The 135675-nt window shown below is 39.5% G+C and overlaps 7 protein-coding genes across 8 annotated transcripts; 2 read left to right on the top strand and 5 right to left on the bottom strand.

The window, feature by feature from the left end:
* Positions 1 to 37301: 37301 nt before the first annotated feature.
* Positions 37302 to 50389, bottom strand: wdr73 (WD repeat domain 73). Its single transcript, XM_084556135.1, has 8 exons — positions 50180 to 50389; positions 49365 to 49432; positions 48995 to 49080; positions 48823 to 48911; positions 47958 to 48025; positions 47406 to 47570; positions 45271 to 45636; positions 37302 to 39547 (listed from the first exon to the last, which is right to left on the bottom strand). The coding sequence occupies exons 1-8, from the start codon at positions 50248 to 50250 to the stop codon at positions 39282 to 39284; spliced, it is 1179 nt and encodes a 392-aa protein (XP_084412261.1). The 5' UTR covers positions 50251 to 50389; the 3' UTR covers positions 37302 to 39281.
* A 9357-nt stretch (positions 50390 to 59746) lies between these two features.
* cfap418 (cilia and flagella associated protein 418) lies at positions 59747 to 74059 on the bottom strand. Its single transcript, XM_084556138.1, has 6 exons — positions 73640 to 74059; positions 71183 to 71285; positions 70433 to 70497; positions 69948 to 70013; positions 69653 to 69748; positions 59747 to 60525 (listed from the first exon to the last, which is right to left on the bottom strand). Exons 1-6 carry the CDS (start codon positions 73771 to 73773, stop codon positions 60366 to 60368), a joined length of 624 nt encoding a protein of 207 aa, XP_084412264.1. The 5' UTR covers positions 73774 to 74059; the 3' UTR covers positions 59747 to 60365.
* Positions 74060 to 79159: 5100 nt separating this feature from the next.
* On the bottom strand, positions 79160 to 83891 carry cd83 (CD83 molecule). Its single transcript, XM_084556137.1, has 5 exons — positions 82547 to 83891; positions 82250 to 82386; positions 81132 to 81360; positions 80497 to 80600; positions 79160 to 80247 (listed from the first exon to the last, which is right to left on the bottom strand). The coding sequence occupies exons 1-5, from the start codon at positions 82590 to 82592 to the stop codon at positions 80095 to 80097; spliced, it is 669 nt and encodes a 222-aa protein (XP_084412263.1). The 5' UTR covers positions 82593 to 83891; the 3' UTR covers positions 79160 to 80094.
* LOC311496327 (uncharacterized protein) lies at positions 82763 to 87407 on the top strand. Its single transcript, XM_084556142.1, has 5 exons — positions 82763 to 82846; positions 84081 to 84202; positions 86203 to 86322; positions 86434 to 86518; positions 87229 to 87407. Exons 1-5 carry the CDS (start codon positions 82813 to 82815, stop codon positions 87282 to 87284), a joined length of 417 nt encoding a protein of 138 aa, XP_084412268.1. The 5' UTR covers positions 82763 to 82812; the 3' UTR covers positions 87285 to 87407.
* Positions 87408 to 91948: 4541 nt separating this feature from the next.
* On the bottom strand, positions 91949 to 116531 carry LOC311497486 (uncharacterized protein; the record flags this gene model as incomplete). The annotated part of the gene is made up of 25 exons (XM_084557807.1): positions 91949 to 92485; positions 92629 to 92706; positions 93100 to 93190; positions 93424 to 93600; positions 93977 to 94201; positions 95389 to 95433; positions 96416 to 96451; positions 96957 to 97028; positions 102098 to 102151; positions 102606 to 102659; positions 102751 to 102996; positions 106843 to 106887; positions 107360 to 107413; positions 107599 to 107652; positions 108451 to 108504; positions 109451 to 109504; positions 110244 to 110297; positions 110391 to 110444; positions 110916 to 110969; positions 111090 to 111143; positions 111651 to 111767; positions 113102 to 113400; positions 113554 to 113619; positions 114087 to 114171; positions 116511 to 116531. The coding sequence occupies 25 exons, from the start codon at positions 116529 to 116531 to the stop codon at positions 92280 to 92282; spliced, it is 2349 nt and encodes a 782-aa protein (XP_084413933.1). The 3' UTR covers positions 91949 to 92279.
* Positions 116532 to 117538: 1007 nt separating this feature from the next.
* snrnp48 (small nuclear ribonucleoprotein 48 (U11/U12)) lies at positions 117539 to 121906 on the bottom strand. Its single transcript, XM_084556136.1, has 9 exons — positions 121686 to 121906; positions 120803 to 120916; positions 120579 to 120639; positions 119936 to 120016; positions 118644 to 118817; positions 118379 to 118500; positions 118193 to 118296; positions 117984 to 118103; positions 117539 to 117768 (listed from the first exon to the last, which is right to left on the bottom strand). The coding sequence occupies exons 1-9, from the start codon at positions 121827 to 121829 to the stop codon at positions 117672 to 117674; spliced, it is 1017 nt and encodes a 338-aa protein (XP_084412262.1). The 5' UTR covers positions 121830 to 121906; the 3' UTR covers positions 117539 to 117671.
* Positions 121907 to 125870: 3964 nt separating this feature from the next.
* LOC311496325 (sorcin-like) lies at positions 125871 to 131721 on the top strand. 2 transcript variants are annotated; one of them, XM_084556139.1, is made up of 9 exons: positions 125871 to 125928; positions 126139 to 126184; positions 127647 to 127694; positions 127846 to 127915; positions 128509 to 128552; positions 129294 to 129441; positions 129651 to 129764; positions 130120 to 130178; positions 131417 to 131721. In XM_084556139.1, exons 2-9 carry the CDS (start codon positions 126149 to 126151, stop codon positions 131441 to 131443), a joined length of 546 nt encoding a protein of 181 aa, XP_084412265.1. In that variant the 5' UTR covers positions 125871 to 125928; positions 126139 to 126148; the 3' UTR covers positions 131444 to 131721. The 2 variants fall into 2 exon arrangements, with proteins under 2 accessions (XP_084412265.1, XP_084412266.1); XM_084556140.1 differs by lacking the exon at positions 125871 to 125928 and having other exon boundaries at positions 125935 to 126184; positions 127650 to 127694.
* Positions 131722 to 135675: the final 3954 nt, after the last annotated feature.

Raw genomic sequence — 135675 nt, 5'->3', positions numbered from 1 at the left:
TTACAGTAATTGGAATCATAAAAGACTGATTTAAAATCAATAAAATAATAAAATGTGTCTAAGAAAAAGCTGCAGCAAATAACAATGTTTTCAAGCCTGATTTAAATGAATGAACAGTTGGTGCGGACCTCAGGTGTGCAGGGAGTGTGTTCCACAGGTGAGGAGCAGAATAACTGAAAGCTGCTTCACCTTGTTTGGTTCTAATTTTGGGAACACACAATAGACCTGTCCCTGACGACCTAAGGGGTCTGGATGCTTCATATGGAATTAGTAAGTCAACAATATATCTTGGTGCCAGACCATTTAGTGCTTTGTAGACCAGCAGTAAGATTTTAAACTCTATCCTTTGGCTCACAGGAAGCCAGTGCAGTGATCTGAGCACTGGTGTGATATGATCCATTTTCCTAGTGTTTGTTAGCACTCTTGCAGCAGCGTTCTGGATCAGCTGTAGTTGTCTAATGGATTTTTTGTTCAGACCAGTAAAGACACCATTGCAATAGTCCAATCTACTGAAAATAAATGCATGAACAAGTTTTTCCATATCTTCTTTGGACAAAAATCCCTTAATTCTGGCTATGTTTTTCAGGTGGTAATACGCTGATCTGGTAATGAGCTTTAGATGGTCATTAAAATTCAAGTCAGAGTCAATAATTACACCAAGATTTCTGGCTTTATCAGTTGATGTCAATGACATGGAGTTAAGGTGAGCCCTGATCTTTGATCTTTCACTTTTGGGGCCAAAGACAATCACTTCAGTCTTATCTGCATTAAGCTGGAGAAAATTTTGGCACATCCACTCATTGATTTGATGAATGCACTTGCTCAGTGAAAGTAAGGGACCGTAATCATCTGACGACATCGAGATATAAAGTTGTGTGTCATCTGCATACGTATGATAAGAAATATTATGGTCCTCCATAATCTGGGCAAGGGGCAGCATGTAGATATTGAAGAGAAGTGGTCCAAGAATGGAACCTTGCGGCACCCCACACATAATCTTTTTTCGTTCAGACACATGTTCACCAATTGACACAAAGTATTCCCTATCTTGTAGATATGATTTGAACCAGTGTAGTACAGTGCCAGTTAGTCCCACCCACTTCTCTAGTCTGTCAAGCAGTATATCATGATCAACTGTATCAAAGGCAGCACTAAGATCTAATAATACCAAGACTGAAGTCATAGAAGCATCATTATTGAGATGTATGTCATTTAGAACTTTGATAAGTACAGTCTCAGTGCTGTGGTGTGGACGAAAACCAGACTGAAATGCATTAAAGAGATTGTTCTGCGTCATGAAAGCATGAGTTTGCTGAAAAACAATCTTTTCAATGATTTTTCCTAGAAAGGGAAGATTTTATATTGGCCTGTAGTTACTTATTACTGAAGCATCCAGATTTTTAGGCTGGAGCCTATCTCCAGTCTATCACAGGGCTAACACAGAGAGACAGACAACCATTCACACTCACATGTACACCTACGGCTAATTTAGAATCACCAGTGAACCTAACCAGCATGTCTTTGGACGGTGGGAGGAAGCTGGAGTACCTGGATAGAACCCACGCAGACACAGGGAGAACATGCAAACTCCACACAGAAAGGCCCAGGCGGCCCATGGATTAGAACCCAGAACCTTCTTGCTGTGAGGCATCAGTGCCCTCAGCTATTGCCTAATAAAATAATTAATTCACCTGACACTTTACAAACACGGTAGTGGCCGATGCTAAGTACTTTTAAAAGCCTACATGGAACATATCTGAGATCAATAAATCAAATTCTCTGAAAGAGCTGCCCATTATTGGCCGTGATGGGGAGATTATGGACCATAAACTTCACTCTAACAGGTGTTAAAAGCAGGTGTACACAGGTGTATTAATGATGGATGGCTGCATTTTGTTACTGTTATTTTTTACTGTTATTTTTTTTTATTTCATATTCCCTCTTCAAAGACGGTCTCAATAGATAAAAGTTCTGTCACATACGTTTTATTAATTAAAAATAACGCTATTACACTATTATACTAAACTGTTTACAATTCTGATTCTAAATCGGCCGTAGGTGTGCGTGTGAGTGTGAATGGTTGTCCGTCTCTGTGTGTTAGCCCTGTGATAGACTGGCGACCTGTCCAGGGTGTACCCTGCCTCTCGCCCGATGACAGCTGGGATAGGCTCCAGCAGACCCTGCAACCCTTAACAGGAATAACCAGGTATAGAAAATGAATGAATGAATGTTTACAATTCTTATTATTGGAAATATTATTTGTTATAATTGAGCAAAATGTAATGTAATATATATTTTAATTTAAAAATATTACTATATGGTTATGCCTGTATGATTTCTTGTCATCCTCTCCCCTCTATGTAATTAATTCCACTTGTGGAATGTGCATGGTCTTTTCTATTAATATGGTCTTACTTGTTATGTAATACCTCAAATGCTGACTGCCCAGTGGAATGCCCATTTTTTTTCTCATAACTGTATGAAATTATAATGGAAAAACAGACTCCAAGCAGTGTGCCTACACCAATGGTCCGCTGAATCTGTCGCTTTCCAGACTGTCGCTGTGAGTTCCAGCTCATTGTTTGGCCGTCCTGCTGCTCGCCTTCGTCGTTGTCAGGCACAGCCAGCAGCAGGTTTTCAGTGGAAAGGCTCAGAAAAAAAGCCATTGGTCATTGCCATGGACCAAAACTGAGACCTTTTCTTCTCACGTCACATTCGGGGACAGCACAGGGACACCTCATTCAACTGCTGCCATACCGAACTCCCTGTGGTGCTGCTCTGCCACACACCTCCTAAAAATAAAATACAGAAGAGACCCCGTGGTCACTGAAGGGCACTGTCCGTTCCACCTGACAGACTTAAAACATCCTTTGCTATTTTGGCAGCCAATTTAACCTAAAGCCACGTTGGATCAGGTTACATTTAAGTAAAGACTGATTAATGTTTTGTACTTTGGTTCCAGCATCAAACACATACTGTGGTCTTTCTGTCTCCATCGCTTTGTGTATGTTTGTGAGGGTTGTGATCAGTTTAAGTGATTTCTGGTTTATTATATCATATTGTGCACAGCTTCAAATGGCTTCTAGTTCCTGTCTCTGCAGAGATGGGATTGTGTCATATACAGACACAGTTCATGTCAAAGCAAGGAAAAAAAATAACAGTCCCACTATTTTTGCACGGCAGGGCCAGCTGCCATCTCAAGTTGTATGTACACTGCATAATTGAAAGTGCCTTCTGTTACTGAGACATCATCACAAACTCTGCCCGTCACTGGCCCAGTTTTCTGACATGAAAACAAGAGGGATGATGTTGAAACAATGTCAGATTTCAGCCTAAGTCTCAACTAATCCCAACAACATGGCCCAAAACATGTGGACAGCTTAATAACAATCTATCCGTAAGGGAAAGTCGAAACATGTGATTTTAAAACCGTGCACCTCTGGTTTCAGCCTTTCCTCCAGACACTTCAGTCACTGGTGTTGTGTGATAAGGTTTAGCTCGGTGTTCCGGTTCATCCCAAAGGTGTTGGCAGGACTGAGTTCAGACAGGTCTTCCACACCAAAGGCTGTGAAACCGTTAGGCCTTTTTCACAGCCGACACTTTGAATTGTCTCAGGAGAGAAGGAGCAGCCGTATTATTAATGACGGCTGCATTTCATTTGGGTGAGATCCTGCTTTTGTGCATCCTGATTCACTGCCAGACAGCAACCTTTGGGGGTAAAAAATGAAGCCAAAGTGCAGCGCCAAAGGCTACAGTTGAGTCGATCTCCACAGGCCTCCATGTTATAATACCTAATATGACAGCAGACATGTTTACAGACTGGTAACAAAAACACACTTTAGATGTTTTTAGCCAATTTCCCCATGCACGACAACAGTGCGGCCTCTGAATCTGAATATATCTCACCACTTAAATTAAATCAAGGCTTAAAGTTATGCGTGATTAAGCGTGCAGTCACTTTGAGCGACAGGTGGACGCTAACAAGGGTTGTTCAGGCTCCCCTTTGATTATTTCGGAATTAGCCGAGAGTCAGGCGGAGTCGGGCGCTGCCAAGATGAGCTTCAAAATCGCTCTTTAATTAAAGTCTGTGGTCATGACCTACTGGGCTACTCACTGGAATTCAGCCATCTTTAATACACCTGTACTTTTGTTACCATGAATGGTCGATATGTGCTGCAAAAGAGCTCTATTTCTGTATTCAAGGGGGGAATTGTCATGCTGAAAGAGCAAGGGGACAAACCCAAACTGTGCTTGCAGTTCCTTGTTCAAAGGAGATTGATTTGGTCATGACGTGCATGAACTAAAATCACAGCAGATGCCAGTCAGCTTCTTCATGTGGAACGTGGCCTGGAGGCTTCACAGATTTAATCTCTTAAACCTGCATCAGTACCAGGGGAAAAAAAAAAAAGAAAAATAATCTTCACCAGTTCCAGAGGTAACCGTTTCACACGATGATGAATAAATTATAACACGTCAAAAGACATTTCAAACACAGCCTCGACCGCTTTTTCTAAACAAACCTTGGATGAACCAAAACACCAAGTTCAGGTATTAAACATTAATTGTGTATTAATTATATACTGTCAAAGCTGGCAGATGCTTTCAGGACTGTAGTCACCCCTAGACGCCTCCATCCATGCTAATGAAGGTGGCACTGCAGTGAAGGAGAATACTAAGACGTTGAGGTTACTTTATTAAGAAAAAACAGAAGAAGAGGAGAATAAAAGGTTTTCTTTAGTTTTGACATTTATCTTTGGCTTTTAATAACATGAATTATATATTTACTGTGGTGCCTAAAAGTGTTTCAGTTACACAACTTTGTGAAAAATAGTATTATTATTCAAGACCCGTGCACAAGTATAATTATGAGTATAATTCATTTCCATTTTTATGACATCTGTAACATGTGCATATACTGCCCACATATGCACCGATCAACCATAACATTATGACCACTCCTAATATTCCTAATATTGTGTAGGTCAACAGCTGTGACTCATCAGAGAATGGACATGGGCCTTCTGAGGGTGTCCTGTGGTGTCTGGCAACAGAATGTTGTTAGTGGGGGCCTTTGAGTCCTATGGGTTGAGGGGAGGGGCCTCTGTGGATCATCCCACAGATACTTGATCAGTTTGGGATCTAGTGAATTTGGAGGCCTGGTCAACACCTTGTGCTGTTCTTCATGTTTTTTTAGTTTAAAGCGTTTTGTGTGTGTGTCTGTGTCAGGCTGCATCCTGCTGGGGATGGCTGCTGACATCAAAGAGTGTCATTGCTATGGGGTGAGGGTGTCTGGTCTGGTCTAGGTGGGTGCTACATGTCTAAGTAACATCCACACGAATGCCAGGTCCAAAAGTTTCCCAGCAGAACACTCTATTGTTACAAGATGGTCAGTGTTATTTACTTCTCCTGTCAGTGGTTTTAATGTTGTGGCTGATTGATGTAAATGCAGCAGTAATAATAAAACAACTACTGCACATATTATATACAGTCAGTCACAAAGCTCTGCATTAGGTTTCAACTTGAAAAACAAAAACGGTTAAAATACAACTGAATACATTTTTAGATCATAAACAGCTTTAACATAACTTTAACAAAACTCAACTATACCAGCCCTTCAGACAGAGATGGCATACACTATCTGGCATTTGATAGAATCTGTGACATTGCACTGGGTTCTAATTCATATCTCATTCAAAAAATAAAGTCAGGTTAAACTTATTATCAATTAAACTGAAACACCTTATGTTGCTGCTCATATGACATTAGAGACTGAATAAAGTTAAATTCAGTTAATTATACAATTGTTTAATTTTTCTATAAAAATAAAGAAAAAGGCAATTTTACGACTTACAAAAGAAGGCGCCATGTATTTACTAAAGTCGCCACAGAGGGCGCTGCTGAGACAGAGCCATGAAAACAATCCGCGGGCTGTCGTGGTGGAAGATTGTATGCCGCCGAAAGGAAGGACATATTATATTCTCCTCTCTCTTCACCATGGACCCCGATGAGGCTCCACCTCACCTGCAGCTGGAGCTGATTGAGCTAGGTGTCACAGTGAATGACGCAGCCGACAGCATCTCTCTCTCAGTGGCTTAGCTAATGTCAGTGGCTGCCTGTTATCACACTGCTGTAATTTCAGATAAGTGGTGTGCCCTCCATGTGTTCATCTGCTTCATAAGCTTACATTTGGTCCTTATTGCAAATAAAAATATCAACAGAATATTACTTTTTATTGTCAGGGACTATTGGTTCTCGGACACTTTCCCATTATCTGGGTCTCCTCACAGAAAGTTTGGACACGCTAATCTAAAAGAACCGTGAAAAGGTACATTTTAAGTCCAAGTCCCTGAACACTGACTGCATGCGTAGCTGTCGTTTATGCTAACAGATAGCAGGATGCTAGCAATGGCGTCAATGCTCTGTCAGCTAGCAACCTGTAAACAAACCCATAGAAATAAACACAAACCAAGCCTTTATCATGATGGATTTCCCTGTTAAAACGAAGCAACATTCACCTGGCTGAAGGTAAGGTAAACTGTCTTTTGTTCCCATCCGTTGAGACTTTCTTTCCATTTGGCCTACTCTTAAACAAGTTTGAAAACTTTAAGATGTAGATGTGATAACCTAACCTAGCTTTAGTCACTTATGTGTACACCTTAAGTCCGAAAGTGCCCCAATAGCTGTACGTTATGTTAATGTGCAATTAAGTAAAACTAGAACAATGATAAGAGTGGAAAAAACAACTAAACTATTTGTATCCGAGATCTCGTTGATTCACTGAACATCAGATGTTGGGTGCACATTTAAACACAGGATCCAGACAGCGTTCCAAGTTCCAATAGTTTATTTTGATGAAGTTAACAGTTGCTGGTGATGAATGGTAAAGGTGGATGATTTTGTCTATACGAAAAATAATAAAGGAAGTATTACAAATCTAGAAAGTATCAAATCTATAATAAGAAATAAGGTTGCCTTTACACTTACATCAGTAATCCATCCAAAAGAGAGGGGTCAGAGGGCTGAAGGGCCGGTTAGCGGAGAGACCAAGCTAGCAGCTACCGCCAAGGGACCGGCCCATACCTCACCTGTCACTCAAGGCGGGAACGCCCTTAATTATGCAAAAATGTAAACCTTAATAAAAAAATAAACAACATTAAATCATGCTATATGGAATTTTCTTTTGCACTGTAACCTAAATGATTTCATACAGGGCTACATGTATTTTTTTGGTACTTTAGTGAACTGTGTTTTCTTTTAATTATTTACTTTTTCCTTATTGCGTGCCAAATTGGAATTACATGAATGTAAAGTTGTGTAAAGTGAGTAAAAGCTTAAATAGAGCTGGTTAAGCAAAGTAAAGAGAAAGTATAAAAATAGAACTAAACTCATAAATAGACCTAATGGAGATAGAATGAGAACTTAAACTGAGTAAACTCAAAGGACATACCAGGAACTAAACAACCGATGTAAGAAACCTAGGTATAAAATTATATCTAAACTCAAATAGGTTGGATTAAAGCCAAATGAGATAAATAGGGATAAATAACCTTATTTTTGGAGATTTTGGTTTCATTTTGAATGGTTCAAGGGAAATTGGTTGGTTGAAGTAGTTCATCTTTTTTATGTGTATGTACGTATTTGGTACCAACATATTATTATTATCTGTGTTCCCGTTATCCAGTAATTACCAGTCAAAACGTCCAGTGAAAAATATTCCCTCCTGTACCAGGAAATCGTGCACTGACAAAAGTTCTGCGTTGCTTGGAATGCAAACTGTGGTTACATGTGTTACGTTTTTTAAGGCGTTTTTTGTAATTATCGTTATTGACTTTTTTTTTTAATGAGCAGCTTCGAGCAATTCTTGTTCAATAGAATCTCTCACTGATCGTGCTCATGCACAGCACTGCCCATAACTTGGAATTTAACTTTATATCTATTAACACAGTTGTTTTAATTCACGCTGATATATTAATGGCTGCAACATTTTTTGCTATTTATTTAAAAAAAAAAAAAAAAAAAAAAGACTGACTCGTACCTTTGCAAATGGCAATAAAGTCCATTCTATTATCATCTAATAGTGGTCAAGTAACTACATACATTTTCATTGGTCTGATTTTTGTTTTTTATTTATTTTTTGTTGTTTTAACCTGTCTTCAAGATTTGTGGGAGCAAACCGGAGCACCCGGGGGAAACCCACCGATGAAGACAGGTTTAAAGGGGAACTACTGTTTTTTACAATCTGGACCTTCTTTCTGGCATAAAATACGATTGTTTACTCACCCATATAACTTTTGTGTAATTCGCAGTCGTTCGGGAGACAATCAGCTCAGCACATATCCATATAGTGGGAGTGACTGGGGCGCCAAAACGCAGCCTCTAGATAACGCATTATCTGCCGCTAAACTTGTTCATTTCACCAATAACTAGTTATCGTACAATAGTGCTATTCCCCGTTGAGTCCTGAGTTACCTGTTGTTCGCGGACGTGCAGCAGTTTGTTGTTCTTAGGCCAAATGTTCCTCTCTCTGCCTCCACATACTCCTGTCAACAAGCTCCTCATCCGTATACTCTTGGTCACGGTAAGGACGTCCATCATAAACAGTCGTTGTCCACAACCTCAGAATCGGAATAATATTCAGCCATGCTGCAAAAATCTACATACTCCAGATGAAGTCTTCTGACCTGGATGATGTCATCTCTGAGTGGCACGCGCACCCGGCTTGTTTACCTGTAATTTGCTACTGTTAGTTTTTTGGAACATGGCTGAATATTTTTCCGATTCTGAGGTTGTGGACAAACCATAGCAGTAGCAAATTACAGGTAAACAAGCCGGCATCTGCATGTGCGCGCGCCGATCAGAGATGACATCATCCAGGTCAGAAGATCTCATCATCCGGGGTCGGTAGATTGACCTACTGACCCCGGATGATGATAACAGGTAACTCCGGATTCAACAAGGAATAGCACTAATGTACGATAAAATATTGGTGAAATGAACGAGTTTCGTGGCAGATAATGGTTATTTAGAGGCTGCGTTTCGGTGGCCCAGTCACTCCCACTATATGGATATACGCTGATCTAATTATCTCCCGACTGACCACAAATTACACAAAAGTTACATGGGCTTATGTCACAGATAAGGTCCAGGTTGAAAAGAAAAAAAAAAGTAGTTCCCCTTTAAGTCAATAGACTTCTTATCAGATGTCACTGTCGAATGTGGAGTTGTTCTTCCACTTAGCTGGTTTCCTCAAACCCAGGAAGTGGCGGGTTCTTTTCCAGACTGATTGCTTCTTCTCCTCCAAGACATCATTAACCTCCATGGGATCAAGGAGGGTAAGGGTAGACATTTCTTGCCTGCACAATGACATCTCAGTTTGGTGGTTTTCCTCAGCCACCTCCATGGGTGTGGGATCAGGGAAGGCATGAAGGATGGGTGCCTCCTGACTGTACACTGATGTCTGATTCATTGTCTCTGATCGTGGTTCTTCAGGGACCGGATCCCATTCTATGGGTGTGGGATCAGGGAAAGCGTGAGGGATGGGTGCCCCCTGACTCCAGAATGATGTCTTATTCACTGTCTCTGGTCGTGGTTCTTCGGAGACTTGAGCCCTCTCTATGGGTGTGGGATCAGGGAAAGCACAAGGGACGGGTGCCTGCTGACTCCAGAATGATGTCTTATTCATTGTCTCTGGTCGTGGTTCTTCGGGGACTTGAGCCCTCTCTGTGGGTGTGGGATCATGGAAGGCATTGGGGATATATGCCTCCTTCTTGCATGGTTCTTGACGTCTGGCTATTTTCCTTCGGGGAGGCCCATAGTCGTTTCTCTCCCTGATCTCAGTGGAGAGCTTAATGCTGATGGAGACCTGCTTTTTGAGCTCCAATTCAGTCTCCTGTAGTTCCTCTCGAAAACAGATCTCCTTCTCAGAGAAATACTTTTGAAGAGCTGTGATCTCTTCAGCCATTTTTTCACTGAGGGCATCTCGTTGAGCTCTCAGGTTGTTGATGAGCTCCATATCTTGAGCCACCCTCTCAGTATGGGACTTGTTTGTATTTTCAAGTTCTTGCTTAAGGCTTTCAGCTTCCTGCATCACTGGGATAATATCATTATGATATTTGGTGCTGAGCTCCTGGTTTAAAGCCATCAACTTCTCCATATCTTCTTGGAGAGCCTTGTTTTTCGCCTTCTCCACCTGAAGCTCACGTGAAAACCTTTCCTTGTTGACTATATGGGCCACCTGCAGCTCCTTATAGTCTTTGTGCAGGTCTTTCTTCTTCTTATGCCTGGTGGTATTGTGGACTTGAGCTTCAATTTTTGCAGTGCTGAGCGTCTCTGCATCGGCGTATTTCTGCACTCTCTCTAGCTCCTTCTTGGTTTCTTTCTCCCTGTTGATGTACATTTCTTTCAGGGATTTCTGTCTACGCACCTCCAACCTTGCTTCATTCAGTTCGTTGGACTGCTGGTTTAGTTTGAGCCCCTGCTCATCCACCAGAACATTCAGTCTTCTAATTTCTTCAAGAAGCATTCTGCGTTCTTCACAGTTAATCGGCTTCCTTCTCTCCTCTTTAAGCTTCCTCCTGGTTGGGCACTTTGGGTTGTAACCTGCCATTTCTTACAAAGTGGAATCAATGTAATGAAATTGGAAAGTAATCAAATGTTTTGAATTGCAGTGTGTCTCTGAACAGATATCTGTATCAGTGATCCGCGTGTTCGCTTCGTCTCAGTGGTGTGTGTCTCCTTCTGAAATATCGAAATAATGTGTTCTTCTGAAAAGCTGAGCTCCTATTTAAAGATTTTAGGATTTCAGAATTTTACCTTTGATCTTTGTCTTTGATCTTTGTCATGTGACCTTTGACCTTAGTCATGTGACCTTTGAACTTCAGTCTTCCAACGTTCCATTCTGTCTTCTTCTTCTATTCTTTTTTAAGTGTTTACATTCAAAATCACATTCTGCAATTCAAATATGGTCCATCACATTCAAACAAATACAATTTTATCTGTCTGACATGTTTCAGTCGTAAAATAGTGATGGTCCGACTGTATGAAAACCCAAGTTGTCTTCAGTTTGGCACCAACCATTAACACAGTGGTTTTCATTCGTACGAGTTAATGAATGGATGTAACATTTACACATTTGGGCAATAAAGAGTAGCCAATTAACCTATGGTGACTCATGGATTCACTGGAGCGGCAAGTGTTAAAGAGTGACTTTCAGGTTTGCAATCCAGATGAATTATAATGCAGAAGCTACATTCATGAATAAATACGTTTAATAAACATTTAAAGCCATTTTTGTAACTAAAACACAGTTTAGTCCATGTATGTTTGAACTCTTATGAACTCAAAACATATTCATCTTTCAGTTATGGAATAATTACAATGAATTCAATGCTCCCCACTGAAGTACAGTATAGAGGTTTGGATGTGTTATTGCGCTGCCCATTTTACTGACTTGTGTAGATAAACAGTCAGTTTCCAAAATGGAGCCTACTTTCATATTTGCTTAAAGGTTTTTAGGGATATGAGGGCCCACAGGAGAAACGGTCAGCTTGTCTCACAAGTTATCGTGTTAACTGGGCAGTTGGCCCCCATTGTCACCTTGCCAAGAACGACTTTATATCAACAAGTCCTTTAAAATTTTATGTATCTTTCGAAATCTGTCTCTGGTTGTTTTCTCACATTTACATACAAAGCTACTATTTTCTAGAAAGTTTATTGCTTGTCAGTAAAATACTCTAGAATATTTCCACTGCCAAGAGGATGAACCTCTTCATTTTGCTAATACTCCTTGCCATGACTGTGGTCAGTTTGCAGGATGCAGTCCAACCAACAACAACATCTGTTTATCATTGCTCTTTAAAAAAAGGGGGATGAAAACTGACACAAAAGAACCAGACATACCTTTTTTTTACATTTCACGCATACTTCATCCTTATCAAAGGATTTTGCCAGACAAAACTGTCAATTGGTTTTCCAAGTTGTTGCCTGACGACAGTTTGACAATGGTGTTAGGTCTGCCCATGCCGCTGATTGGATGATTGCTTTCTCAAAAAAGATGCTGCTGTTTCATGTCACAATATGAGTCGAATCAGTGGAGTGGAAATATTCAAAGGTCTGAACCCTGGCACGCCAACATTACCCACAGTGTAAATTGACTACAGATAGTTTAGTCAGAGAATCCGGTGTGTTGGGAAAATTGTGGAAACCTTATAGGCGGCAGATCATGAAATAGCAGATCATGCAAATGTGTTGCATTCCTTTTGGTAAACATGGTTCTTAACGACTGTTGTTCGTTAAGTTAACGCTCATGAAGACACACTCTGGTTTTACACTATATCTCACTATAGACTATAGACATATAGACATCGGTAGTAGTACGGAAATGGTAGAAATCAAGGCTCACTGTGAAGGTTATCACTACAGGACTTTTCAGTATATGTTATAAGGCTCTCTTTCTCACATCAGTTCTGTTCATGAACCACAGAACCAATTGCCCTTTAGCAAACCAACATATTTCAAACCACAGCACAACTTCAACCTTGCAGTCCAGTAGCTGGCTAAACCTTTCCTTAAGCCTGTGGTCGCAAACTCTTCCACAGGTTCCACATACAATTTGTATTTAGAAGTCTTCGAGATTCTGGTGATAGGTGTCTTGATTGACATAAAAATGGGAGTTTCATTGGATGTCCAGAAAATATGTTTCCTCCATTTTACTTTTATTTACGTTTATTTTCACAAATTACTACACTAATAGTCATTACACCATTGTTGTCTTGCACATGAACGAACTTCCATGTGAACGTGTTGGTCAAAAATCTTCACGACCAGTATAATCAGAAAGAATGAGCACAGCCTGTGTCAGTGATCATACAGACACGTAACTACTTCTTTTACAGACTCGAAATCTTTCCCTAAAGAGTTCTAGGTGCTGTATTTTATGATTTAAGTTGTTCACTGCGAGCATTATTAGCTGAAGTTTTGCAGTTTTCCCCAGACTTCCTCGTTTTTAATCCCATGGCATTTAAATTTAAGACATTCATTCTGGCAAACATCTTGCTTTCTCCTCACACTCATCAACTGCATAACAACTACTACATTTAATAATATGGAATGTTGGGTGGCACAGTGGGGAGGTGGTTAGCACTGATGTCTCACAGCGAGAAGATCCGGGGTTTGAATCCATGTGCCGACTGGGCCTTTCTGTGTGGAGTTTGCATGTTCTCCCTGTGTCTGCGTGCATTCTCTCCGGGTACTCCGGCTTCCTCCCACCATCCAAAGACATGCTCATTAGGTTAATTGGTGATATGGAATGTTATTGAACCGTATGGACCAATGTTTAAGAATTAGTTTCTATATAATATGAACTCTTAGTTTAATTGCCCTACTAATGATATGAGGTACATAACTGGCAAGTGTGAATCTTCTTCTAATCTGCATAATCTGTGATTAACAGAACTGTATCAAAACTGTAAAATGGTAAACGTGGTCTTTAAATACATAAATAAATACAAATATACTGTATTTCATTCTCTTACCAAAATTGAATTGTTTTATATTTGACCTGCCCTGTATGCTGCGCCTCTTAAGATAACAGAATGTCACAAAACTGTTCAAATTATCATTATTTTTGTGTGTACTGCTCCTTCAGCAAGTGCAGCGGCAACAGCCAACCAGGTAACTACAGCGCTGCTCGCTGGAGGGAGGGAGAATAATTAGCGCAAGAGCAGAATGGTAGGCACGTACAAAGTTTGCGGACATTTCACTCTTGACACAACTGAACTTTTCCGTGAGCGAGTACGTACGGAACGTTTTTGTGTGCACGCAACCTTCGTACATGAGGCCCCAGGTTTTTAGTTGGGATCGCTGGTGTGTGAAAACACCTGCCACTGCAGAAAGAAGATGCCGAGCCACCCATAGGGAGAGATTTGGAGGATCACCATTCTGCAAAACTGGACTGATAAAGGACTGGTAAGGCACCAAACTGCGGAAATGTGGATTATTGGTTATATATTGATCCGTAAGATCTGAGATGTGAGTTGTATGTAACCCAGGTCCCATGTAGTTAAATATAAAGCTAGAGTGGTTAATACGATGAGACTGGGCCTGGCCTCGTTGTAGAAAGATACAACTATTTTATATGTCACTTTAATAACTTTTGTAACTCTAATTGTGTAGGTTACTATAATAATGACCACCACAACTGTACTTTAAATGCAAAAATCCTCACAGGTATTTATTTACAAAATTAAATAAAATGTAAAAGGTGTTGATTGTTCAATAAAATAAAATGCGATATGTAAATAAAGAGATTTTCAAAATAAAAGTCACAAGTTCCTTTTGTTTTCACACCTTTCCTTTAACTTTGAGAAAAAACAATTTGTAAGATACTCTTAAAACTAAATTTGATCCCTTTATGATCTTCAATTCACCTTTGAAACACTGTGCTTTAATTCACAATAACCAATAACTCAAAACTCAATATTTACCTGTGGGCCCACACACACATTCATTTATAAAACACACCCAAATAATGAGATTTTTAACCCGTTGCAGGCCTGCTGACGAAGCTTGTGTGCGGCGGGTCCTGAAAACTATAATGGCCACTTCACTCAACTGAGCTCAAAATAAAAGCACGTGCAAAATGGTTTCAGTTAGTACTCACGAATGTGATTAATCGTGGAATATACTGTATATCTTAAGGTAAACATTCATTCATTCATCTTTTGTAACTGCTTGTCCTGTGAAGGGTCGCGGGGGGGCTGGAGCCTATCCCAGCTGTCATCGGGCAAGAGGCGGGGTACACCCTGGACGGGTCTCCAGTCTATCGCAGACACAGGGAGAACATGCAAACTCCACACAGAAGGGCCCAGTGAGTTTCCTTCGGTTGTGATATTCAGGAGAGCAGAGTGAGGCACTGACAATGTTATTAGAAGTCCTGCAGACCAAAAACTCATTTGAGTTTGCTGAAAGAGGGACAAGGATATTAAATAAAAGGGGATGGATCAGTATCAGAGTGAAGGCAGACTACAGTGGGTGGTTTCTCAGTTTTCCACTTTCCTCCTCGCTACATCTGTGCTACAAAGACACCATCTACTCTCACCTCAGACTGTCACTTTCGATGGAGCGATATTTATCTGTTCGTCTGATTATGAAAAACATGAGAATTTATCTTTTTTTTTAGTCTGGTCTTTTTTAGTCTAGTCCTCTGCTTTAGAGTTCAAACTGCAGCATCCATTTGAGTGACAGGTAATCAAAGCAAGCATTAGCCATTATTAAGCTGATAATGAAAGATAATAGCAGTAATCATGGAGGTTATTTTAAAGGGATACTAATCCTGCATTACACCAGTGCTAGATAAAGTTCCAGGTCAGATGGAGGCCACGGGCTCTGATTTCTGCCAGGAGCTGCAAAGTTTTTCTTTTCATTCAATTTAAATTTGATATACTATAAAACTGGATGTTCTTTATAGCGTTTTTGTAGCACACTATATCATGACAACTACAACTTACATTAAATTTAGTAGGAATGTGTATAGTTTTGGTAGGTGACAGGGCCTAGATTCTTCATCAACAAAGCCTTTAAGTTTTTGCCTTATCATCTCTGACTTGATTGTAAAAAGGTGTTCTGCTTTATTACCTAACTAAATGTTAAATAAAGCAACTGTGAAGGGAGAATTATTTGTCTGAAAATGGCAGCATGATTACAGTTTTTAAGTACCTCTTCGAAATGATTAAATCTAAAATGACCCGTTTTGGGCAGACACATTGTTACCGAGCTGTACAGATGTCTCCAGAACAAGATCTCAACTTATCATTAGCTTCAGAGGCGTCAGGAAATAATTTTATTAAATGCTGCCACAGTTTTTCAAACTGAAAACGGGTGCTTCCGTTTAAATGAAAGATCGAATTCAAATAAATAAATTAAAAAACGGAAAAATAAGAGTTTGTTTTTGAAATTCATCTCTAAATGGAAGAATAAACAGCCGAGCGTTTCTCCCTTCCTTTGAACGGATCAGTGATGTGCAGCTGGTGCGCTGAGTCACCATCATGGAAAAACGAGAAATGAAGATAGATGCTTTAAAGTGGTCAAGAATTAACACTGCATTGCAAGAATTATAATTATACTGTAGGTCGGTCGACACAAGCTTGCGTCATGTGTCAACCATTCAAACCCTTTAGTTGTCAAAGCTGAGATTAGTTCAACTTGTTACCTGAAGGGGCGGCACAGTGGCGGGGTGGTTAGCACTGATGCCTTACATAGGAATCCATGGGCCAACTGGGCCGACCTGTGTGGAGTTTGCATGTTCTCCCTGTGTCTGCGTGGGTTCTCTCCAGGTACTCCAGCTTCCTCCCACCATCCAAAGACATGCTCGTTAGGTTCATTGGTGATTCTAAATTGGCCATAGGTGTGAATGTGAGTGTGGATGGTTGTCTGTCTCTCTGTGTTAGCCCTGAGATAGACTGGAGACCTGTCCAGGGTGTACCCATATAATTTTGTTGCAACTTTCGCAGACATGGTGCAGAGCTCTGATGGTTGCTTACTATATTTTTTTTATGGAGTTTCTTGTACTTTCAGTTCATTTATTGGTTCAGATTGTATCTCCACTTTCTCCCTGATCTGAGTCAGAGCTGCCAAGTGTTAATTCATAAACCAGACAGCTACAATTTCCAAGCAAAGTTATACTGTATCAGTATTCCGTTATCATTTCAGTTTTACATTAGGAGAAAGCTGCACTTGAAGGCAATTTCTGCATTAAGAGTTTTTAATTTTCTTTAAACTTTAGTGACTCTTACTCTTAGATGATGAAAAATATCTGTGAACTCAGTGTCTGTATTTGCAAATACATCGTATTTAACAAGATTACTTTGAACAACTTCAGCCCATAGTTGTAACTGTATGAAGGCCAAACTAGGAAACAAAAATCTGATAAATGTTCTGTAATGTAATGTAATATTTAACTTCCCAAAGAATGAGACACAGCATGTGCATATTAGAGGAAGAATGCTGACATCCACTCCTGTAAGTAAGTTTTAAAAAAAATGATGGGTGAACAATGCGTCGTTACTGTCGTCGTTGTCTGGTAACATTTTCATATTTAAAGCATGGTGACGAGACTGAAATTACTCTTTGTATAAAAGCAGTTTGATAGCCAGTTATTACCCACACAGCTTAGCTCTCCACTTCACACTCTGCTGAATGGAGTCTAATCAGGAGCTCATTCAGGCAGCCGGACACCAACACAAACTCTTCTTTTGTTGTATTTTTGCTGCGTTCGTCACATTCTCTGTGTCCTTGGAAGACTGCTATTAGGACACACTTTAGTGAAAACGCTGACAGTTTGTTTTTTTTTTCCCCAGGAAGTCAACTTTTTTTTTTTAGTTTGACCCCAACATTGTTTAAAAGCAATTATCAACACAAACTAAAACTGTAGAAGGGGCGAAATTGGAACCAGACCATAGACTGTTCAAAAGTGAAGTCAAAGCAAGTACAGCGCCCCCTGGTGTCTGGCTGCAGTATAGGCCTTTAAGCTCCACCCCCCCCCGCCACGTTAGTGGATGGGATTTGCGCCAAACTAAAACGTTAATATACACGTCAAATTATTTATTCTACCAGTTGCCATGCACACCGCCCCATAAAGCCTTGTTCCACTGCCAGTTCAGTATGCTGAATGGCCAACAGCCAACCATCATGTCACATCCTTTAAAGGCAGACGTGTCATTTTACAGTTAATAAGTTACTGTGCTTTCAGAAAAATGATTAGGAAATGAAGACTAAACAGATATTGGTGTCATGAACATTATTCTGATTCATTTGACTTTGTTAATGCAGGGCAGTACTTTCCCTGATAGCACCTCTATTTGTATTTATGCAGCATAACTCAAGACTTCGCAAAGTGAATAAATTCTGCATAAAAATGAACTTACTCCAAGTAATTTAAGACAAACAAACTGAAACAAACTCCTAAACCACTGGGATGGTTTGGAAAACGGTCAGCAGTGATTATGTGATTTGTAGTTAATGGAATAAATCACAGGGAAAAGAAACAGCTTTATGGTCCATTACACTTAAATTGTCAGTTGTCAGTCATTCTCTGCCTCCTCACGGAGCCACGGGTTCCCTGCTGAACGTGGGCAGACTTCCATTTAAATTTGTATTCGCAAACAGACTCTGTAGTGTTTCAGAGGCTGCTTTTTTTTTCTTTTCTTTTTTTTTTTTGGAGGCATCACAATTCAGAGAATAGGTGTGACTCATTCCGATCGCTCAGTTATAATGGCTGTGGCGTCACCAGGCCATGAGAGAGTTCAGGCACAGCTCACTGTTCTGTCACTCAATATAATTACTGTGTCTTGTGTCCTTTCAAAAGCATCCTTACTTTCTCCCTTTTCAGTTTAGTCTTTGTAACCTCTGAAAACACACACACACTTCCACAGAAGTCAGAGTCAAAAGTTCATCACAGACACTTCCAGGAGTCAGTCGACTGATTAGTCATGACAGAATACAGAAATGTGAAAGTAGGTCATTTAGAAACGGTGTTACCTAGAGGTTTAACACCGCTTCCTAAATTAGTCTTGAAGTTGGTCGGTTACACTTCAATTCAAACTACAATAAAAACAATGTCTCCACAATTAGGAGATTACTTTAGGACGTTCAGACATTTATGTTGGGCTCAGAATTAATTAGCATATTTTTATTAACACCTGTAACATTTCTTCTAATGGCACTGCTTGATTGACTCGTTTTTGTGTTTTTTTGTTTGTTTTTTTTTTGTCTCAGAAATGTCTCAGCCACAATTACAATAAAACATGTTCAGAAATAATATTTATAGTCCTCAGGGGAGCTGCAGAAACTGACTTTTCATCTAGAGCAATCATCTAGAAAAATATGTTTATCCCATACAGAGTGGGTTCAAATTCTTTCTTTGTGGCCTGTTTTGTTATTATGATTATCATATTTTTATTAACATGAAAATAAATACTTTATCAACAAATTAATTTTTCAGTTAACATTCTGGAAGAATTTCAGGTCGGTAGCTAATTATGTTTTTCATTTTTACCAAAGCTGTTTGTTTTTATCATCTGTGAATTGACGTTTCTGTAAATGTCAGAAAAACATCCATAACAAGTTCCCTGGGCCCACAGTGACATCTGCAAATGTCTCGTTTGGTCAGATCCAAATATATTTAGCAGAAAAGCAGACAAATTATCAATTATCTCCATTCTCAAACATCCAGCAGGTTTAAGGGGGCAATCAAAAAATAACTGTATAATTAAATAGTTTGATTCCACTGCTACATCTCAGCCTGCTGTCTCTGTCTGTTGCTGCCTACATCCCACAGTCCCAGTGTTAATTGTCATTCTTCACACTTCGCAGCCCGATAAAGGTGTCTGTGTTCTTATCAGAACAGTGATAGATGGGAGAAAATTTATATATCTTTGGCTCATGAAACTGTGACGAGCTCAGGAGCTGCTGGGAGAAGTAGTAACGGGAATTTGGACGTCTAGAAGTAGTGATGCATTAAGATCTGTTGCTCAAAGGTAGCGGCAGAAACACTTAAGTTTCCTCTCACTGTGAAGAAGTGAGAAGAAGTTGTGAATGCAGTACAAAACATCCAGAAGAGACAAGTGTTTGGTATATGGCCCTGGAAGCAAATGGCAAAGAGCTGATTCTGCACAGGGAATAAAAAATTTTTTCAAGTGGCTGGTCTCTGGTTTATTTTCATACCAACTTCTGTTTCGGGGCAGTGTTTTGTCTCCTGGGACAGACTATAGTCATATAGCTACGGTAAAGAGGTGAGGTGAATTTAAAAGGAACAGCAGTTTATTGCTGCAGAGCAGATGGCTCTCAGGTTGCAGCCATCTGTGCATTTTATAAGCGACGTGGAGAATATTTGACAAAGGTGCCTTTCATAGAGATTTGAACACAGCCCTGAGCACAGTTATACTTAAGCCAGGGAAGGACCCCTTGGAGTGTGCCAGCCACCACCCGATTTCCTTGATAAATGCTGATCTTAGGATATTCTCCAAAGTCTTGACTAGTAGACTTGAGATGGTGGTTGGAAAGACCATAAAAGGCTTTATTAAGGGCCGTCTATCCTCGGATGACATTTGTCGGCTCCTGCACATAGTGAACGCTGCTCACAAAATCCTGCCCGACTGTGGCCTGCTATTTCTCTGAGCTGAAAAAGCGTTTGATCGCTTGGAATGGCTGTGCCTGTGGAGGGTTTTGAAGGAGTTTAAGTTCGGTGATAATTTTATCAAAATGGTCCAGACACTGCATGCTAACCCCTCAGCCCTCAGAGGAGGCCTCTCAGGGCTGTTTGATATAAGACGGGGCACACGACAGGGGGACCCTTTGTCCCCTTTGATTTTGACAATATCTATTGAGCCACTGGCACACTAAATTAGAAACTCTCTTCAGAACTCTGCCTCATGCTCTGGAGGTGCTTGAACTCTTTGGTCGTTTTTCAGGGTATAAAGTTAATCTATCAAAGTCGGCGTTAATGCTGATCAGTGAAGATCAAAGTAAGATTTCTTTACCTCCTCAGATTTGTGTCACAAAGGAGGTCCTTTACCTAGGTATTAAAATTAGTACCTCTGTCGACAGTAGCAAAGACAAATTATTCACTAACTAAAAATTGAAGATGATATTGGTACATGGAGACAACTGCCAGCATTGGTCCCAGCTCATATTTAGGTTGTTAAAATGAATATCTTACCCCATGTAAATTTTATTAGCTCAATGATTCCACTTGGATCTCCGGGTGTTTAGAGCGGTGGAAAAATTTCTCAAACTTATGGATATGGCGCAAAACATCTCCAGTTTGGAATAACAATAATCTTTTAACTGGAGGGAAACCATTCACTAATAAGGACTGGAAGAGGAAAGGTATCAACGCCCTCCAGGACTTCAGTGGGGAGAATTCTACCCTTGGTTTTCAAGATCTTGTCTCTCGATACAACAATCGGTAAAAATTCTTTCTTTTTTTACTTCAGATTAAGGTCAGCTTGTAAAGCCTAGATTCCACGGGGTTGGATTTGAATGACCATCCCATTTTTAACTGGATACGGAGTTCGCCAAAAAGATTATAGCCCAGCGATGGAGACAACCTCATGACTCACTGGCTTTGGATCTTTCTGGACATTTCTTATTTGGAACTGTCATCAGCAAGAGTAAACAAGGCAAAATCAAAAACAGCCCTAATGAGGAAGAATTTGATATCTGATTTAACTGATCTTTTGTCAGTGATAAGTGCATCCTTTTTGAATATGGAATGCTACTTGGTTGGTTGGAAGGTGGAGGGGGATGGGGTGGGGTTGGGCAGGGGATTCATTTGAAATTGTAACTGGCTAAGTTGTAACTTTTGTGTGTTGATCTTTAATAAAAACTGAATGAGGGAAAAAAAAAAAAAGAATATTTGCTCAGCTGGGACCGAGGTGAATAACTCAGTGATGGGAAACACAGAGGATTTAGAGGAAATTGGAGTTCACTCCAAGGTAGAGCTGCAATCTGTCATTATATTTGAGACATTGTTGTTCAAGGGGAGTCTAATGACACGTTCCAGACTCAAGAAAGGAAGCAGTAAAGTATGAAATTAAGTTTTCAATGCTTTCGTATTCCATTTCATCACTGGTCACTGCGTTTTGAGGAAGAAAGAGTCAGTGCTGAATGGAAATATACGTTGGTCGTTTTATTGCCTGTTGGATGGTATTAGGGGACTGTGGATGACCAATTTGTTTTTCATTTTTTGCAGACCAGCAATAGAAGAACTAGTGGAAGAACACATGTAACTAGAAACAGCTTAGAGTGTGCACTAACAATCTTGCACGTTTTTTGCATGTCATGTCTTCATCTCTGTAGTTTGAGGCATGTTAGGTGATATACTGGGTGTGTCGTGAATCTTGGTGCTGTGATGTAAATATGAAAGTAAAGGGTATAGTCTTCTTGTATCCTCCAACTGTGTCACTCCTGTACATTGGAAATACAAGTCGTACAGCGTTTGTGTTTCTTCCTACTTTATGACCTTAAAATTGTGCCTGCCAGTATATTCTGTGCCTTTTCATTTCGTATTCTGATTGGTTGGTTTATAGACATGGATTGTAGTGTAAAGCCCTGTACACATGGGACTAGTGGTGTGTTTTTATTTTTTGTTTAGTGTACTGCTTTTTTTTCTGCCTATTTTATCCTAAGAATTATGAAGCCTGTGTTATAAATCAAAGGTTGCACAGCTCTTTGGGTGCAAAGTCAAGATGTCCCTGCATAGCATGCAGACCCATTCCCAAAGTAAACACTTACTTATCCTGTGCAAATGAGCTACATGAAACACAAATGTAGGGGGATCATTTGTAAATCATATGATGCCCTCAGGTAATATGAATCCTGTGCAAATAGTGCTTTTGTCATACTAAGGGTTTGATGCTAAATGTGGTTTCTTCCACATGCTGCATGTGGTGGACATGTCTCATTTTGGAGTGATTTCATCATGTTTCTCTTATGACTGTAAGCTTGCCAGAGTAAAGGAGTCTGAAGGGTCTGCTTTGGTGCAGCGATACTTTAAGCCAGGGTTGTCCAAATGTTTTTCACAGAGGGCCACATATGGAAACGTATATAAAGGTGTGGGCCATGCATGTAGGAAAAATAATAAGTAATTGGACTTACTAAGTCCTGAATACTGTGGAATAACAATTTCACAGTAACTCATTGTTACTTGTAACAATGTTGTACTCAGTGGGAACAGTGACGTGGGGCTTGGGACTGAAGGATGGCTGACAGGGCCCTGGCTATTGTGGCATTTTCCTGTGTGTCGTTAGCATGGGAAAAAAAACTGTAAAAAAAACTGTTGTAGCGCTTCAGACTAGCTGCCATTTGCTCATCTTTCTGCTCTTGTTGGGCACCAGTGTAGGGCTGACGTTTGATTTCATAGTGTTGTTGTTTATTACACTCTCTAATCACAGCAACAGTTTCATTGCATATCAAACAGACACCCTTCCACTCGTTTTCTGTGAAGAAATATTCATTTTTACACCGTGATGGACATTTTCTGCACTCACTTGCTATCTTGTGTTTCTTTAGTTCTGGCATTTTTAGTCACCTGTGACAAAAGTCTTCTTTGATTAATCTTGTTTTGAGGAGAAGGTGCAGCGTTCAAGCCACCTGTTAAAACCAAATCGTACAATACAGTCAAGTGCAAGTTCCCTGTGTGGGCCATATTCCATTATATGACAATGCAATGGCAATGTTTCCAGCGATAATGTTTACCATATTCATCATCTCAGTTCATGTATTTATTTATGTGTGCATGTTAGCATGCACTTAAATAGGTACCAGGGACAATACTCGTATTGATTACACTGGAAATATTACAAGAAACAATTCTCCTCAGTGATGTTCTGTAGCACTTTCTGTAATTTTTAAAGTCATCCCCTTACTTTGACACCAGATCCATTGCCATTGTACTGTTTGTCAACTCTCTTCTTACTCTGGGCACATTATAAGTTGCCAAGTTTTGCAGCTGTATCAAACAGATTGTTTAGTTTTATAATTGTAGTGTCCATTGTTTGACTGGGTGCTGATAACAGATGTTGTATTTCACAAAGTAGAGTAGCTTTTTATATGATTAACATGGGTGCTGATAGGTCAAAAAAAAAAAAAAAAAAAGCTAATTAACACTGGGAGAGGTGGCCAGGTAATGTAGTTGATGTGTACCAGCTGTAACACCAGTGATGCTGGATTCACATTATGAGCAACAAAAGTTACAACATAGTCAGCAGCATGGCCAGCTACTTTGTCCACAGTGACGTCATCCGTTAAAAAGTTAACTGGTCAAACAAATGCATGCAGTTGGTTGACACACTTTGATGGGTAGCATGTCATACTTACATTTACCAACAAAGGTCTTTGTCAGTTTAATATTGCCTGCTTCCACAAACATCACTAGTTTTACAGATATTAAATTTTGATACACTAACATTCGCTTTGTATTTTTCTGCTTTCTGTGGTCGATACAATATGATATCAACAATACGATAGACAGATTGTGTTTATTTAACAAAGGGAATATGTTAAGAGTCAGGAGGATCAAATGCAAAATAGAGCATTACATGATATCATAGAAGAAGGCTGTGAAAAGGACTTCCACCCTGAAATATTCTTATATTAATTGAAAGGCATTTTGGGCAAAGTTCTAAACAAACGCCCAAGACCTGCTAGCTTTGGACATGTTTTTTACTGTCTGGGACTTTGTAAACAATCACAGTTTCTATCTCCAACAGCTACATACAAATATGTTTGATGGCTCTCCTGTGTTTTCTGCCAGCAGCAGAAAAAGCTATTCTTTTATATTGTCCATCTAAGTCCCTGTCTCCCCAAACAACCTGCTTGTCTGATAGCTGATCTAAGTCCTGTCATGGTTGAATTTTCCACCTTCTTGACTTGTTTCAAGCTGCCTGTGTGTCCTTGTGTTTTGTGGAAAATAATACTTTTTCACTTCTGTTGCTTTGTTCTGTTGAAACGGCTACAATTAAGTGAAGGTTTCTGTTTTATATCTGTATAAATTCACTCAAAAGCTAAACCTTAAATAACTCATACTGAGCAATTAAATACTCTGATGTAGGTTATTTTCATTTCTAAAATCCACTTTATTTTTTATGTGTAGTTTTGAAGAGCAGCTATAAGGCAGCTATATTTGGATCCTGGGTTGGTTTCCTGTAATCCTTTCTGAAGAAGCAGTCAAGGTTTCACTGAGCTCTGTTTTGGTTCACATGTTTTATATTGAAACTTGAGTATTGAAATATTAAATCAAATGAATGTAGAAAAAATGACATTTTCAGACCATTAATCACCAGCACTGTAGGCAGTAAACAGCCAAAGTTCAAAGCCATTGTGTGATGTGACGTAAAATGTCCTCCAAAGCTGGAATGGACACTGTTGAGAGAAAAGGTAATTACATTTTTGACAGTGAACCCCTTGGAAACAGTACGACTCAATGATGTTCAGCACTACTGTGAGCATGTTCATTGTGCTTTAATGCCCAAACTGTTGGCAGTTCAGGACAAGTTCGTCTGTGGGCTGAAAAGAAACCTAGGTCATTCAGAGACTTTTAGTCACTGAACAGAGCAGCAGTCCTTTCACAAATCTTTGGCTGTTGTTGGTTTGTTTTGTTGAAGTTCAGTTCTGCTTCTAGGTGGTTTGATTTGATTCACACTTTGGTTCATTCATGCATCAATCCGTTCCATCTCACTTTATTTGAGAAGTGATGATCGATTTAATAAGTTACATTTTAATGCCCCTGATTTCCTGGATATTTGTCACTGTCACGGCAGAGGAACAATATGTCCTCTAATTGCCAAGATAAATCCTTATCTGTGTTGAATGTTCAGATGATTTAAATCTGCTTCATGTGTTGACCTCTTACACAAACTGCACTCCCTGCAGTGGAGCAGGCACTAGTATTGATGGAAAAATAAGATTCATATCTGCATCCATTTATAATGGAAGAGTGATTAAGTGATGCGTTATGCTTTTATCTGCTGAACTGTACAACTGCTCCAGTTCATTTTGTGACAACTAGTCTCATGAACCATTGATTTCTATGTATCTACTCAGTTTCTGTGCTTTCTCAGTGACCTTGTTTAACTGATACTTTAAATCTATCCCCTTCTCTGTGCTCGGTGGAGAACCTCTGCAGACTCTACACTGTTACACACCTGCTGAACTTCTCTCTTCTTGTGAAAATAAAACTACACAGACAACTTTTGGTGAATTTGCGGTTTTATTTAATACCAGTTTCCATAACAATGCAGAAAGGGGCATTTGTATTGTTTTTTTCTTGGTTAAAGACTGCCAGACTGTCCCTGAAAGTGTTTTTTGTTCATTTTAAAGCAGAAGGTAGAGAATAGCACATAAATTATTTGTCAAGGACGAAGCGCATGGAAGCCTCTGCACCATTAGAGGCAAATATTGCAGACTTAATCAACATGTCATCGGTTTATGAGTATGATATTGCTTGTTGTGCAAACACTGAAAATTGAACAAACAGGGAGTAATGTGAAGTTTCACTTGTCACTAATGGTTGACAATATGTGTCTCCTTATATGAACCCAAGAGTGACTCACCTACTACTTTTTAAATACCTGGGGAAGTCTTGAGCCTGGGAGCAGGCTAACAACAACTAATTTGTACCATTCCAAATTTTCATCATTTTCTCCAAGTTTAGTTATTGTAACTTCAAATTGCTCCAAATATGTCCTTTCCAGTAGTTATTTGTGCCTCCAAAATGAGTTCATATTATCTTGATTAAAAGTTTAATTCCATCTGTCTCCTCACCTACATGTGCTGCATAATGATAATGTTATCACAGTTTCAACTTAGAAATGTGGATGTATTTGGCTGGAAAACAGTGCTTTGCCATATCTGACATAACTTAGATACATTTCGTAGAATAAGAGATCATATGCAGAAAACCCATATGCAGCAAAAAGTAATCTTTAGTGACACGCAGGGGCGGATGGTGTATAGGGGCGATTTGGGCGACGCCCTACCAGCTGGGAGAAAGAGGATTTTTTTTTTTTTACAAATTCTATCACAGCAAAAGTAGTTTTCAGTGTTCTAGACATATTATCTGTCATTGTCCAATCAGAATCGTCAGGTTCAAGTCGCGTTTCAAATGGTCCCACCTCTCTGGGCGAATTCATCAACGTGGAAAATCGCCCCAGCTTCTCCCATTGACTCTCATGTTAAAACTTTTTTTTTCGGAAAATGAGCCTTCAATGCATTTTCAATGAGGATTTGGGGCTCGCCCTAACGCGCTTGAGTCATACGTAACTGAGCAAAGAGATAGCTGCTTGATTGGACAATTCATCAATCAATCACGTCCATCAGGAAGCATTCGCGCAATTTTCGTCGGTCGGCTGAATTGACTGTATACCAGAGAACGTCTAATATGGTAGACGAATATAATGTAATAATATGGTGGACGGGCTCTGGTATATATATATATCTATGTGGAGAAGAAAAGGGTGAAGGAGTTGGGACCCGACTGTCCGGACTTAAACATTTCGCAGCAGGCTACTGATTGTGGGAGGACATACACAAGGAGCTTCACCTCAAACGTGTATGCTAAACGGCTTTTTTTGTTTCCCCTGCGTGCTGTTTCAAAGTCCCGGGACAGAGATGTTATGGACTACAACGGGGATGAAGGACTTAAAACTAGGGCCGGGACTTTAACTTGTTAATTAAGATTAATTACACAAAAATAACGGGTTAATCATTTTTTACGCATTTTAATCACACTTATTTTTGCACCGCGGAACGTTTCTCACTGGATGAGTTCGGCGGACCGATTATACTGGAGCACCAACTAGCGTTCATCATTACTTCAGACTACAAACAACAGTGAACATGAACAAGAAGCTGATGAGACCGCTTTGGTTGGCCCCTTGGATGGGAAATTTCAGTCATTATTCAATGGTATACTAAAAATCCATATGAAAAAATAACTGTTCTCAGGTCAAATATTTATATGCGATTAAAATGTTTGATGTATTAGCATTTTTAAACTTGCTGGATTTTACAAGGCAAATAAATTAAGTTAAAACTTAGTTCCATGGCCCCATTTGTCTTTGTAAGGAGATGTTCTATTTTGTCTTTATTATTTTGTCAGAATGCACCAGAATGCTTAGTTTGTACGTGAAAATCACAAAACTCTACTGGGGGAGGATGCCCCCAGAGCCCCCTACAGGGGTTTGATTTACAAACTTTGCGCCCCCCCCCAACACAAAATTCACCAGCCGCCACTGGTGACACGGTACAGTATACATGGCAAAAGACAGTCAATGACAACCTTTATGGATACTATTATTCCACTAATAATCAAAATAGTAGCCCAATCAGATTACAGTTGCTTCATGTAACTGTCTTAATCAGAACAGATTGGTAAACTTAATAAGGACATATTACTGTCTAATAACCATGTAAACACATCATTCAATCATTTCTGTCCTGCATGTTTGCCCACATGGGGTAAACATCAGGTGACGGGTTTTCAGGAAGGACATGAAGGTTGCCAAATAACCAGTTGTTTGAACTAGTGTTTGATAAGATGAACAAAGCTGGAATCAATGTGGACAGCAGCGCTGAACATGTGGGTCTGTCTCGTCACGACGTGGTCTGTCTTGGTGATCTTCATTTAATAAGTTCAGTGTTGTCAATAAAGTTGAAAAAAAAAACTTCTTCTGTTAAACTGTAAAATCTAATAAAATAACCTTTCTTAAAAAAAAAAGCAAACTCATTGCATCCAAACCAAACTTAACATCGTTAATTAGAGCTAAGTTGTTTAGTGTAAGTAATAATGAATTACTATTACTTGAATAGTACAACTAACTTTAATTTTAAAGTTAAGTTTGTTTAAATTCATTTCATTAAGTGTCCTCTACTTGACAAAAATCACACCCTATTTAAATAAACCATTTAATTAAGGCTGACATCAGGAACCACTTCTGAAAAAGGTTTGGTCCTACATGGGGCCAGATTAGGGCCAGCTGGGGTGCAACAGTTTGGCTGAGTTATGGGCCTTATGTGGCCCACATGTTGGATGACAGATGTGGGCCACTAAAGGACCGCAATTCATTCATGCATGTGGGCCAAGTGCAAGTCGGCTGTGTGGCCCATCACTGGGCCAGACTAGTTTTGGTATGTGGGACAACATCTTGCAAGCAGGACAGTTAATATTAGAAATGCTTCAGCACTTATGCTGGAACTCAAAGATGTCCTGCAGTGTTATGGTCTTGAGTGGAAACAAGTAACCAGTATACTACTGGACAATTGTGCTGTTATGAGAGGTCATTATTTGTTTTGAACAAAAAACTGATGGAAATGTTGCAATTTAGAATTACAATATTATCTACAGTTCACTGTCACACTGTAACTGATTATAAATTGTTTTTATATAAATTGAATAATTCCTCAAATAATTAGCCTGACAGAGTTTCTCTTTTAACATTATGACCTTTAATTTCTAAAAATCATTTAGATCACTGGTGGAGCCGTTGCATCTCTGAAAAATACAGAGAAAGGTGTGAGGTATCCCACTCTGTGTAAGCTCTCTCCATTTTCACAGACCTTAAATTTCTAAAAAATCATATTTTGATTGTAGGTCATCTTGTACCCTGTTAAGCACAATGCCGAAAAGTTGTTTACCAAATTGCCTACCGTATGCGTTGGACCCATTGCGCCCCCCACCCCCTGGAAAATAGTTCAAAGTTTTTTTACTTTAAGCCCTGCCTCCATGCAAGCAGCCACAGCAGTCCTGAGCCTGTGATCCATCCACACAGCTGCACCAGCAGTGAGATGCATGCACCCAGGCGCACCAGCAGTGAGAAAGAAACGTACACCCAGGTGCACCAGCAGTGAGATCTGTGCTCCAATGCACACCAACAGTGAGACACATACACCCAGGCGCACCAGCAGCAAGAGGCATTCATCCAGGCGCACCAGCAGTGAGATCCGTGCAACGAGGCACACCAGCAGTGAAACACAGCAGACATCCAGCTTGCAAACTTGTGAGTATTCACACGTTTTCTCTGCTAAGATTATATAGATTATCAGGTCATTTTTAAGAATGGTGACACTATCATCTTGTGTGCTATATACTTTGGTAGATTGCATTAGATTGAACATGTATTTTCTAGTATGTCTAATCTGTCTTTCTTTCTCATTTTATCCACAGCCCTCTTGCGTAACATTTTAACGAATCAGGAAATGATCATGGAGGAAATGAGAATCATCTTTAAGACCCTACAGGGTATGAAAGCCACTGATGAGGCTGAGATGGGCCTTGATCCAAATTTGTTGCCACTGCCAGATGCTGGTTCTCTCCAGAGCCTGGAGGAACAACTGCAGAGTAGCCCTGACCTTCAGAAACAATTGGTATGTTGGGATATCATGTACAGTGACCACATTTCATCGAACTGACACGGCTTCCTTGCACTTTCTTGTCTTAAAACTTTAACAACTTTTCCAGTGTCTATTTATTTCTCTGAAAAAAGAAAAAGTTAATAAATATGTGATATGATTTCAGGTAAACACACTGGCTCTCAAAGGTGGGGTGGACATTCGCGGATGTGTGTGGAGGATCATGCATGCGATGATCACAAACTCCCTGGCAAGAAATATAAACATGAGAGGGATCAATGGAAAAATTGGTTTCCAGCGCTTGCAGTTAAGAAATGTTGTTATTGGTAAGTTGGCCTTGATAGCTGTAGTGTCATACTTATGTTTAATATGTAAAATATGTTTTAAGTACCCCCCCCCAAAAAAAAAAAAAAAAAAAAAAAAATTGACTTATACAAAAGAACTATGAGCTTCTACTCGTGTGGTGGTGACTGTGTCTGTACTATATTCAAAGGAGAACACTGAAGGCCAAAGTAGAGAAGAGTTCAAAGTGTACAGCAGCTAAACATGGGTCAGTCCTGACAACTGCTGTCAGTTGAGCCAGAGAGGAGGGGGTCAGTTTGAATGTTGTGTTTACAAACTGCAATGAACAAACCTACAGACTCTGTTTTTAAGAATCTTAAAGAGTCATTTTTTTGTATTACATACTGATACTGGCTACTCACAAACAGCTGTTTGTGTAACACTGTCAATCCTTGTTTTTACGTCTACATAAATTTAAAAAATGCATTGAAATTTCTTGCACAAAGCAGTAGATGTAGGGGAAACACAAAAATGTTAATTTCCAATCATTTGTGCTTTGTGTGTGTATGTTTCAGCTGCTGTAAGGTGTAACCGCCTAACATCTGGGGCCACAGACCAGGAAATTGACTCAGCCATCAAAAGATGGTTACATCTGGCTCCAGACAGAGATGGTGGCAGAATGGAGAGGATGAAGAGAAAGCAGGGAATGGACAGCACCACAGCTTAAACTCATGCTGAGAGTGGGGAGAATCCTGTTTATCCTGTTATCCGTTTTTTTCGACTCACATAGTGTTCAGGAATGTGTAGAATCCTGCTTAAAGGACTGACGGTTTTTAAATTTGTTAAATGTTCACTCAGTGTTTAATGTGCAGGTGTGCATGTGTACCGTGTGTGTTGACACGACTTGAAAATAAAGAAGCATTTGCCTATAATACTGTACTTAAAAAAAAATTTTTAAAAATAAAATCTGGATCAAATATGGCACATAAATTAAGTGGCTGAGTTAAGGTTTAATTAAGGCTGACATCAGGAACCACTTCTGAAAATAGTTTGGCCCACCATAGGGCCAGATTAGGGCCAGCTCTGGTTGCAGTTTGGCAGAGTTATGTACCTTATGTGGCACACATGTGGACGACAGATGTGGACTGTAATTCATTCATGCATGTGGGCCAAGTGCAAGTGGGTTGTGTGGCCCATCACTGGGCCGGACCAGTTTTGCTATGAAGGAGATGGAGGATCTGACAGGATTAGCTACTAAGCTAACGACCTGTTAGGAATGGATTTAATGGATAACAACATTAATGTTGTTATACATTAAAAGTTCTGTAACCATGGATACTCATACATTTTCAGTTTCTGGCTCCCTACAACCCAGCAAGATAACATTTTGACAACAGTAGCCTCTGTGTTTTTTGCCTCCTGCTAACAGCTTAAGTATCCCGTAAAAGGGTATCCAGCAACCATGGCAGGGTTTGTTAGTAAGAGAGCTATAGATTGAAGTAGTGGCAATGCATGTATGATTTAGACTATGAAAATGTAGGTCATGTCATTCAGTCATTACAGTAAGTAGTAGTGATGATATAAGTGTTTTGAAAATGTTTATAATTGAATCAAACAAAAACAGAATGTTCCAGGATTCCATGTTCTGTTTTAGTAACTACTGGACCAGAACCTGCCAGTCACACACTGATCTTTCAGAGGGAACAACTCAAAGTTGTTTTTGCTTGTGAACTATTTCATAGTGATTTTCTGCAAAAAAACAAAAACAAATCATCAAACAAGGCAGCACAGTGGCGAGGTGGTTAGCCCTGATGCCTCACAGCAAGAATCTATGAGGAGTTTGCATGTTCTCCCTGTGTCTGCGTGGGTGAGTGTGAATGGTTTAATGATTGTCTGTCTCTGTGTTAGCCCTGCGATAGACTGGCGACCTGTCTAGGGTGTACCCTGCCTCTCGCCCAATGACAGCTGGGATAGGCTCCAGCAGACCCCGTGACCCTTCACAGGAAGAAGCGATTACAGAAGATGAATGAATGAATTTTGCAGAAAGCCTGAAAAGTTCTGGAGAGAGAGAAAGATCACCAACCCTTCACAAAAGAAATGAACTGTATTCAGAAGGATGGAGAATCAGCCGTCTCCTCCATGGAGGACACACAGAGAAGGACAACAACACTGACCCTGGAACCCTGGTCTGCAGGTACAGTTATTCATGGAATTACTTCCTTGACATAGACATATAATGATAAAACACATATTTAAAGACTTTTACTACAGAGCTACATTTACATTGCACTTAACTAAACATACGTAAAAAGTACACAAAAGTGATCTATTGAACTATTTATAAACCCTTCCAACAGACAACAGAGGACCTCCAGCCCATTACCTAGAAGTCTGTCCAAGCCAGCAGAAGACGTCTGGGTACAAGTCTTTCTTGGCAGTCAGGTGGCTGCCCTTGCTTGCAGTAAGGCTCTAATGTCAGGTGACAGACACGAGACACCACGTCATCTCACATCTTACATCTTACATCACAACACATGTCAACGCATTCCACATTGCACATCGCACATCACGACAACAGTTCACACTGTACGTCTCACACCTTGCAGGACACGTCTCAAACCTCCCATCAGTACACACCTCACACCGCACTTCACAACACATCTCACATCTCAACACACATGTCACATCACAAATCATACATCACCGCACATCACAACACAAATCACATCACACACAACACCATATATCGCATCACACATCACACATCACCAGGGTTTCGCATACAACGTTAATGCTATGGTGGCCTGCCAGGGTCACATTTACTCCACCGTGGTTGCATAACAAATCGGAATTATTTTTGCACATTTAAGACAACGTTGTGCTTGCGTTGTTTTTTCTATTGCTCCTGAAAGCGTATCTCTCTACCTCCCCTCCCCAAAACCGCCTCCCCCCATACACCCCTCCACACACACACACACCGGCCGCTCACCTGCTCTGTACTCATTTTACAGTTTTTCCAGTTGCTAACACACTAAAATGACATGGATAGCACAAATATTTAAACTGACACACAGGGAGCAAAACCTCATCTCAAATCTCCAAAACTTTAAACACATTTTCTGCTTTACACACATTTTGCAATTCTAAATGACACTTTTTGAGTGTAGTGAACGCGGTTCTCTGCATAAGACACAACAATCTGACATAAAGTCACATGTTTGCGATTTCAAAACACTGCCATTTAAAATGACGCACTGCATGAGCTCATTGGCCACTATATGTGCTACCTGGCCAAATAGGTGTTATGTAATTGTTAACACTTCAATCAGGAAGTAAGCAGTAAAAGACCACAGGTGAGCATCTTTTTTTCTTTTACAACAACAATGGAAGACATTGCTGAGAGAGGAAGAGGGAGGGTGAGAATGAGATGTGGACGAGGCGTTGTGGCCAGACCCAGCTGTCCGGCAGGATGCTGTCTAATTATTTTGCTTTCCTCTTTATTTATTTATTTATTTATTTTTATCTGCACATTGTATTTTTCAGCTTACTGTGTTTTGAGCATATTTTAGTTCACTCCAATGTAAATATATCTGCTGTGCATATGTTGCACTGACTTTGGTGGGAAAAAAAAAAAATAATAAATTTCAATAGCACGTGTGTGCATCTGTAAATATTTCTGTGCATGTGAACAATCTGAAGAATTCTCTACAGTTTGAACTATGTTAGTATTATAGCAAAGCATACTAAAGATGAGAGTGCTTTTCATTATGCCCAACAGTGTGTAGTTGGTTAGACAAAAATGTGTCAAGACAAAAAAAGTGTGTGCCATCTGGTGCAAAAGTTTGATTTTGGTTGAAGTGCTTCATTTTGCTGGATATATGAGGTATTTTGCAGTTTGGGTGTGTGGTTTGGTGAATTGTGTTAGTATTTTGATAAAACCAGCCTAGTTTGCAAAATTGTGTTTAAGCAATTGGAAAAAACTGTAACCTGGAGGGGAAAATGGCACATTGTTACCGCCACCTTTTAAAACCCAGTGTTCGTGCTCTTGATTTTTTTAGACCATGGAGATTTAGAATTATTTCAAGAGAGTAGGTCAAAACCCGAAGGAAACGACTCCAGACGTAACGTGAACTAGCTCACCTTTATAAGCACCAGCTAGCAAAGTTAGATTGGAAGTCGGCTGTTTATTACAAATTAGACTTATTCACTGACTTTAATCTTACACACATTTGTCTATAACATACAACAGCATGCTCCTGTTTTATGCTTTATGTTTTATGACATTTCACATATTGTATAAATTGTTTTTAGTAGTTGACATAAGCATCATTTATTAAGATCGTAGAATCCACATCTCACATTGCACATCACTGCACATCTCACTTCGCACATCTCACTTCACAAATCTCACATTTCACATCACAACACACTCACAGCCCAACACATCGCACATCTTAACACATGAAACATCTCACATCTCTCATCACACATTGCACATACCTACACATTACAACAGATGACAACACCTCTCACATCGCACATCACCACACATCACGACACATCAGACACCACTGTGCAGTGCTGTGCATATCACCACATATCTCCACACTCTTCGCATCGCGCATCACAACACATCTCACATCACACAAAAGCATCACCACATATCAAATACCACTCATTGCACATCTCACGCATTTCAACAGATGACAACACCTCTCACATCGCACATCACAACACATAACACATCTCACTTCGCACATCACAACCTAGTATATACAGTCACTGGTCACAACACATCACACATCATAACACATCTTACGTCACACATTTCAACACATTGCACATCTCCACACATTACAACACATGACAACACATCACAACTCACCTCACATCGCACAACAGTGCTTGGGTTACATCGCACACATCTCATATCACACCAAATCTCTCTTCACAACTCATCACACTTCTCACACCGCTCTCCACTGCATCTCACGTCTCACAACACCCCACCTTGCACATCACCATACATCACAACACACCTCACATCGCACAGTACTGCACATCACAACACATCTGACACCGCACATCTCATATTGCACATCACAAAAGGTTAAACTCAAGACTGCCAAGAGGTCCACTGTGGTGAAGCCCTTGGCCCACACACCTCCAAATGTTACTTCCATCAGACAAGACAACCCTGCTTTCCTGCACCCTGTAAAGGTTGTCAGTGGAGCAGGTAAGTTCTTTTCTGTGCTGTAGAGTTTATTCACGGGTTTATTGAACTTTTTAAACAGTTTTAGCTGCAATATTGTCTTCAGTGTTTTGAGTGAGGGGACGTTTTTTGCAGTTCAACAGGAAAGAAATAAGTGATGGCAGCAAGAAGACTGAAGACTTTGACCCAACCTGTAGAGAGTCTGTCGCACTGCTTTACACTGCTCTGCTCTCCTCAGAAGACTGGTGAGTTTCTGTGTGTTTCAGAAGCAGTTTAACCCTATCTAGCCATGTTGGTGTCATTTGTTCTGCTCCTGACGTCATGTATTGTCTGATTCATTTATTTTCATATAAACAGGACGGCTTGTAAATCCTTCAAGCTCTGGCCCAGTGGCACTCTGAGACTTTGAAGACAAAACTACATGAAGTGTGTCTGCCCCTCATTGAGGTACAATAACTCATTGTTCCTGTACAGATGAAAAACCAACGCTCTACAGTTGAGTGTGCAGCTCTGAACACCTTAGCAGAGCTAGATGTTCACCTCCAGAAGGCCATGATCGTAGAGGAGGAGGGAACAGGACGAGCCCTGTTGCTTAAACCAGCACAAACGACGAATGCCTTCATTAACTAACAGACCAGTCTGGCCATTGATGCCATGTTGCAACACTGCAGCCACGGTTGGATTGAGTGCTCTGTTGAACACTGGGCTGAGGTAAGAGTAGAGGAGAGGTTGCATTAATTATCAGTAAAAACATGGTCACTTGATTTCTGTGTTTCTTATTTCTGTTCAGTCATCACTGTAAGAGAGCATGGCGCAGCTCATATCTTCTCAGCTGGAAGGAGCTACACTGAGCTGTGGTTAATGGTTAGTGGTTAGAGGCGCAGCTTGGGACCGAGGGGTCCCAGGTTCGCCTCCCACCATGTCCATGGCCTCCTTAGAGGCCGCAGCCCACTGCTCCAACTGTACACACTGCTGTGTGAACAGTTGGATGGGTCAAACAGCAGGAACTGAAATTTCCCCATTGCGGGACAATTAAGGGTTACAATTCTTCTTCTTTTCTTCTTCCTCACTGCTGTCTCATTGGGTTCTATAGACTGACTTGTCAAGGTTTAGAGCTGCATGCATTCATTATTCACTCTGAATGAAAAACACCATGGGCAGATGGTCCTCAGGGACCTGGCTTTACACAAAGACTTTCTGAACCTGTGGACAAAGATTGTCCCTGAGAAGGACAGATGCTCCCTGGACAAAATCCTGAAGAACACCTAAACACAGAGGCCCCTTGTGTCTTCACGGCCTTGATTGAGGCTGACTGTAAATATGTAAAGTTTCATCTGATGTACTTTTGATTCACTCTGTAATTATACCCATTCAAATAATCTAAATAGACTTTTCTGCATCTTGATCTGAATGCTCTTTGTCGTACGTGCATTATTTAATTTTCTGCCTAATTCAGTCATTTGGGAGAACAATTAGTAATTTTGTTTCTGCAAACACTTGTTTTGCAGTTTTAACTAACTGCAAAACAATAACTTTAACTTGGTAAATTAGTTGTTCAGTGAAGTGTTTAAAGCCTGATCACACCAGGGTTCCACAAAGAGATCAACCTTGGTGAACTTCCTGTAGATTTGCACCATTAGTGCTGACCCTTGGATGGACAGCCAGTCACAAATAGAGGAAGCTATTGTTGCTGCTGTCCTCCACCATTTACTCTCGATCTAATCAGAAATTCCGTAGTGAAGGAATAAGAGATAGATAGGCAGAAGAGGACAGAGAAAGAAAGAGCGTTGAGTGTAGAACTTGAACAGATGAGAGAGAAGGTGAGAGGAAATGAGTAACCAGGGAGAGTCACGTATGGAGACATTACCTGTTCAGACCTTGGATTAAGATATGATCTGGGTGATCTGATCACGTAAAAGGCAGGTGTAAACACCCCCAGGACACAAGGAGAGATCTCTGACAACATTTGGAGGTGGTCTAGGTCTCATATGTCGACATTCCTTTGGGAGTGGGAATGATTTTAATGCAAAGTCTGAACAGGCCCTTGGAGTACAAATGAGACAGATATGCATGAGATGTGGTGGAAAAGCATGGCTTAAACTCCTCTTGTGTAGACACAGTTTAAAAAACATTTGATTTCACACAACTTAACATTACATCATTTGAATTCAAGCAAGCCCCTTATAATAGCTCAAATCTTTGTGCCTTTATTTAGTACTAAAAGAAATGAAATGTCCTTGAGTTCATATAAAGGGACCAAATAAGTTAGATGATGAAACCTGATAAAAGGAAATGACAGAAACAACAGCATTTCTTTAACTAAAACTAACCTCAGTGCTGTAGTCATTGCTGCATCGTTACGTCACACAAATGTTGGGTTGTGACACAGATGTCGTCAGGATTTGTTTTATCTTAATCCCTCTGTTTTCTAGCAGATGGTGTCAGCTCAGATATGAATGTCTTAAATGTCTGCTACAATCTTGATGTATTTTCAGCATGTCCTTTCTTTTCCTTAAAGATATCTCCACTCAATATTATACCTTTAATAACTCTATGCCCTTTGACAGCTGTAGTTACTTTGCAGATGAGGATTACTGTATATTTTTAAAATGAATACATGATTTGATGTGACTGGGCAGTATTTCAGTCAGCTTCACCTTTGCTGATGTGATGAACAAATTAATGCACCACTAATCAAAATATGCTGCCGCGCAAAGCATCCATCTCATCATCCTTTACAATTTTGTTGTTCTGATGATTTTGAGCTATCTTTTTTTTCTGTGAATGGGCCTGCATGCTACGCAGTAAAATCTTAAAACAGTTGTTCAAACTTAGATTTATAAGATAAGATAAGATTTGAGTGAAAAGAGGCAGAAAATGCTGTGAATCAAACTAAAACACATTAAATTTAGAGATACTGATTTGCATCGGATTAGTATTATCAAAGGACCTCTGTCAGGAGAAATACGGTAAGGTAATCTGCAATGTGATTTTACTTTACAAACTATGGATGTGGCTGTTTAATGGGATTAAGATCACATATGTCCTCCCCGATTATTACAGTCCCCAGGAAAAACTAGTCCCGGGCAAATAGGACTTTAGCTTCATGACTGTTGTAAACTTCAGCTGATGTTGAAACAGAAAGGTGCAGTTCAACTGGATAATCATTTAAATTATGTTGTCTGAGCACAAGTTTAACTGGAATGAATTAAGCAGAAAAGTTTTTCATTAATTTAGCATTGCCGACTGATTAAATAATAAAATAGCAGAAAAACGTGTGGTACAACAGAATACAATTCACTATTACTACAAACCACAGGCTCCAAAATGAAAATCTCAGTTGAATCAACAGCTGTTATTTGACAGAATTTCTGAATTCCATAACCTTCATGCAGCACTGTTATATTAGAATGTATTTGTTTTCACTAGTGAACCTAATGCACTACCGAGCGAGTGTGTTACACATTGCCTTGCAGAATCCAGATGCTGTGGCGTTAAACTAAAGCTATGAAAAGATAAAGACCAGTGAGCATTGTGATAGATATTCTGTATTAAACTTTAACTAGTAGACAAATGCACATATGAAAATAAGTGTTGAAACTTTCAATACATGTGTTGTAGATTAAACCCATCTAAAGCAGTTACCAAGAACACAAGTGACTATAAAGGCAAAGTTCTGATTCATTTCAGTGAAACAAATTCTGCTTATTGAATTTTTTCCAATTTATTTAGTGATATTCCAGATTCATTATGAAAAATGTAGGCAGTATTTGAAACCACAGAAGACAGTTTCTAAGTCATTTTTTTCCTGGAGTTTGTAGAGCAGTACTTAAGTAATTCCTTGAGTTTAATTCTTCCCCCTCGTTTCAGGTGAACTGAATCTTCAATTTGTTCCTGCTGCCGGACTGTCCGCAGCTGATCGATCTGGATCTACCCAATCCCAGACATGGACGGAGCCGTCTGAAGCTGCAGACAGCAGCGTCTGCGGCCGCTCTGGATGCCAGATGTGCGAGGTGACATAGATAGGGATGCTGTCGTCAGTCTCTGGTGATGAAACCACATGTCCGCGATGCTGAAAGAGCGGCCGTGTGTCCTGTAGCTCTGTCCTCCAGGAACGCGTGTTGAAGATCTGGACGACTCCACTGAAACCTGGGAAAGAGGAAGATGGGAACTTTAAAAGCATTTAATTAAAAAAAAATCTAATACCCCTGCAATAGACTGGTGACCTGTCCAGGGTGTACCCGACGCTACACCTTAGTTCCAGTGAAAGGAACTCTGAATGCTTCAGCATAGCAAGAGATTCTGGACAATTCCATGCCCCCAACTTTATGGAACAGTTTGGGGATGGCCCCTTCCTGTTCCAACATGACTGCACACCAGTGTACGAAGCTCAACCACAAAGACATGGATGAGGGAGTTTGTGTGTAAAGGCAGATGAGTGAATACTTTTGGCAATATAGTGTATCTTCAAACTGTGAAGTGGAAGCAGACTATAGACTGACCCTTATAGCAACAGCAATTTGACAGTCTTAATGCACTAAATTAAGGATCCTAAAAAAGTAAAAAAAAATAAAAATAAAAAAATATCCCCAGTTTAACCCAGATCTAGGACTTCATGTAAAATTCATTTGCAGACCTTAAATTATTTATTACATTTTAAATTAGGCTAATCTATCTGTGCATTTTCATATCCAGATCCTGAGAATATTTAATGAATGACATTATTGGGAATTATTATCCTTTGAGGACGACACGACTGGTGGCTCTAATCAGCAAAGGAAATGAGACCAACTACAGGAGGAAAGTCAGTCACCTGGCAATGTGGTGCTGAGACAACAATCCCTCTCTGAACCTTAAGAAGATGAAAGAGATTGTTGTGGACACGCGAAGCACTGTGGAGAGGGTGGGCAGCACCAAGTTCCTCTCCTGGACTCCTGTGCAAAGCCTTCCGCAAAGCCTTCTGCTGACCAGGACCAGCAGACTCAAGGACAGCTTCATCCACCAGGCTGTCAGGAAGCTCAACTCTCTCCTTGCTCTCCCCTCTCTCCCCCCTGCACACACCATCTCTGGACTCTAACCCACCTGTTCCTTCTTCAGGAACTGTTCACTCCCACACAAACACACACACCCACAAACACCAGCCACTTTATGCAGCATTGGACTGCTCTCTGTGCATCCCATGCCTTTGAACACTTCATCTGTGACATTTACATTGTATGTTATTTATTATCAGTGATTAGAAAGCAATCCTGCCCCTTGTCAGAGCACATTAATATCAGCTGGTTCAGCTCCAACTGATGGCCTAGAAAAAGGTGTCACATGAGAAACATCCCATGATGAGTAAAACCAAAGAGCTCTCTCAAGACCTTTGCAACTTTATTGTTGCTAAACATACTGATGACACTGATTACAGAAGGATTTCTAAACTTCTGTAACTAACTTCTCACTTGGTTTCAGAGAAAGAATATAAAGCTGCTAGGATGGCCCAGCCAGTCACCTGACTTGAATCTAATAGAAAATCTATGGAAAGAACTAAAGATCAGAGTTCATAGAAGAGGCCCACGGAACCTTCAAGATCTGAAGAGAGTTTATGTGGAAGAACGGGCCAAAATGACACCTGAGCAATGCATGCAACTAGTTTCTCCATACAGGAGGCGTCTTGAAGCTGTTATTACCAACAAAGGCTTTTGTACGAAGTATTAAATAAAATTAAGAATAATAAGAATAAGGAAACCTTTATTTGTCCCACAATGGGGAAAATGCATTTTGCAACAGCATGCAGAAATGGCAGAGATAGAATAGATAATAGACATATTGCACAGACTGGTGTTATTACACCATATGGTGTAATAATATTGCACATATTAGGAGTGCTCGTTGTGGAGCCTAACAGCAGCAGGAAGGAAAGAACTTCTGTATCTTTCCTTCACACATGGAGGGTGAAGCAGTCACTGAAGCTGCTCCTCAGTCCTGTCAGGTCACCATGCAGGGAGTGGGACTCATTGTCCACCATTTTTTAACACGTAACTTAATTTATGGACATCTGAGGTTTGATTTCTAAAATAGTGAAGTGTTCAATACTTATTTTACCTGCTGTATATATGTGAAATGTTTGTACACTGGAATAGATTCTCCAAAACCGATCTGATCTTATTTTATGTGTTAAGTACTGATACAGATTTGGAAAGACCTGCTGGTTTGTTTGCAGATGTCCGTACTGTGATTTTAATTATTAAAAGGGCAACTGGAAGCCTCTAAAGGTTACCATGATTCATTTTGCCACAAGCAAAGCTAAAAATGTTAAGATTGTCTTGAGGGTGGCATTAGAAAGAAAAGGTCATGGGGTCTCTGAAACATCAAGTGGGCTCATCCTCTGGGAAGCAGTAAAATCGTTAATGGCCTTGGTAAATGGTAAATGGCCTTGATTTTCTATTGCACTTTTCTACCTATTGGTACTCAAAGAGCTTTACAGTCACAGACACATCTACCCATTCACTCACACATTCACACACCAGTGCCACGCACTGGGAGCAACTGGGGGTTCAGTGGCATGTGGCACCAGGGATCGAACTGCTAACCCTCTGGTTTGTGGACAACCCGCTCTACCTACTGAGCCACAGGCGTTAATCTGCTGCTCTGATTACTCAGTTGGAGATCTAACTATTGACCAGGTGTATGTCACATATAATGTGCTCAGATGCCTCCCTGACTGACTCTACATCTTTAATTCCACTAATATAAAAATGCATAATGAGTAGCACATCACCAGGGTGTTAAGATGGCAATAGAAATCACAGCCTTGAAAGGTTACTAGTTGACCTTTATACCCTGGTCCACCAACAACAATAATACTAATTGTACTTGATAGTCTGCATGCTTTCTCTAGATCAGGGGTGCCCATTACGTCGATCGTGATCGACCGGTAGATCGTGAAGGCAGTGAAGGTAGATCGCGTGCCGTTGAAGAAAATGTTTTAGAGATCACAGTCTAATCATTTATCAGTTGCACCTCCAAAACAAACAGCAAGACAAACGTTCATCTTTATTTATTTTTACTTTATATCTGCAACATGCCCTCAGTTCAGCGGCACACATCCACAGCCACGCACAACTTCAACAACAACTCAAGACTACCGTCTTTCTTAAAGAGACAGCGCTATTTTTCTAAAGGTGTAGTGCACCAATTTTTCTTGATAAAAATAAAAACAAAGATGGATAGAGCTTTTAACACTGTAGCAACAATTAATATGACAATTAATGTGACTATATATATATATATACACACACACACACACACACACACACACACACACACACACACACACACACACACACACACACACACACACACACACACACACACACACACACACACACACACACACACACACACACACACACACACACACACACACACACACACACACACACACACACACGGGTAGATCACTTTGACTTGGTCATTGTAAAAGTAGCTCGCAAGCCAAAAAAGCGTGGGCACCCCTGCTCTAGATTACCTATGGTGGCTGCAGTCAGTCAAGTGTACTCCCCATGAGCACAAACGTCTTTGTCACTAGTTTACGCAGCCATAGCACCAACATTTGACTTGTCAATGAAAACCTAGCAGTCATCATTATGTTGGCTTAAAGTTTTTAAAGTAGAAGTGTTTCCTTCCTACTGTCTTAATAATTATGATGCTATCCCAACTATTAAAAACTATTTATACGGCATATGGCACATAGAATAAGATTATGAGTTTTGTATCACTCCATCTTTAAATTACTGTAATAATGCGGATATCGGATTTAGCGTCAAATAGCGGCAGCCTGTGCAGTTCATATTCATGAATACTAAACAAAATGCTTTTGAGACATATCATTCTATGGGCAAATGTATGTATGCCGTTTTCTCTGTCAGGTTCAATTTAGTACAGAGCAGGCGGCTTTGGGAGGAGAGGGGACGGAGGGAGAGATGCAGTCAGGGGCAATACAAAAATAAATAAATAACGCAAGCACTACGTTGTTTGAGATGTGCAAAAATACTTCCGATTGGCTATGAGACCATGGCGGAGTAAATTAGACCCTGGCGGGCCGCCATAGTATTAACATGGTATGGGGACTGAGGTAGAACGTCAAATCTGCCGCTGAAAAACAGTATAAAGCATAAAATAATTGTTTATTCCTGGAAATCTACAGATGTCGCACCTTTTAAATAGTGGAACAGAGGTGATTGTTGGACAAGAGCAGTTGACCATGAGATTACAATGGTAATGTCCAATACATTTTAAAATATAGAGTTAAAATATAGAAAATCAGGCCAAAACCTGACAACTGATACAAAACCAGAATACATTAGTAATATTAAAATCCAAAGAAATTAGGGCTGACAATAGAATATTTGATTAAGGGCATTATTGCCATAGTGAACACAAATTGCATATTTTTTCTAAAGTCTGTTTTAAATGTACCTTTGATGGCATATTTTCTTTTTATTAACTTTATCAATATGGGGTGGAAAAATATTCTTTATTTATACAAATGTATGTTATTATTACTGACAAACACTGTCCAGTTTAATTCAATTCAATTTTATTTATATAGCGTCAATAACAATACAAATCGTCTCAAGACGCTTTACAAAAACCCGGCCTGAAACCCCCAGAGCAAGCCTGAAGGCGACGGTGGCAAGGAAAAACTCCCTTTTAACAGGAAGAAACCTCGAGCAGAACCCAGCTCATATGGAGGGACCCATCTGCCTAAGGCCAGCCGGGTAAAGACAAGAAAGAGAGAAGAGAACAGCAAAGAGAGAAGAGAAGAGAACAGCAAGATTATAATTATCCAGCTGACTGATTTACAGAAGAAGCATCTGGCAGTTTTGAAGCTGAACTTTCCATTAATCCATTGCCACATCTTTTGAGATTTTTGTCAATTTAGACACTACAGGGTGAAATTATTTACTACAGCGGCACTTCAGATTCTGCTTGCTTTCCACAGAGTGACAGCTGCTTTGATCTCTTCCAGATTACTGAGGTTACGGTAACAGAAGGTGCGTGTGTGTGTGGGTGTGTGTGTGTGTGTGGGTGTGTGTGTTAATAAATTAGTGGCACTAAAGGAATGAGTGTAAATTTCTGACTAAAAGAAACGCAACACGTCATTAAATTGTCGGGCTGTGGTGGGAGGCATAAATTAGATCAGGCTAAATGAGTTTGACACATAACATTTAAATTAAAGTCTGACTCAGTGGACCTCCATCAGAAGAGCAGCAGCTTTCAACAACAACATAACCTGTGGCATTATCTAATAAACAAAACAACAACAGACCTCTCAAAGGTTACACATAAAAGAATAGTCAGAGCTTAGTGTAGTTTCACGGCCCTGCCAGGGATTCCCTCGTCTGCAGCTGGCTTTGGTTCCTGACTGTTCCTGATGCTGACTGGTGTGCTGCCTGGTTCTCCTCTGCAATCAGCACTCTCATCCTGCTCCACTGTGCTATTTAAGAGCTTTTCTGATGTCATTCAGAACGACTGTGATTAAGCGGCCTGGATGCTGGGCCTAGTTAGCTTCACGCTCACATTTCAGTCTTTCTTTTGATGAACTGGACAGGCAGTATAGGTTTTTATTTGCCGTTTAGTAGTAAAAATGCCTACTGGATCCTTTGTTAGCAAACTTCCTGTACTGTTCTTTGCTGAATTCATTAATTGCCAAAGAAAATAAAACCTTTAATTAATCACTTGCAACTGGTTTAATGTTGCTTCCCTCTTTCCCTAGAACAGCTGGGTCATAACAGTAGTTAACAGAAGTGCCACTAACTCAGTCTGATGTAATATTACAGGAAAAACTCAACATCTGGAAAAGTGTGCGTCTGTCAACTCACCCGACACCGAGAGGCAGTCGTCCAGCGCTGGAGCCCACGACACTACAACGTTGTCCAGGTTGCAGAGACGTGTTTGGACGTCCAGCTGAGCCTGACACACGGCTCCTCCCAGGTTCCTCAGGTCTGACACCACTGCCTGCCCAGACGAGGAGAGTCTGATGACCCTGGAGCTGGACAGATGTGGACCTGTAGAAACATCTGTCCACCAGAGGACAGCTTCGCCCGAGGACGCGGGTGAACGCGAAAGCTGAGGAGCAGCCGACGTCCGAGTGTCGGCCACGCAAACGCTCCCACTACAGCAGCCGGCGAGGAAAACGGTGTCGCTCACAAACTGTAAGGAACTCAGAGGATCTGCTGAGTCGGTCTCTGTTGGGACAAAATAACACCAAAGGACCTGTGAGACAGTGTATCATAGGCGGAAGCCTCAGCTGAGGGAATCCACCTCATCTGCAACACCTAAGGAGTTCATGAAGCATCAGGCCAGTAGTGAGTTGGTAGTATTTTGGTGCAGCTGATAATACTCCTTTAAAAGGAAAAATCAATATCAAGTCCACTCTATATTTTTCTCCATCGTTACCTTGTCATGATATCAGTGGATGCTTCCTTCAACGTGACCAGACCCTCTCAGAACATAGAAGTTGTCAAAAATATCACTTAAATCCAATGACCATGTGTAATGAACTGAACCAGAGACAGATGGAAATGATTCCTATGGTTACTTGATCAAATTTGAAATGACACTAAAAAAATAAATCCTTGTGGCTTGTTTGCTAATATTTGATAATGTACAATTGTCCATTAACACACCCACACACACATATATATATATATATACAGAATGTATAGAATGGAGCCATCATGAGGAGATTTAGGTCATTTTCCTTGCAAAAACCAAGCTAGGCTCATTTCACTGTCACTAACACACGATCACGTTCCTTCACAGAAGAAGCCACATTGTGTAATCATTGTCAGGTTTGATCGTTGTTACATTGATGGTGATGCAACAGTCTTAGGACACAGCCGTGTGATTCTTCTGAATGTACAAGGCCTATCCTGCTCATCAACACCACTATGACTAATGGTGCAACGGCGTCTTCAAGACGTGTGCGTCGGAAACTAGGAGAAGATGGACATTGAAAAACAGAGTGAAACGCCTACAATGTCTCTTGCCAAGAGTTAAACACAGAGGGGGTCGTATTATGTTCTCTTGCAAATTGTAGACGTTTCACTGTTTTTCTGCCAACAACGTCCTCCTTCTCCCAGCTTCCGGAGGCAAAAAAAGTATTTTCAGATCTGTCAAGTGTTCTAATAATTTTGGCAACCACTGTATACTCTCGAAATATCAGGGAAAAAGAATCCTCTTCATGACTGCTGTAATGTTCAGTTGATGCTGAAACAGTGTCAGAAAGGTGGGAATTCAACTGGATGATCATTGTGGAGGATGAAGTCTGTGTTGTTGTTAAACTGGACTGAATGAAATTAAAAAGTGTTTCTATTATTTAGCTTAGCCCACTGACTAGAATGGGGTCGTCAAAATAATAGAAACATGTGTCAGCACAAGACAATACAGTTCAACAGTACTACAAACCACAGCCTCCACAATGAAAACTGTTCAATCAACAGCTCTCGGTCATCTGAAACAAACGCAGAATACCACAACCTTCATTGTTACATCCCTCTGCGCCCCCACTGGTCTTGCAACAGTGTTTGAGTGACGCATGGGCTTAACTGCCCTACTCAGCCTCACCTGCAGGATAAAAGACATGACTGAAGAGGTCTAGAAGAAGCTGCAGAGGCTCACCCCGTCTCAAGTGTCACATGTCTATTTTCATTCATTCATTCATTCATTCATCTTCTATACCCGCTTATTCCTGTTAAGGGTCGCGGGGTCTGCTGGAGCCTATCCCAGCTGTCATCGGGCGAGAGGCGGGGGTACACCCTGGACAGGTCGCCAGTCCATCGCAGGTCGCAGGACCACATGTCTATTTTTTTCCCCCTAATTTCTAGAAATAGACCACTTATTTTTGTAACTCTTACGTTGGAGTCCACTTCATGTTGCAGCCCTGTCATATTTGCTTATATCTGAGCATCAGTTTAGCATACAAGAGCACACATGACAGATCCAGCAGTCTAACCTAGTGAATAAAGAGTCTGTCCTGAGGTCAGTTCAGTCAGCTGGACGTCGCTGCTCCGAGCTCCATGAAGAACTTGCGCCGGTGTCGAAAGTCGAGCTGCGATCCTGCTGCCTCTCTCTGAATCACTCCTCCTCCCCTCGATGCTTCCCGTTCTCCTGATCACATCTGCCATCAGACGACAGGACACAGCAGATTAACCAATCACGTTTTTAAGAAGTCCCTGACAGCAGTTTATGATAAAGTTGGTTCTGCAATTTTAAGCCAGCATAGTTAAGACAATTGACTTTTTTTAGATGAATAATGCTGCACCATGAAATTGTGGCAGCACAATACACATTACCACATTATCTTTTCTTCATGTGATTTCACCAGCCAACACCACATAAATGCAGCATGAAGTTACTTCCACATATTTGTTTTCCAGGTCCTGTGCTGAATAAAACTTTAACATGGACATTATTACTTTCAAAACAGCGCAAATATTGTAGTAGACCAGGGTTTCCAGGGAACTGCTTCTAACGTTCCACAGTGGAGGAGATTCAGGAAACTCACCACTGTCATCTCCTCCAAGGTCCCACACCTGCAGGTTGGAGCTCAGCCCATCGTTGGTCACGACACACCTGATAGACAACAAGAAGATGATGAAACAATAAACCAATGACTCTTCTTAGTGTAAATAAGGTCTGACAGAAAACATCAGTCTGCACGAGCACCACGACTGCTAAACTAACTCCTCCTCTGTTACATTTGTTATTTGTTAAAGCTGCACCTGACAGTTATTATGAATTAATCTGATTAGTGATTATTTTTGTGATTAATCCTATTTGCCTACAAAATGTCAGAAAATAATGAGTTTGAAGCGTCTTCTTCAGAGACTGGGACCAGGGCACGTTTTTTGGTTTTAACTTCAAAATAAAAAACTATTAATCAAAAATCTGAACTGCTGCTGATTATTTTTCTACGGCCTGAATAATGCATTAATTATTAATCAACTGATTTCAGCTCTGAGGATGAAGATGCACTTAACACGTTTTGAAGCTCAGAACATAAAGAAGGAAGGACAGTAGCGTGGATTTATTGTTGAGACTTTTTCTATGAATATCATTAAAGTGGATTAAGTCTAAGAGTGAATAAACTTATTTTAAATTGCACTTTTCAAACTCAGCCACCAAATTAGCAAAAGTCCAGACAACATTAAACAATAAAGATGGAGGATGTATTTTAAGTGTTCACTATGAACAGGAGGTGGGTGGATACGGAATCAAAGATGAATAATTCCTCATTATGTCTTCTTTTTAATGCTTCTTTTCATTTACATATTTGTCACTGCATTAAATCTATTTATTTTAGCTTCTCAAAATTGAATCCCAGCCCGGGTAATTCAGCTGGTGTCTCCCTCACCAGTGTCAGCACTCACCTTGTTCCTGGGATGTGCCTGAGGCGGCGAACGGGGCCGTCTGTGAACCCACCGTGGGCAACTTTAAAGTCCCGTTCTGCGCAGAGACCCTGAACACATCCACACAAAGCAAAGCCTCAGAGTTACACCTGAGTCACCTTGTTTGTGAAAAATAAAAAGTGGTTATTTTTACCTTGTTTTCATCAGCAAGAAGTTTCAGCGGAAGACGAAGTTCCAGAATTTCATTTTTAGACGGACTGAAGCCTGCGACGCAGACGGCTGTGAACACGACAAACACTGATAAATATTGACAATTTCAGCAACAATTAAAAGCCTTGAAATCCTGAAGACTGGCTTTTCATGCTGTGAAAACAGTCTCCTCTTGTGTAAAGTTGTGCAACATAATCAATATGTACTGTACTACTTGTAGTCGATGAGGGGAGACAGCTAGAGTCTGTGTCTTGTATTTTATCTTTTTTGTTACAGAAAAAACTGAACACATACAAAAGTGTTAGATTACTATCGAATAGGACGGTGTGATTCAGTCACATAAATCCACTCACTCTTCCCTGATGTCCATTCGATGACTTGAGTGGGATGTTCCAGCTGATACACATGAAGATCTTTGTACCTGAAGGAATCAGACAGCATTGCAGACAAAGTACTACACAGCTACAGTCATTGTAATAGTTTACCTTGATAAACCACTTACTATTTAGCCTGCATATCATTAAATATGCACACACAGTTTGACATTTATGCCATGGAACGCCCTTCAAATTAAAAAGTTCAAGAAAAAATAATTCATCAAAATACAAAATTCCAGTTCTTTCAGTCACATATATGTGTAGCAGTGATCTGGTAACAGTGTGTGATGTTTAAATTTAGGTTTAATTCTTCAAAACTACAGTCTTTTTAACCTCCACACCAGACTCTATAAAGACGTTTTAATATTCAATGTGTTCTGCCTCAGTGATCAACGTAGACGCGTCTGGTGTGAAAAGTCATTTGGATTCTATAATCGTCTGATAATATAATATAATTCGTCTTGAATATAATACTGGCATTCACGTAATTTATTTTAATAATCAACCAAATTACACAGAAATGTATCTAGATCTGGGTTGTACCTGCTAACGTTAAACTTGTTTTAGGGACATTTTTGTCGCAATGTGTAATATGAATAAGCCGAATTATAAAAGGACTAAAATGTGTTCAAAAACTACTTGGTTCTAGTATTTATAAGGACTCAAAACCCGCTGGTGGGTAACAGTGTACGAGTTTAAGTCGGAGTTCGATTTGTAGATCTAGATCCAGTAGCTAGCAGCTAGTATGACAAACAGTACAGTTTAACAAAACATTTAAAATGTTTGCTCACGTTTTCAGAGACTCGATAAACCAGTCATCTAAAACATCATCAAACTCTGTGTCTTCCACTTCTCCCATCATCTCACGTTACAGCAGGCATGATGTTGTGGACCCGCCAGCTTCTGTTTAACTTCCTCCGCTTTTAACTCCTCAGTTTGAACTAATGTTTAAACTCTACAGCGCCACCTGCTGGCCCGGAGTCATTTAGGTCGAATGGGACTAGATGTAAATATGGACATTTTCTTCCAATTTGTTTCAGTCTTTAGTGCAGAGAACAAACATATGCTGTAAATTTAAGAACATTCTTTAATGAAAGGTAGAATACCTATTTATATATTTTCATCTCATTTCAGAAGTCATAAAGAAGACTTATTTTGACTTGAATGAATTGCAGTGTTTGAGAGTAAAAACTCCAGAGACTCTGTTTTTGATGCATGAAGAGATTATTAATGATGGGAACTTGCTGTTTGTCTTAGTCTTTAAACAGTAACATGATGATTTGAATTCTGTCTTACTTATTTCTTTGCATTGGCCCTGTTACAAAATAGCCTCATTGGCTGCAGCTGTATGTTCTTCATGTCACATGAAAATGGAAAAGAAAAGAAAATGTGCATGTAAACTTTCTTAACTGATTCATCTTCAAATCTAGAAATAAATTTAGATAAACTAACTTGCCAACACAACAGCTCCACTTTAATTATTCAGTTTGGTCGCTTATTTGGAGATGTACATGTTTTGCAAGAAAAATACAATTTAACCAAAATTACGGTGTGTGTAAAGTTTACTCTGATTTCATGATTGCTCAAAGTGAGTACATCCCTGCACAACATCCTAAAGGGTTGAATGATTCAAATTTGTATCAGCTATAATCTTCTGTATTTGGTCTAAAGTAGAGTTTAAAACACACTGGTTTGAAGGTGTGCTATTGCATTAAAGTCAGTGGACATATTGTACTTGGTCGTAATGTTTTCTTTGTATGATTGTTTCAGTGTCTCTGAGATCATGTTATAATACTCCTCTCTCCTTCTTCTTTGTTTTAAGCACATGAGTTTGATTTGTTTGTGTATCTCCTAGATGTTTTACCCATAACATACATGCATTACACAAGGCTGTAGTGGTATACTAAAAATAAAAGGGGCAGTTTGAAAAATGGCTGAAAACAAAAATGCATTTTTGCACTTCATAAACTAAGCATTTGACCATTTCACACATTACTGATTTAAACAAGTGGTCTGCAGATGTATAGTGTCAGTCATACATACCTCAGTATCGTGCAGTGGAGCAGATTCCAGTCCTGAACTTTGAAACTAATTAATAATTAGTTATACCCATTCATAAAAGAGATGGTGTTGGATATGAGACAGAAAGAAGAAGAGGCAATAAGGTCCATCATACTTCAACACACTTTAAACAACTTGCTTCTTATGCAAAGACATTTTGCAGCTTGAATCATCCTAATACACGAAAATAATACATTAGGCAAAGCTGAACAACTTCACAACGTGAATCCTTGGTTTTCCTCAAAATAAATCATGACGGTCGTTTATATATCATACTCTCAATCTAATGTTTTTCAGTGTTAATAGTAAGATCTGCCATCATTTGTCTCAGTGTCTGCACCATTTCTTGCATTTAAAGAATAAAACCTGAAATACTGAAAACACAGATGAGAGGGTTGAGGGAAGAGGTCACAACCTGTGGTATTAATGAGCCGTCTCCAGTCTAACAGAGAATACCAAGTCAGAACAGGCATCTTAATGTGTGTGTCACTGCACTCTAGATGCAGATTTATCAACATATGTATTTACAGATGGCTGCACACACTTAATAAATAGAAAGAAATTATTTTAAAACTGCTGTGGACAACAGATAGTTGTACTGAAACACAAGCTTGACTTTTGTTACGACACACAGTAACATAGGAAGGTTGTGTTTAATTGTCGTGAAGATTTCTCTGCTCACCTTAGTGTATTATCCAGAGTAGAAGTTGATTTTAATGGTGTTATGTAATAAAGGAAAACATGAAAGTGTTTTAAAAAGCTCACACCACCTGTACACCTCTTTTTAATCCTGCCGGGATTAAAAAGAGGTGTACAGGTGGTGTGACAGCCGGGATTTCATCCTTCCCACGGTGTGAAGTGCTCCATCACTCCGGCTGTTGTTTTCCTCCTTCCTCCTCCTCCTCCTCTTCAGCAGGCCTCTCGATCTGTTCTTCCTTCTGTCTGACAGGAGAGAAAGTGAGTCACTTTTCTGTAACTCTGGCTTCCTCTCTCAGCCCATCCTCCCTGGGAAACACAGAATCCAGCTCAGATTGACAACATGGAAACTGATGCTTGTGTACAAGGCTGCAGCTACTGTCTGAGGTAAACCACCGAATCAGAACATCATTTACAGATTCACATCATTTCAGAGGCTCTTGTCACGGAGCAGTATCAGTGTCACACTGTAGTTTTCTGAACAAATGGATTCTCTGAGTGATGCACACACACACGTCAGTGATGCAGATTTAACTTGAATGGTTTTGCAGTGTTAAAGAACTACTACTAAGGTAACAACCACAACAGAAAGCAGGCAGAACAGAAGCAGAAGCGTAATGAGAAGCGTGCATTGAAGTCAAACAACATTTGAGTGAATTAATCCAAAAAACATAAAGTGAAGGTTATTAACTTCCTGATTATAAACACTGAGATGTCTTCCATGATTCCTAATGTGACTTTTCAGATTATGTTCTTCTTTTGCTAAGAAAGAAATCTTACTCATGTACACAATGATGATGACAGGTGTGAATAACAAACATTGTGTAGGTGTAAAAGACAGACCATATTTCTGATATGCCAGTAATACAGTGTACGCAACACAGTAGAAACTTTCAGGAGTGACAGTTGCCCTGAACATCTTTTCAGCACACGAATAAACTGTCTGAGTGAAGTGACGCTGATCCACTATCCAATATTACAATATATGACACAGAACTGCTGGAGAGAAACAAAAATAGCGATTAAGTTTTGTTGTCTTGGATCTTTTTTTACATGAACTCTAGTACGAATAAGGAGTAAAAAGACAGGGTTTGCAGCATCTGAGGTTAAGGCCGTGTACAAAGCACCGACCTGGGCATCCTCTCTGATTACTGACATTGTGCTGAAGTCTCCCAACAGAGTTGATTTGAGTCCAGTGACGCACAGAGAACAGGCTTTTCACCCAACACAGGTCACTTACATCATGAACACTTAACATGCATCTGACTGATTGCACTCTGATTGCACCATGAAAGTGAAGTGACAAACAATATGTTTTTACAAACCGATCTTGTGCTTTGTTTGTATCTTATTCTGAAAAGTAACCATGGTTATAATAGTGCAAGCATAAAGAGCATGGGACATCACATTTATACTTAAGGTTACTTGATATTGTGTTTACTTGATGTATTTGGTTACTTTGTACCACTGAAAAAGTCAGATTACTATTTTTTTTTTAATTGCAGTGGATATAAACACTTTTGAATTTTGCCGCCCTCCCCTTTGACCCAGGCAGATGAAGAATAGGGAGATATATGTCACATGTGCCACAAAACGAAAATAAAAGGTTGCACATCTCAAACTACCTGCGTCAAGGATAAAACAGTCACATTTCACTTGTTATTTGTCTGACACTGGAAAAATTCATTCATTCATTCATTCATTCATTCATTTTCTGTCCTCTGGAGGGTCACAGGGGCACTGGATCCTATCCCAGCTGTCACTGAGTGAGAGGCGGGGTACACCCTGGACAGGTCGTCAGTCTATCTCGGGGCTAACACAGAGAGACAGACAACCATTCACACTCACATTCACACCTACGGCCAATTTAGAATCACCAATGAACCTAACCAGCAATACTGCTGTAATTTTTCCAAGTTTATTGGTGGATTTTTAGGGACTCCCCACTGTGCTGTACCTGCACTCTGATCATCATTTAAAGGTGTCCAAACTTCTGGAAATCTCCTACATCACATGTCTATAGAGGCCACTTTCTGCCTCAGAATTACACCAATATTTTTAGGGGACTTCAGGTTATTATGTTATGACTGTTATGTTGCTACTTTGCTTTCATTACGTAGGTGTGTGCCATGCCCAGGAGGATGGGAAGGTCCCGGTCCTGGCTCGTGACTGGCTGCAACCCGGAGTCACCTGTGTATATAAGAGACCAAGCTGGCAGCAGGTATTCCTCATCTCCCTCATTTCCCAGCTGGCCACAGCTTTTGCTTGTTTGTTGCTTATTAGTTCTGTTAGTTTCCTTTGAGTTTTGTTACCTTCTTTTCTCCTGTTTACTTAGTTAGGGAGGTAAGTGTTTTGTCATTTGTTTGTGTTTGTTAGGTTTACTGATTTATTTCTAGGTAGGATTGTTTTGTTTGTTATTTTGGCTTTAGTCCACCCTGAAGTTACCATCCACTCACTTTTAATTTGTTTCATTCTGTTTGTTTCCTTTCTTTATATTGGAACAATTTGCATCTTGGTGGCGACTTGGGACTTGGGGAAGATGGGGCCTAATCATGTTGTATCCTAGACACCCCTAGACGGGGAATAACATTACATTTTATTAAAAAACATTATTTCTAAAATTCCGTGTATCCTTATGTTAATGTAGATTAAACAAGGTACTGAGGCACACTTTAATTTTAGCTACATTTCTGTGTTAGTCTGATTATTCAAAACACACACTATTTCTTTTCAGAACCTTTTGACTCGTCACTCTCATCACACAAACAGAATTAACAGGAGTCGATTAGTTTTTATCCCCTCCATAACTAAATAATTCTGCATTATTCTGCAGTATTCTCTACAAATTAAATTTACTATTCAAAAATGGAAACTTATTGGGTGAAATATGCTTCTTGCACCTCCCTGTGTACTGCTGGAAATGTAACTCTGATGATGGTACCATAAGCCCATTCACATAAATGTGTCGATTGGACGTGCAGCCTGTTGGTCAACAGCAAAATGCTTAAAACCAACTTAATATCTGCGGTGTGTGTGCCTCACTTCACTGCTCACATTCTACTATTGTTCCATGCCTGTGGATTTTAAGCAGCCGTGGGTTATTCATCTGTGCAGAGGAAGAGCGCTGCCTGCCTCTGATTAATACACCACCACTGTGAAACAGTCACACAACTGTAAACACCTTTTAAACATTACTAAACCAATGTTCAAGTTATAACCACTGCTGCCAATCTCTCCCGGAGCCAACAGAACAAAGAGCAGCGTGTTTAATATCAGCTGTCACTGCACACATCGCATCACAGAGATTTGACAGTCTCCTTCCCTCTGCTGTTGTTTCTCACTCTCAGCAGGAAAGCCTGTGTTTTCTTTGGATATGATAATTGTCTGTCTCTCAGACGAGCCAGAAGCCGTCCCTGGCTGAGCGTCAATAGGATGCCAGCAGGTGCTAATAGTTTCTGCCAAAATTCAAAGAGGATAAACGGTATGCGGGATCTCTGTGCTGAATGTTTTTGATCAAAACAAAATATCAGAATTTGTACACCGTAAAACAGGGAAGACAAGTAGTTTTCTACAACCGTTGTGGTTATTGTGAATGAATATCTGTATTTTATCAATTATAATTTTAAACAAGTTTTATTATAGATTGCGACAAAGACCATTTAAATGTTGTTTCTGTTCCATTTAGAAGTAGTTATTTATTAATGTTAAAGCATATTACCAACCCAAGCTACAACTTCTGGGGCCGTCACTCATTGACATTATATCCAGGCTTAACGGTATGTATCATCGAGGACATTGTCACTTTGGGTGCCCTGCTACCTCACGTTCCACTTCTTCATCCCCTTTTGAATTAGCCGGGAGTTATGTGGAGTCAGTCTAGATGGCAACGGACAGAGCTAGCACACTGACCTTCATAACTGCTCTCTGGGTATCCCACACAAATGATGGGATGGGATTAAAGAAAAATAAATTTACAACATAGCAATCTACTGCTAGCATCATTTGCCATTTGCATGGTAACTATAGGGGCGGTGTTGAGGATAATTCATGTTGGACAAGCTAGCTAGTTAAAGAACCAAGTTTTTCTCACATTACCTGCTACAGTCAAACGTTTGCCAGGACCAGCCCCACTGTACCAAGTTTCATGATGAATTGGCTGGTTTTGAATTATTCTTCCCAAGACAGTGTATGTGTGTGTATATGAGCACACTGAAGGTGCAGTAGACCAACTGACCAGCATGATTCAGCTTCCTAGTTTCCCAGCTAATCACAGCTCTTCCTGTTTTACCTTTTGAATGACGTTAACAGACTACTGCCACTTGATGGTATGAAGTGTTATTTCCTGTAAATCAGATGCAGACTATATTTGGAAGCTGGTTACAGGCTGCAGTCCTTGCAGTTTGATCAAGTGGAACTTTTCGGACCGTATACAGTCAGCCTTTTTGCTGCCAGTTCTTCAGTGTGGGTTTGAAGTGTCGTACCCTAAAGCTTAGGACACAATACAAGATTGTTTGCCAGTTTTCACCCATGATTCCCAGTTGGGCAAAGTCTGCACTATAACACTCTGCATGGGTAGTTGTCACAAAAATCTGCAGATGTGTGAGGGGAACAGACCTGACCTGACCTCAACTGCAGTCAAACATGTTTGAATTTTTTGAGCCGAATCTGTACGCAATCGCATAGTGTGAACTGATTACCACCCCAACTGCAAACTCATGTTGCAAACAGGCAATGAAAAAGAGAGGGTGGAAATAGAGTCAGGACCAAAGAAATGGAGAAGTATGAGAGTGTCTACATAATGTTGGTTGCAGTTTACGCCGCAACTGTCACCCTCACAAGAGTTTGCGCAAGACTTTGATGCATTCAGTTGGCTTTAGTTGGTTGGACAAGTTAATTAGTCTGTGATCCTCATCCAGCGCAGTTGTTAAGTGTGTGATCTTTTAGTCGTCATTTAAAAATCTGCTGAAACCAGTCTGTTAGTGAGACCAGAGATGACTACAGTCCGATGGTGCCCCAGGCAAAAATATACTCACTGGACTTGGTCACAGACAACAGAGCTGGACACACTACTCTGCTAGCCAAGTTATCAAATTTTAACGTTAAAGAAACAAATAACAAAAGTTATTTTATGCAAACCTCTCTCCCACACTTGTCCATATTTTGTCTCCGCGTCCTCTCTTTAATTCTTCACTCCCAGAGGGATAACTACTTCTTTCTTTGTGATCATAAAGCACAGATTTAATTGACATCTCAGCACAGCAGGACACAGCTGGTGTGCGGTGAGTGCAGGCATATTGATGCGGTTCATTTGCAACCAGCATGTGTTGCCCTTAATTGATCAGATTTGCATTTCAAAATCATTCTATTTACTTTTTTACTGACGAAAAGAAACTGACACCTGTACCCGGAGAGAACCCACGCAGACACAGGGAGAACATGCAAACTCCACACAGAAAGGCCCCAGTCATATATGTATGTATGTATGTATGTGACTTTAATGCGTTAATTACGATTAATTAACTAATTACAAACAAAAAGTCACGCATTTAATCGCAGTTTGTATTCCAAACAACGGGAACTTTTGTCAGTGCACGATTACACTGATGCACACGTCAGAGCTCGGCTAACAACTACCAAAATGGAGGAATCAAATGAAAGCAAGTTACTAGGCCTGAGGGAAGGCAAATTTTATTTTAAAAAAACTTTTTTTTTTTTTTTTTTTTTTTTAAACCATTTAAAGTCAATACTGTTCTGACTTAAAATACTTGAAATGGCACTTAAACTTTATGTCTGTTCAGTTTTGGCTAGGGATATTTTCTTTCTTTTTCTACTGTTTTGAATTGAAATGTAATTAAATGCATTTTTCCAGACAGGAAAAGAGCTTGAGTGTACAATATTCATGTCTGTGTCTATTATTTGATTCGGTCATCCACTAAAATTTAAATCAAAACATGTTTCTTTTTGGGGAAAATGTTATCATGCGACTAAAATGTGATTAATCGAGATTAATTTAATTATAAAGCCTCTAATTAATTAGATTATTTTTTTTAATCGAGTCCCACCCCTATTGGAGAGTTTTTGTGAACACTTGCCATGAACAAATCCCAAAGAAGGTTTCTTATTGACCACTATAAACCTCAGCTGTCAGACAGACAGAAAAAGGGATCATATCACTCCTGTTTTAGCAGTTCTCCTCTTGGCTCCCATTGTGTTTTAGAAGTATTTTGGCTGTGCCCCAGGCGATATCACTGACCTGTTTGCACCATACAGACCAGCGCGTATCTTGAGATCCTCAGGCAGAGGTCTTCTGCGTGTTCCAGAGGCACAACTGAAACCAAAAAGGGCACAGGGAATTCACATTTCGAACCCCACGGCTGTGAAATAAGCTGCCGGAGGAAATCAGGTCAGCAGACTCTGATCTCCTTTAAATTTCTAATTGCTGTCTCGGGTAAAGCAAACAAGTGCAAGACACATCATCAGGAGGCGGGTGAGGAACTCAAAGTCAGTTTGATGTTGACAACAAAATGCTCTGCGAAGGTAAGCAGGTATAACACAAATTCACAAAAGGTGAAATCCAGTCAAAAGAGAATTGGGGTAATCCAAAGTAAAAACAATAACTGAGGCTGGAACAACTGGGAAACAAATGGATAACTCATCATATGAGAAGGGGAGAGACAGGGCACACAAGTGCTGATGAGTTAACAAGACACAGGTGAAGCCAAGGAGGGGAGGAGCACACAGACAAAAGACACAAGGAAGACAGTAATCAGAGGGACGGGAAAAGACAAGGACAGGAAGTAAAGATAACTTAAATGCAACGAGACGACTGATTACAAAAAACAACAACACAGGAACCACAGGGAAACCAAACTGGATAACAAAAGACACCAAAACAGCCTTCAGGCTTGCTCTGGGGGTTTCAGGCCGGGTTTTATAAAGCGTCTTGAGACGATTTGTATTGTTATTGACGCTATATAAATAAAATTGAATTGAAAAATTGAAAACACAATACTGTGACACAAGCTTCTATGGGAGAGCCTTCCCTGGTTTTAACTGAGATTTTGAATAAGTTTCTTGTGTTTTATTAATGTCATAGTTCTTATTAACTTTGTTTTATTTTGTCTATTTTTAAAATTGCATTTATGTATTTGCTCTGGTGGAGCTCTCTGTAGTGTTGATTTGAAATGTGCTGTAGGAATAAAGATTGTCATCATTATTAACTATTGTTTGTTTCACTGTGTGTTAATCCACCTCTGTAGATAGTCCCTTATAAATTCCTAACTGTTCATGTGTGAGCTTTGCTAAAATCTAGTGTTTAGCTATGTGGCCATTTTACTGAGCCATCTTTTAGTGATAAAACTATATGTGAACTATTTTTAAACACCAGCAGTTCACCTCTAACCTTTTTTCACCAATACATTTTAATAAACTGAAAATCACCACCGTGTTTTGTGAAGTTTTTAATTGACCGACCCTCGGCACACATCCAGAAAACCCAGCCCTCTCCACCTCCCTCAGCTGCTGAGTAATTACACAGCTGCTGTTACTCTGCACAGATTAGTCTGTGTTTGCAGCTAAACTGAAAGATTTAATCTCACTAAACTGTGACTTGACTTCAAAGCACAGAGTGAAATTTCAGCAGGTCGCGTCAGACTGTCATCACTTCACAAGCCGTTACTGAAGACCAACGAGGCAGAAAACCGCAGGGCTGTCGATTCACAACTTTAAATCAGAACAAGAATGCAGCTTGCATGAAACTCTAATCACTCTAAACACGATGAGTCCTCGGCATGTCTAACAGGTGCATTAGTGTATGTGCTGGTGACTGATGAACTACAGACCAAGGAAAACAAGTCATCATGAATGCCACAGATGACATCTGCTGACGCGACATTTACAGGAAGAAAAAAAGGAGACATGTAGAATCACCAAATCAGCAGGATTTTTACTGAGTGACTGATTCATTGACAGAGGACTTGTACATTCAAATAAAAAAATACAGCTGGAAAACATGAATGGTCTTAGCTTGAAACTATACAAGACATTATTTACTTAGTATCATGTAAAATTATAAGTACAGAAATATGAAACAACATTTTCCACACAGATGTGGATTCATGTTTCATTATTAACCTGATGATGACACACATGGCAATATATGTTCTGAAGGGATCTTTAGAAAAGATGAAACCAAAGATTTTCTGTCTGTATCATGTCACGTCAGTCCTGGTGTTTTCCACACACCCATCTGAGCTGAGGTTGGTCCCTGAGGTCTGTCGGCTCCACCGTGGAGAACCAGCTGCACTGGCAGCTGTACGCCCGCAAACCTCTCCTCTTCTTCAGCTTGGCTCTGAGCTTCTGACGGTCCGGCATGTTGTTCCTGCCCACAGGGACGAAGACAGAGACAGAATGTAGTTAGACTTTAATCATTACAGAGGATATGACCGTAGTGTTCACGGCTCCTTCGCGCTCCTGCTGTGCAGCCACAAAGTATTTTTCTTTCCATTTCAGATTCAATAAGAGATAAGTTTAATAGTGTGTCCTGGGTGGTAATTAATATCCGCTGTAAGAAGAACTATCTGTGGTGTTGAGATGAAAGGACTATCAAAAGGATTCTTGCCCTGAGATGAACTCTTAGCTACAAAATGAACAGTGTGAGCTGCAGCAAATTATTTTCATGACTGATTATTGTTCCTATTAATCAAACACTGGTTTCTGTTGTAAATGTCTCCACAGAGAGCCATCAGTAATGTTTTCTATACCTTCCAAGAAGTACACACAGCAACACTTCCTTTTTCTGTTATAAATGATACTATGAAGGAGACGACCAAACAAAACGATCTGCATTTAATGACCCCAGAGAACGTCCTGGCAGAATAGTAAAGCATGAAGGTGGAAGTTGCACACAGAGGAGTGAAAATCTTTATGTTGGAGATTAAGACAATCCGAGTCTACAGTCAAAACCAGGAACTAACAACTCCATCATCTCTATCAACTCCCTGAGCAGACGTCAGACAAGACTGATATATATACACTCGAAAAGAAAAATCTAACCTCTTCTATTTTCCAGAGGGAAGCAGGAAAACTGATAGTGAATTCAAGCGTCAGATCTGAGCCTCCGCAGACACCATTCACAGCTGGAGAGAAGGCTTTCAGGTGTGATCACAAACTATTTACTATACGGGGAGCTGTAAAGGAATGAATGGAGGAGCTTTAAACTTGAGCCAACACTCTGCACTCAGTCTTCTGGATCAGCTGTCAAATCAACAAATACACTGGAGCTGCGTGGGATGGAAAGGAAATCCTACAGTCTCCATCTATCTTATTCTGAAACAAATATATTTACTCCCACAATGTATGTGGAAGTTAAGATCATTTCTGAATGTTTCATTGGAGATATACATGATGTTTTAGTCTTGTTGGACATCATGTTTTAGTGTTCTGCTGCCTTATAAAGTAACATCTAATATCTACGTGGCCTTAAATCTTTTTCACTGGTTAATTATTGTTTAGACTTATCTATTAATTAAGTTACTTAACAGCTACAAGGACAAAACATTTTAAAAGGCTCTCCCAGCTAATGAACAGACAACACTAATGGTGTTTTCTGTCACTCATTCAAAATAGCAGCTGTGTTTTTGTTTTTTTCTGAATGAGGGACTTAAAACAAGAGGACATCAGCTGAGTAGATGATCCGTCACTCTACGTTTTGCAGCACATCCACTGTCATGTTCAGTCTCAGTGTTTCAGGTAGCATCCGTTTTCATCACACATCACTGGTGCAGTCTGTAGAGGAAAGTAAAAAATCCAGGAGCGGAAAAACAAGATATTTTTCTCAGATGATGCTAGACACGGACACCTCTACTCTGACTCTGTAACAGCTGGATGTTCACTCTCACTGGGCACTTTATTAGGAAACATGTTCTACTGGATTCAGCTCTTTATCCTGTTTATTAAACCACTTCACAGTGACTTTTGGTCTGTGACTCCAACGTAACCGTTTATATGGAAACTAAATTAAATGATCTAAGGTAAATGTGTTTTCATGCCACAAGACGTGGTTGACAAAGTGGTTCTGCTCAAGTGCTTTACGGACGACTCTAAATTCACTCACTAAAGAAGGTGACCAAGAGGATAATCTTTAAAAACACTTGAACAACTGGTTGTTTTGCTATGGTTCTGTTCCTCACGAAAAGTTGCCACAACACCTGATGTTTACGGGGGGGAGGACATGCAGAGAAAGAATGTATTTATTCCAAATGGAGAGAAACATTGTGATCTAATATTCTCCTATTTAAGAGATAATTGATTAACAAAAGGTTTTACACCACCTCTCTTAATCTGATTCAAAATTCCTTCTGATTTGGTCAGTCTGTCTGTTCTGAATGAGGTGATCACATGAGGCATTTTGTTCTGATTATTGTAAACACAGCCAGTGCAGCTTTAGTTCAAACCTTCATAAACACAGTACATGAGCTCAGTGCCACTTTTAAGTGGTGTTTATTTATATTGTCACAGCATATACTGTATTTGCATTTGGACCCCACGATGGCTGATATAACACAGGAGCTAATGGAGATGCAGTGTGTCTCACTAACAAGATAACGAGATGTTACCAGGCTTCCATGACCAGTTATTAGCAAACATATTACACAGGTTACATGAGGGGCAATAGCAAATATAACCCAGCAGTTAGCAGTGGTGTTTTGTTTTTTTGGGGGTTTTTTATCAGTCTCTCACTTAGACTCCCACTTACGCACCAACTCTGCTGCTGTCATGGGTCACTCAAATGACTGAGAGGCTTCACATCATCTAAGATGACAACATGTTTACTGTCATCCTGCTGTAATTTTCATTCTTAGCTCTCATCACAGATTTTATATCTGTGGACAAAATCTTTACCACTAACAGTGTTTAATGTTTTCTCTCTTAACTCTTATTGGGCCTAATCAAGGAAGATGGCCGGCCAACTTGAGTCCGGTTCGGTCTTCTTTAAAGGTACATTTCCCTCCCTACTGTTGCCACATTCTCCAGTTCAGCTCATTAGCAATCAAAATTCAGCACTTCAATCGTGAGAAACCTTGAGCAGAAACCAGGTTTAATGGGGGGACCTATCTGCTTAAAAACGGCTGGGTAGAAATAGAAGAAAGGCCGAGGTGGGACAGGAGAGAAGGGAGGAAGAGAAGCAAGCAGATAAAATCATCCATGCATCTGGACAAGTCATACGTGCATGATACAAAAATGATGACATGATACATACATGTATAGTTGCTGCACGATATTTGCCACAATTGAGAGCGGACTTCTCTCTATAATGCCAAACTGTATTGACATTTAAAGCGTCCTGAGATGTAATTCAGATTAAAAAGTTTTGTGTCTTACTTTAATTTCCTTTAAAACAATGAAAATGAAAATTGCTATCATCAGTAAAAGTGTCTAATTAATAATTTTGATTTACTGTCCTATATTCTCCCAAATGGAATTCCCTTCATCTTAAGTAATTAAATGCATGCTGCATGCATGCATGCACATTTAGCTTGAGTGCACTTAACACACATTTAGTGCTTTTGTCCTAGCTTTGTACTGTTTGAGTGTGTTTTGCTGCTGCTCTCTGCCGGAAATAAAAGCACTTCAGACAAGTTGCCTCATACTTTCATAACAGAAGAGGTCAAAAGAGGGCTCCTTTCTTCCACAGTAAAGCTGCTTTTTAATTAAAATAGTGAAGGCCACAGCATTGACAATTATGCTAGCAACAATTAATTAGTATACGCAATTTATAATTACTTTTATGCACAACACATATTCATTTCTGCTTTTAAATTACAAGTTACAACCTTAGGACTTATTTCAGTGTTAATATTCGTGGATAAGCCTCAACAACTAAATAAATACATATAAAATGATAAATGGAAGGTGTGGGATGTAATGGAAGTACACTGTCCATTCTGTCAAACATTCAACCGGTGCAAAAATAAAACTGCATATTTAAAGGATTGAGAAGATGACAGGGAATACAAAACAATATATATATATATATACACACATTACATCTCATATATATATATATATATATATATATATACACACACACACACACACACACACACACACACACACACACAATGTGGCGCTGTAAAGCTGAAGGACCAAAGCTTTTTGGATTACACCGTTGTGAGGACACCAAGGGCAAACTCATCATCCTGAGTGCTCAAAGTGTTTCAGAGTGCTTTAAACTTAACAAAGACACACTAAAATTGCACACTTGTGGAAAAAAATTATCTTCAAACACCAAATTTTAAACAGAAAACAGACAGAAAAAAAATCCCTCAAATGTATCCCTCACACCATGGACACAACCTTTATGAACTTCTTCTCTCCATCAAGCAACACCAAACTTCAACACTACCAAACATAACATCATCCTGATGGCAATATTCCCAGGAGTAACGTATACACGGAAAAGACAAGTGTTTACATAAGTGTTTACATGCTCCAGAACATCAATAAGAACATACGTTCTTTGACATGTGCAAAGTCTGCCTGCACTGGAGCGTTTCCATACTGGAAACTTAACATAACGTAACGTTTAAACCTAAGGATGTAACGATGCATCGTGACATGATTAAAAAACGGTCTTCTTTTTTTCTTTTTTTTTTTAGAAATAGGTTACGTTATCTTAAAAAAAGTCACTGGTTGGTGACTTACGTCTCTACGTAGGTACGGGGCACAGTAGAACGAGGGAAGACATGGCGACGGTAGGCAACAACTTTGAAATAGAGGATGCACCGAGCGGTTTTAAATCACCTGTGTGGCGGCATTTTGGATTCCCTATATACACAAATACAACCAGTGAGAAATGGACAGACAAAACCAAAACAGCATGTAAATATTGTAAGAGACTGCTAACATATAGCGGCAACACGAGCAACATGCAGCAGCATATTAGCCGCCACCACAGTGAGAAGCAAAGTAACGTTACGCCACCTCGTGAGTGAAAACTGCCGAGGGGGCAAACCACCCTGACGAGAGGCTTTGCATCTCCTCTCCCCCATAACAACGCAAGAAATTACCAGGGCAATTGGTTATTTTATTGGAAAAGATTTGAGGCCATTTTCCGTCGTTGAAAATGAGCGCTTTCGGCTGTTGATGAACACGCTGGAGCCAAGATACCGCATCCCATCATGACAGCACTTCAGCCAGGTGGTCGTGCCTAAACTCTACCAGGAGGTAAGAGCTCATGTGGTTGAGATTCTCCGGAGGGCTGATACTGGTCATAATTTGTCTGTAGCTCATTTTGATTTAAAAAAAAAATAAAAAATCGTGAGAAAATCGTATCGTGAACCGTAGCCTATCAAGTCATGAGTTGTGTGTATCGTTACACCCCTATTTAAACCACTTGAAGCAAACATGCACAGAAAAAATGGATTTATTTCAGCCAAGTAGGAGTGTTTTCATAGTTAATGATGTTTCAAAATTGCTTCTGACGGTGTCGGATCAGGTCAGTCTGTTCTGATTGAGGTGGTTACATACATTATTATTTTGATTATAAGTGGAATATTGGTGTCCATGTAAATGCAGCAAGTGCCAAATTCATCTCAGTCTCACTTGTTGCAGTATGTACCACACTTGCTTGTGTTATATATGTACAGTTATATGGCCTGTGTTATATAATGTGTTTTACTTGTATTGTCCATAAATGATGTGAGTATTGTCTGTATTGCTGGAGATCCACCAATGGTCAGAATCAAACTCCTTATTCTGAGGATAGAACAGAGGGTTAACCAGACTCAGCACATTATTTTGTGTTTTTGCCGTATTTATATAGACTATTTGATTTATATTAATCTCAGGCTTTAATTTATTGTCCGATGTCAAACTTCACTTGATATGACAACCAATCTGTCCACAATCTGACTTAATTCTAAAAGTGTCTCAGTTAAAAAATCCGCCTTAATGCATGTGGTGTCTTAAGACCTGATCTGATCTGAGCTGCTAAACAATGGCCACTATACAGACTTATTGCAAACCAGTGCAGGGCAACACACACGGCTAACGCGACCATGTTGCTCCCAACAAAAGATAAGAGCCAAGCGAGACCAAAAAGTTCAGTTCCTGAAGGACAGGGCATCAACTGAGCTGATTCCTTTTTCTCCTTGTTAAACTGGCTGAGTCTAGTAAATGAAGCCACACTTGAAATTAAATGAGGACTGCAGCCAGACAGGAGCATCTGACCGCCAGCTGAAACCTCGTCAGATCAATGCTGGGGAATCCAAAGAGCTGGAGGTGGACCTGCAGGTCCAAACCCTCACATCCAGCATGGTGGTAACATCCAGGGAATGGACATTACAAGTACCATGGTGTTCACCTGAACAATAAACTAGACAATACTAATACAACAAAAGAGCCAAGCAGACCCTGTCTTCCAAGGACACTCAGGTTCTTTGGAGGGAAGGGACCAATCTCAGGGGCCCTTTAGGGGCATCATTTCCTGGGATGCTCAATGGATTCAGTGGAGGTGTTAGGAAACACTGCTATCTTTGCCTCATCCCATGCATGGGACTCTGAGAGCACTGGGCAGTCCCTTCAGTGACAGACTGCTTCACCTGTGGTGCTTGAAGGAGAGATTATTCCTTCCTCCAAGCCTGCTCCCAGTAGACTACACACACAACTGGAACCACTCATGTGCAGCACCTTTACTGAGATATAATATTGTGTAATAGCATAGTGAAACAGGTTAGCAATGTCGATATTAAAAATATTAATAAGAAATTCCAATGTGCAATAATGTTGACCCAATGCTGAGTCCTCAGTGCAACTGTTCGATCCCCTCTGCTGCTGTAGCGTTCTCTTACTGGAGTATCAGTAAATTAATATTATCTTACATAATTTAATGATAGATAGGGTGTTCAGAGGGAGTAACAGTAAAGTTGCCATGTTTAAACTCAGATAAAACTCAGGAGTCAGAATATATACTATATATATTTATATAGTATATAGAACTAAATAAAACTCCACTGACCCTCTGTGATTGTCACATGGTATAGTATCAGCAGATGTGCTGACAAGAGGAAGAGGACGATCCTCCCCAGAGGAAGATAAGAGACAAAATCAATTGTTAGTGTTGAGGCAAACTCTCAGACCGCCTCCATCCTGTCAGTCGCTGTTACTGTAACAAATGACACAGTGTCACCAGGAATTAGTCTTTGTCCCTCCCGCTGCTGCACATGAAGACAAAGGGGGCCATTATCAGAGCGATTTAAATACGAAATGAAAGTCATTGTGTCACCAGAGTGGTGTCACCACGTGATTCCTGGATTTTTTACTGCACTAGCTATGAAATTATGGAAAGCTAATTTCTTGTAAGTGGATGCAAATGTGAGGGTGTCCAATGTTCATCCACCGCTTTTTTAAACTTAATAAAAAAAAAAATCACAGGATAAAGAGTCAAAAACAATCAGGATTTTTGAAGTTGGAATAATAAAAATAAAAATAAATGAGTCAGTCATTCAGGTATTATGTTTGCAATGGGTCAGAAAAAGTAAAATTAGCCAAACAAACTTTTAGATTTAATTGTTTTCATGTGGCATTGCAGATTACTTAATTAATTAATTTAATGGATTCAATTTATTTCCTCCCACCATCCAAAGACATGCTCATTAGGTTAACTGGTGATTCTAAATTGGCCGTAGGTGTGCATGTGAGTGTGAATGGTTGTCTGTCTCTCTGTGTTAGCCCTGTGATAGACTGGAGACCCGCCCAGCGTGTACCCCCGCCTCTCGCCCGATGACGGCTGGGATAGGCTCCAGCAGACCCCTGCGACCCTTAACAGGAATAAGCGGGTACAGAAGATGAATGAATGAATGAATGAATGATTCAATTTATTTGAAAACCTTTTTGAAGACATTTTTGTTTGTATCTTTTACTGGCTAATCACAAATGATCGAGCTAGAATTCACTTTGTCTGGCAGCTCATCTATGCAGCACAGGAGCTTCCACAAGTTATTCCACTGAAGACTTAAAAAAAAAAAGGATAAACTGGGCCATTAACGCGAGCAGCGCAGAGAAAGTCTAAAGAAATAGATCATGTCTGTAATTATAAAATTATAATACTCACTAGGGGAGTTTCTACTTGTACTCTGTTTACTCTTACATAATGGTTAAGCGAGGGTGTTAAAGTGAGACGGTGTAAAGTAATTATTCTACTGCTTGTTATTCTTCTTGTTACACTGAGCTACAGATGCAAAGTTGTTCCCTTTGGGGGGAAAAGTTAATGCTGTTAGGTTCTTTTAGGAATGTGGGTGTCTTAATGTTTTTCAAAGGCATTTAAAGGATTAGGGAATGCTCCCCTCTCTAAAAATATGTTTCCTCACTTTTTCACTTGTTTTACATGCAGTGGTTGAATTGGAGTTAAGAAATTACTGTGAGGGAGAGAGTTACTGCTCCAAAGCTCAATACTGCCTCCTCCTGGTCAATCTGAAAAACATACTGTATTAATGTGACAACTCCAGACTTTACTGGAACCACTGAGCTCCAGTAAACTCTTACTTGTCAGTTCATTAGGTACACTAGTGAAAACCAAAACAGTCCTGCACAAAATGTTGAAACAGCGTAAGACGGGTGGTAACTCAACTGTATGATTATTTTGGAAGATGTCGTATGTGGTGCTGCAAAACTGTACTGAATTAAACACTAGTATTTTTGCTACAATGAGGTTGTCAAAATAATAGAAATGTGGTGGTACAATGCAACAAAAGAGATTCAATGGCTAATTTTTAGTAAATATGAATAGATAACTCAATCACAGCCTTAAAAAACACAGTGTGCAGTCACACATGTTAAACTACATGAGCATACAGACCACAGATTCATTGTGCACCTTTTGAGATGATTCTGCATTAGATGACTGAGCCAACTTCTTTTGCAACATTGTTAGCCCTGCTGCATCGACACAGTGGCCACATTCAGTTTTACACAGTGTTGTTATCTTTCCAAACACAACGTACTGCCCAGCAGCTTGCAGCAAAAGGCAATTGCACTGCACAGATATTGAGCGGAGCCTTTTTCTATTTCTGCTCTCTGGTTATGGTTGGGAAGTGGTGTCGATATTAAACTGGTACCATCAGAAAACTGGAGCCTTACATCATCAATATAGTGTTAAATGAGATCAAAAAGAGTATTGTGGTGTTAGCCGTTAATAGCAAGTCAATAAGAACTCCTGTGGCACTTAACTTTTAGGGCAGCAGTTTGCAACCTGAGATTCAGAACTCCAGAAGGGGCCACAAAATCAATTTAAGGGGTTGCAAGATGAACAGAAAAGAAAAAAATGCCAATGGGTAACTTACTGGGAACAAAGCAAAGGGAAAATCAACAAACAAAACTGGTAAAGAGGAGCAACAGGTGTCTGTGTATTACAGGCAGGCTGCACACGCAATAGCAAAAAGTACAATTTAAGTGGCTCTTATCAGATAGAAAAGCTATTCATTTTGTGTAACACTGAGGCAACTCACCTTAGGAACAGGTAATCACAGGACGAGTCCCACTCACAGTCATCAAACATCAGCACCCGAAAGTCACAGGATATACACCTCAGCTGGTCGCATGACCTATTGATACACATTACTATTCAGTTATTATCTATAGAAGTCAGCTGTCATCTGTCATCAATATACTGAAGTTTCAAACCTCTGTATATTTAATTTTAACAAAAAGAAAAGTATGGATACTGGAGTAGTTCTGTGTCTTTGGAAATGAAAACAGACAAGACATGACAGACGCACTCAGTATCAAATTATTTTTTCACACCTCTTGGATGTGGCTGTTCCAACGCCATTTGCGACAGAGCTGCCGCCAATGAAAACAGGACAGCACCTGCATGCAGAACAGACCGTGCAGACTGTCTCACAAACAGAGTAAGGAAATCAGCACATTCAGAACCTGGGAAACATATTAGAGATGCACAGTACTTTGGTTTCGAAAACTAAACTCTTATTTCTGTGCTTGATAAAGTCGGGCAGTGTCTCCACTAATAACAGCACAAAACATTTCCAAAACAAATTACTTTTATTCTGGTAGTTAATTAATTATTGAATGGTATTTAAACATTGATTAGATCCCAAACATTTGCTAGGCAAAGCTAGAACTCAGTCAAAGGAAAGACACTTAAATCCTTGAATTTGCTGAGCATCTCACAACTACATCAAAACGTTGAAATAGTTTGAGTGGCTTTTCTCCATCTGCTCACAACCTGTAATTACACACCTGCATATTTTTTGAACTCACTGACTTACTTTCTGCCTCCAGACTGAGATGAGAGCTTCTTCTCCACTTGTGCTTCTTTAGGAAATGGTTCAGTCTAAAATGAAAGATAAGAAAGCTGCATCATGGTGGGAAAATTTTTTGTCCACTTGGAGCCACAGCTGGAAACAGCATAGAGTGGTGGTTGTGAACCAAAACATTAGTTCCTAGGAAAAACTAAGAAAAACAAAATAAAAGGACAAATCCTAAAACTAATATTGCGCTAGTCCCCCTTTTGCTGCTAAAACTGCCCTGACCCATTGAGGCATGGACTGTGGTATCTGGTGCTTGCCCATTTTTTTCTGCTTCTAACGCATCAACTTTGAGGTCAAAGTGTTGACTGTCTATTATATCCCAACCACTAACAGTTGGTTGAGATATAATATTAACTTCACTTGTCAGTGATCATAATGTTATGCCTGATCAGTGTACACTGTAATAATCTCAGTGGTTTTACATGCTATATGCAGAGGAAGCTAATGAAAGGATGTTGCATTGTCATTCAGAAGATTCACGCCAAATAGAAAATGAAATATCTTCACGTACTAGTAATATGTACACAGGTTTCTCTGTCTCCAGTTTGTTTAACAGAGATTAAACAAAACACCTTGGTCCTTACAAAACTTATTGCACAGTAAATTTAATTAACAGATGGCGTGTAAAATTGTGCACCTGATCTTATCGGCAGACACTTCAGGGACCAAATAAGGGAACACAAAGGATTGTCGCAGATGTAAAATAACCTTTGGAGGAGGAGAACTGCTGTCATCTTCCTCCAGTAATTCTTCCAGAAGAGCATCAATATCTTCAGCGACACTGCTTATCGGCTTGTCAGGTTTTGTGGCACTAAGTGAGACGGAAAAACATCTATTAGTGTTTTTGTTTTAGCGGCAGCTGGTGACAAATATCAGTGAATGTCTTTGACAGCCTATGATTCAGCACTCTTTTAGGCAGCACTTTAGTTGGGCACTTGAAGTGTTTGAAGTGTTCTTTCACAAATGCAGCACTTGTAGTTTAGAGTGCTACAGTACTGCATGAAACTTTAGCAGGGTTTCTGCAGGTTTGAGCAAGTGAAATTTAAGACTTTTTAAGACCTTTTTAAGACCATTATAGGTTAAATTTAAGACCTACTCGAAGTACGAAAAATTAGGAAAATCAGAGACACAGAATAACTTTTAAAATAATACTTAATAATCAACTATCCTCTTGACATGATTTAACATGCACTGAGACATGTCTCAACCTCCTACATCTAATGTGCCATGAATAGTTTTGTAATGGTTTTGTAATATTTCAATGGAATTAAACAGGTTTGAAACACATCGCTGTAGACCACTATAGAACTCCGGGTGTCACGTGACTTTTTTTGGGTTGACACCGCCATATTGGCAGGAAACCTCTGAGGAAAAATTAATAGAGCCAGTGGTGATTTCCTTATAAGGACTGTTCAGCACATAGTTAAGCCAAACAACGAAATCATTTCGTTCAAGCTCTAACAGCCGAGTTTTACATGGAGTAGTACCAGTTTACGCCACACGATGGCGCCTCATTTGTTTTCATCGCTTAGTTCAGCAGGTGTCACTCTTGAATCCGTCTCCTTTGTTTTTTACTTTCTCAATCTCCGTAATGTGGACGCAGGTGAAGGGTACACGCCACGAACGTTTTATTATCTGTTATTATAGTTTGTAATATGCCGTGTAATATGATTTATATGGTTCTGTTTAATAAATGTATTGTGCGTAAATCCCTCCACTTCGTCTCCTGCCTGTTACTTCATGTTCAAGCATACTACTAGCAAACGTGGCTATAAGCTTCTCTCTATTTCCCAAGTTGACAACGAGGTTCATGTGACAGAAGAAGTCTCCAGTCCAAAAGGAGGCAAAAATACATAACGCTAACAAACGTTACGCGACGATAAAATCTCCCCGCTTCGCCTGCGCCGTACGACCGGACCATCCTCGGTGCAGCAACACATCACAAACCGGGCTGAACACCGGATTCCACTTCCAGGTCTCATTTGTAGTTTAATTTCGGCGCACTGCTAATAGTTATATTTAATAAAGAACTACACAGAACACACGGAACTAACTGTGAATGCCACCGACGCACTGGACGAAATGCGAATGAAGCGGTAAATGCACGTCAGGATTTAAGACTTGATGAAATGTAATTTAAGACCTACGATGCAAAATATGCTCATATTTAAGACTTTTTAAGGCCTTAAATTGGCATTATCAGATTTAAGACTTTTTAAGACTTTTTAAGACTCCGCGGAAACCCTGTTTAGGGCTTCTCCAAAATAATAATACACACTCACTTGCCAGTTCTTTAGGTAGACTAATGGAAACAAATGATTTCTAATATAACAGTCAAGCATTAAATCTTAGACTTGTGAAGGTTATACTATTCAGCATTTGTTTGTACACCTGTGAGAGCTACGGCATTGTGTTGTACAGACAGATGTCACAATTACTTTGACAACTTGACCTCTGTGTTCTGTCACAACTGGTGGTGACTGTTCTTGAAGATGATCTTCATCGTGACACAGGGTGGCTGTATCTCTAGTTCATCTCCACCGCATTGATATTGGAGACGTTTATATATTTAAATACCCCACTGGTTTATTGTTCACTCCTGATCTGTTGTGTTAAGAGAAGTTAACTATTTAGGGATAATAAATGTTGGCAGTCAGTGTATTATTTTTAGAGGATTGTGTAGATAAAAAACGTGATTGTGTAAAGCATTTATTTGACATGATTAAGAGAATCTGAACTATTGAGTATTATTAAATCTGAAGTTAATTCAACAAACTCAAACATTAATGTTTGTTGTACTATATAAGCAAGTAGTAGTAATTAAGTAGTACTTAAACTAAACAACTTAGCTTTGATTCACCATGTTACGTTTACTTTACTGAGTTTTGTTTGAAGGAATGAGTTGCATGCTTTTTTTGAGTAAAGTCAATTTATTAGATTTTACAGTGTAATGCACATGGCTTACGTGAACTGGCAACTACATGTGAGAATGAATTGATAAATACAGAATTATTCTGAACCTTAAGTTATCTTGTAGTATAATTAGCTAACGTTTAAGCCATTTAAGGCCCAGAATCAGACGTTCCCAGCGCTTGGTTAGAAGCTTAAGTAATGTTTACCGTTCGCTTGTAGCTAACATGTGCTAGCTAACCTAGCTTTGTTTACCTGTCTTTTCTCTGTTCGTCACTGTCTTTGCCGTTCGCGTTCGAGTTCGCGCGAGCTGAAGACGCCACTGAAACGTTGCGACAAAACTTCTTTTCAACTTCATCCAGCAATTGGTCCAGATCATCGTCAGCCATGACTAACTGCCCCGGTCTATCCCCTAAGCTTGGGGCTAACTAGCACACAAGGCAGCTACCCATTACTACTCAGAGCGTTCGTCGTTGCTAAGTAACGACAGCGGTAAGCGGAAACGAAGGAATCCTGATTTCACAATAAAGGTCGGACTTGCGCTGCGACCCAACAAAATTCCTCGGGAATCATACTCTGTAATAAATATACACCAAATGTGTCACATGGCTAAAACAGAGAGACAGACAACCATTCACACTCACATGCACACATACGGCCAATTCAGAATCACCAATTAACTTTGGACGGTGGGAGGAAGATGGAGTACCTGGAGAGAACCCACGCAGACAGTGTCTGTGAACATGCAAACTCCACACAGAAAGGCGCAGTTGAGCCACTTTCAATACAGATTATTTAAAACATTGCTTTTATAATAGTCAAGTACTAAGGATCTAAGGATTTTATTTTAAAATTAGACAGGAAGTATTGTTCATTTCCGTCCAAAACGTACTAGCACTAACGGTATGTAATGCTAAAGGGAGCCGTGTTGATAATACAATTATTAGTGAATATAAAGAGTAAATTATCTTAAATATACGTGGAGAGAAAAGTGCGTTGTCGGCAGGATTCGAACCTGCGCGGGGAGACCCCAATGGATTTCTAGTCCATCGCCTTAACCACTCGGCCACGACAACCGGACGGCAACACTCGTCAAAATACATCTACACTAATGTTGTCAGTGGTTCCCAATCTGGGGTACGCGTACCTCCAGGGGGACGCGGAGTGACGTAGGGAGTATGCGAAAGAGTTGATTCTGAACTCTGCCTAATTACATTTTGTAACTGAAAAACACGTTTAACGGTTTGTTTTCTCATAGAGCTGGGCGATTAATTGAATTTCGATTTCGATTTTGGCTTCCCTCGATCATGAAAATATGATAATCGTAATAAAACGATCATTCTGCCGCACGCCGTGTCTTGTGTGGTAAATGCAGCGAACCCTTCCATCTCCACCTGTGGGCTCCGCTCCGCCCCCGCCGGAAAAAAAAAAGTGTAGAAGAAGACTATAGAAGATGGCAGAAAGGCAGCCTTTAGTCGGGAAGAAAGGTAAAGCGAATTCTGTGGCGTGGAAACACTTCGGTTTCGAGGAGTCTGACTGGGAACAATCGAAGATATTATATGTGCAAGATATGTCACGCTACTAAGGTTGCAAACCATCCCTTGAAAAACGGAATAATCCCGTATTTACAAACAAAAGTACGTGTCCCGTATTGAGCTGTCTCGGGACACACTTTGTCCCGTATTACCGTGAAAATAATAAATACTGTGTAAAATGTCAAGGAAAGGCCAGGCGCTTTATATGAATATTTACGTAAATTTATTCCCAGGCCGTCTCCTGAGCGAGATATGTCTCAATATTATTCGTATATGCAAACACCGCAATCCACGCGTATGATGGAATTTGCAAGCGCAAAGTCCAAATTCGTGACTTGTAAATTTAATTTGCAAGCGGATTCGTGACTTGCAAATTGGTATTTGCACAAAGGTGTAATGATTTATTCAAATGTTTGGAAACTTGCAAATTAAATCATACCAATTTGTACAAATATAGCACTCCTCGCATTTTGCATCTGTCTTGAAATTTCATTTGCGACTCTTATTTTCCATGTGTGAAGTGTTGAATCTGCGTTTGCACATTATCCAACGCGCACATTCATCCCTGCTTCCGCTTATGTAATTTTGAGACATTCAGGGTCTCAACCCATGCGATCGGTCTCAACCCATTATCCTCTTCTGCCACCATCTCTACCTGGAGAGAGATAACCATCTTTTGATGGTCCAGTCTGTTTCCTGGTCTGTGGCCCTAGATGTTTGGCGGTTACGCCTTAAGGCTTGATTATGCTTCCGCGTAGTGATCACGCAATGGTCACGCAATGGCCACGCAGTTGCTTGGACGCAGTCGTGAAGCCGAAATTATGCTTCCGCATTGACACAGCGCGAGGGGGCGTACGGACCTATTACGGACCTATTACGTCCTTGCGGACCCCGTGCGTCCTACGCAAGGGCCAGACGTGCACCTCCCAAAAATCCTCGACGCGCGTCGAGGCGACGCAACAGCAACGGTCATCACGGTCTCACGACTGCGTCCAAGCAACTGCGTGGCCATTGCGTGACCATTGCGTGATCACTACGCGGAAGCATAATCAAGCCTCGAGACCGTGATGGTTCTGCGTGGGGTTTACGTGTCGAAATGCATGCCACACCGGTAGAGGGTGCTATGATTTTTTGTGACCGACCGACCGAGACTCTTGTGACGTATCTCGCCTCGTATAGTTATTTACCTTCCGGCTTTTGTCGTAGTCACAGTGTACGATGGACACCGAGACAGAGAGACTGGCGTTGGAGCTCCAAATTATTCAAGCAGAGGAAGAAATACTTCTATTGCAAATTAGGGCACGACAAAGGAGACAATGATGTTTATGAGTGGAAACCGGAAAAGCGGTCTCCAGCGGATGTAGTTAGTGGACCAATCACAGCCAATGCCGCTGCGTTGCTGCTGCGTTGCTGTTGCGTCGCCTCGACGCGCGTCGAGGATTTTTGGGAGGTGCACGTCTGGCCCTTGCGTAGGACGCACGGGGGTCCGCAAGGACGTAATAGGTCCGTAATAGGTCCGTACGCCCCCTCGCGCTGTGTCAACGCGGAAGCATAATTTCAGCTTTACAGCAGCTGAAACATACGCGCACAAAGCACAAATGATTGGAAATTAACATTTTTGTGTCATTAGGTAATATGGCTACTGTAATTCTGTTAAAACTGATCCTGATGACAATATTCTGGTGTCAGACCAAGTGTTTCCCCTACATCTACTTCATAGGTTCGTCTAGCCTTTATCATTTAGTCAAAATGAATAAGCAAGTTAAACAGCAAAACAGTGCAGTCCATCCTTTCCTGAGCCGCATTTTAGGCTAACGCTAACTGTTAGCCACATAGCTAAACTTTAGGAGAGCCCCTTGTTAACATTCAGGCTAGACTCTAGACAGAAATTGCCTTTGTATGCCAACTGCCAACGCATTGTCTCAAAAACAAACGTTATCGTAAACATAAAACTGATGCATTTCACTCACTACGTCTTTGTTGTGTCTCATCGGAGTGCATGGGCAGCAATCAGCACTTCATAGTGGGGAACGACTGTACATCGGTAAAGCAGGATCAACACCGCCACCTACTGGAATTTTTAATTTTTTTTGGGGGGGGGGTGTTGGATGATCTGCAAACGCAGATTCAACACTTCACACACGGAAAGTAAGAGTCGCAAATGAAATTTCAAAACAGATGTAAATGCGAGAAGTGATATATTTGTACAAATCGGTATGATTTAATTTACAAGTTTCCAAACATTTGAATAAATCATTACACCTTTGTGCAAATACCAATTTACAAGTCACGAATTTGGACTTTGCGCTTGCAAATTCTATCATACGCGTGGATTGCGGTGTTTGCATATACGAAAAATATTGCGACATATCTTACTCCACAGTCTCCTTCTCTGTGCCCAATGAGCTGACAGCGGTAATCCCGCTCACCTCATTGGTCGAGGTACTGTTGCTTGCGAATCTTGTATTAAAAATAAATTGTTCAAAAAAAAAAATTTTACCACGCTGGCCCTGCCAAAGTCTGGGATAGTGTTTATTTTTTATTTTTACATATTATTTAATTAACTTTCTTAATATATTTTTTCTTGTTTTTCAGTTCAAACTTATCGTGTTAAAAGAAATACCAGAGTTAAAAGTTCAATAAATCCATGTTCTCAAATCAATGAATAATCTTCTTTAATAATCATGATTACAGTATCAATCAAAATAATCGTGATTATGATTTTTGCCATAATCGAGCAGCCCCATTTTCTCATTTTCTGATTCTCCACCTAAATGAAAAATCAAAAGACTGTTTTTCATGTGAGTCAATTATGTTAATAGCTAGATTGTTGGACAACTGGCTTTGAAGCTATGTATCAGTTTGCTGTTAATGTAGCTAGCACTAGGTCACCTAAATAAGAAAGACACCGATTCCCTGAAATGTCTGTGATTGGTGGGCAGGTGCAAATCTCCTGATGATATAGCTATACTCGCTACAGTTATTTTCCCCCCAGAAACAAGCAAATCTCGTTCTTGATTGGGTCTTTAAATTATGTTAAATTATGTTATGTGTAAAACGGATAGATTGCCCTTCCAGAGAGACCTCAACTGCTACCACCAGTCAGGCTCACAGACATTTCTTTTTCTAGCTGCTACAAGTTTGCGAGAGTAGGAGGTACATGGCTGGAGGCCAAATGTCTGAAGGGGTACGGGCTGTGAAAAGGTTGGGAACCACTGCAGTAAAACATCAGAGGTAGCCCTGCGATAGACTGGCGACCCTGTCCAGGGTGTACCCCGCCTCTCGCCCGTTGACAGATGGGATAGGCTCCAACAGACCCCGCGACCCGTAATAGGAACAAGCGGTTATAGAAGATGAATGAATGAATGAATCAGAGGTGTAGTACTGTTTTAAAATCCGCTTGTCTCTTTGCATTTAATTCTACAGTTATCAATAAGAATAAAAGCAGTGGAAATGTGAGGTTGGGCTCAAGCATTGAAAATTCACGCTACACTTGCCTGAACAATATTTTAATTTACGAAAAGAAAACAGTCAGCAAAGGTGCTAGTTTGCTAGCAAGGGGGAAAACAGTGTGGGAGACAGTAGTTTAACCTCAGCTCCATCATGCAGATTATGGGTTTGATGACTCAGGTGTCACATCTTGAACTAATCTCTGCTGTGTAGAAAACAAATATGAACTAAACACCCCATCATGACTGTTCAGTTTATGTTGAAACAGTGCATGAAAGACAGTCATTCAGCTGTATGAAGGTAGTTAGTGGTTCTGTTAAACTGATTTGAATCCCCCACGACCCTTCACAAGACAAGCGGTTACAGAAGATGAATGAATGAATAAAATGATTCATGTTACTCAGCCTAGCCCACTGACTAAAATGGAGTTGTCACAAACACACACACTTAGAGCTAAAACTGTAAAACCTTAAAGCAAAATGCTGAAACAAATAAAAAAACATTATAAATAAAGCCTATAGGTCACCCACTTCTTGGGACTTTCCCAGTGTCAATATTAAGTTTCTCCAAAATGCTAACAGTGGGCGTAAGAGCTAATCAGTTCCTCTTTTTAAAGGGCACTGAGACATTTGCCACCTACACATGTGATAGCAGTGTCATGGGTTGTTTTTCTTTTTTTTTACTCACGTGGACATAAATTCTAACAGTTATGTTTTGACTCACTGTCCACACTGGTATTTGAAAGATCAGATGAAATGACTTTGAAACCAAATTTCTAGGTACAGTATATTGCAAATGTTTATTTTATCTGACACCCATCAATAACTATGTTCAAGTACATAAAAAGACAAAAACTTTGATTTAAAAAAAAAAAAAAAAGAATCCATTTTTATAGACAACAGAAAAAAAAAAGAAAAGAAAGAGAGAACATAAAGAGAACACACCGGTTCTGTGATGGCTCAGTTAATGCAGTAATTTTAGTGACCTTATGTTCATCAAGATAGCACCCACTCAAGTGCACAGCACAATTGAATGTAGTATATTTATTTGTAGTATAGTATATTTACACAGAATTTTCACGCACTATCGACATGATGATGAAAGTTAAAGCAAGACTACTTAACTTTCAAAAGAAGGAAATTAGTCTTGATACAGTGCACCACTACTAACTTTATGAGAACATCCATGGGTTATACAACGCCAACCCTAAAGCTAACCTTGAACTGGTACTGCTGGGTTCACTGCTGTTACATACTGCTGTACTGTATGTAACAGCAGTGAACATGCCTCCACTTTAATGTGAACTCTAATACCCGATACCTCAAACTCGGACTGGAAGCAGCAAGCTATCACGTAACATGCTGACTATCTTACTGTCTTGTCCAAAGACACTTCGACATGTAGCCAGAATGAGTTGAGGATCAACCTGCGTATGATCACTGAACCCGCTCTACCTCCTGATTCAGGCCGTGTGATGACACTTCTCTGTGGGAGTGGAGGAACAAGTGTCTGCTCCACGACTCAGCGAAGGAAAATCCATCTGTCTCCACCTTTGTTCAGCTCCTCAAAGCTGGTCCTCAGTTGATGTATGATTTCATTGAATTTTGTGATTGAGATTGAGGGTCAGTTATCTTCACTGCCTGGCTATCAACAATCAGTCTATTTAGACTACTTAGAGGAGTCTTGCAGATCAGCGGGCAGCCAGTCTTCCGTCTGAAGTTGCTTTTAAACGCAGACATGCTTCATTGTGGAGGTTTTTGGACCCAAAGTGTAGATCAACATTAAGTCCTTTTTGTCAAGGGGTTTGAGCGTTGCATCCAATAACGTTTCTTTTTTCGTTGTATTCTTTCGGTCTTTGATGGTATTCTTCAAACAACTCTGTGGTGTGGATAAGGAAAACACATTTAGATTTGGAATGAACAAACAGCCTACATACAGTCTTTTTGAGTATAATTATGAGATGCGATGGATATCATTTCTGACTCAACAACAACATGATCATTAAGTGAATCCATGTAAGCAAAGTTTTTATAGAAGTTGTGCCACATGAAACCACATAAATGCTGTAATGGAAAATCCTCTCAGACAATGGTGTGTATGTGTGTGTAGACATATTCCATTACTTACATAGCTAATTAGAAATATCACAAGTGCAACCATCAGCACCACTATGGCGAAAATAACCAAGTAGCTGTCTGTCAGCAGACTTTCTGCTCGGTTGTCGAGACAATCTGGAAATGAAAACAGAAATTAGAGTTACTTAAGGGTGAACGTGAATGAATTACAACTTAAACTAGACTCTAGTTTTTATGTACATTTAAAAGTTTCAGTGTCAGGCTTGTTGAGCAGCTTTTAAAATCCACACTAAGGATCGCTGCACAGCCACTGGAGGGACTTCCATTTATTGTCCCCAGAAGATACATCCTCTACCTAAGAGTTATCCCCTGACTAGTGCATTTAAAAGGGCTACATAATAACTATTGTGATCCGTCTGACGTTCCATCTAGCTCCATCATTTGGGTTTATTTGTCTAACAGATTTACAGGCTTTTGATTTATGACCAAAAACCTTCATCTGTACTTTGTGTTTAGTGTTAGCTACGGCCAACATGCTAAACATAGATGGACAACAAAGTAAATATCCAAGTATGGGTTTAAATTTCATGTAATGGATGCCTCAGGGAGTTTGGGAAGGTTTGGGGAATCTGCTTGTAGTATCTGAATGACACATGATCCAAACAAAAGACAAGCTCAGACGTTTACCTGTCAGGGTGAGGAGGACCTTCCCCTCCCGGTTCTGCTCTCCCACAGGTGCTGCCAGGTGACAAATGTAAACACCTCTGTCACTGCACGTCACATTGGGCAGAAAGACACTGCGAGAATCGCTCAGCAGTTCAATCTCTCTCTCCACGCCGACGAACCATTTTGTTGTACCGTTGGGGAGGTCCCTCATCAAAATGCCGCTGTTACGAGTGGGCGAGCCATCTTCGACCTGCAACACCATTGGTACACAATTGGTGCAATGTTAGATTTATGGAAAAGAACCACATCCGTTATATCAGTAACATGATAGAAAGCCATCAGCTGCTAGCTTAGCAGATACAAACACCACTGACATCAGTTTCAGTAACTATTTCTGTACTGGTACCTGTTATGCTATTTATACCACTGACTACACCATCACTGCAATTGCCAGTTCTGTTTTATTATTATCACTTCTGCTTTTAAAACTAATGTAATACTGCTGTTACTGCATTTTATATTTGCTGGAACAATAAATTGATGACTTGATTCAGTCATTTGACATTGGATTTCATAAGTAAATCTCAAAACAGCTGCAATAACATCACATATTAGTGCTGTAAATCTTCATTGTCATTGTCATTATTATATTCATCATACCATTTACACTCACTAGCCAGATTAAGGGTACAGTCCTGCACTAAGTCCCTCTTTCTGACTGTTATAATGTTCTGTTTAAGTTGACATGGCGTCAGAAAGGTGCCAATTCAACAGTATGATCATTTTGGAGGCTCTAGTTTGTGGTGCTGTTAAACTGGATTGAATTAAACACAAAAATGTTTCTGTTATTTAGCCAACTGACTACAATTGAGTTGTCAAAGGGAAACACAACACAGTTCAATGGTACTACAAACTACAGCCTCCAAAATGAGAACACAGCGGAATCAATAGCTCTCGGTTATTTCAAACTAATACAATGCAGGACTTGTTCGACGTAAGGGAAACAGAAAGTGAGAATGACGTGTACAGCTTTTCCCTCCTGAAACAAAAACCTTACGAAAACGCACGAAATAATCATTTACGCACACACATACACACACACACACATATATATACACACACACATAATTTTGTTTTACCTTGTACCATTTCAAGGCCATGTACTGGACACCAGGCTTGGGGTTGGCGGTGCACCGAAGAGTACGGTCTTCACCCGACATGGCTTCAACCACGTTCATCTCCTCACTGACTGCCATCCCCACAGAGTGCCATACACCTGAGCATCAATGAATGCGTAAACCAGTTAGTTTTATTCATTTATTTGCAACAGAAATAAGAAGTCAGCTCTTCTTTTTATTTTAAAACAACACAACCAACAACACTGTGATTAAAAAAAAAGTTCATAATGATTAAGGTTAAATAGAACTACAACTTACAATGTGACAGCAAAAGCAGAGCAATGTTCAGCATATCTGGAGACATCGTGATGATGGCGAGAGAAGGTTGAGAAGTTGTGAGACTCGGAAAAACACATGCTATATATGAACACCGATGCCGATAGACGTCAACCGCCCGGTTTGACGTCTATTGCGGAAGTAGACGTGCGCATGCCCGTACCCACGTGCAGGGGAAAACCATTGGGAAAATCTGTGGCGCACGCTGGAAGATTTGGACCGCTTCATTCAGTATCGTTATCCTTATCATGATGCAGTTATTCTCAGCAGTCCTCGTTTTATGTAAGTATGTAAACTAGGCTTGAATGTGTTTTATAATTAAGCTGCTGTTAATTTTTTAATCTTTGCCGTAGGGTGTAAAGTTAGCTACCTAAACGTCCACCTTTCGGTCGCGCGCTAACCTGATCGGACCTTTCCCCTCTCCGTTGCTTACAAATACAAATAAATTCCCCTGGCTAAGAGAAAATCGTGTTAATAATACGCCTCCATATTATTCACTCGATCAATACAGGCCTAAATAATAAATGAAAAAACAATTGACAGATTAAAATTAGTTTGGAGTGAGCCGATTTAAAGACCGATTCTTCAATTATTTAAAAATGGTTCAATTATTGTTTCTGTTTCGAAGAACAAGAAAGGATACAGGTTATATATAACTTACAGATTTTTGGATGGAGTTTAGTATCACACAGCGGTTCCCAAACTTTTTTGGATGAGAGGCTCAGCCTCAGAGACAGAAAGCAGATAAGTTGGGGGAAATGATATTTTCAGCCCCGTTAAACAAAATTTCCAGCAACACAGCGGTTATGGAAATAAAATTAGAACGCCAGTAATTTGAATTAAACTGCAATAAAATTACACACGACCCACAACATAAATATCCTTCATCACTAACTTTGGCTAGAGATATCCACCTGACAGTTTCCCTGATTTCAGCCAGACGTAAGAAGCCACAATAGGTGCGCAGTGCGTAGAAGAATTTAACTTCTTACACATAAACGTTATTTGTAACGCAGTTTAAATAAAAAATGTGTGTGTCTACGTGTAAGACGAATGCCATGAGACAAATAATTTGTGTTGCCTATTTCTATTATATTCGTGTTTGTGACCACTGACAACGTCACTAATGTTAGCAAACATACTACTACTTTTATCATTTTTATTAGGGCTTATTATGGCTATAACCATTTTGCAGTTTGGATGCCTCGAAATTGCTGAGTGTTTCATTATGTCATATTTTTATTTTCGGATATCGTAATAGAGGCTAAGATTACAATGAAAGTGAAAGCAGTCCGTGGGATTCCCCTGAGTTTCCATGTTGAGATAGTATTACTGAGAACGTAGTTTGGGGGAATCCCAGTGAGGGAACTTTTAACATAAATCAAAAACAAACAAACTAGAACCAAAACTGGTAAAGCCCTACATTACTTGTTGATCTCCGAGTAATGATGTGTACATGAAGCAGGGAAAGGTAAACAGAGGCTTTAACGTAACACCATCTTCATGTGTTTATCAGCTGTGGTGCCTGCCAGTGGCAGCCCTGAGGTCATGGAGGAAGAGGTTACCCTGTCCTGCTGTGGCAGCCCCATGCTGACTTTCAGTGAAGACTGTGAAATACAATGGGCTATCAATGAAGAGGTAGAAATTATTCTTATTATACGTATTTTTAAAGAACACAAACAAGTAAAAGAAAACAAGCCTATCAGGCTACTGCACCTTTTTATGGCAATGTCAGTTTGCTGGTCCACCACTTTGATAAAACAGACTAAAACATCACAACAACTGTTGTCAAATTTGTCCAGTACTGTCCAAATCTGAACAGATACCACAAGACAGTTGCCATGCTAGCATCAGCATTTATAATGTGTCCTAAATCACTCCCTGTTTACTACATTATGCACTACATTTACCATTAAAGTAAAAAATTCATTCCAGATTATCTGTTCAATAATTGTTCTCCTCATTTTGCAAAATAAACGTCATGCATACATATCAGCTGTGAATTGGATAAAGCAGGCCCTGTTTAGACGTTGCATTAACATGCGACCTGTGCAATTTGATTACAAGTGCATGTGTTCACCCCTGGCATTAAAATGCGTCCTCAGATGCATCCTAGGATAACTCTTCAGATCCGATGAACCAATAATCATTGACGTTATTTGAATATTAGATTATTTAACAGCGGTCGTCTCTCTCTACTGCTGTTTTATGCGTGTGCGTCATGACTTGGGCACATGACAGAAAGTTATTATTTACTGATTTCCACCCTGACGTTAGTTAGACCAGCGCAAAACTCAGATTATAGCTCCAACCCTGGAAGTTTCCATATGCACCATGATTTCCAGTAATAATGGGAAATCAAGACATTGGTGATTAAAGAAATATACTTATCTCTGCATGGCTCCTTATCCATCAGCATGATCATCAATAATGAACCACATGCCACATGCAATGTAATGACAGAACCACACACAGTACTCATAATACTTTAATTTGTTAATTCTTGATTAGATTTATTTTTTAGTTAAAGGTGCAGTAGGCAACTTTTATAAAACTAACTTTCTGTCATATTTGCTGAAACTGACCCTATGTTCAAGTATAATTGCATAAAGCAGGTCATTTAAAAAAAAAATTCGGCTCCTCTGGCCCCTCCTAGAGCCTGTAGCGCGGTTTTGCAAGACATCCACCGCTCCACATTCAGATGCACCAATCACGTCCAGGGGTGTATCTAACAGAGTGTCAATCACTGCTCATGGACACGCATTTCATAGCGCCCTCCCCTCCCTCCACCACCTCGCACCACTTGGCCGCGGGCGTTTAGAAGGAGCCGGGACGTAATCCTCCTCTGAGGCCTGTGCCTCAGCTTCACTCTCAAACGTCTAACCACATCAACAGGTAGCGGTCATATATCTACCACATAGCAAATTGATAAGTCTAAACTGTGGAATAAAACGCCACAATGAATGCTTCTAACCGTTACTGATAGCAAACATCACCGATGTAGGCTACTTTCAGAAACATCCTAACCTTGGTTTTGTCCTAAAGTTGACTATTGCTAAATATTTTGACCTAAAATTATTTAGCAATAACGAAGGGTATTATAAAAACTATTTTGTTGTTCTTACGTCGGTGTGTTCCATGCTAGTTTGTTTACTCGCTCTCTCTCGGTTCTCTGCTCGTGCACAGTATTCCAGGGCCAATATGCACGCGCTCTATCGTGCACAGCTCTCCCTTGTGGGGGGAGGGGCTTGCGAGACCTTTTTGGGCTTTAGCGGAAAGTGGGGAGGGACTGAGTAGTTGTCGATGTTCAAATTTTTTGGCTAAGTCCTGGATCTTCGCAATCCTGCCTACTGCACCTTTAACAGCTACAAAGACATAAAGACTCTCATTCAAATTAACAAATAACTGAGGCAAAACTCCGCTGACGCAAGAGCACCTCTGTTGAGTAGGAGGTCTTTAATGTGATTTAGGATGTATTGTGTGTTCACACTACTAAAGGAATGTAGACAAATGCAACTTGGACCACATCCACACACAAAGTTGGATCTCTCAAATGTGACCTTAATGTGTGTTCTATGCTTGAGAATAACCCATTTCTGGATACCTCTTCATAATTTGTGTTTTGTTTATTGTTGCAGTCCTTTGCCACCTTCAAAAAGGGTGATATGCAGTGCACATTTCCATGCAAGAAGATGGAAGGTGGACGGATGAGCCTTGATTCTTGCTTAAGTCTAAATGCGACTGTGGTGTGCTCAGATGTATGTTACACTCTTTAAAATCAAATATGTAATAAAGTAAAGTCATATGAATCCAAAATGAACAAACAAATCTTTTTGATTCAGGTCTAATTTTCATTTATCTGTTCACAGTCTGGGCAAGTGAAAGAGAAGAGCATTAAGTACCTCCACAAAGAGTGTTCTTCTCGTTCAGATGCGAGGGCACGTGGTCATCTCGGTGAGTCCTCTTTATCAGCACTGATTTCTGATTGTGTTTTGATCAGAAGCACTTCATGGACTCAGAAAGATGTGAAGTTTCTCCTTATTTGCATCCCCTTTTTAAAATCATACTGTTTTATTCTCCAACGAACTGCAGCTGTAAATATTGACCTTCAGTCTGAAGATAATCTGCAGTTCTCACAGAGCTATGAGATGACCCCAACGTCCATTAAACTGGCTACGTTTATATGGAAAATCATGTTCTACTATAATAATAATAATAATAAACCTGTTCATGTAACAACATAATTTGGAACAAATTAACCATGTAAGCGCTTTAAGCGATAGTTCTCTTTATTTAGAAATCATACATACTTTCTGTGCATGTTTGTCCCACGTGGGGTAAACGTCAGGTGACATGACAGAAACTTGGAGGTAGCAAAACAACCAGTTGTTCAACCAAGTGTTTGATAAGATGAACAAAGCCAGAATCATTGCAACAACAGCAGCATTGTAAATGTGCCCTCGTGTAGACATTTTGGAAAGGAGGATGAGTTAGTGGATAAGGTGCAGTAGCCCTGCTGAATTGATTTTGACTTCATGGCTGGTCCGTAGTTGTTGGGTCTTCCTCTAAAATGATTTCACCTATAATGAAATCAGTCATTCGTTTAAATGGTAAGAACCTCTGAATTGCTGGTGAGCTGTCCATTATTTTTCTGTTCACTGTAGTTTCCAGTGTTCTGGTGCTGCTGGCTGTGATCATCGCTGGACTGATGGTGAAATAAACTACCTCCTGAGACATCTGCTGCTGCTTAAACCAGCTCTGCAAAGCTGTTTTCAACGCTACCTGATGGGTCTGAGCTGTTGTCTTTTGCCTGCCGTCCTTTGCACATATAGACCTGTTTCATCAGAGCGGCCTTGCATTACATCATGTACTATATTTATTCTTTTATATATATATATATATATATATATATATCAGCTTTTAGCATTTAAGCACTTTCTTTCAAGCACATCCGTTTTGGTCTTTTTACAAAATAATTTATTGTCAATTTAATTATTCACTTTCTTTTTTACATTTCCAAAACTTTCATATCCCATGTCACTTTATTACAATTGAATGTGTTTTGAGTATCTGAGGGTTTCATTTACAAAGAAACCTACCCAATTAAGATTGTTAGAATTTTTTGAATATAATGAGCAGGTTTCATACATGTAACCATGACAAATCTGCTGCTAGGATTCTAATGTTCTGTCCCTTAGTGTTCATGTTAGTATTTTCTTCAACAACAGTTTAAATCCTCAAATAATTGTCTAGATTCAGTTAAATTTACAACTCAGTTTTAACACACTAAACATCATATAGCCCTCAGAACAAAGCTACTCTGCAGTATAAATAAGCTGAATTAGACAATTTGCAGCAGTCAAAGATTAGCCCAAATTCCATTTATTGTGCCCCTAATCAGTTGGTGACTGATTATTAGTGTTTCATTGGGAGTATTATTTAGTAGTAATATGTAGTATTTTGAGCAATCTGCACTGGTATTTATTAACTGGACTGATTCACTTTAACTGGACAATTCAAACTCCGTTACAAGTACTGTATTAAGGGCCGTGACACAACAACCCAATGGTCAGCTGTTTGCTGGTGTCGGACTGTGTTATGGAGAGGCCAGCTCTGTACCACGGTTTGTAGTTCGTCCTCGCTTCCTTGACTTCCAGCTAATAGTAGTTCTTCCAGTTCAGGTTCAACATTTTGATCCAGAAACGGGTGATGTAATGGGACATCAGTCTGCCTTTTGTAGTTAGTCACCCAGTATCCTCAGGGACATAGGATTTAAGGTAGACTGAGCTGAAAAGAGCACCCAGGTTGATGTTTACAAGCCATTGTTGTTGGATGCCAAGGGATTTTGTTTAGATGTTTCTTGTTTTCTCATATTTTATTAGGAAATAATGTTCTAGTGAAGGCACTGACTGTATTTGCACTGGATAATGCCCTGCACTGGCCAAAATCTCCTCAATGACAGAGTTCCTGATTCTGGGTCATTAGAAAAAAAATAACAAAGGAAGCTCTATTATTAGATCGGTAAAGTTCTCATATATTAACAACTGCTATCAATGAAGGTACCTGAAGGATGGTCAGAGAGTTTTGGAGCAGAAAGGGGCATTTGTTGAGAATATGAAACACGGGTAAATGCAGCTTTAATGCCAGTAAAAGCCAAATATAATGAAGGAATCTTTGCATTTCAGCTTTACAAGAGTCTCAAAACAAATTGGTAAAACCTATCAAATTAAAAACAAAATAGCTTTACTCCTGCCATCTTAACTAGCTTCAGTTCATGATTATCTCAAGTGAAAAATGAAATAAGTTCACTAATAACACTACTCAAGCCACTGAGCGGACATCCAAGTAATATTCGTTTTACTTAAGCTGCTAAAGGATGTTAAACTAATTTTGCTCAGCATTCACACTGAAGCTGAAACAATTGGTCTATTCTTTTGTTTTGTTTTGTTTTGTTTTGTTTTGTTTTTAATGAATAGGCCAGCAATTCATTCAGCAGTGGACGTTTCAACTTTAGATATGTGAGTTTTTTGTAGCAAATTGACAAAACTGAGAACACACTATTTAAACATTTCACCTTGTGTTTTTTGGGAAATAATCAGCTTTAATTAATCAATTAGTATTAAAATCAACAATTTAGAAAACCTAACCTAATCATGTAGGCCATTTTAGTCAACAAATATTTGCTGCTTTTCTTCGTTTGCTATGATTGTACTAATAACTAATGACTGACAAATCAACCTTTTTTTTCTTGGGTATTTTAGACTTTTTAAAATGATATTTTAATGGACAAAATATTTAATTACTAGATAAAAACTGTTACAAAACTACGAATCTACAGTCCATTCTTGTGCTTGTAGTTAATGCTCTAGGTACGAAGCAAAAAACTCAATGAGTGAAAGAGCAGTCAATAAAATATCGAAAGCAACATTAACTGGATGGAAGGTACTAACAGACGGCTCCTCTGCCAAAGGTTTCAGGTTCTCGAACACGCCAGGCCACATTTCCACCATTGCAAGATGCCAAATACAATTTCATAAGCTTTAGGAATCTTACTGCCATTTTTTACCATGTAAGTACAAATCATATGGTACGTAACATAGTTTTATCTTTATCTTTAGTTTGGTCCAGAATGTGTTTATGTGTGGTGAAATTGTTTATAGTGGTCCTGGATCTGTATCATGCTTTAACTGCCAGAAAGTATTCAGTAGCATGGTAGGTCGACCAAGTATTAATCTATGTTTAGATCTACAATTTGGATACATTCTTAATCAATTCATAAATATTTGCTGCTTTTCACAGCTTGCTGTAATCTGTAAAACCCTCTTAACACACCAGCCCACATTTCCACCAGCATAAGGTGCAAAAAAGTATATTATGTTGACATTCAAGAATCTCGTTTCCAGTGTTCAATGAATGTTCATATTTTTGTAGACTGTGAACTGAACTCATCATTTTTCCAACTGTGAGTGTAGACGTGAGTTTTGTTCAATCTGGAGGGAAATACAGACGTTCACCCGTGTTCAGGAAATAAAGTTCTATGACAGCTGTCAGCCGACGTGCGATTTACAGCATACAGCATGGCTAGTGCAGCTGAACGGAAGAAAATGAACGGAAACTGTTAATTTTGGAGTCTATGAACTTAGTTCAAAAATTAAAAAAATTTGAACTGTGAACTAGAACTAGTTTACTTTTATCTCTGCGTGCTGAACTTTGAACCAGTTCTTGTTGTGTTGTGAATGTGCACAACACTATTTATGTATAGTGTATGCTCCAGGCAGTGTTCTGCGTTTGTGGGAAGACACTCTAACTCCCCTTGTCGTTCTGACTGGAAGAAATCCAGTCTATAAACTTATGACACTTCAAAATAACAAAATAAAATAACATCCTTGTCTTCCAAAGTTACATTTGTAAAATGAATAATAATAATTATAAATGAAACATTAAAACATAAATCTAAAAACCAAATACACTGTTAACCCCCCCCCCCCCCCCAAAACAAAAAAAACAATCCATCTTTGCCAGGTTTTAAGCTATGTACGAAGTGGTCCAACCTATCCTCCTGTAAGGAACCAGCACTACAATCTAAAAAACGAGGGTTTCCTTTATGCTCAGATTTATCTTGCAAAGACCGTACAAACTATCCACTGACATGCTAACTACATAGCCAGCTCACACTGGTTGCTTTTTAGCTTTCTAGGCTTCTCAATCTGTTTCTTGTGTTTAGCAATCACCTACCAAGTTTTTTGTGAAAGTTTACAACCTGTCAGATGGATATTTTTAACAAACTACTTACACTTCTAATTCAGAAAATGCACCTTTCTGCTTCATGATTATCTCTGAACTTTCCAAAACAATAAAATACTAAAATTGGGCATTAAGTACTGAATTCTCTGACATTTTATAGGATATAACGGCATTAATAGCTAAATCACTGAATTTGGCTGTCTTGTCTTGTGAATGTGTTCAGTTTAAGGCCAATACTGTTTTTTTTTTTGTTGTTGTTTTTTTTTTTTTTTTACAATTTTTACATTTTATTTGAGATTTTCTTCCACCATGCACAAGATTCCTGCCAAGATGTTGAAGACGAATGTGAAAACTGACCAAATGAGCCACACACAAAGCCAAACCCATTGTACTGTATAACCAAACGTTACCTCTTCTGTGATGTGTTTTTCAGACCAAAACATATGTGCAATTCCTTTTCTTGTGCTTTTTTTTTTTTTTTACAAACACTGCAATATTTGTAATTCATTGTGATAATAAAGATTTTGGTGTTATATTGTGATTTTTAAAGTAAATATTAAAGCTGGCGAGCATGCCAACAGCATGTTTATCAGAACTCTTTTTGCAGAAGTTGCTTAAAACAAAAAATTGGTTTAAATGGTTTCCAGAAAGCTAAACTCAACACCTGTTGTTACGTATATGTATGTAGCTTTAACTTTTATTTAATTATTTTTCTAAAATATTCAACAAACTCAAGTGAAAGGAGACCTGCTTGCATTTATTTATGTTTCAAATCGTTATGAAGAATGAAGTCCTTTCGTCAAACCTCTGGGTCTTTGGAACACAAACCAACAATGATGTGATTAATGCCTTTCAATGCTAACCTAATAATCAGTTCAACATTTCTATTTGAATTGCTGGGAAACAAAAATTCATTTGATTATTTTTCAGAATAATCAAACACAACCAGTCTTAAAAATGTGACGCCTGACAAAGTGAAGACTCAGATTAAAAAAACATTAGTTTATCTGAACCATATTTCAGAGTACAGTACATGTATTAAAGATTCTTTACAACATATTTACATAGTATTTATTTCTTGAATAACAGAAAAGACAAAAAAAAGATATCAGTGGGGAATAATTTACTGTATCTAAGTACAACACATTTCGCTAAAATTGTTAAGTAAAATAGCAGTTTAGATAATTACGATGTAAAAGTCCTCTTAAGTATTATTTGTTTACTTGTGAAGCCTTGTCTGGCTCAGGTGGAAGGGTGATTCCAGTTCAACATTTCTCGGTGGAGAGCCCCACGGTACTAAACTTGGTCCACTGACTTTTTTCCTCACAGTTTTTGGCATTAATGTATACAAAAGATTTTTCTCCATTAATACTCAGTTCCCGTGTTATTACTGAGTCAAAACATGAAGTTAGCACCAGGTGATCCTCACAAACTACAATCTGATGGTGTTCCTTGACATTCGTGTTTGGCTTCAGATTTTTGAACTTCCGGGTCTTTTCACCAGACCCTGCTCTTTGCGCATCACTGGTGCATGAATGCTGCAGTCCCGTGCCTCGCAAAATCCTGGCACACCTGTGTTCCCAATCATACCAGTTTGACCCACCGGACCAGGGAAGCCACGAGGCCCACGGGGACCCTCCATGCCATCTTTAGGTTCGGCTGGATGACCTGGCAAACCTGGAAGAGGTAATCAAAGAGTTTATAAGCCTGTAGAATAACTAGTAGAAAATCTTGTCCCTTGTGTACAAGGAAACCGTGTCAAACTGGAGAAACCGAGTGAAAAACATGTCCTAATAAATTAAACTTTGAAGGTGTTTTACCTCTGAATCCTTGCGGTCCATCAAGTCCCGGCAGACCTTTACCTGGATCACCTGCAACACCTTTAGGTCCCTTCTGACCTGTTAAGAGTAATATAAAGCAATTCCAGGAAAAGCTGTGAGTCACAAAACTGCAGTACTAACCTCAAAACCTTTAACATGCTTTTCAGTTAAAGAGTACTTTATATCCTTAATTACAGTCACTTAAAAGCCAGAAACCTGCAATATGTTCACGTAAATCTGTCACATATCAAAGTCAGACCGTAATATTCCTGAGCATCCATAGTGAGAAACTCACTGCGGACTTTGAGAAAATGAGAGAAGTCATTTGAGAACATGATTTAGGATCTCAAATGCAGGAATGAGTTCATTTTAGCAGAGACAAATTACGAAATTATGTAATTACCACACTGAGAGATGAAAGATGTTTGCTGGGGATAAATGCATAAGTGTAATATGAGACGTTGATCTTACCTCTATCACCCTGCGCTCCCTTCTGTCCCTCTAACCCTCTGTCACCTTGAAGACCTCTTGCTCCTTTTGCTCCAGCTTTTCCTGCTTTACCCTGAAAGATGAAAAGAGAATGGTATTAAATTACTCCTAAAATGATATTGGATTCATATTAAAACGATAGCTTTTTGATATTGAATTGAAGCTGATTTTAAATCTGAAAAAATAAATAGAATTTGTGTAAATTGACAACAAAATCATTTACTGAAGACTATTATCCACAGATCTGGGCAACTGAGACAGGTGTCGTTTTCACCACTGCTGTTGCAAATCAGGAGTGGGACTTACAGTTTTGCCTGGTGTTCCCGGTGGTCCACTGGCTCCTGGGGGCCCGATGAGGGTTCGGTTGTTGATGGGGCAACCCTGGGAGCACTTGGCTTGGATTGAGGAGGCGTATTGGGAGATCTGGGCTGTGACCACACCTCGGCAGAGCTGCAGGACCTGTTCATCAGTAAGACCAGGACCCTGCAGGACACAACACTCTTATCTTCTCTTCATTACGAGTCATTCAAGGCTTGACTGAATCATAAAATCCTCCTGATGAATGCCCTCCATTAATACACTATTAAACTACTACCCGCAATTATTTTTTAAATGAGTCATTTGGGCTATATAAAACAGCATAACAGTATACATACCACTTTTTTTACTTGAAAAACAAAAAACTATTCCTGTCAGTCAAATAAATGTTGAATTTGTCTCTCTGCTACAGCTGATTTATTGAGATGGCAAAGAGATCATTTCATTAAAGTCTCTTATGGTCAAAATTAACTTTAAACTGTTGTGACTGGAAAATAGTTTATTTGTTTTTAGGGTCTGCACTCTCACAGATGTTACTTACGGTTGGACCTCGCACTCCTTTGGGTCCTGCTTGTCCTTTAACACCTGGGTCTCCGATTGGACCGCGCTCTCCTCTCGTCCCCGGGATGCCAGGTGGTCCGTTAGGGCCGGGGCCACCGTCACGACCAACTGAGCCTTTTGGTCCGCGCTGTTGAAAGAGAGGATGAAGCAAAGATATATGTCTGACCATATTCATATAACACATATGGTCTCTTTTTATAATGTACTGTATATAATGGTATATACTGACTTCTAGTCTATATTGAATTTATTATGTTTACTGTAATGACATCCACTCTATATTTTCTATGTTAAGTTAGATCCTTTGTTAGTATAATCCACCACTGGTCTATTATTTATTCTGTACATTAGTTTCTCTTTATGTATCTTTGGTAAGACGCTAAACTGTATTTCTTTTAACTGATACTGATTGTGTTTTGTTAGAGAAAATGTTGCTGTCCTAAATGTATTATTCCCACCAAACGGCAATTAGAAGCTGACCAAATGATTTGCACAGTTTTCATTTTCATTATATGTGCAAGTTATGTCTGATGTATATTTTCAAATGACAAAATTACACTTAATTACGTGACATTTGTAGATGCTTGATACATGTATTTTTGTTCAGAGGCATTTTTTTTTTTAATAATTTGGGTCATTCGTGTTATACCATTTTAGAGTGTGTTCCCAGCATTGCATCAGTGGTTTGTGTTTGACTCTTTCCTGTTTCAGCATGCCCCCATGCAAAGAAATAAGGTCTTCTGAGTTGCTGTGGGAGAACTTGACAAGCCTGTTCACAACCATGAACTCATCCCAGTCTAAAACCTATAGGAAGGACTGAAAAGCTGCCTGATCACCAGATCCTATCATCCATTAATGCCCACGGCTTTGGATTCACATTTACAACAAACACATATGAATTAATGTCCTGGTGTTTGCATACATTTGGCAATGCACTGTAATAAGAAAACACAGCCATTAATACAGAGGGATATCTATTATGTTCTGTTAAAAGTAGTTTAAGCTATTTTGAACAGTGGTTGTCAATTGTTTAATAAAGTTAAACAGAGTTAAAGTCAAAGGTAAAGTTTTAATAAAATTATTTTTGAATAGATGTAGGTTTTTAGAGAAGATCATTCTGTAAATTTGTCCTGTTTCAGAATCTCTTCAGCTGCACTAGAGTTGTCTGTATTTCTGTGACGCCATATATATAAAAAATTGAAGTAAATAAGGTAACCACCTGTCCTTTGTCTCCCCGATTGCCTGCGCTTCCCTGAAAGGTAAAGACAAAAAGGAACAAAGAAATCAGTGACGAATCCCAGCAGGCGTGGAATGAGGAAATGAAATGACGCAGCAATACGTGGGAGGAACATCTCATACGTGGGAGGAACATCTCACATCATCAGTTTTTACCTTTTGTCCTTTGTCCCCTTTAATGCCTTTTTTGCCTGCTGCACCCTGCAGGGACAAAAAAAAAAAAAAAATAGGAAGTTGATATATGACAAGAGGATGGGAAAGTCCCCTCTGTGTTTCACTTACTGTAGATCATGAGACATTCTATGAGCTACTGCTGCCTCTCTCAGAGTGTTTTCTCTGAAATTTTGTATTTCTTTCCAACACAAAGTAAAGCTATGTACATCTCCAATGCAGGCTGGTACAAAGAAGGTTAGATTAGAGCAGTGGTTACTTTTATTTGTTCAAAAAAGGTTGAGGTTTGTGTTAATTACAATGTGTGAAATAAACTACAATAGAGTCTGAAAACAAAATATTTGTATCCTGTTTTTTGGGGGAAAGGGGGGCACGAAGATTTTCTTATGTACCAAAGGGGGGCCCAGCAGAGAAAGTTTGGGAACCACTGGATTAGAGAGAGGTTGCTGAACTAAATAGATGGTAAGGATGGATAATCCACCCGTTTTTTGTTAAGAATCACTGATCAGAAAGCAAATCCACACACAATAAGAACTCAAAAAGTGTCCCATGAGCCACAGTGCATTAGAGATCTTACATACATTAGTGACAGCAGTTAAAGTCAGCCAATCGGAGCAATTGGGGCAGAGTCCCACACATACAAGTATTTAAAATGAGATTTTAAGGCTTTGGGAATTTCTTACATCATTCATGGCTCACTTGTAAGTCAGACTCTGGCTATGATTGTCAGTCTCGAGCCATTCAGTTAGGATTTTTCTCATTTTCTTACTCTTTGATAAAACCTGCTTTTGATCTGCTTTTTATTCATCTGCAGAATGGGTCCAATATGCAGAATACTTCAAAGGCCTAAGAGACATTTTGGTTAAGCACCTGCTGTCAGGTAGCTGTCTCATGGTGTGTGTTTGTAGCATGGAGCTATAGAGTTTTTTTTTTTTTTATTAATCAGCACTTTAGTTTATGTACTGTCCCTTCTCGTTCCAACACTGTTTCACAGCGTTGTTAAAGAACTCACCTTCTCACCGTCAGGACCCGTCTCACCTTTGGCCCCCTGGAGGAAAAACAATAAACACACAGCCTAATCAGACATGTAGGTTTCAAAGGTTTACATCATGCTGTCAAGCTGGTTTTCTCTATAGTAATGCAAATTTCTAAACGTAAACTGTGACTTGACATATTTTATTTCTTAATTTACAGTATATGATAGTATGTAATATTCACATTTGTGATAGGTAGTCAAGTTTTTGAAGTGTAAGTATGTATGCAGTATGTAGGCACTCATAGACAAGTGAGAAGTGAATACATCCAAAACATCACTGTAAACCACTGTGTGTGTTTTTCCTGTTTTTATTCAGGTGGCAGGGGCTGTACCCATGTACTTCATTGTTAGTCATTTCCTGTGATGATGTGTCTAAAGTTGTTGTCTCATAATGCGATGAGAGCCAGAGGGTATCTGATATTCAATAAAAGATGGATCCAAACCTAAATATAAAAAAAAAAATGGATGTGCAAGTTCTATGGTTGTTTGTGTTGTACAAAGTGTTGTGTCTACACACCAATTGGCCCTGGAGGCCCTTTGGTCCTGGTTTTCCAGGTACACCAGCATCTCCTTGTTCTCCTGCAGCTCCCTTTTGTACAAACAAACACAAAAGTAAATTATTTTTCAATGACTATTGTTTTAGCCATTATTTGATCTTTTCCTTCTTCTATTCTTATAGACTTGTAAACCATTTACCAAAAAGTGCTATTTGTGGCCCATATACAATATTTACTATACTGGGATAATACTGTAATAATATCAAATATCAAACTGTAAATATAAGCAAAACGACAAGGAAAATACAATGAATGCTAGGAAGAAAAAAGAAAATGGCGACAAAACACACTAGATCACTTTCACTGAGATCCAGTAAAGCAGTAAAAACAGATAAACATTAATACTAATAACAATACAAGAAAGTAGAAGGCCTTACTGATTAAGCCCCTCTGGGCAAAACCCTTAAATCCCATAAATGTCAAAATTCAAATAAATATTAACTGTTTTTGGTATGATCAGAGTGAAGTTTAGTTTTAACTTTATGCACAGTAAAAGTACCAAAACTGTACCATACAGTGTGTGACAACTAAAAACAAAAGCTGCAAGTCTGAAGGGAGTTTTTGTTTTCTGTAACACTCAAACCTTTACAGTCACTAAGAAATCTTTTTGATGACTAAGAAATCATTTGATGATTAAAACGAGTGTATACTGCATAAATGTCTTTTGGGGTACCACATGGTTCCATAATAGACCCATCTGATCTTTATATATATAAACATCCCTCTCACCCTCTTAGGGTGGTATCTGTGTCATTCTCTCTCAAGCTCAGGTCCTCTACCAGAGGCCTGGGAGTTTGAGGGTTCTGCACAGTATCTTAGCTGTTCCTAGGACTGCACTCTTCTGGACTGAGGCTTTCGATGTTGTTCCTGGGATCTGTTGGAGCCACTCCCCCAGTTTGGGGCTCACTGCCCCGAGTGCTCCTACTACCACGGGGATCACGCTCACCTTGACCTTCCACATCTGTTCCAGCTGTTCTTTCAACCCTTGGTACTTTTCAACCTTTTCGTGTTCCGTCTTTCTGATGTTGCCATCTGCTGGTATCACCACATCTATCACCACCACCTTCTTCTGCTCTTTATCTTCGACTTGGTTGTGCCTCTCCATGTACGCTGACTCAGCTAGCATCTTACACCCTGCCAGTATGTGCTGGACTGTCTCAGGGGCATCTTTGCACAGTCCGCACCTTGGGTCTGATCTACTCTTGTAGATCTTGGCCTCTATGGCTCTTGTACCTAGGGCCTGTTCTTGTGCTGCCATGATTAGTGCCTCTGCGCTGTCTGTAAGTCAAGCCTTTTACAGCCACTGGTAGGTCTTCTTGATATCAGCCACTTCTTCAATTTGATGGCGGTACATGCCATGAAGCAGGTTGTCTGCTCTTCTTCCTCTGCACTCTCATCTGGTTTCTGTTGCCTGAAGCATCCACTTAGCAGTTCATCCTTTGTGGCCATTTTTCTGATGTACTCTTGGATTTATGATGTGTCATCCTGGATCGTGGCCTTCATGCTCACTAGTCCTCAGCCTCCCTCTTTCTGCTTAGTTTTACAGTCTCAGGGTGCTGGATTTGGGGTGAAACCCTCCATGCATGGTGAGGAGCTTTCTTGTCTTGATGTCTGTGGCTTCTATCTCCTCCTTTTGCCAGCTTATGATCCCAGCAGGGTATCTGATGACTGGTATTGCGTACATGTTGATGGCTTGGATCTTGTTCCTGCCATTTAGCTGACTTTTCAAGACGTGCCATACTCTCTGGAGGTATTTGGTTGTGGCTGACTTCCTTGCGGCTTCCTCATGGTTTCCATTAGCCGGTGGGATACCAAGGTATTGTAGCTGTCCTGGATATCACCTATGTTGCAATCTGGTAGGTCAACCCCTTCAGTTCTGATCATCTTGCCTCTCTTTGAGATCAACCAGCCACACTTGTCCAATCCGAATGACATCCCTATGTCATTGCTGTAGCTCCTGGTGGTGTGGATCAGTGAGTCGATTCCTCGCTCATTCCTGGCGTACAGCTTGATGTCATCCATGTAGAGCAGGTGGCTGATTGTTGCTCTACTTCGGAACTGGACCCATAACCACTCTTCGTGATGATCTGACTGATGGGATTCAGGCCTATGCAGAAGAGCAATGGTGATAGCGCATCTCTTTGGTATATGCTGCAATTGATGTTGACTTGGGCAATTGGCTTTGAGTCAGCCTCTAGGGTTGTCTTCCACATTCCCATCGAGTTCTGGATAAAGACCCTTAGGTTCCTGTTGATCTTATACAGTTCCAGACATTCCAGTATCCATGTGTGGGGCATTGAGTTGTAAACTTTCTTGTAGTCGATCCAGGCGGTGGACAGGTTGGTCTGTCTGTTCTTACAGTCTGCTCTATAAACCAGTAGCTGGTGCTTGGCTCCTCTGGTGTTGCCACCAATTCCCTTCTGAGCCCCACTCATGTATTGAGCCACATGCTTACTCGTCTTAGCCGCAATGATGCCTGACAGGGCCTTCCATGTTGTGGAGAGACAGGTTATTGGCCGGTAGTTGGATGGGATGGGTCCCTTCTGAGGGTCCTTCAGGATTAGGACTGTCCTGCCCTGGGTTAGCCACTCTGGGTGAGATCCATCCCTTAGCAGCTGGTTCATCTGTGCTCCTGGCCTCTGCCTCCTTGGTGTATCTGGCCAGGGCTGTTAGTCTCTGTTTGGCAGTTTTGAGTGCCTCATGTATGGAGAGCTTGTTGTACTTCCTGGGTGCCCCTTTACTCACCATGTTGCCTTACTGTAGCCCTGCTAGCTGGCTAACTTCTCTCCGTGATAACCTTATCTTGGCCTCTAACCGTATCTTCCATGGTGGGTGCTGCCTGTTATGTTTTGAGCCCATCTTGTACCCAGGCATTTTAAGGATTACTGTTGCTGTACTGTGTATCAGCTTACTGATCTCAGTGATGGTTCCCGTAGGGATTGTTGTTAGTGCAGCATTTACATCCACTAGCAGATCTTCTGATGGTACTTTATAAGTCACCTTCGGTATTTGTCTGGGGTTCCAGTTTTCTAATTGGGCCATGATCTTCCTTCTCAGGTCAGAGACTGAGGCTGTTGGGGGCTTGGTACCCAATCTCTGATTGTGGGGGTGATGGTGGCATCCCCCTGCTAACCTGTCGTCCTGGCTCCCCCTTGCCATAGCATTGTTGTTCAATCAAACATTCAATCGTTATTCATAAAGCACTTTAAAAACAACAAGGTAGGCCAAAGTGCTGTACACAGACATGAGAATATAAAAACACAGAAAAATGAAAAACAAGATTAAAATCATAAAACCAATCAAACAATATAAACAATAAGAACCACATCTCATGCTGAGTTAAAAGCCAAAGAGAAAAAATGTGTTTTAAGAGAGGATTTAAAATGAGGAAGACAGTTGGCCTGTCTGATGTGCAAAGGCAAGTTGTTCTACAGTTTGGGGGCAGTAACTGCAAAGGCGAGGTCACCTCTCATCTTCCTCTTTGTTTTTGCAACAACCAACAATGTCTGATCTGCCAACCTGAGAGAGGGTGAGGGAGCGTACGGCTGGAGCAGTTCGGACAGATACTGAGGAGCAATGCCATGAATACATTTAAATACAAATAAAAGAATTTTAAAATCAATCCGGAAATGGACAGGGAGCCAATGAATTTCCGCTAAAATTGGGGTAATGTGATCATGCTTTTTGTGCATCCAATTTCAGATCGCTGTCAAGTCGTACACCAAGGTTAGTTGCTGTCTGTGTTAAATGCTAATTTTAAGGTCCCAGATTAGCATGGACCTTGGAGGCATCACTAGGCCCAAACAGCATGACCTCGGCATGACCTTGTTTTACCTCATTGATCTCTAGTTGCGAAAGGAGTTTTCGATTGCGGATGTTGGAACACTGGGCTAACAGCTGTTTCGTTGTTAGCCTTGATTGTGGGTTTCGAAGTAACCATTGGTCCCACATTCGCTGCATGTATCCCCTCTCTCTGGGGTTGCTCATATAGTATATAGCATTCCAACAATTCCGTGTTTTCCGCCCTTGTCCACCTATGTCTTGTTCCAGTAGCCCATTTCTCATTGGGTTGCCCTGGTTCCCTAGTACCTGATGCGGACCTTGTTGACCCAGGCGACATCCGAGCCGGTATGACTCTGACATTTGTCTGTGCTCTCATGTTTCTGAGGTAGGCCTGATACATTAAGGATCTTGCCTAAGGACCCTCAGTGGATGCAGTGAGGTATATATATACACACACATATATATATGTTTTTAACTCCATAAAGGAATCTTCCAATTTCTTGTGCTCTTTAAATTAAAAGAAAAGCCTAAGAAGATGTCCGAGATGTCAATCTGGATAAAAATATATTCTGTTTCTCTTCTGGTTGTATTTCTAATCAACAGTGAACTATTTGTTTTTGTTTATGTGTTAGTTTCTCTTAGGGACATTCCCTTTTCTGGTTTCAAAGGTCAGTGGGAGTGACCACAAAAGTGTCAAAACAGCTGCTGAGCAAAAGGGAAAATTTCTCATGTTGTGGGCAATATATCTCTCTTAGAACTGATGTTCACAGCTGATGAGCTGTAAAACTTCAACTGTATTTTCTTTTTTGCTTCGCATTGCATTTCTGAATATTTATTTAAGAATGTGACTAAACTGAGCTAAATACGTCCTCCAATGAGGGCAGGGCTGTTGAATGAAACAATAAAACTGCTTATCTCTCACATCATGTATCCCAGGGCCGGCCCAGTTTGATTCAAGAGAAAGCAGAAAGACAAGTGACTTTCACTTCCCTTTTACATGCACGAAATACAAACGTCAGGGACTTCCCTGAGCGCACCAGACATTACAGATTTAGAATGACATTTACATAAAGCAGCCCCTGACTGGTTTAGATTTTAAAGGGGTCAAACTCCAAAACATGTTGGGCAGGCGGGCTTTTTGTTGAATAATATTGTTAGGACAAGATAACCTAGGTATGAAATTAGAACTGTTACATAATGAGCCAGAAAGTTTTTAGACTTAAGAAAATGACACACGGATGAGTCAAGAGTGAAAGTGATAACTTTATGTTATGTTTATGTAACCATCGAATGGATGGTCCCGATTCTTATCACTCACCACAAAGCCCACTCTGCCTCGAGGTCCTCGGACACCACGATCCCCTTTATTACCCTGCAATGGAAGAATAGAAAGTAGGCTAGATTGGACTGTATTATCCAATGTCTTGACTGTGAGTCTTTTTACTATATCTTTACAACTCAATATAATACATTATTCATTCATTCATTCATCATTCATTCATTCATCATCATTCATAAAGGGTGGATTTACAGACAGGAAATTCTGGGCAAGAATATTTATACAGATTAGGTTTTATCAGTTCCTGCAGTGCTGGTGTTTTCTAGACTCAAAGTGACTCAAACATTCTTCTGGAGATAATATCAGTACAATCAATGAGAAACTAAGCTGCCCAACTAAAGAAACATTCAGCATTTTCCAGAACAAGTTCTATGCGTCTAACAATAAGGAAGAGTTAAAAGTTGTGGTTTTATAAAACTCATTGGATTAACTCGTATTTTGTAAGTATTTTGAACAAATTAATTTTGGACTAATGAGCTATTGTTACCTTGGTACCAAACGGCCCAGGCTCTCCCATCAATCCTGGCACTCCTATAGGACCCTGAGGAGGCAAAAAGCATAATAAAAAGACGTTTAGATGACTGTACAGTCTGCAGAGATTTATCACTCTAGACTAGAGCTAATCCACTCACATCTTCTCCAGGGTCACCGTCGCTGCCTGGAAGGCCATCGTGACCGCGAGTTCCCTGACAGAAAGACAGGAAGGAGGATATGAGCCCACAAAAAGCGCAACACAGAGTATTGAGTGAGTATGGCTTTAATAAGTTTGCATGGCAAAGGTCGAAATGAATCAGAATATGTTGCCATATATGAAAATGTTTTAACTTTGACCAAAACACTCGGTCAAGGCTCAGCTCCCTGCACCTGTCTACACTGGCCTATGTCTGTAAATTTATTTTTGGTCTAGTATAGGTTAAGTACCATTGTAAGAAGGAGATGATCAATAAAACCAGCACAACAAAACCAACTCTAAATGTCTGTACTATCTCTCCCAGCCTAGGGATGGCCTACTGCTCTCAGTGACAGTGCAGATGAAGAAATAACTGATGAAGAAATAACGACAGAATAGCTCACATCTGTCCATTAAAAGTTAATTGTCCAATCACATTTGATCTCCTGAAAATAAGGGACTGTGCATAACACACGTTTCCTCCAATTTGGATGTGCAAATTAAAGGTAAGAGCCTGCAAAAAGCCCGTAACTTTGGTAAACAGCTAAAACAATCACGTGTGTCAGTGTTCAAACATACTCCATACAGACCAAAATCTTTTTGGAGCTTTATACCAACACAACTCTTACTTGGTTTTTAGTTTAAGAAACTTCTCATGGAATGAATGTAAAAACTCCCTTCGTATTCTCAAAACTGACAATTATCTTCTCTCAGTTTTATATCAATAAATGTTACTGGGTTTTAGACTATTGGTGTAATAAAACCAGTTAAAGACATCACATTGGGCTCTGGAAAACTGTACTTGAATAGCAACCACATTTCACTACAATACTTACTCATGCTCAGGTTGTGTGCAAAAAAATAAATAAATAAAAAAATAAAAATAAAAGGCAAAACTGGTTTATCTCTCCTGTACTCACTTTTTCTTTTGCTTACTGTCTTGTTTCTTGCCTTTGGTCACATAACAACCGTGTTGTCCGCGAACCTGGGGGTTAGCGCTGGAACATGCCACATGCCAAAGAGTCCTTGAGCAAGACACTGAACCCCCAGTTGCTCACAGTGCTTGTGTGAGCGAACTGGTAGATCTGGGCTATCTGATCGCAAGTGACCAGCTTTAGGTACGTGAGTTCAGACCATCATTAAACATGCGTCAGATCCGATCTCAGTTTCACGCTCTGAATGCAAATAAACACTGACATCGTCTGGAGCGCAGTAGAATATTATACAGATCTCTACCACTGCTCCAAAACTGAGAACAGTGCTGTTTTACGTGTGTGTGTCATGACTTTGGTTCACACATTAAGTTATTATTTATTGATCTCCACCCTGACGTTATAATTCCAACCTTGGAAGTTTCCATACGTACCGTAATCTCTGGTAATAAAGGTAAATAAAGACATCGGTGATTAAAGAAATACTTCACCACACGTGTCAAATGCAACCGCAAAGTGTCCTAGGGTTGTTCACACTTGTCTTTTGGGCTGACACTACAATGAAATAACATGTCTGTAAATGTTAATGCTGACACCTCAAAACTATTTCAGAGAGGTCAGATGACTGTATTTTTCTTTATTTCTACAGAGTTTAAGATTTCCCAGGACTGGGAAATTCCAGAAACTCATCCATGTGCTTTAGAGATTACAAGAGTATGACTCCACATTGTTTTGACATGCAGCATACTTCTTGTTTCTACTTTTAACCTCTTCCTTTCTTTTTTCCCTTTCTGTTTTCACTTAGCAAAGCTAACTGGGAGTGAAAATTTGGAAATTTTCCAACTTGAACTGAAGATTTTAGGGACAAGTCTCTATTGCGAGATAAGAGATGAAAGTACTGTACTTCAAAATGTGAAAAAACAACAAGATAAATGAGAAATGAGAAGTAGAAATTTCCCATGCTTCCTTCCAGCGAAAAAATATTTTACAGGGTTTGTACCTACCAAAAGTGAAACTGACTAAGAACAAGAAACAACAAACATTCTGTTTCTAAATGTTACATTCAAAGCCAGATGGTACACAGGATTTGCAGGGTACAGAAGGTCAGATGAGAAACATGCTAAGATGACTTCTCCTTGTGATTTGTTTAGTGGCATGATCGCCTGACATAACATGCTTGTTTTGTTGCTATTTTGTGACTATAAGAGAAAAAATATTTCCAAAGAGTTTATGATTGCAACACATTGTTGAACTGAAAAAAATAATAATTACACCCAAGTTTGTTATGCTAAGACTACACATGAATAATTTATTTAACAAAAATAATTAAAAAAGAAAAAGCATTTAAAGTAAATCAGATTTTGACTTCCTTAAAATTATAAGGTCAGTTCCAGATCTTCACATTTCCGATCTCTTTAAAACAGTGAGAAGAGAAAATTCACTACATTTGTCATCCCAGAGGTGATGCCAGTTCCAAACATTGGGGAGACGTTTTGTTCCAAAATACTTCACTACATAGTGTATATACAATAGTTTATTTTAGTCTCCTGTTCCTTTTGGGACTGAACAAATTAGATAACAATTAACAAGTAATTATTTTTAGAAAAAGTAAGTTTTCCACTCCTTCCAGTCTTTATGCTAAGCTAACTTAACCACATCCTGACTCCTACTTAATACCTAATAAACCGATATGAAACTCATCTATCCTCCTGTATTTTTTCCACATTTTTAACCTTCTCAGTGTGGTAGAAACCAAAAAAGTTTTACGTTACATGTTGATCAATAATTTTGTAGCTTATATTTACTGAGATAATGATTTATTCTCAATCTTCTGGGTCTGACTGTCAAAATGGAACAATAATTCTCATTCCAAACTAATGAAACTGTTTTACGTTTTGGGTCATGTTATTTGATTTCATTTTATTAATCACTAATTCACAAATGCTCATTTAGTATTTGAAATGACAAATGAAATGAATAAAAGGTATTTTCTCCAGTAGTTGAGCTTAGTGTCAAGCAAAGTCAAGCTCAGCTCCATCCCAGCAATATCAGCTGACAGCTCAGTTGAGGCATTCACTGGCAAATCTCATTCATGGCGCCTTATTAAAGTTGCTTGAGCCTACCTACCCTTGCTTTTACACCCCACCCTTAAACGAGCTCCTTCTTTTATGCTATTTCAGTCTTAATCAATGTCATTGATGTCTGCTCTATTCTGTATTTGTGAGGTCTTTGCTGCTGTTTTCCTGGCCTTAGGCTTTCACCTATGTGTCATGAAGACACATAGGTGGTCGAGGAGGTCACAGATGCAAGAACAGAGCCAGTGACTGTAAATGGTAAATGGCCTTGCTTTTATATAGCGCTTTTCTACCTATTGGCACTCAAAGCGCTTTACAGTCTCAGACACATCTACCCATTCACTCACACAAGCATACACACATTCACACACCAGTGCCACGCACTGGGAGCAACTGGGGGTTCAGTGTCTTGCTCAAGGACACTTCGGCATGTGGCACGTTCCGGGGATCGAACCGCTAACCCTCTGGTTCGTGGACAACCCGCTCTACCTACTGAGCCACAGCCGCCCATATATATATATAAAAGCAAGGCCATTACTGTAAGTTTCTTTGACTACTGGGCCTGACTGAACCAGAGTGAGAAGGTTGTCTCCTGGCAAGAGGGAGCGACGTTTCTGATGTAAAATTTTGTCACAATTAGCACAGTTATGTGTAATCAAAATGTATTTTTTGATGTAACCTCATCAAAACATGCTAGGTGTTAGGCACCGGTCAGGTTGGCCCACAGTGGCGGCGCGCGCGAGTGCAGCGGCTCAGGACCAACCCTCCATGTCTGACCATGTAATTTCGTTATATGATACTTGTATAATATAATGACAAATAAAAGCTCTTTATTATCTTTATCTTTAACATTTGAAGTCTAAAACCGAATCACTTCATCCTTGAGTCCAAGGATGAAAGGGGTTCCTGAGACACAGCCTTTACTAGAATAGGACAGACGGGTGGACTGACAAAGCAGAAAACATGTTGTCTACGTCCATGGCTGCAGACGTGCAGATTCAAAGCAATAAAATGGAAAAGCAGGAGCTGAATTCTGTGTGTCTGTACCTTTGGTCCACTCGGCCCTCTGCCTCCTGGTTGACCGGTATAACCCTGAGGAGCACAAAAATAAAAGTGAAACAGCCTTCACTTTAAGAGGGAAAATTGGAATGATGTAATCTGTTGCTGCATATGCAAATCGAAACATAAATTAATTTCTAGTTTGTTTCAGTTACAGTATGACTAACAGGACAAAACTGAGCCAACATACGTGTAAAAATAAACAAATATATTCTGTGCCCACAATGTCCCCTGGTGTGGTCAGATATATACCTCAAAGTTGCAGAACTCCAGTCAAAAAAAACATATCAGCTCTATGTGTGAATCTGCATTTAAATTCATCATCATCTTTGCATTTGATTAGGTTTTCAGAGTGGTTTACAATTCTACGTCATGTAACCATAGGGTATTTGTACATGTCTGTGTAGGACAGATTATGGGAGATAGGCTGGATCATATTTCAAATCAAATGTGAATGATCTGGCAAACAGTAAAGGTTCAGATAAGGAGTGATGAGGTAGCTTACAGTGTAACCTCTCTCCCCGACGTCACCTGGAAACCCAGGTGCTCCTATCTGACCCTGTGGGAAAAGAGAAAGCGTTTAGGAACTGTCAGCCTCTGCTGGTCAGAAGCAACAGAGTGAGTTTTGACGAGTTTTTCCCCAAACATAGAGGAATATAAAGAACACGGAAATATGTGCTATAAAGTTAAGCGATAAAATCAACTTTCTGCAGTAGACATATTTTCTATGTTTGATTTCTATACCTTCTGTCCTTCTCGGCCCTGTGGACCCTCTTTTCCTTCGTCACCAGAAGACCCCTGAAAAGAAAACATACACAAGAGGGCATAAAAGGCGGTCAGTGTAAATAAATTAATAAAACCAAGATACCTAAAATAAATTAAAAGCATCTGGTGTTGAATGGCTGACAATATACACTGCCTGGCTAAAAAAAAGGGTCACACACTCCAATATTTCGTTGGACCACCTTTAGCTTTGATTACAGCACGTATTCTCCGTGGCATTGTTTCCATAAGCTTCTACAATGTCACCAGATTATTTCCATCCAGTGTTGCATTCATTTTTCACCAAGATCTTGTATTGATGATGGGAGAGTCTGACCACTGCACAAAGCCTTCTCCAGCACATCCCATCCCAGACTCTGTGGTGGCCAATCCATGTGTGTAAATGATGTCTCATGCTCCCTGAACCACTGTTTCACAATCTGAGCCCCATGAATCCTGGCATTGTCATCTTGGAATATGCCCGTGCCATCAGGGAAGAAAAAATCCATTGATGGAATAACCTGGTCATTCAGTATATTCAGGTAGTCAGCTGACCTCATTCTTTGGACACATAATGTTGCTGAACCTAGACCTGAGCAACTGCAGCAACCCCAGATCATAGCACTGCCCCCACAGGCTTGTACAGTAGACACTAGGCATGATGGGTGCATCACTTCACCTGCCTCTCTTCTTACCCTAAAGCAATCCGGGTGGTGACTTGTTTTTTGGCCAGACAGTGTATATACATAATAAATACAGTTTTGTTTTTGTGTAAATATGATAAGGACTGACAAAGCACCTTTAAAACCCATTTAAACAGTGTCATTTCTTTACCTTGATACCTTTACCCCCCTTTGGTCCTGCGGGCCCTGCGTCACCACGGGGACCCTGGCATAAAGAAATGAATGATTGCATGAATGAAAAATAATTAACTCAGTTAACTTTAAAGTTCACAACAAAGCTTAGAGGAGCAATAATGAATAAAAGATGGAAGTAAAAATGTCCAACATGACATAAAAAGCAAATATTAGTATTATATACTACTGTAACTAGTAGTAGTATACTACTGTAACTATTCATGTTTTATTGTTTTAGGATGGTTCTGTTGGTGATTGATTCAAGGCCATGACATAAGCTGATGATCATAAAATAAGACTGTTTAAATTTAATGGCATACAGTTTAACAGCAGATGTTGGCTGGTAAATCCCCAAAATCGCCACCAGCCTGTTTTCCTGCGTCACTGCTCCGTTTGGTTGTTGATGACATGAGGTAACGAGGCTCTCCCCTAAACACTGGGTGATTTCCTGTCATAGGAAGCAATAACACCTGCTAAATACCACCTGGATCTGTTCACATGGTGACAGGTGGTGTCAATAACATCCTCCTTTTCTTCCCCTGTACCTGTCTGTACATAGCTACTCAGTGAGAAATGTAGCATGCTGGTAATTATCTTCTTGCTTCTAATTTTCTCAGGATAGCTGCGTGCTCATATTTTAAACAGCAAACGTAATAATGATACAGCATTACAGATTACCATTTCAATTCTAACTTAAAGGGTTGAGTCCATGATTCAGACTGACAATCAAATAATGTGTTTACAAAATAACATCTCATCTTTTTACTTGTTAATAGTGTGAATCACGTGTGACGGCAGGCATTAGCAATTTGAGCTACTACTGTTGGATTTTCTAAAAAAAAAAGATTTTCTGGATTCGCTAAATGAAATGTAGAAGGTGTAACACTAACAATGTGTGCTTATTCACTGCAGTAAAAGACACATTTCAGTAAAACGTTCCACCACACAGAGGCTGAGAGGTGGCTGTGTTTCCTTACAGTCTCACCAGCAGCTCCGACTCCTCCACGGGGGCCCTCCATACCGATGTCACCCTGACGACAGGAAGAGACGCCAGATTTATTAAAACGTAAGATACAGGTTTATCGCAGCAAGACCAGTTTCACAAAGCTCTGATTAAAATCAACATCTACATGTATCTGTTACAGAAGCCTCTTTGGGTCTTGACTGTCTAAAAATGGACTTATTTGATCTGAATTCTATGTAAATTACATTTGTTTTCAAGATTAAAACAAAACATCTGCGAGGTCTGCCTCTTTCTTTCAGTGCAAAGAAACACTCCTAAAATGCGGCACACACTACAAAGAAAGAAATATTCTTAAATATTAGTTAAGTTAAGACACCAGAGGAATGTTTTATGTGATGCTAAAGATATATGATGCAAAGTTGGATGAGCAATTAGTTTGGTCTTAACTTAGGGGCTGGGTGGCTAAACCTTTAAGCTTTTGGCAAGTTTTAGTCATTTGTTTCATTTGCGAACCAAGTTGAAGGAATTTTGACCAAAAACTGGTTGGCACAAAACCTAAAATATTGGTTCCCATCAAGAACCAGATGCCAGTCTGATCAGAAGGGGAATGACAAAGTTGACATCATGAGTGGGCATGTACTAAATCAATGAAAACAAACAACAAATCAGAGAAGATGCGTGTTGCCTGGCCGTCTGAAGAAACTCAGCTAATGATGTCAATAAAGACATCTGCTGAATTTCAGCAAAAGCCCGAAGCTCACTCAGATGATTTGACAAGCATTTAATGCACGCCAGTGTGTGTATACCTTCAAACCCAGCTCTCCGCGCTCGCCTGTGTCTCCAATAAGTCCAGGTTCTCCCTGTCAGATTCAATTAACATGTTAATTAGTTTAAAAAGGTTAAAAACACTCTAAATAAGATGCAAATGTTGCCTGATGGACTGGTTAAGTCACCATGGCTCCAGAAAAGCCAGAAGCTCCTTCTTCACCTTCAGCACCGACATCACCCTGCAAACAAAAGGTCAAAGGTGAAAACTAAACTAAATGAAAAAGGGCCAAAAACTGGGTCAACTTGATCCACGGCCAAAGGCTCACAAACTAACTGGTAGTGTCTAAATTGTATTGTCAAATAAACTGAATAAGCATCTCATTACATCCTAACGTAATATTTACATGTCTCTACTCTTATAATGAGGATATTTATATTTATCTATTTATGTTTCACTTTTGTTTCCAAAAATGTTTCAAATCCAGTTTTCATTTTATTTTATTCAAACCATAAAATGTTTTTATATTTTTCTTGCTTTTACTTTTACTTTTACTATATCCCTTTTCTTTTATTTTCATTTTTTTCTACCTTCAGTTTCAGTTTTCATTAATTATAAACTTACTATAGACTTATAGTAAATACACTGATCAGGATAAGCTGTTGTGCCTGGTAGTAAGATGTATGTCAGCACTGTAACTTGATCTACTCACTATTGGTCCAGGATCTCCTCCTCTTCCCTGAACCCCTTTGGTTCCTTTATATCCCTAGAATACAATACACAGAGGTAAAATCATTAATTAAATGCAAACTGAGGTAATGTGGACATACAATTGCTTTTTCATTCTTAATAACATTAATAAGGTAATACTGTTTCAGATTTTTACCTCTCTGCCTTGTAACCCTGGCCCACCGGTTTTACCCTGCAGGCCTCTGGATCCCTGAAAATTAAAGAAAAAGTAAAATTCAGACAAACGTTAAGGTATTTCTTAGTCAAGCTCTAGTGTTTGTGCAGACTACTAAGTCACAATGCATTTTTTAAATACATGAATCTCTAGGACAAACTGACCTGAGCTCCTCAAGCTCCTTTTTCAAACAATATGAGCAGACAGGGATGACTGTAGTGTTCAAAAATCATGACAATATAGTATAATGCAGTAAAACAACAAACACAAAAAATATACAGTAATATTTGCAAATGTTGACACAACTTCTTAAAATCACCTGGTATGGGGGGAAATTTTAGAGATGCTTCCTCATTATATAAATTGCTCAAGTGCAGAGAACCATTTTCTATGTTTATTGTGAGATTAAAAAATGAAAGAAAGCGATAGCACCTCTATCAGGCCAAGCGGTGTAATGCTTTCAGAAGCCAGTAAGGGACAGCTTCATGTACTGGCAGCAGCTCATAATGACATGACAACTATATGATGTAAAGAGTCAGTAACCTTCGGTCCTGCGAAGCCAGCGAATCCAGGCTCACCAGGTTCGCAGTCGCACTCCGTCGGCCTCTCCTCCCCGAGCGCTGCATCGATCCCCGACTCCTCTGAGGTGTCATAGGGCAGCTACAACACAACATTATCAAATATTAGGACACCATGGGGAGCAGAGAGATGTCAGCTGGGATCATTGTGTGCCAAATTATGGTTAAAGCAGGCAATGCCTCTGATATGCTGATAAAAATGAACATGACATGAGGCCTAGATTGACTTTTATTGTAAACTATATCATTTGTGGCAATCATTTTGAACCTGTAGGTAAAGGTGAAAGTACATAACACACATAAAATTACAGGGAAAGCAAAAGAATTTGCGACCAACTAAAGCAAAGCTGTAAACGTTGCTTTTATGCATGTCTACTCTTATATGAATTTTGAATGGAGTTTTTCCACCTTCAAATTGTCTAGTCTTTATTGTATTGACATACAAATGCCGCCCTCTTGTGGCCAGTAAGATAACTTATTGCAGTTTAGTTACTGTATATAAAGGTTTTATAATATGAATGAATAAGATACCAATACTCATCTTTTCTTCATGCATTTCTAATTAATAATCTACATTAAGTTACCTGATCGTTAGCCTTGGTGGCCTCTAGACACCAACAGTTGCCTCACAGTCTCACAATTTATGGTCGATGTCACCACTTTACCTCAAGTTTAGAAATTCCACTTGACGGCTGTATTTATATCAAGAGTGTATATATTATGCAATTTAATGACTTTTAACTCAAGGTGATTTCTTGTGATTTGGTTTCAGAATCATTTAACCAATAAAGAAGATGGAAAACTGTGATATTTTGTATTTTCATATACAATCTGGATATTTATTTCCTGAAAAAGGCACTTTCAATTTTGTCTGAATGCCTGTAAGCACATTTAAAAAGAGCATTTAAGGCAGTACGAACATTGTTTTGTCAATCAATTATCTGGACGTATCTCCAACATAAATATAATGAATGTGTTTTCTCGTTGCAACCTGTAATTAAGAAAAATGAGATTTTCAGTAACAGACTAATTACAGAAACGACATAACGGGGTTGTCACTTCAATAACCTTTACTGGGTCTAATCTTGTCGCAAGTTGAGTCTAAAATGAGTTAAATATGGTTTTTACGGTTGACATTTGTTAAAATCCAGAAATAGATGTAAAATTTGGCAACTGTAGGTGACAGAATCAAAAGAGCACCAACCCAAATAAAAATAAAATAGTAGTAAAATAAATATAAATAAAAACTAGATCTCATGTAACCAGGAACAGTGCAGAACAATCTTTGAATGCATACAAATTCTGCAAAAAGCTTGATCTTCATGTTCTTTGGAGTTTGGTCAGTTTGTGTGTTTTAGTATTATAGTAATTCAAATATTAATTTTTACTCACTTTGCTAAACCAAAATAGAAATCAAATGTCTACTCTGTCATTACAGCTAGGCCTCCTTCTCTTATGATGATGATCATAATGTGAGGAGACTGAAAGCCCCAGAGCAGCTACTGAATGGACCGCGTGGTGAGAATTAAATTGCTTTTTGTCTGCCCTCAGCTGTCCAACCTGCATGGTCTCTTTGTCCTCCTTGGCGTAGTGGGACTCGGTGGTGGTGGCGTAGGGAAAGGAGTCCTCAGTGATCATGGTGACCTGGGTGGGGGCGGGACCGTAAGGATCATACTCCTCCTCATCGTAGCTGCGAGTCGGCTCAGGTGGATACTCTGAGGAAACAATTTTCAAGTTGAATTAGTGAATTTTTTCGGAGTCTTACCAACACTCAGGATGTGCTCTCTGCTTCACTTGTTTGGACAAAAACACTTGCTACCAGTCATCCAGACAGGAAGAAGGATAAACGGTGAGGGATGCCGGCTCACCTGGTTGAGGAGAGGCTAGGTTGTAGTGGTCGACAGCAGACGACTCCTCATAGGTGCGCTCCTCACCTGAACACATGTGGACATAGACAACATCACAGCGAGTTCTGTGGCACACAAAACAGCACGTGGGCGGCTCGTTGGTCTAGGGGTATGATTCTCGCTTCGGGTGCGAGAGGTCCCGGGTTCAAATCCCGGACGAGCCCTTACTTTGGGAGAAACGACCCTCATGAGCACATAAAAGTGGTCCTGTCTCTATAGGCTAGAAAAAGCAGTTATAATTGATGGATTCTAAATAAGGGACGATTTTCAGGCATCAAAAAAAATATTAATTTGCTGGAAACACTAGTGGACATTCTTTTTAAACTTTGGATTATTCCCAAAGCTATTACTTCTTTGCTTCTGGCAACCAGAATAATTTAGAAAATAAACAAGGGATATTTGACATGTCTGCTAACTTCATAGCACCAATGACAAACTATTTATACTATTATTTATAGTAACAATGATCAGCCTCAGGGTGAGGCTGCTCTGACCTGAGTGGTATCCAGAATATTCCTCCTGGCAGAGAGATGAGACGACACACAGCGTGAACACAAGCAGCCCTGAGAGGAGCGACGCCTGCAGGGAAAAGAAGAAATCCAGCACTCATTTAGTAACATCTGTGTGAATCCAGAAAAGAAAGATAATAGAAAATCAAACCAAGAAAATCACAAATCAGCTCTAGCAGCCATTATGAAGCTGATGCTACTGATGCTAGATATCGTCAACTCCAGCTTTAAGGTAATACCAGTTAATGTATTGGTAAGTGTGCAGGAATAAAGCTTCTTTAGGAGAGAGAGAACAAAAGAATCCTGCAAACTGTCAATAGGTTTCAAGAAAAACTGAATTTAAAGAGTGAAATGTTGTTAATGAAATGGGACATTTATCTGAAGATGGAACTTGGTCATCTGTATGTGATCTTTGTCTCCCTATGCAAACATCAGTACCCAGCATTTAGATTTATTGATTGGGTTGTTCACGGCATATTTACATATTGTCAAATGTTTTATCTTGTCAGTGCTCTGCCACCTCTTGAACTTTATGTAATGCACTAAATCAGTTATGTCACTGTCGCATAATAACATACACTAGTGGTATTCACTGGGTAGAATGACACAGACTAAAAACTTTTTGCACCTTTTTATGCAAACTGTTCAAGATCAGGAGTCATAGTTTGTCATCTCCTGTAAGAGAAAACTGTCTTGGACTAAATGAACTACTGCATTAAAGTCAAACATGTGACAGCACAATACTGACTAGAAATAAATTAACCATAACTGTAACACTATTCACAATACACACTCCTGTGTCATAACTGACATCAGTATACTTAACTTAATCATTTCAGTCAGAGAGGATCAGAGAGGATCAGAGTGGTGTCTAATTCGTTCTTATTCATTCTAAAGGACTCTTTTGGTCATCCCGCGGCATTGCTGGTGTTTGGGTGAGAATTAAACAAACTGAGAGCTTTCTTTGTCACGATGAAAACCGCTGAGCTCTTCTCAGGGTCGTCTTACATTCCTGAAGTTTCACTGTGAGCCTAACACCAACGACGAAGGGAAATCTGCACGTTTAACCAGAGAACTAATGCATGGTAACTTGTATATACTTTGTATTCTGTATCTTGTTCCGTTTCTGTTTTTTGCTCCTTAAAATGTCAGGACTTGCACGTTAGAACTTAGACATAAGATCATTAAACTGAGGGCTGAAGGGAACAAAGCTGAACATAACCAGTGAACATTGTGCTATGTCAAATCTTAAACTGGGATTTTTAGAAACTGATTTTTTTTTTTTTTAAAATGAATGACTCATGATTTGTTTCTTTAAAAGAGTAATTCAGTGAAATTGAATTTCTTAGTTAGTACAATCATTTCTAAAATGTGGACCTGAGATTAAGAGAAGCAACAATTTAACAAGAACATCTTGCCAAAGCTTTGTGAGGCCCAAGTGTGTGTATGATATCCTGTAAATAAACACATACTTGAGGTTAGTTTGGGCACAAATCTAAAAGAGCTGCTATAGCAGTTACAGCATGCTGAGGTGAAAATGACCTGCAGGACCTCTGGGGAACCAAGGTGAGAAACTTCCTTCATCTGCTGAACTCTCTATCATATTTTCCTTGGGTTCTTATGGTCTAATTTAGATGAAAAGTAAAGCTTTTTTTAGTCTATTACATATGCACTTGTATGATCAGGCATTGTTAGGAATTCAGGAAAAAAAAAAACCCAAAGGACACAAATTACTCAGATTAAATGCTTTAACTGGCGTAGCAAAACCAGATGATATTGTAATGGATTTTCTGTTATGAAGAAACTGCTATCAGCAGAAAATGATCTTTAAAACTTAGTAAGACCAAATGTGTTTGTGGGCAATACATATTTGTTTACAACCTTGCCACATCTCTCCAGGCCAATATTAATATTTTGGTTGGCGGGTAAGTAAATGAAATGCATATAAACAAGTATTGGATTCATCTTTTTTTTTTTTTTTTTTTTTTTTTTTTAAACAAGCTTTGGCACATTTGCTTTTGATGATAATTACAACAACTCAAAGATTCAACAAGAAATCTGAATTTAAATGCGGAAATCAAGCTCATATGTTCAAAATCTCTGCAACAGCAATTTTGCCTCAGAAACCCTCCAAACACTGACCAATGGACAGTCAAACTTAACGTGTATTTACTCTTTGTTCAAGAGCTAAACCAGGTCCGTTAATTTAGTCTGCAAGTTGACCAACCTATGCTGCTGCTATGTTCAGTTTGTCCACAAAAAGCCCATGCCTTCATTTATCTTCACATCTAGTTTCAGCTGAATTCCAGGTAAACTGAATATTTACAATTGCACATTTTAACCATCCAAGGACATGAAACAGACCCCAAACTGCCTGCTCCTTGTCAGACCCCAGCCATCCCCTCTTACCTTGTCACTAGAGGCTACCATGGTCCTGCAGAGTCAGTCACCTCAGACCAGACCAGATCCTGCTCAGGATGCTTCCAGGACACAGATAAGGGCAAAAACAACCTGATGTAGCTTTCCCTGAGCACTGAACCTCACAGCATTATCATTCCGACGGTTCTCTCTGTGCTCTCTGTCTCTCTAGGATCCCTCAGGTTCCCAGGCACTAACGGGATCCTCTCAGTCTTTCTTCTTCTTCTCGTCCTCTATCTCTGCTTCTCAACAGGGTGAGAAATACCAGAGCTACAATCCAGAGTCAGCAGAGAAAGACCAAGACAGGGAGGAAGAGAGATGCATGGATCTGTGCGTTAGATTTATGTTATAAAAATGTCCTGCCATATGTTTGAGCCTCTGATTGCTTTCGGGATGTTTTGTACAGCTGAAACAGTGACTTGAGGTCATTCAGTCAATATACACACCCAGGCTATACAAGCCACTGAAAACGTTCTAAAATTTAAGATGTTTCTGAAATAATAATGTAGAGACAAGGCTTATATAGAGTACACATATTTTCTCAATTCACCAGTGATGACTTCATTACTTAAATACTTGTGTCCACTTGTGACAATTATCAACACTCATGTGAATATATATATATATATATATATATATATATATATATATATATATATATATATATTATTCAGTATTTTTTTAGTTGTTAGTTACTTTTTTTTTAGTGTATGACAACTAAAAAAAGTGACCTTTGACCCTGTGGTGAAAGTGTGCCAGTTATGACACTCCTGTCTCACATTCCAAGTAGTTTTGAGTTTAAAAAAAGACAAAACCATCTTAGCTAATGAAGCAAAGAGAGGTGACTCCCGTTCAAGATTAGCAGACATCTAATTACAGATTTACACTGAATGTGCTGCTTTTCATTTCAGCCTTTTACAAATAATGAGACTGTAAAACGCTGAAATGAAGAGCAGCAGTTCTGAAACATGATTCAATATTAAGTGAGTGGTTCACAAAAAGCTCAAAGTATTTAGATCGATGGTTTCCAAAACTTTATTCACATTTATATTCCTTGCTTTGTAAAAACACCTGTCATCATTAGACCTGTTAAGGCGGCGACGAATGTTGACCTTGTCTGATCTCATCTTTGTTACGGCTGACCCAGCACTTTCACTTCTCCTTCTCCCTCTCCTCTTTCTTCTTCTTCTTCTTCTTTTTCTTTCGGTCGTGGTGGTGGTCATCTGGAGAATGGGATTCCCTGCGAAGACTGAAAGTGCCAAAATACATTTAATACATTCTAAAATGAGAACTTTTCAGTCCAAAGTGTTCTGAACGCATATATAAGAAATCAGAACATCACAACAAGTTAAGATTTTACAGGATATGAACACAAACACTAATAACACTTTTAACAGTGCCTTGTTGCAACCAGCCAATAAATTAAAGAGGTACAACAAAGATGTTGCATTAGTCCTTTCTCACCTCTCTTTCCTTTTCTTCTTCCTCCCCTCTCTGTCATCGCTTTGTTCCCGACTGCGATGCCGTTTATTGTGGGAGTGGCGAGACTCAGCGGATGCTGACCTTCTTTCATCCAACCCGCGCCTGACAGACAAATAATACCAGGCTTAAGCCCATCAACTCCTCTAAAACAAATAACAATACAGACAACTGATCGGGAGCGTTTCATGTACCTGTCGGAGGAGTGTTTAGATCTCACGGACTCCTCCTCACCCTCTTCCTCCCTCCACTGTCTGGCAAGTTCCTCTGAATGGACGTTAATGACCTCTCTAATCACCTGCAGGGGCAACACAGTGATGACATATTACCAGTTTTGCTTATTAACATGGATTTTAATAGGAAAAGGCAGCAGTATTTACCTCAGTGTAGGATTTTTTGGTGATGTGAACATTCTTGGCTCGGTAGGACTGACGCCTCCTCTTGTAGTCCCTCATCTCTGCCATCAGTTCCAGGTGAGTCTTTGGTTCGTTTTGTCCTTCATCTGTAAACACAGATGTTGTTATTATCATTATGGTAGATTTTATAATCAGAATTGTTCAACGATGACCCCGAAAGTCTGTTTTTCATGTGTAGGTGATGCTACTGTTGTGACGTCTGGGGGGGGGGGTGTTCGCTCATTCTTACCCTTCTGAAGTTTGGACACCAAATCTACGTAGAGATCCTCATTGCTGGAGGAGGCTGCTTCCTTCTGCTGGCTGATCACATGATCGTACAGAGCCAATCTGTCAGCCACAGTGAGGTCACACAAGGCTCGCTTGTGGTTCTGAGGCACATCAACAGGTTCACCGGTGTACTGACCTGATGGAAGATCAGAAACAGTTTACGCACAACTAGTTACACTGTCTGATATAGTCAACAGTACAGGCCCTTATTGACAAACCCAAAAAAGGTTTACTCCTTAGGGCACAATTTGACTCCCTTGTTGACAAGTTCACAGATAATGTTCTCATTATACTACAATCTACTAGACTTGGAAGACCCATGCACTGTTGGTGCCCTTGTAGCGAAGGTAAAATGGGGTGACAACATATTTTAGAGTACACACAGGGCAGCACAGACCATTTCGTACACTCTTTGAAGGTGAAACTTTTGTTATGCCTACCCTAGTTTCATTTGAGTGGTGCAAATAAAGATAAAGTAGCTGCTGTACACCCAGTTTAGACTGTGTCAGGTCTATCTCACAGATGGTAAGAGGATCTGATAAAGGAGTACAACAGATTCTCCAGCTATTCTGTAGCTTCCCTCGTTTTAACATGCTGATGTTCAGTTTCTTTTTAGCTGCTACAGAGAGCTCTTCCTCAGCTATATTTCTGATTTTTCTATAATTAGTGTCAGTCTAATAATGAAAATCACCGTAGTCAGGACTTTTAACTGGAATCATTTAGAGAAAAAAAAAGAGGAAATCATCTTAGTATTTTGCATACTCAGTGTAAATCTGACTGAAAGTATGGACTAGACTTTCCCCAAAACGTAAAGGGAAAAGCCCAAGGTTTGAAAGGATATGATGTTAAAGGATACTGCACGTAATCACTTTTAAGAGCCCATCTCTTCTCTAATACTCACCACTGTGGCTGCAAACAGAACACACAACACACTGATTACATACTCATCAGCAGAAAAAATAAAATGAATAATGAAGGGAAAAAAATCCTCACAGTGTCTTAAAATAATAAAAGCTGCTCTATAACTCAGACAGATATTCGACAAAGGCTGAGGTAAAAGCATGTTTAGAGGGGCCAAAAATATTATCACAAGAATGTCCTCTAGTGACGTCTAGTGGTGGTTGTTGTCCTTGGCGTGAGAAACTAAATATCTGAACTTTGCTTCTACTGAATGTTGCATCTTGGTTCAAAGCAGTACACAAGAGCACACTGGAATAGCAGTTATGTAGTGAGGTTTATAAAATGAGCTGGTACCTTGCCAGAAGACTCCTTCCATCCTCATCAGCGGTGCAGCAGATCTCGCCTGTAGGATCACCTGGTGCTGGGTGGATTTGTCTGTGTGAAGGAAATAATATAAGGAAAACAAGACAATCACATCACAAATCTCTTTGAGAGTTTCATCTTATATGTTAACGAATGTTATAGATCTAGAATCAGTCATCAGTGTAAGGTGAAAAGGAGGAGCATAGGGTGGGTGGAATAATTAATTCATATTTGATAATATCCTGCAGTTCTAATACACTTTTTCATCCCTGTCCTTTAAATATATCTCCAAATACAGTAACTGCTGCAAAAATAACACAAATATATTTCCTTGTTATTTAAAAAGATATAACTCAACAGCAATGATTGCATTGAAGAATGTTTTTCCAATAATAAGATGAACTCTGGATCTGTATAATCTCTGAAATTAGTTTGAACGCTTCATTACAGAGACTGTTTTCCTACAGTGCTTTCACTCAGAAGTAAACATTTCTGAAAAGATTAAAGCAAAGAAGAAGGCTTTCTGTCAGGAGCACCAAATCTCAAAAGGATAGAGGTGTGGTTTTGAAAATATCTGACCTTTAATTGACTGAACTTTGGATATAATAAAGGACTGTGATAAGTGATGACTCACCCATTGTAAAAGTTCTGACACTGGTGTTATCGTAACACACTGATGGGTTGCACATCTCCGCCTGCAAAACAATTATAAACTCAACTCCTCTTTTAATGATTTCGTGAATTAACTGTGGCATTACAATAACACTTAAGCTCATTGTCACAGTAGCCTGTGGCATTTGCAGTCCATTGTCTTGACTGCTACTTTTGCTGCCATCAGTCCGTGGCTATGTATGTTACCTGCTCCTCAGGTGAGTAACCCATTTTTTTGAGCCTGCATTTGGCTTTGTGTTTCTCCATGGTCCTGACCGGGACTCTGTGGTCGGGGTCGTAGGGACACAGCTCCATTGGTTCCTGAAAAAATTGGACAGAAAAAATAAATTAAATCAGCAATAACTGCAAGTTCCACACCTAACGCATAATAACATGACTATGTCTAGGTATACGTCTTGATGGCACACACCTACAACAAGCCTGCTTTAAAACGTTTACAAAAAACGACATTTTTAATTTAATTGTACTTTAAGGTGTTATCAGCTTAGAGAGGTAGACTTCAGAGTACTGATTCGAATCTCTTCTACATCCAGGCTGAAGTGCCCTTGAGCAAGGCCCTTAACTGCTACCCGAGCACCTTGTGTGGCTGCCCGCTGCTTCAAGTGTGTTCATTATTTTCTATGTGTGCAAATAGATGAACGATAAGCAAAGAACTCATTTCTTGAATGTAAATGTACTTGGGACATCATTATTTAGTCCACTCTTGCTGATATAAATTAAATAGTACCACAAACTAACCATGATGTGCTCCAAACTAAAGCAAAATTTTATGACATTCATAAAGATAGGATTTATTTTGTGCTTGTTAATTTACAATGGATTAGTATTTACTATGAACACCTATCTGCCAACTGAGCATTTATATAAACTAATCTTTCAATCTTTGTAATTCTTAACCAGACAAACATTACCTGGACAACGTAATATTAACACACCGCTGCAACAAATAAATTTCACATTTGAATGTGGCAATGCCCTTTAACTACTGTGATACAAGTATTAAAATTACGCTTATTTTTGTTTTGGCTGAAGACTAACCGCTAATGCTAGCTAAACAAACGTTAGCTACCTGGTTGAGTTTGTAGTCCGGCGACCATCCCAGCGTTTCAAATATGTCGTGTAGCTGTTTTTTGTAGTTTTCTGTGAATTCCACTAGCTCCTGTAAACGGTCCAGGCGGTCCTGGACGGTTTGTATTTGTGATGAATCCGACATTTTACTATTTCACATCAAAATCAACGACAACTTTCACATGAAATCATCAGTGTTTAGTTTTCAGAGAACTGGCGGACGACATATTCTGCGCATACTGATGACGTTTACACATTGCAGACCGTCGCAAACGGTGCTTTAGCGATGCATCCTGGTAGTTGAAGTCCATTATTTCTTTATTTTCTTCTTATTTATATATTATGATATGATATGACATTATATGATATTATATTATATTATATTATATTATATTTAAAATAAAACAGTAACACATGTTCAAGTCTTTATTCATAACAGATGGAAATTCCTTTTTGCGTCAAAGATGCATTTTCACAAAAACACATATAAGTTAAATGTATAAAACTCAAATACATTTGATAAATATATGCCCAGAGGGAATCCAAGACATGCCAAAGGTAACAGAGGTTAGGTGGGGTACATTTGGTCATCTTGCAATGTCTCGGGATCCAGCAGATCATCTGTATATATGTCTTCTGTTCTGAGAAGAGAAAAGAAAGCAACAATTGTTTTCAACAAAAAAAGGCATGAATGGTTGTGTTTGTATAAATCTCACTATAATTCTGTGTCAGAACAAAACGAATGCATGAATGGTGGAAATGCAATAGAAACATGGTGTTAATGTTACATAATTCACATAGTACTCACATTACTTCAAGAGTGTCTTCGACGGCAACTTCCTCCACCACTTCCACTCCAACAACCATGCTCCTCCTCACTGCATGAATCAAATACCAGACTGTTGCAATAGATATTTCCCTTTTCCCTTGGAAACATTCAAATACACTTTTCCACTGATTAACTTCTGTTTTAAAAAAAGTTGAAAGTATTTTATTGAGAAAACAAAAGAACCTTCACAAAAATGTGTACACTCACCTCCATGGCAGATAAATGGGGTTCCCGGCCAGCAGGGACCCAGACTTTCCGGTTCCCTCTGCCCATAAACACATGCACATCCCTGAGTTTCCATTTCTGCACCTTCCCAGCCATGACCACCAATATAATGTGGCAATACGTCAGTTTCAGTCACTGTTATTGACTGCTGTGATGAAGGAGCACATGGATTATGCTCACTCAGGCCAGAGCTGCCAGGGATCCTTGAGTAAACCGGAGGTTCAAAGGTGGACCACTGAGCATCAGCAGCCTGACTGATAACGTCATCACAACCTGAAGATAAAGGTTAGAAACAGAGTTAAAGAGGCAAGGCAGCAGCTGATGTCAGTCCGGTGATGTTCTGTTGAGTAGTTAGCATAAATCTTTTAAAAAATAATGTTGTAAACATTCATTAATGACTCAAACATGCACAATGTAGGATTGGCTCAGAGTTGCGCCTTATGTGTGAATTTGTCTGGGCCATCTGTTTCCTGTACCCACTGGTAAGACCTGCTGGGTTTGGACCCAATTTTGTCACACACACGGTGCAGTGAATTCTATTTTATTTTTTTATTTTTTTATTTTATTTTATTTCTGACAGGGACCATGTACAATGCATTAATCACTTAAAAAAGGAGAAGATACACTGTATCAGATTTAGCAAATAGCTAATTTCACACACACACATAAAGATAAAAATGAAAATATAGGAAAGACAGCAAACTATTACTATGATGTATTAATGATGGCAAGATTGACGTAAGTTTGTGTACATCACTAAATTATCAGAATTGAGTAGATTGTATTTAATGAGCATGTCACAGATATGAGACAAGATTTTAATAGCTTGTTTGTGAATAGATGTAATGGGTTTCAGAGCAGTCTTATTTGCTTGTGACCGTACTGACATACAGTAGTGGAGATATGAAAAAACACTGCATTCAGGTATGTCTTAGCTGCATCTACTGTTAAGGTGTTTCTAATAAATCTTATTCAGAACAAGTTGAAAGCCAAACTGAAGCCTGATTGTTTCCATATGAGAGGAGATGAGTAGGGGGAACCAGGACGAGACGCACATCCACAAGATCAATACCTGAGAGAATAGGCTAATTGGGCACTTTTAAAATCTTTATTTAATCAGTCGATCCAGATCTCTTGTGCAACAGAGACATGAGAACCAGAGAAAAAGACAGTATAAACAGCTTCAGAAACATTATCTAAAATTGTTTAAATTCATCAAATGCTCTGGGAAGATGCTTTTTGATGCAAAGTGGCTTATGGAAGACTTCTCAAGCTCTGCATTTAGTGAAGTAATTAATTAATTATTATATAATCAGGCATGTAAGGAGACATTTAAAGCTCTCCTCTTTTCACCAGAGAATGTGTGTAATGATGATTTTTTTCCCCCCTTGATCAATCCTGCTGTGTTAACTGTTTAAAAGTCTTTATTTTCAGATGTAAATCTATTTTATCTTACCCGTGGTGCAGCAGCAAACAGTATGCTCTCCTGCAACTTCATCCTCCACCTCTTCCTCTCGGTGGCTCAGCATGGCTGAAGCATGGCTCCCTGAATGTTGAGGAAGGAGACACAGAGGAGGTCTGGGTGACCAAACCCAACAGTCAGAATTTACTTTGTACATCCCGGCCAAAGCTTGTTCTTCAGTGCCCTCCGCGAATGTGTGAGGTGAGAGAGGTGTAATGGACCGTCTCCCTGCTTTCCGCTTAATTTCAGCTCTGCTCTGTTTTTGAAACAAGAAGATTGGTTTTCTCTGGACTGGAGTAGGACACAGAAGGAGTGACTGCATGTGTCACCTGACAGAACAAGCTGATTGGGCAGCTTGGATCAGCTACTGATGTAATTCTTTTCATTAAAGGACTGTTCCCATGTTTTCCCCAACCTTTCCATTTGTTGAAAAGAATATATTTTAAGATACTTAAATTTTATTATTGCTATTATTTTTGCATAATACACTAAATATAACATTTCTGAGCAGTATAATCTCTGCAAGTGGATTTTTACACAAGCAAATGACCACATGTAAGGAAGGTAAAATATGTTCATAAACCTGCAGATTATTTTTGAATTTACTTGAAGATGTTCATTCATTCATTCATTCATTCATTCATTCATTCATCTTCTGTAACCACTTGTCCTGTGAAGGGTTGCCTATCCCAGTTGTCATCGGGCGAGAGGCGGGGTACACCCTGGACAGGTCGCCAGTCTAACACAGAGAGAGCTAACACTCATTTAAGTGCACTTCAAGAAGCATTTTCACCCTCAGGACAAAACACACAAAAAGCAGAGAAAAGCAGTTTATGCACTTTTGAGAATTCAGTGTCCATATTTCATCCAGAGAAGACAATGGCTTGAAAGAGGAGTAAAAGAAGCTATCTATGCAAAACTGAAAAATCCTTCTCTGAGACACCTCTTATCATCCACTTACAGTATGTACAACACAGTCTCAATATCTGTCCCCAAAATGTTTCACCTCCATTTGCATTATTCTTTGTTGGAGAACCTCTAATTGTGTGAATATCAGGATACCACTTAGGTTAATTTGAACATCCTCTAATAGGAGACGAGTATTGGGTTGCTATGTGAATTTAGCAGCCTTTTAGTATCGTAGTTTCAAGACAACTCAGAAAGTCCAGCTGCCTTTGTTTCAGTTCTGTTACTAAAATATACCATAACCTGGATAACTGAGATTCTTCACAACCATGGAAATCTATGAAACAATTAAAACATCTCACCAAAAATGCAAATTAGATAGCACCTTGTGTTTCTTTACAAATTGACATTGGGAAAATGTACTTCCAAATTCAAATCAACATTGTTCATTTGACTTTATTTTTTATAGTAGACAAACCCTTGCATCATGTGCAGTGTTGCATTATCTGAATCATTATGCAGTCATTTAATTATCTTGGTAGAGTAGTCTAATAAATGTAAACCTTACATTTACTCATGTCCGTCTTTTTTATTTTTATTAAAAACGTCATGAAATATATTTTTCTGAATGCTTTCGTCTGTTATTTTTCACCCATGTGTCTTTTATTATTTTATTAGACAAGCTTTTATTTTATTTTTTCAGCCAGCGCCTTCATGCGATTGGTCGACAGGAAGTCACGTGGCCATCCATTGCCAATCGGAATGTAGACGGAGGGGAGACACAGGAAACGGGACATTCAAGGCTTAACATCCGCGTCTAAGGTTTCACGTCTACCTGTTTTCTCTTTGTGTCTTTACTGTTGAATTCATTCACCTTTACATCCGAGTCTGTGCTTCAAGCTAATTTGCAGCACTTTAGTAATTCAGCTTTTATTGTTTTGCTGTCGTTTGTTTGTGCATCGACAGACACGCCCTCTGTGTTTGAGTAAGGTTTTAAATTTTTATTAGATTTCTCTTTTATTGGTTTTGCAGAAGGAATAAAATGGCCTATCCCGGATACGGCGGAGCCCCTGGAATGGTAAGAAACAGTTTAAATATCGGTAACAAATATGGGTTAAACGATACGTATTTTCCGCTGAACACCGTCCCGGGATACCTTAATCAAACACTGCGGAAGTTGCTCTAGTTGACTGAGATCCGGTGTTTAGTTCCCAAAAATGTTTCCAGCTGTGTAGCCTACGTGTTATATCTAAGATTCCATACAAAATCACAATTTCAATATATCTGATTTCATAGATGTAGTTTGCTGCATGGTAACTATTTTCATGGTCTTTAATTATTTCCATGCACCTTTATAATTTTATTTTCAGCGGTAAGCTCCATCCAGTAGTGGTGGAAAAAATCAAAAGTAAAAAAAGATGGTGCTGTTATACTGGATTGTTTTAACTCAAAGGACCCTGTTATTTAGCCTAGCCCACTGACTATAATAAAATGATGAATAATACAATAGTCAAACACAGGTTTCATACTGGTCAGTTATTCGAAACAAATGCTGAATACCATAACCTTCATGAAGCTAAGATTTACTACTTGTAGATTCTTGTATTAGACAGCATACCTAATGGACTGACAGCTGAGTGTATTTCTTATATTGGTGGACTTTAAACTCATTAACTGACTCTTGTAGCCCTTGCAACCAAATGTCTTATGCAACCTTTTAGCACTGAGGCAATCTATGGTGTTTACACAATGTGCAAATTACGGTGAAATTCCAACCGTTTTGGAGGTAAGGAAAGGGGTGGGTGTCTTCCTTGCAAGGTGCAACAGGCACACCCACGCACTAGATAATCATCTGAATCATTGCCAGTCCTTCCAGTGGTCAACAGAGTGTGGAATGAACAGCTGCATCTGATTTCTTTATTGTATGTAAATTCTGTGGCTTCATTTTAATAACTTCTAGAAACCTGTTTTAAAAGGTTTCATGGCAAGCCTGAGGTAATAACCGATTTTATGTCCTATGTTAAAGGACAAAGAATGTGGAATTTGAGGTTTGTAATGTCCACAGTCAGGTGGCTAGTGATTAGATGATTTAATGACTAGTTGTTGAAAATAAAATTAATTTATACCTATTATAACATTGGATTTGTCATTGCAATAAGTTTGCTAAGCAAAAATGGTAAACATTCACTGCCCCAGTCTTCTCAAATGTGAGGATATTTTGTTTGCTGTGTATTTTGGCTATTATGCAAACTGAAGAAACTACAAATAATTTTTAAATAACTTGAGATTTTATGAAAAAAAAAAATGTCCTGCAGATTATTAATCAGTAATGGCATTAATACTTAGTTGCACCATGGGTATCTCAGTGGATTTAGTTTTAAGTGATGCTTAATTGGTGTTCACATTTTTCCATTAGAACTTCCATTTGTTTTTAGGTCATAAACTGAAGCTCATCCGAGAAAATATAAATTAATGGAATAATACTAAGAACCCATCTGCATCATACAAATCTACATTTATTTTCATTCTGACTCTCTCAGCAGCACCAGGATCCTCTCTATGGATACTTCTCAGCTGTCGCTGGACAGGTAACACACCCACACCTGTTATTACAGCGTGCCCTTTGAGATTTATAGCTCTCCAAGTCCATTTGTTGCTGTACTGACTGTCATCTTCACATTAGCCACTGAAATTTGTATTGTGTATTTCCCTTCCTACTATTTTCTTAAACTCTGGCAGGATGGACAGATCTCAGCAGACGAACTGCAGCGCTGTCTCACGCAATCCGGCATCTCTGGCACATACCAACGTGAGAAAACAGAGTGTTTTATCCCATATGTACTTATGCAATTTTTATTTGATTGTTTTGAAATATTGCAGTGGGGGTTAGGTGACTTTTTTGAACCTTTTAGAATGATGCCTCCCTTTATTTTTGGTAAATTGCTTCAAATTTCACAAGAGACGTATTCATTGCCTTTAGAGCATTGCTGTCACTCAGCTATTGGCTAAGCACTGTTAATAAATTACCTTGTGCAAATTACAATCAGGTCAATTCATAGTATTTAAGTGTTAATGTTTCATGGGTTTTTATAGTGCAGTGGCAGTTGAGATAGACAGGAAGAGAATGAAGAAAGCTGGTGGGTTGACAAAAAGCAACACTCTGGGTTGACTGAAACATATTTCTTGTGGTTAATCAACTTTCTTTTTCCTCTCACTCTCGGTATGACCCCATATTTTTGGTATCAGATTTCCAAGTCAGTGATCTGGTTACATTTGTGTCTTACATTAATGTTCAAATCAGGAAACTATGTGGCATCAGGATGGCATTAATGCAACTTTTTCTCAACCGCTCTATGTTTGCGTGGGAGTATATATGTTTATAAGCTCTGTTTCCTTCTACAGCCTTCAGCCTGGAGACATGCAGACTGATGATCAACATGCTGGATGTATCCTTCACACATCAGCTAAATCCACTAAAGAAAGCTTTAATAGGTTAACTGACATGATGGAAGCTGTTTATGACAAAACACTTCTTGAACTTCATCTCTATAATTTCTGTTTCATATGTCAAGTTCTCAGTTTCAGAATCCAGTTTTTAAACCTTGTGATGCGTCTTTGTGGCTACTTTCTGTTTATTCTTCTATTAGTCAGAATTCACTGAAGGCTACAGACCACAGAAATATTCTCAACCGTTGTTGTTGTACAGGTTCAACTGGAGAAACACCATCCTAAGTGTGTTGCATGTGAGTGAGGTCAGGACTGTGTGCAGGGGTGTTAAACACAAACCATTGCAAGTTATTAGCACAACATAGCCATGAATATCCCTATATGCTATAGTATATGTAAGTAAAAGGTTGATACAAGGGAAAAATAGGCCTCATGATGTTTCATAACATACTTTAAGTAAAACAAATTCTGGACAGTGGGAATGCAGTACTGTTTGCTAAAGCATTTGCCTCTTCCTTGTTGAGTTTAATTGATAATACGTGCTGAAAGCAGTATAGACTAAAGTACTTTTACTAAAATACTTTTAACTGCCAAGTGGTAATATAAAACTATGACATACTGTAGCAACAGACCTCCCCATTGGTGACTTCCCAGGTAGTGGGATGGTATTCAGTGAATGTGTAGAGACATTAGAAAAGACATGCAGACACCAACTAGAGGGGTCCTTGACTTCCCTTCAGAGGGACATGTCCTGCACCATGGGCTTTAATGAGTTCAAGGAGTTGTGGCAGGCTCTGAACGGCTGGAAGGCGACGTTTGCATCCTTCGACCGGGACCACAGTGGGACTGTCGAGGGCCAAGAGCTGCAACAGGCCATCGTTACCATGGGTACGGACAAATTAAAGGATACTGAGGTGCTCATGTGAACATTGCAACAGCTTTTGCTTGTTGTAATCATTCCTCATTTTAGTGCTCTTCCCAAAAAGCTAATACCTCTCTTCATTTGACTTTTCTATTGGCTGAGAGCCACTCTGAAGCAGCTGTTAGGTAACCATTTCCACTATGAATGTGCTTTATGAGCTAATGTTCCTGTGCAGGTTACAACCTGAGCCCTCAGGCTATGAACTGTGTCATGAAGCGCTACAGCATCAATGGCAGAATCCCCTTTGATGACTTTGTGAGCTGCTGCGTTAGACTGCGCGCCCTGACTGGTGAGTTGGTGAAGAAAGACCAGTATGACCAGTTTTCTTTTTCCTTAGGGGTCACCTGTAGACCAGCTTATCTACTAGAAGTATTAACTGTGTTTTACTTCTGGATTATCATCTGGATGAAATAGTTTTTTGTGTTCAAGTTGCAGATTAGGCATTCAGAATGCCACTTTTGGGTGCTTTTGTGGTAGCTCAGCATTTTATATAGCATCACTGTACTGTTAAACACATCCCCTATGGACCAAACAAACAGACCCCAAAGCCCTATGTTATCATGAAAGCAGCAGATATGTTCCAAGTGCTTGTCAACATCCGCTATAAAACAAAACTCATCCAAATTAATTTGTGTCTTTTTCAGATCAGTTCCAGAGGAGGGACACGACCCGAACTGGCAATGCAACATTTCAGTATGATGATGTAAGTTTCCACAACTGAGATGTTTCAGATTGTTTGCAGATGTGGACTGGTTGATTACAGATGATTTTATTTGAACCAAATCAGCATCAAATTTGCATCTGCATGTTTATCGGCAAGTCTCTTGAAAGGCACATCTTAAACCATTTACCGTACCCTCTGGAAATGCCACTAGAAATCATAGATGGTACAGAAACATGGACAATGTGTCACCACTTTTACTCATTGAACAAAATAGATGACAAAATATTGTCGAAATCTGGTGCTGGTCACTTCATTTGTAACAAGAGTTTGTTGTGACCGAGTGGTCATGTTCTAGTGTTGTGTCTCCTACCCAGCCCAAATATGACCCAACTCACATTGATTCCCACTGGGTCCTTATAATCTGCTAGATAACAGTTTTTAGTAACTGCTAGCTGTCTTCTATCAGCTACATACCAATTACTTTCTCCCCTTAGATTGGTTGAGATCCCAGTTTGGTATCCCAGCCAGGTAGGAGGGAGGACCTATAACCATGACCTTACCAAGTAAAAAACTATAATTCTTCAAATGGCCACTTGGGGCTCACTCCAAAAGTGAGTCAGTCCCCATTGACCTTTAACCCATTGTTAAAGTGACCAACTTTACAGCAAAAATAAGCATATATACTGCCTGGTCCTTATTTCCCTATTTATGACAACTATGGGGGTGAATTTTTATTGTCAAGATTATATCAAGTCTCAAAACTATGCAAAGTTGGGGGGCTGCTTCAAGTGCAAGGTGGGTGCCATCTCAATATTGATAGCTGAACATCCCAGCTCCATTCATGCTCCACCTCTTTGTCCATTATTAAATTAGTCAGGAGTTAGGAGGAGTCAGGCACTGCCAAGATGGAGATGACCTGTGCCATCCACACTGAACTTTAGTACTGCTTCTCAGGAAGCCTATGGATGATGTCACAGAGGGTTCATCCATCTTTATACACACTGGTAGCAAATGACGTCACCAGTGCAAGATGGCAGCTCCAGTTTTCAAGACATGTTGACTTCACCCTCCTGGGGAGCTGTCATGTTGTCCATCTTTATGTAAAGTCTATGGCAGTGACACGTATACATACTGTATTATCATCTTCTGAGTCGATGCTTAATCTTTGAGCCTCACTTGACTGAGGTGAGACTGTTGTCTTTGGTTTATTTCTCTTCTGATAGTAAACTACTCAGAGCCAAGATGGCTGACTAACACATATTATATCTGTCTTCTAGTTTATCCAGGTCACCATGAGCGTATGAAGAGGACGAGACATTAACATCATCTACATTTTGTGTATTTTTAATCATTGTTACACAAAATATCACTGTAACATTCCATTCCAACTTTTTTAACTCATGCAAATATTTTAACAAACTAATATGAATATAGTAACCACTCAAATGCTTCTGTACTGGAGGTTATTATTACTACTCTTCCATATATAGCCCTTTAGAGAGTGAGCATGTTAACCTGTAATGCTGACCAATGTGAACATTTACTGTTTAAAATGAATAAACAAACACACTCAATTTACTGATATTTGGATTCTATTTTATTTTTAATTTTAATAAACATAGATGTGGAAAATTATGTGTGAATGTGTGTTTTCATTGATGCTTCTTCTAGCTCCAGTCAGGGACAAAAAGCAGATGATAACTGAAACATGAAACAAAGCACGTAAGCATGAAATGACTCAAAATAAACAGTCATGTACACGATTTATTGCTTTGGAAATCTTACTGTGAGCTTCAAACTTACACATTTAAGTACCAGTCTAAGACATCAATTTATCACAACTACCATCAAATGTAGCTTAAACTATTGCTTTTTGTTTATGGCCCTTATTCTCTATTTGTAATTGTAATCAGTAGTAATGAGGAGTATACGGATATTTTATACAAGAATTTGAGTATTTGTGAATCTATAACTGTAAAAGATAATGTGCTATTTGTTATTGATGCTATGGAAATAAAGTTAAATTGAATGAAAGACAGTTCTTGCTCATTGTTTTATTTCAAATAAGACGTCACAGCATGTGAAGAAAGAATATAAGACAGCAAGAGGGCTGGAAGGTTTGTCTGGCAGATCTTAGCCAGCAGCCACGTTGGATGATTTGCAGGTTTCCATACATTTCTGCTCAATTTTTGCATTCTCTTTAATTTTGTTCAGTCTTTCTCTCATTTTCCCACATGACGCTAACCTGCAAAGACCTTCTACCACGGTTCCAGGCTGTAAAAAAAAACAAAAAAACACATGGATGGTCAGTTCAGTGTTACTGAGGATTAACAGAACATTGTTTGTGACTAGAATTAATGAGGCAAGCTTAAATTTTCACAGTGTCCATAGTTGTAACCGGAGTGATTTTAGTGAGTTTAGCATATTTTATTTTCCAGTAAAGACTAAATTGCAGTGATACTATAAGAAATGCAACATTAAATTGTAAAATGTCTGTTGTTTGTAATTATGGTAGGAAACCACGGTTAAATGTTAAAATGTTAATAAACTTATCATCATTAATAAATGTCTTTACACACGTCCTCTCCTGAATAGACCAGTCAATGAGCAAACACAGTGATGGCATGATTATTTGCTACATACCTGCCATACATTTGGAACTCCATAACGTACATAGGTTGCAGCGTGTTCACAGTTGTTGGTTAGGAGGTTATAAGTGCCACAGTTTTTAAGGGTTTCTTTAATGCGTGCCATTATGGTATCTTCTGAGACATGATATTGCACCCCGGGCTCTACAAGGTCGTCCAAGTAATTTTCCTTTGTGCCTCCCTCGTAGGGGGGGCTCTGGAGTTTACCAAAACTGCAGTAAGAACCACTGATGACTTCACCTGCAGAGATCATGGGAACAAACCTTTAGAAATTCTGTACTTATTGAAAAGAAACATACTGTATTTGCAGTTGTATAATATATAGAATGAAAGTTTTATTCAACAGGTATCTCCCAGAGTAAGTAATTTAAAATAATGATTGCATGTATTCATAAATGTGCATGTAATTAAATGACTCATGTACTGGAAATATATGGATAATATGATAACAATCTTCTTGTTTGACTCTGGGTTTGGCAGCTAACAAAAGCATATTTGGAGTGGTTCATTACATTATGTATGTAGTCATGCATTTTCAGTCAAACTAATACGTACGTATGCGGTGAAACATGTCATTATCCCCTTGGTTAGGGAATTTCCCTGGACCCACGTAAACAGCGAAGTGCTTGTACTCAGGTTTTCCCGGTATGCAGGTACATTTCCTTGGAAATGAAATGATATCTCCAATCGTGTACTGTAAATAAAATAAAATTTTTAAAACCATCTGACACTCATGAACTGAACATGTACAACTGTTGAAATTTGAATGAATGGTTTTAAATGATTATAAGGTATGAAACTCAATTTTCTTTACAAAGATATCAATATTGGGTATTACTGTTTGGTTTTAGTGCGATTATTTAATAATATATATTCTAATAAAAATAGAGTTAAAAAAAGCTACTTACACCATTAATCTCTACTACTATGATCCCCAGATGAAAGATCACAGCAACGATGATAAGGGTCCTCATTTTTCCAGGAGTTACACACTGTTGGAAAACTGGTGAATAAAGAACATTTAACAATTGTATCAGACATTCAGGAAACTTTTTATTCAGGAGAAGAAAAGGAACAGGAAGAAGACTCTGAACTGAAACAACACAACACAATAACCACTGGAAAACAACAGGAATTAGTCATGCCATGAAAAGCATGTACATCAAAAACAAATATTACGTGGGAGGACATCTGGGATAATGCAAAGAAAATGACGGTTTGTAATCACACAAGAGCAATGCAAGTTAAGATTCTGCACAGAGCACATGTTGCTCCAAACCGTCTCTCTAAGTATAGAAAAGCTGTCTCTCCGTTCTGCCTTAAATGCAAGACGGTAATTGGTGATCTTACTCACTGTTTCTGGTCTTGTGTAAAAATAAAAAAATACTGGAATGATGTCATATTTGAAATGCAAAAGGTTTTGAAAAAGGAGCTTGATATTGACCCAGTTTCCCTCTTTCTGGGTCTTCCCTGTGGCTGTGTAACTGATATATACCAGAATAAACTGTATAATGTTATGACAGTCTGTGTGAGGAAAAATATTCTTAAGAACTGGATTTCAGATTAAGTCCCCTCAATTGCGGAATGGCATGGGACAATAATGGAACATATACCTCTGGACTTTCTGACCTGTCTCCTGCATTATAAAACAAATGTCTTCAAAGAGTATGGAAAACATTCCTTGATTATATTGATATTAACATTTTGTACCATAATGACAAGAGCATTTATACAAACATTTTTTCTTAATTATTCTTTTTCTTTTCTAGCCCCTTTTGTATTTCACTCTGTACTGTATAATGTATCTTTAACATATACCTGGAACTGACTTTTAGGTTTCTGTGTTGCTATTCCCAGCTTGTTTTGTCTTGTTTTGTTTTTGTCCTGTGTTGTTCTGTTTGTCTTACGTTTATTTGCTTACTGAAAAGATCAATAAACACATTAAAAAAAAAAATAATATCACAAAAGAAGAATAACAACAGTTTTATTGATGTCATTCTTAAAGAAATGTCTTAGTCTTTCTGTTCAGACATGTTCAAACACACAGATACAATTTGAAGACACTAAGCTCAACTACACACTGTGAAGCTATGGCATTAAACACTTTGGTAACCCAGAGCAATACATTCAGTATTATTGTCCTCAAAGGTCTTACCTTCTGCAGTGAGATGGAGGAGTTGTGTTGGTTCAGAGGGAATCATGTTCCTTTATACAGTTCAGAACAAAAGGCTGATCATATCACATCTTACTCCAACGGTCACACAGTGAGATCACAACAGTTACCAACACTTACATTTATGTAAAGCATTACTGACTTACTGAACGCACATGGATGAATGTCTTTTTTTTCCCCACTGATAGGGCTCTGTTGCCACACCAACCAAGGTAAAACTCACTTTAGTCTATTGACCTGCTGACAAGAAGTTAGACAGAAACCATTTCATTGAAGTTTCACAGTCATGAGCTTCTGAGAGCACTTTAGAACAATTTTTCACTCTGATGAGTACAACTTCTAGTTGTAACCTCTGGTGTTGTATTATTATAAATGAACCAACACAGTGTTGATAAATGAATCAACACAGCAGCATTGTATTAAGTCTGTTTGACTATGTTACTGATGAGAAACAACATGCAGAGATGCTGCTGAAGATCTGTAACTCACAGTCTACTTCCTGCTGTTTCTTTGTGTTGGAATGATGGAGAGACAGTCCTTCACAGTGAGTTGATTCCTTCCTCTCTTGCACAGAACTACAAGCTTGTTTAAACCTCTGAATTCAGCCTGCACTGTACTAGTCCACAATATACTGGTGCTGCTGTGCAGAAATTGTTGTCTTACTTTTCTATGATTACGTTTTGAATAGTTTATTAGTAAAAGACAAAGAGGCCAT

This window comes from Chelon labrosus (genome assembly GCF_963514085.1).
Source record: "Chelon labrosus genome assembly, chromosome: 12".
Taxonomy (NCBI): Eukaryota; Metazoa; Chordata; class Actinopteri; order Mugiliformes; family Mugilidae; genus Chelon; species Chelon labrosus.
This window is presented reverse-complemented; position numbering and strand designations above follow the sequence as displayed.

Bases quoted from the DNA above. Each gene is read 5' to 3' on its own strand.
- wdr73 (XM_084556135.1), bottom strand. From the start codon at position 50,250: ATGATGGGAGAAGTGGAAGACACAGAGTTTGATGATGTTTTAGATGAC. The intron at 49,081-49,364 runs GTGAGTGGATTT...TCGTGTTCACAG, and splicing joins CGAATGGACATCAGGGAAGA to CCGTCTGCGTCGCAGGCTTC. The intron at 47,571-47,957 runs GTGAGTTTCCTG...GTCTGATGGCAG, and splicing joins CCTTGGAGGAGATGACAGTG to ATGTGATCAGGAGAACGGGA.
- cfap418 (XM_084556138.1), bottom strand. From the start codon at position 73,773: ATGGCTGACGATGATCTGGACCAATTGCTGGATGAAGTTGAAAAGAAG. The intron at 71,286-73,639 runs GTAAACAAAGCT...CGTCTCACTTAG, and splicing joins GACGAACAGAGAAAAGACAG to TGCCACAAAACCTGACAAGC. The intron at 70,498-71,182 runs GTTATTTTACAT...CTTTCATTTTAG, and splicing joins GCAGTTCTCCTCCTCCAAAG to ACTGAACCATTTCCTAAAGA.
- cd83 (XM_084556137.1), bottom strand. From the start codon at position 82,592: ATGTCTCCAGATATGCTGAACATTGCTCTGCTTTTGCTGTCACATT. The intron at 82,387-82,546 runs GTAAGTTGTAGT...ATTGATGCTCAG, and splicing joins TCTGCTTTTGCTGTCACATT to GTGTATGGCACTCTGTGGGG. The intron at 81,361-82,249 runs GTAAAACAAAAT...ATGGTGTTGCAG, and splicing joins TGGCCTTGAAATGGTACAAG to GTCGAAGATGGCTCGCCCAC.
- LOC311496327 (XM_084556142.1), top strand. From the start codon at position 82,813: ATGATGCAGTTATTCTCAGCAGTCCTCGTTTTAT. The intron at 84,203-86,202 runs GTAGAAATTATT...TTATTGTTGCAG, and splicing joins AATGGGCTATCAATGAAGAG to TCCTTTGCCACCTTCAAAAA. The intron at 86,519-87,228 runs GTGAGTCCTCTT...TGTTCACTGTAG, and splicing joins GAGGGCACGTGGTCATCTCG to TTTCCAGTGTTCTGGTGCTG.
- snrnp48 (XM_084556136.1), bottom strand. From the start codon at position 121,829: ATGTCGGATTCATCACAAATACAAACCGTCCAGGACCGCCTGGACCGT. The intron at 120,017-120,578 runs GTGAGTCATCAC...TCCTTCACACAG, and splicing joins TGTCAGAACTTTTACAATGG to ACAAATCCACCCAGCACCAG. The intron at 117,769-117,983 runs GTGAGAAAGGAC...TGGCACTTTCAG, and splicing joins AAGAAGAAAAGGAAAGAGAG to TCTTCGCAGGGAATCCCATT.
- LOC311496325 (XM_084556139.1), top strand. From the start codon at position 126,149: ATGGCCTATCCCGGATACGGCGGAGCCCCTGGAATG. The intron at 128,553-129,293 runs GTATCCTTCACA...ACTTCCCTTCAG, and splicing joins TGATGATCAACATGCTGGAT to AGGGACATGTCCTGCACCAT. The intron at 130,179-131,416 runs GTAAGTTTCCAC...TCTGTCTTCTAG, and splicing joins CAACATTTCAGTATGATGAT to TTTATCCAGGTCACCATGAG.